The 143,175-nt window shown below is 40.1% G+C and overlaps 11 protein-coding genes and 3 long non-coding RNA genes across 18 annotated transcripts; 10 read left to right on the plus strand and 4 right to left on the minus strand.

Annotated features, from left to right (window-relative positions):
* Window positions 1-12,075: 12,075 nt before the first annotated feature.
* LOC133718780 (uncharacterized) lies at window positions 12,076-13,633 on the minus strand. The gene is made up of 4 exons (XM_062145657.1): window positions 13,221-13,633; window positions 12,990-13,075; window positions 12,659-12,864; window positions 12,076-12,523 (listed from the first exon to the last, which is right to left on the minus strand). Exons 1-4 carry the CDS (start codon window positions 13,355-13,357, stop codon window positions 12,401-12,403), a joined length of 552 nt encoding a protein of 183 aa, XP_062001641.1. The 5' UTR covers window positions 13,358-13,633; the 3' UTR covers window positions 12,076-12,400.
* Window positions 13,634-16,262: 2,629 nt separating this feature from the next.
* LOC133716443 (uncharacterized) lies at window positions 16,263-17,854 on the plus strand. The gene is made up of 2 exons (XM_062143154.1): window positions 16,263-16,550; window positions 16,640-17,854. Exons 1-2 carry the CDS (start codon window positions 16,263-16,265, stop codon window positions 17,852-17,854), a joined length of 1,503 nt encoding a protein of 500 aa, XP_061999138.1.
* Window positions 17,855-17,926: 72 nt separating this feature from the next.
* LOC133714778 (uncharacterized) lies at window positions 17,927-18,586 on the plus strand. Its single transcript, XR_009848815.1, has 3 exons — window positions 17,927-18,041; window positions 18,126-18,284; window positions 18,387-18,586. It is a non-coding gene; the product is annotated as an uncharacterized LOC133714778 (long non-coding RNA).
* Window positions 18,587-22,331: 3,745 nt separating this feature from the next.
* Window positions 22,332-23,558, minus strand: LOC133716444 (protein Rf1, mitochondrial-like). Its single transcript, XM_062143155.1, has one exon. The coding sequence runs from the start codon at window positions 23,556-23,558 to the stop codon at window positions 22,332-22,334; it is 1,227 nt and encodes a 408-aa protein (XP_061999139.1).
* Window positions 23,559-34,555: 10,997 nt separating this feature from the next.
* LOC133717957 (uncharacterized) lies at window positions 34,556-36,783 on the plus strand. The gene is made up of 3 exons (XR_009850044.1): window positions 34,556-35,022; window positions 35,481-35,581; window positions 36,553-36,783. It is a non-coding gene; the product is annotated as an uncharacterized LOC133717957 (long non-coding RNA).
* Window positions 36,784-39,522: 2,739 nt separating this feature from the next.
* On the plus strand, window positions 39,523-41,496 carry LOC133716445 (uncharacterized). Its single transcript, XM_062143156.1, has one exon. It carries the CDS (start codon window positions 39,523-39,525, stop codon window positions 41,494-41,496), a length of 1,974 nt encoding a protein of 657 aa, XP_061999140.1.
* A 23,166-nt stretch (window positions 41,497-64,662) lies between these two features.
* LOC133718098 (uncharacterized) lies at window positions 64,663-69,385 on the plus strand. The gene is made up of 5 exons (XM_062144907.1): window positions 64,663-66,658; window positions 66,728-66,859; window positions 66,937-67,031; window positions 67,104-67,487; window positions 67,582-69,385. The coding sequence occupies exon 1, from the start codon at window positions 65,517-65,519 to the stop codon at window positions 66,468-66,470; it is 954 nt and encodes a 317-aa protein (XP_062000891.1). The 5' UTR covers window positions 64,663-65,516; the 3' UTR covers window positions 66,471-66,658; window positions 66,728-66,859; window positions 66,937-67,031; window positions 67,104-67,487; window positions 67,582-69,385.
* Window positions 69,386-70,368: 983 nt separating this feature from the next.
* Window positions 70,369-72,393, minus strand: LOC133716446 (uncharacterized). Its single transcript, XM_062143158.1, has 2 exons — window positions 72,120-72,393; window positions 70,369-71,441 (listed from the first exon to the last, which is right to left on the minus strand). The coding sequence occupies exons 1-2, from the start codon at window positions 72,391-72,393 to the stop codon at window positions 70,369-70,371; spliced, it is 1,347 nt and encodes a 448-aa protein (XP_061999142.1).
* A 6,505-nt stretch (window positions 72,394-78,898) lies between these two features.
* LOC133713557 (carotenoid cleavage dioxygenase 7, chloroplastic-like) lies at window positions 78,899-83,136 on the plus strand. Its single transcript, XM_062139595.1, has 7 exons — window positions 78,899-79,750; window positions 80,664-80,792; window positions 80,884-81,015; window positions 81,548-81,820; window positions 81,932-82,012; window positions 82,335-82,654; window positions 82,777-83,136. Exons 1-7 carry the CDS (start codon window positions 78,901-78,903, stop codon window positions 82,921-82,923), a joined length of 1,932 nt encoding a protein of 643 aa, XP_061995579.1. The 5' UTR covers window positions 78,899-78,900; the 3' UTR covers window positions 82,924-83,136.
* Window positions 83,137-94,671: 11,535 nt separating this feature from the next.
* Window positions 94,672-97,031, plus strand: LOC133718192 (uncharacterized). The gene is made up of 3 exons (XR_009850136.1): window positions 94,672-94,960; window positions 95,152-95,476; window positions 96,518-97,031. It is a non-coding gene; the product is annotated as an uncharacterized LOC133718192 (long non-coding RNA).
* A 2,398-nt stretch (window positions 97,032-99,429) lies between these two features.
* LOC133713482 (uncharacterized) lies at window positions 99,430-102,706 on the plus strand. Its single transcript, XM_062139522.1, has 8 exons — window positions 99,430-100,156; window positions 100,696-100,978; window positions 101,107-101,393; window positions 101,542-101,713; window positions 101,807-101,914; window positions 102,034-102,103; window positions 102,185-102,286; window positions 102,411-102,706. The coding sequence occupies exons 4-8, from the start codon at window positions 101,688-101,690 to the stop codon at window positions 102,513-102,515; spliced, it is 411 nt and encodes a 136-aa protein (XP_061995506.1). The 5' UTR covers window positions 99,430-100,156; window positions 100,696-100,978; window positions 101,107-101,393; window positions 101,542-101,687; the 3' UTR covers window positions 102,516-102,706.
* Window positions 102,707-109,106: 6,400 nt separating this feature from the next.
* On the plus strand, window positions 109,107-110,652 carry LOC133716447 (aspartic proteinase CDR1-like). Its single transcript, XM_062143159.1, has 2 exons — window positions 109,107-109,968; window positions 110,174-110,652. The coding sequence occupies exons 1-2, from the start codon at window positions 109,107-109,109 to the stop codon at window positions 110,650-110,652; spliced, it is 1,341 nt and encodes a 446-aa protein (XP_061999143.1).
* Window positions 110,653-110,752: 100 nt separating this feature from the next.
* Window positions 110,753-117,818, minus strand: LOC133717062 (pentatricopeptide repeat-containing protein At1g11900-like). 5 transcript variants are annotated; one of them, XM_062143691.1, is made up of 7 exons: window positions 115,604-117,817; window positions 114,928-115,053; window positions 114,342-114,432; window positions 113,353-113,460; window positions 112,885-112,983; window positions 112,264-112,491; window positions 110,753-111,235 (listed from the first exon to the last, which is right to left on the minus strand). In XM_062143691.1, the coding sequence occupies exon 1, from the start codon at window positions 117,597-117,599 to the stop codon at window positions 116,553-116,555; it is 1,047 nt and encodes a 348-aa protein (XP_061999675.1). In that variant the 5' UTR covers window positions 117,600-117,817; the 3' UTR covers window positions 110,753-111,235; window positions 112,264-112,491; window positions 112,885-112,983; window positions 113,353-113,460; window positions 114,342-114,432; window positions 114,928-115,053; window positions 115,604-116,552. The 5 variants fall into 5 exon arrangements, with proteins under 5 accessions (XP_061999675.1, XP_061999673.1, XP_061999677.1 ...); XM_062143689.1 differs by having other exon boundaries at window positions 111,534-112,491; XM_062143690.1 differs by lacking the exon at window positions 110,753-111,235 and having other exon boundaries at window positions 111,247-112,491; window positions 115,604-116,152; window positions 116,548-117,818.
* Window positions 117,819-131,234: 13,416 nt separating this feature from the next.
* Window positions 131,235-134,954, plus strand: LOC133716448 (uncharacterized). The gene is made up of 4 exons (XM_062143160.1): window positions 131,235-131,556; window positions 134,049-134,129; window positions 134,213-134,683; window positions 134,800-134,954. The coding sequence occupies exons 1-4, from the start codon at window positions 131,235-131,237 to the stop codon at window positions 134,952-134,954; spliced, it is 1,029 nt and encodes a 342-aa protein (XP_061999144.1).
* The last annotated feature ends 8,221 nt before the right edge of the window (window positions 134,955-143,175 follow it).

The raw sequence follows: 143,175 nt of genomic DNA on the forward strand, positions 1-143,175 counted from the left end.
ACAACTAAAAACCGAACATTTCAACAAACACAGGGGCAACACCCAAACTTTACAACAATTGTCCCACAGGTTATCAGAGCAATCTAAAGAAGATTAAGAATTCATAATACAAGTAGGTTCAACGATTAACCTACAATATGAAAACAACAGCAGCAGATGCTATGCCCCGAATCCTACTATGCCGAAGAAACTTTTCTCAAATTCTGACCCGAACAAAAAGTCAACTTTTAGGGCCACTAAAAGTGCTGAAACGACAGTCAAAGTGAAAGTAGTTGTCGTTTACCGTCCAAATGACCAGTAAACGGGTGAATTTGGGTTCGGGACGTAACAATCTCCCCTCCTTATAAAATTTCGTCCTCGAAATTCACACGAACAATAAAACGCTTAACTAAACCAACTCTATTGGTTACGCGTTCCCCGGTGAGACAATATAAAAAAAATAATACAAGGGAAAGAATTTCGTACCATCGGTAGTATCTGGAGGAACGTGATCTTCCTGCTGAAACATGGCATGAAGTCTCGTCTGAGTTGCTGGACGTCCACGGCGGCCACTACCTCGTTGAGTACCGCCCCTGACAGAACTAGTGGGAGTGCTGCCCCTGACAGAACTAGTGTGAGTGCCGCTAGATTAACCTCCTGATGCGTAACTAGAACCCTGACCAACGTCTAGAGTAACATCCTGAGTCAAAGTAGGGCAATCCCTCCTATAATGACCCTGCTGTCCACACTGATAGCACGTCACATCCCTCGTCCAACGCTGGGGACGATCCCTCCAAGTATGGAATCCCTCTGAGGTACCACCGTACTGACTAGTGCCGTCACTGAACTGCCACTCAGACTGACCATCTCCCATATTAAGTCCTCCAAAATCAGATAGGGTGACTGAATCCGAGCTAACACGTCTACCACCTCCAGAAGATCCTGAACCAGAAGTAGAAGTAGCTCTCTTGGATGGACCCTGGCTAGGGCCACCCGCATCTCGAGGTCGAACACCGGACAAATACATGGTCTCAAGTCGCAGAGCAGCATTAACTACCTCAGAGTAAGTATTGAATGGCACTCCTGTCAACTGCTCACGATACTTACCCCCCAATCCATCAACAAACCTATAGATCCGCTCTCTTTCAGTGCCAACCAAATCAGGCACAAACTGGGCTAGCTGGGTGAACCGCTGCTCAAACTCCGTCACAGTCTTGTCCCCTTTCTCTAAATGTAAGAACTCATACTTCATCCTGTCACGGATAGCTGTACCATAATACCGCTCAGTAAAATGTTCCTTAAACTGTTCCCAAGTGATTGGGCCATCATTCTCTAAATCCCTGCTGGTCATATTCCACCAGTCAAAAGCCACACCATCGAGAAAGTCTACTGCCAAGCCCACTTTCCGGTCCTCCGGACAATTAATCTGAGTAAAAACCCTCTCCATCTTGTTCAGCCAATTCTGAGCATCCATAGCATCAGGAGCATGGGAGAAACTATACGCTCCATGCTTCCTCGCTCGCTCCATGGTAAAATCGGTTCTGGAACCAGGAAGCGCTGCAGTCAGCTGCTGGAAAATATGCCCCAAGGCGTTCGCTAGTCCTTCAGGAGCATTCCCATCTCCTGAAGCGGGAGTAGTCTCCCTGCGGTTTCGGCGTCTAGGAGGCATAGCACCTGAAGAAGAGAAGGATAACAAAGCTCAAGAATTAGGACATTAACCTATCTACTTTATATACATAATGAACACACTAGCACCGAAGAGTATATGATGGGGATCCGCCGCGGTCGGGCCATCACTCGGGAGGTACTAGGCGCCATTAAGCATATAGAGTAGTAGGAAGGAAAGAAGTCTACAGGACCTAACAACCTAATGCTCTGATACCAAGTTGACAGGACCTGCCCCGAATTTCACCCTGAAATCCGAGGTGGCCCTGTGGGGCCCACCTTAGGAATAACTCTACCAAAAATTTGGCAGAGTCACCCCTAAAATGGACTACCCAAAACCTGTAGAATTACAATCACACTTCTAACAAATCATCCATAATCTCCTGGAGCCACCCTGCTCCCCAAAATCCAACAACTCCACAATTTACAACTAAAAACCGAACATTTCAACATACACAGGGGCAACACCCAAACTTTACAACAATTGTCCCACAGGTTATCAGAGCAATCTAAAGAAGATTAAGAATTCATAATACAAGTAGGTTCAACGATTAACCTACAATATGAAAACAACAGCAGCAGATGCTATGCCCCGAATCCTACTATGCCGAACCAGCTACTCTGTAAACTGGGCATTTGAAACCGAAGGGCCCAGGGGAAAAGCACATAAAACGTTAGCGTGAGTGGACAAAATAAATAAATAAATAATTGTAAAGAAAAGTGGGTTTTGTGCTTTTCCACATTTATTCCTTTTAAAAACCCGATGCATGCAACATTTAAGAAAAACACATTTATCAACAAATCCAAGATTCTCGTAAAAACACACCAGCACCGCTGGTTACGAAAATAACGGACTAGCCCCGCTAGTCAAGTCACGAAAAAGTATGTGGAAGAAGTTATCACCATACGAGAAGGGAGCCTCCCAGGCTCGGGTCGGAGTGTCCCACACTCTGGAGCATCCCATGCTCTGCTCTTACTCACCCACAAACACATAGTAAGCAGGGAGGAGTACTAATAGGCTAGCTAGCAATAAATATGACGACCCAGGTATGGCGGGTAAAAACCATTAAAATCCAGTAAATCTATAAGGCTTCCCCATGTCCCACGAATAAAGAAAACACGGGTACGATTCCCAACCGTACCCGGAAATTCTCGTAAAAGTCATATAAAGCAACAGCGTGTCCCACACGCTAAAAGAATAGCTAGATTATCAATAAGGCATTCCCAATGCCAAAATCGAAAGTCGGTAAATAAAGAAGAAATATCACTCCATCGAAATCCCATTTCGAAAATCCTTTAAAAATCTCAAATCGACGAATAGAAATATAATATTTAAATCCGGAAGTCACCTCGGAAAAATGATTCGTCGACAATCATCATAATTCGTAAATCCAAATTAAGATCCGAAACCAATTCATTTCCGAAATCACTTTATAATATTTCATAAATCTCAAAACCCAAACAAATCTGAAATCACTTCAGAATCCGAAAACCAAAATCAGTAAGGATAGCAAATCATCATATGCTCAAAATATAAAAGATGATAATTAAATAAAGCATTACTTTAGAGAAATAAATGCATGCATCAATATTCAAAAACAAACGTCCACTCACAGTATACGGCTAGCGTGGTATCCAAGCGTAAGGATCCTCGTCGAGCGATGAGTCAGTATCTCGTCCTGTACACAATTGTATTCCGTAAACAACAATTTAATAAAACAATACGATTCTATATTGAATCCCGAAAACCCCACGTAAACTAGCAACTCCAACTCCTTTCGACTTCAAGGCCAAACTTCACCATTTATATCAATCCGTCGATTAAGGTATTCCATGACGGAATAAGGAAAATCCGAAGGCCGGATTCCCACAAATCAACAACCGAAACTCCACACTTTCAAAATTCACAAACAATTCCAAACTCCTCCAAAAATTACCAAACTTCATAAACAAGCTCTACTCAAATTATAGGATTTAATGGGTTAAAAATTGGAATTAAATGTCAGCCCTACGCGCCACCCACAGTGGCGGCGAGTGGGGCCACGCGCCGGCGGCCACCACCTCCGATGGCCACCAAATTTGGACAGTAGCTTCTACTCAACAAACCTAACCATTCATTCAACTACAACATCTCACAATTTTACCTTTAAGAGCTCGGATTAAGCTGATGAAGTTTGCCCAGAAAATTGCTTCGGACCCAAAGATGTTCTTCGTTGATTCGGCCTCCACACAGCAAATTGGAATGCAAGGCCTTAGGGGAAATGATCTTCGTGGAAAACCCAAGCTTCGACGGCAAGATGGTGACCGGAGGTGGCCGGAATCGCCGGAGATCGGCAAAAATAGCTAACTGCCACCGTAGCTTCCTCCGCTCCAAATCGAGCTTCTCCGGCCAAATCGTCGTAAAATACCTCCACAGACGTGACAAGGGGAAGAAACCGAGCTTGGGGGTGGCCGGATTTCGTCGTGGGTCGGCCGGAGGAGGAAGAAATCGGAAGGAAGAAGAACGGGCCGAAGGGGAGGAAGCGTCGGGGAAGAAGAGGAGAGAGTTACCGAGCTAGCTAGGTAGAATTTCCGAAAATGGAAATCTACCAACAGTAACTTCCATATATATATTAATTACCATGAACAGTAACTTTTACATTTTCGACCATAACTTTCACATACTAAGTCCAATTTTTATGCACCACATATGCACGCGCTCGGTTTAACATCCCCTACAACTTTCATGAAGAAACTTTTCTCAAATTCTGACCCGAACAAAAAGTCAACTTTTAGGGCCACTAAAAGTGCTGAAACGACAGTCAAAGTGAAAGTAGTTGTCGTTTACCGTCCAAATGACCAGTAAACGGGTGAATTTGGGTTCGGGACGTAACAATCTCCCCTCCTTATAAAATTTCGTCCTCGAAATTCACACGAACAATAAAACGCTTAACTAAACCAACTCTATTGGTTACGCGTTCCCCGGTGAGACAATATAAAAAAAATAATACAAGGGAAAGAATTTCGTACCATCGGTAGTATCTGGAGGAACGTGATCTTCCTGCTGAAACATGGCATGAAGTCTCGTCTGAGTTGCTGGACGTCCACGGCGGCCACTACCTCGTTGAGTACCGCCCCTGACAGAACTAGTGGGAGTGCTGCCCCTGACAGAACTAGTGTGAGTGCCGCTAGATTAACCTCCTGATGCGTAACTAGAACCCTGACCAACGTCTAGAGTAACATCCTGAGTCAAAGTAGGGCAATCCCTCCTATAATGACCCTGCTGTCCACACTGATAGCACGTCACATCCCTCGTCCAACGCTGGGGACGATCCCTCCAAGTATGGAATCCCTCTGAGGTACCACCGTACTGACTAGTGCCGTCACTGAACTGCCACTCAGACTGACCATCTCCCATATTAAGTCCTCCAAAATCAGATAGGGTGACTGAATCCGAGCTAACACGTCTACCACCTCCAGAAGATCCTGAACCAGAAGTAGAAGTAGCTCTCTTGGATGGACCCTGGCTAGGGCCACCCGCATCTCGAGGTCGAACACCGGACAAATACATGGTCTCAAGTCGCAGAGCAGCATTAACTACCTCAGAGTAAGTATTGAATGGCACTCCTGTCAACTGCTCACGATACTTACCCCCCAATCCATCAACAAACCTATAGATCCGCTCTCTTTCAGTGCCAACCAAATCAGGCACAAACTGGGCTAGCTGGGTGAACCGCTGCTCAAACTCCGTCACAGTCTTGTCCCCTTTCTCTAAATGTAAGAACTCATACTTCATCCTGTCACGGATAGCTGTACCATAATACCGCTCAGTAAAATGTTCCTTAAACTGTTCCCAAGTGATTGGGCCATCATTCTCTAAATCCCTGCTGGTCATATTCCACCAGTCAAAAGCCACACCATCGAGAAAGTCTACTGCCAAGCCCACTTTCCGGTCCTCCGGACAATTAATCTGAGTAAAAACCCTCTCCATCTTGTTCAGCCAATTCTGAGCATCCATAGCATCAGGAGCATGGGAGAAACTATACGCTCCATGCTTCCTCGCTCGCTCCATGGTAAAATCGGTTCTGGAACCAGGAAGCGCTGCAGTCAGCTGCTGGAAAATATGCCCCAAGGCGTTCGCTAGTCCTTCAGGAGCATTCCCATCTCCTGAAGCGGGAGTAGTCTCCCTGCGGTTTCGGCGTCTAGGAGGCATAGCACCTGAAGAAGAGAAGGATAACAAAGCTCAAGAATTAGGACATTAACCTATCTACTTTATATACATAATGAACACACTAGCACCGAAGAGTATATGATGGGGATCCGCCGCGGTCGGGCCATCACTCGGGAGGTACTAGGCGCCATTAAGCATATAGAGTAGTAGGAAGGAAAGAAGTCTACAGGACCTAACAACCTAATGCTCTGATACCAAGTTGACAGGACCTGCCCCGAATTTCACCCTGAAATCCGAGGTGGCCCTGTGGGGCCCACCTTAGGAATAACTCTACCAAAAATTTGGCAGAGTCACCCCTAAAATGGACTACCCAAAACCTGTAGAATTACAATCACACTTCTAACAAATCATCCATAATCTCCTGGAGCCACCCTGCTCCCCAAAATCCAACAACTCCACAATTTACAACTAAAAACCGAACATTTCAACATACACAGGGGCAACACCCAAACTTTACAACAATTGTCCCACAGGTTATCAGAGCAATCTAAAGAAGATTAAGAATTCATAATACAAGTAGGTTCAACGATTAACCTACAATATGAAAACAACAGCAGCAGATGCTATGCCCCGAATCCTACTATGCCGAACCAGCTACTCTGTAAACTGGGCATTTGAAACCGAAGGGCCCAGGGGAAAAGCACATAAAACGTTAGCGTGAGTGGACAAAATAAATAAATAAATAATTGTAAAGAAAAGTGGGTTTTGTGCTTTTCCACATTTATTCCTTTTAAAAACCCGATGCATGCAACATTTAAGAAAAACACATTTATCAACAAATCCAAGATTCTCGTAAAAACACACCAGCACCGCTGGTTACGAAAATAACGGACTAGCCCCGCTAGTCAAGTCACGAAAAAGTATGTGGAAGAAGTTATCACCATACGAGAAGGGAGCCTCCCAGGCTCGGGTCGGAGTGTCCCACACTCTGGAGCATCCCATGCTCTGCTCTTACTCACCCACAAACACATAGTAAGCAGGGAGGAGTACTAATAGGCTAGCTAGCAATAAATATGACGACCCAGGTATGGCGGGTAAAAACCATTAAAATCCAGTAAATCTATAAGGCTTCCCCATGTCCCACGAATAAAGAAAACACGGGTACGATTCCCAACCGTACCCGGAAATTCTCGTAAAAGTCATATAAAGCAACAGCGTGTCCCACACGCTAAAAGAATAGCTAGATTATCAATAAGGCATTCCCAATGCCAAAATCGAAAGTCGGTAAATAAAGAAGAAATATCACTCCATCGAAATCCCATTTCGAAAATCCTTTAAAAATCTCAAATCGACGAATAGAAATATAATATTTAAATCCGGAAGTCACCTCGGAAAAATGATTCGTCGACAATCATCATAATTCGTAAATCCAAATTAAGATCCGAAACCAATTCATTTCCGAAATCACTTTATAATATTTCATAAATCTCAAAACCCAAACAAATCTGAAATCACTTCAGAATCCGAAAACCAAAATCAGTAAGGATAGCAAATCATCATATGCTCAAAATATAAAAGATGATAATTAAATAAAGCATTACTTTAGAGAAATAAATGCATGCATCAATATTCAAAAACAAACGTCCACTCACAGTATACGGCTAGCGTGGTATCCAAGCGTAAGGATCCTCGTCGAGCGATGAGTCAGTATCTCGTCCTGTACACAATTGTATTCCGTAAACAACAATTTAATAAAACAATACGATTCTATATTGAATCCCGAAAACCCCACGTAAACTAGCAACTCCAACTCCTTTCGACTTCAAGCCAAACTTCACCATTTATATCAATCCGTCGATTAAGGTATTCCATGACGGAATAAGGAAAATCCGAAGGCCGGATTCCCACAAATCAACAACCGAAACTCCACACTTTCAAAATTCACAAACAATTCCAAACTCCTCCAAAAATTACCAAACTTCATAAACAAGCTCTACTCAAATTATAGGATTTAATGGGTTAAAAATTGGAATTAAATGTCAGCCCTACGCGCCACCCACAGTGGCGGCGAGTGGGGCCACGCGCCGGCGGCCACCACCTCCGATGGCCACCAAATTTGGACAGTAGCTTCTACTCAACAAACCTAACCATTCATTCAACTACAACATCTCACAATTTTACCTTTAAGAGCTCGGATTAAGCTGATGAAGTTTGCCCAGAAAATTGCTTCGGACCCAAAGATGTTCTTCGTCGATTCGGCCTCCACACAGCAAATTGGAATGCAAGGCCTTAGGGGAAATGATCTTCGTGGAAAACCCAAGCTTCGACGGCAAGATGGTGACCGGAGGTGGCCGGAATTGCCGGAGATCGGCAAAAATAGCTAACTGCCACCGTAGCTTCCTCCGCTCCAAATCGAGCTTCTCCGGCCAAATCGTCGTAAAATACCTCCACAGACGTGACAAGGGGAAGAAACCGAGCTTGGGGGTGGCCGGATTTCGTCGTGGGTCGGCCGGAGGAGGAAGAAATCGGAAGGAAGAAGAACGGGCCGAAGGGGAGGAAGCGTCGGGGAAGAAGAGGAGAGAGTTACCGAGCTAGCTAGGTAGAATTTCCGAAAATGGAAATCTACCAACAGTAACTTCCATATATATATTAATTACCATGAACAGTAACTTTTACATTTTCGACCATAACTTTCACATACTAAGTCCAATTTTTACGCACCACATATGCACGCGCTCGGTTTAACATCCCCTACAACTTTCATGAAGAAACTTTTCTCAAATTCTGACCCGAACAAAAAGTCAACTTTTAGGGCCACTAAAAGTGCTGAAACGACAGTCAAAGTGAAAGTAGTTGTCGTTTACCGTCCAAATGACCAGTAAACGGGTGAATTTGGGTTCGGGACGTAACAATGCTGGAGAGTTTACATCAAAGACTTTTGATGATTATTGCATGTCCATTGGGATTGATGTTGAACATCCTGTTCCTCATGTTCACACCCAAAATGGTCTCGCAGAAGCCGCCATTAAACGACTACAAATGGTCGCTAGGGCATTGGTAATGCGCACCAATCTCCCTATTTCTACTTTGGGCTATGCAATATTGCATGCAGCCGTGCTTATTCGTCTGAGGCCCACTGCCACTCAACCCTTTTCTGCGTCCTAGATGGTGACTGGGTATGAGCCTAATGTCTCACACTTACGCATCTTTGGGTGTGTAGTTTATGTGCCAATTGCGCCTCCACAGCGCACCAAAATGGGTCCTCAAAGACGATTAGGCATTTATGTTGGATATGATTCTCTAACGATTATCCGCTACATAGAACCCTTGACAGACGATCTCTTTACCGCTAGATTTGCGGATTGTCACTTCGATGAGACAGTCTTCCCGTCGTTAGGGGGAGATAAGAACATCAATGTTCAACAGGAATGACAGGAATTGTCGTGGTCTGTCCCCACTCTGTCTCATCTTGATCCCCGAACCGCACAGTTCGAAATTGAAGTGCGGAGAATTCTCGATCTTCAGAACGTAGCAGAATCGATGCCTGATGCGTTTTCTGATATCGCTAAAGTGACGAGATCACACATACCTGCTGCAAACGTGCCTGCAAGGATTGATGTCCCTAAAAGTAGAGGACATGACGCCAACTCAAGAATGCATGAGCATGGCGCCAACGTCCCATCTCTCAATGATGGTGACTTTATGGCTAGGCCCACGGCTCCCGCCAGGAAGCGCGGGAGGCCCATAGGTTCGATGGATTCTCGCCCAAGAAAGAAAGCGAGTTTGGCACAAAATAATCCATTAATCATCGATGTGAATAATCCATCTCATGAGAATATTCCGGATTATGGTTATGTCCAAGAGACATCATTGGGGGACGCTCCAATGTTAGAACCAACTCCAGAGAATAGAGAGATCTCCATAAATTACACTAGTGTACATGAGATGATGGATAGAAATTCTATGGCGATTGATGATGCATTTGCATATCATATTGCAAAAGGAATTATAGAATATGATGATATCGAACCTCGCTCTGTTGAAGAATGTCAACGAAGAGCAGATTGGCCTAAATGGAAAGATGCGATCCAGGTTGAATTGGATTCACTAACAAAGAGACAGGTATTTGGGCCTGTAACGCAGACACCCCCAAGTGTAAAGCCTGTTGGCCATAAATGGGTCTTTGTTAGAAAGCGTAATGAGAAAAATGAGGTGGTAAGATATAAAGCCCGCCTTGTGGCGCAAGGTTTCTCACAACGCCCTGGAATCAACTACGAGGAGACATATTCTCCCGTAATGGACGTTATAACGTTCCGCTACCTTGTCAGTTTGGTAGTTTCCGAAAAACTTGACATGCAGCTTATGGATGTGGTTACAACATATCTCTATGGGGATCTAGATTCAGAGATATATATGAAGGTTCCAGATGGACTTCAATTACCCAAATCAAGTGGCTCTAAACCACGGAGCGCGTTTTCAATAAGATTAAAACGCTCACTATATGGATTAAAACAATCCGGACGGATGTGGTATAACCGTCTAAGTGACTACTTGATTGGGAAGGGATATATTAACAATGAAATATGCCCATGCGTGTTCATTAAGAGAACAAGTTCCGGATTTGCAATCGTAGCAGTTTATGTCGATGACATGAACCTAATTGGAACTCTAGATGAGTTGAAGGAAACTGCTAAATACTTGAAATCCGAATTTGAGATGAAAGATCTTGGGAAAACACGGTTTTGTCTCGGTTCAGAACTCGAGCACCGTAGTGATGGGATTTTGATCCATCAGTCTGCATATACTCAGAAAATCCTAAGGCGCTTTAATGAAGATAAAGCAAAGCCTGTGAGTACTCCCATGATTGGTCGTAGTCTTGAGCCCGGAAAAGATCCGCTTCGTCCAAAGGATGAGGACGAAGAACCATTAGAGGCCGAAGTGCCCTATTTAAGTGCAATAGGCGCATTATTGTACTTAGCTCAATGCACAAGACCGGATATCTCATTCGCAGTGAACTTGTTAGCTCGACATAGCTCTGCGCCAACACGCCGCCATTGGATTGGTGTAAAGACAATCTTTCGATACCTAAGAGGTACGATTGATATGGGCCTGTTTTATCCCTACAGAGAGACGAGGAACCACGGAAGAATGGGATCGGACCCCATTAGGCATGGAGCCGCCGTCCATAACATAACCGTCGGCCATGTTGTCACCTCCAACGCCGCCGCCGCCCATGGTGGCCGGCCTCATCCTATCTCCCTCCATCAAAACGACAATGATGTCTTGATGGGTTTTGCTGATGCAGGGTACCTCTCTGACCCTCACAAAGGTCGCTCCCAAACTGGTTATGTCTTTACCATGGGAAGCACCGCGATATCTTGGAGGTCTACGAAACAGACCCTTGTTGCTACTTCCTCGAATCATGCAGAGATTATTGCTCTACATGAAGCCGTTCGTGAATGTATATGGCTAAGATCTGTGATTCGACATATTCAAGGAAGTTGTGGTTTGAAGTCTACCACAGATGAACCTACATGCATTTATGAGGATAATGCAGCTTGTATTGAACAAATGAAGTTAGGTTTCATCAAGGGCGACAACACCAAGCATATATCGCCCAAGTTCTTTTATAATCAGCAACAACAATCACTTCTAAAGATTGAAGTGAATCAAATTCGATCAGAGGATAATATAGCGGACTTATTCACTAAGTCGTTACCTAAATCCACCTTCGAGAAACATGTGAAGAGCATCGGATTGAGAAAGTTATCCGAACTCCCACGATTGTAGCAATCAGGGGGAGATATCGACATCAGGGGGAGTTATGATGTCTACATGTTCGATCTCGAAGAGTGAATGACGTGTTGTGCTCTTTTTTTCCTTCGACCAGGGTTATTTTTATCCCACAGGATTTTTGTTACCTGGCAAGGTTTTTAACGAGGCAACGGATGAAGCGTCACCACCAAGTTTGAAGCGGCACAAGGGGGAGTGTTGAAGGAATATCGATTTAGTGTGCCTTATCAAACTAGGAGTAGCAATAGGAGAGAAGGTTCTAGATTTCCCAATCCTACACGGATTGGTATTCCTTGTAACATTAGAACTAGTACTTTGTAATCCCTATATATAGGGCTCCTATTCTCAATAATAATACACATCTCTCTCTACAATTCTCTCTCGAATCTATTTTACTTAAACAAAATGGTTATTCTTATAGACAAAGGCTAATTGGATTGCAATATAACTAACTAAAACTCAGTTCCTTGTGGGCAATTGCTATGCCATATGTGAAATCTGAACTGAATCCCAAATGCATTCCTTATGTGAAAACAAACACAACTAATTACCTGGAATGGTGGATCATTGATTCCCCAGATACATAATATTTCCAAACTAATTAACCAAGAAACACAAATTCTATTCTGCCCAAAACGGAAAAAGATTGAGAGATCAGGAGAAAGGGTAGGTAAGTGAAGGGTTGTTAATGGAAAAGAGCGGACATGCAAAAGTTTTAAAGACACATGTTATTAGATTGCTATGCAAGTCGACATAGTACAACTACAATAGATGGAATTGTAAGTATAGTAGCATGCATATACGACGTTTCCTTTAATTTTGTTCTTTTGTAGAAACTGGAGAGTAGTTTCCTTGAAATTCATAGTTCTCTATCTTATCAACAACTGGCTCCACCAGTGTCTTTAAGTCTCCCAGGTCTTGCTTCAGTGCATCCACCTATATAATATTAATAAAAAGGACAAGATGAAATTCACTAGCTAGCCAGAGAGACGAGTTAAAATAAACAAGTGTATATAGAATTATAGTCTTATAGATATCTGCATATATTATATGACCAAGAAAAATTAAGACCTTGTGAATAAAATCTTGTGTTAGTTGAGCATCTTGAGCAGCCAGTTCGGATACTCGTTCAATCAGCAAAGCAATTTCTTTTAGTCTTGTATGATTAGTTGGAAGTTTATCAGCTACATCGGCTGACACCTTCTCAGCCACAGTTGCCACTCTTTCTACGACTTTTGCTACATTGTCAACCTCTTCCATCACCACCTCTGCCTCCCCTACACCCATCCATCCATCCATAGTTTCCCACTTCAGATTCGATCGATCGATCCATTATAGTCATTTCTATTCAGTCAAGTGATATGCAAATCAATTAAAGAAGTATGGACATATATATACATACCTTCAATCTTTTGCAGATTTCCCCAGTACTTGTGCGTCCAAACAGGAATCAAAATTGACAAAAGGGAGCCCAAAATCCATCTTACCCTGCAATTGAACTAACATGTGCCTGCTGAAGTATATATTCAAAGTACGCACAGTTCATGCGTACAGTACTGAATAATCTATCAGGAAATTAGAAGAACAATGCATGGCACAACAACGACACAATGTACGAAATTTTATTTGATACCAATTAGAGATGGTGTGCCTAGAAGAAGTTGTAGCAGGCAGTGGTTGCTCAAGTTTTGTCCATGGTTTGTTGTTGGTGCTGCTAAATAACCGCAAGCCTAAGGGATTATTCGCCGAATAACCACGATGGCCAAACATATTTGATACTACTGTCGGAGCAGAAACCTCATGTCATTGACGACCATTAGACAAGTAGGTAGTGCAGGATGTTCTATTGCGATGAAGAGTTGTTCCAAGAATGCTCCGGAATTTGTAAATGCCCCAAAAATACTCTCTTTTTGCCATTTATGTAGAGTGATTGATGTGCTGAGTTTTCATGGAGGAGATGAATTCAATATATAACGTATACTTAGTAAGGAGATGGAAGGCTAAGAATTAAGGTAGGTAGGTTGCGCCTAATTTCAATTCAATTTGTTATCGCTTTAACGTGTGGGAATGATGCTCATGTATCTGTGCTTGATGAAGCCACAATATATAAGCAAGCACGTGCTTGAAAGCAACAATGATTAAGAAGGTGCATCCATGCACGCCAAAGCGATTTAGTTGCTTCAAGCAAAGGTACCTTGTTAAGATGATCATGACGTCAGGTATATACATGGCATTCAAGTACTGCTGCTTGCAAGTAAACGCTCACCCTATTCTAGTACAGGCTCTGGCCGGACTTCAGGTGAGCCAGGAGAGCAAGACTCGACCAATTTTTCAAATAAAAAGTATTCAGATTTTTTATTATTATTACTAGCTTTTCTGCACACCTCATTTTCTGCACGCGCACAAGAAATGCGGTGTGCAGAAAGGCTAGTAATAATAAGTATCCAGAAAGACTAGTAATAATAATAAGAAATGCAGTGTGCACACTTTTTTTAAATAAAAAGTATCCGGATTTTTTATTATTATTACTAGGCTCTTACCGACTCGACCACCTAGAGGCTCCTAGTTTTGTGTCTTATGCTGGAAATTTTTGTTTTAATTTATGGGAACTGAAATTTATTAATAAGCAAGAGGATGTACAGAAGAACAGAACGGAGGATAAAAATTCCACTAAATCCTTTGAACAGCAGAGAATTCATTAACAAAGCCAACAACAATCAAACAAAACTAAATTCACTAATAGATATACTTTTTGGGAAAAACTCACAAACAGTACCTGAACTTCGAGCCACTAATAACTTTCGTACCTCAACTTTAAAAAATATCATTTTGGTACCTGGACTTTTTACCCCGACCCAAGAATCGTACCTGCGAACAGTAAAACCGTTAATGGGGTTAACTTTACAAGGGTAAATCTGTCCTTCCACTAGCAATCGCCAACCCTAAAACGTTTTCCCCCCTTCCCGAAATTGGGTGAGTCAAAATTTCTTACTACTCTTACAAAGTTCAGAAAAGGAATCTCTTCCCATCTCTGATCTTTCTGCACTCACTCAGAGAGATTCGATTCCCTCACAGATTGAATAGAATCGTACAGAAGAAAGGAGAAGATTCGGTAGTGCTAGAGGCCATGGGGGAACCCATCTATTGGAGATATTTTCGGGTCCATGCATGGGGAGCCACCTAGATATTCAGGTAAACGAAATGGTCCCCCTTCTAAAAGCTTTGTTTTTGTCTTCTTTATACTGTAGTGTTGGTAAAATGGAAGGGAATCCGAGTAGTCAAGAAAGTGGAAATTGTTTTAGGGTTTCAATGTCGCTGTCTATAGTTTGGGGGTTTTTTTTCCCTTTCTTTTATTTTATTTTTTTGTCTCCATCTGCAATTCTTTAATCGTTGTGTTGATTGATGTCGGGAATGAAGTTGGTGATTGTGTTAAAGGCTGTGTTGAATCACTTCAATTTAGGATCCCATTTTTTGTCTGGTTGGTTGTGTTCTTAAATTCCCAGCTACTGGGTTTAATTGTTGGACTTAAATGAACAAAGGACATAACTATGTTGGTGGTCGTTGGCTTGGTTGGTGGTCTTGCTTAACTAACTGCAGTTTGGGGTATTCATTTGTTAATAGGCCTTGCTTAGGAAATTGATTTAATGTGATGCCTTTATTGATGCAGACTTGGATCTGTTTACTATGGTAATACACCATGGAGGAAAGTTTCATAGTGAGAGGGGTTGTAACAGATTCTACCAAGGAGGGGAAGTGGTTTATGTGGATGGTGTTGACCCTGATAAGGTCTCTGTTACTGGGATTAACTATTGGGCCCATGACTTGGGTTATCAAAGAGGTCCAATAGGGTACTGGTTCAAGATCCCTGGGAGTGTACCAGGAACTGGGTACTTGCCCATAGTGACAGATAAAGATTGTCAAGATATGTGTAGGTTTGTGCCTAAGAGTAGCAAGAGGTTGGAGATGTATATTGTATGCTTGGCTGAGAGGAAGAGTTTTACTACAGAGGAGCTGGGGGTGTACCAGGAAAATCTAGACCATGAGGACTTTTTTGGGCATTTCATAGAGGATATTGAGGATGGGCAAATTGAAATAGAGGACGATTCTGATGAGGAAGATATGGGCAGTGAAGACCATGAACTGGCGGATGAAGACAATGAAGTGGTAGACCTAGACCATGATGTGCCAATTGAAGTCCATGAAGTTGGGAAAACCACAGATGTTGGGCCACAGGCTGGAGGAGCAGAACAGGGGGCCCAAGCAACATCAACAGTGACTGAGCAGCCCAACAGAAATGGGATAACATCAACAGGCCAGAAGGGGAAGGCCAAGGCAGCAGACAAGGAAAAACAGAAAGCAGTGGGTAATGGAAAAAAGAAACCAGTCTGCAAAGGAAAGCAGAAGGTTAGAGTTGAAGAGGATGTTCCTGCACCTAAGAAAAGGAAGGGCAGGCCTAGGAGGTATGCAACAAGGTTTGGAGGGGAGAGTTCCAATGTAGGAAATTCTGGAGTTGAGGGTGAACCTGACTCAGATAGTACCACAGATTCGGATGACCCCAATTTTGAGGGGATAATAGACTCAGATTGGGAGGACTTGGATTCTGATGCTGAAGATGTTCAGTTTCAGCAAAATGCATGTAGATGGGGATCCTGGAAGGGTCCACGAGTTTGATGAAATGGGGTATGATGGATTGATCTCTGATGAAGAGGGTTATGATAGTGACAGAGCACCAAGCCTCCATGACTCATCTGATGAGGAAGTTGAAGACACAGGCCCGTTTCCAGTAAAGTGTAGGAAAAGATACTCTGATTGGAGGGAGTTCAATAAGAAGTATGACATGAAGAATCTATCTTTTGAGCTTGGGATGGCCTTTGCCAACAGCAAGGAATTCAAGCAGGCAATGAGGAAGCACTCTGTGCTTACTAAAAGGGAGCTCAGGTTCACTACAAACACAAGACACAAGGTTAGGGCAGTTTGTAGAACCTCAGATGGATGTCCATTTGTGGTTTATGCTTCAACAACAGACACAGACAATCCTACTATTTTCATTAGGACATTGAGGACAGAGCACACTTGCTGTTCATTGGGGGAAATCTGGGAACCTCAGTTTGGATTCAAACTGAGTTGGATGGAGAGGTTACAAGATTCAAAAGAATTTATATCTGCATAGAGGCTTTGAAGGTAGGGTGGAGGGAAGGGTGCAGGCCAATCATAGGTTTAGATGGTTGCCATCTTAAGAGTGTGCATAAGGGTCAACTTTTGACTGCTGTGGGTATAGATGGGAACAATGGGATTTATCCCATTGCATGGGCTGTGGTAGAAGTAGAGACAAGTGAAAGTTGGACATGGTTTTTGGAATTCCTCAAAGTTGACTTGAGCATACATCACTCAAGCCACTTCAGTTTCATGAGTGACAAGCAGAAGGGTCTTGAGCAGGCCATAAAAGAACTTTTCCCAGACTCTCAACACAGGCACTGTGTCAGACACTTGCATAACAATTTTAGGAGTGATGGACATGGAGGTTTAGAGCTAAAGCAAAAGCTTTGGGCAGTGGCTAGAGCATACAGTATGAGGGATTATGCCACTAACATGGAGGAGTTGAAGAAAAGTTCATTGGGTGCTTGGCAATGGTGCTTAGATAGGCCTGCCATACATTGGTCAAGGTCACATTTTCATGAAAAATTCAAGTGTGATGTGTTGCTAAATAATCACTCAGAGAGCTTCAACAAGAGCATCCTACCAGCAAGGAAGAAGGCCATTCTTGGACTATTGGAAGACATCAGAACAGCAACTATGGTCAGGTTAGCAACCAGAAGACATTCTGGGCCCAATTGGAGGTGCAAGGTTGGGCCAAGAGTGGAGAACCAACTGAAGAAGAATGCAAGTTGTGCTAGTGATTACAGGCCCTTGCAGTCAAGTGAGTGGAGGTATGAACTTCAAGGAAGAGGGGTGGGCTGTAAAAGTGGGGTTGTTGCACAACATTCTATTGCTCTAGATTTGAGGACTTGTACATGCAAGAGATGGGATATCTCTGGTCTTCCTTGTGGTCATGCTATAGCTGCAATATACTCCAAGGGACTGTCCCCAGATGCGTTTGTGGATGAGTGCTTCACCAAGGAAAAGTACATGAAGGCATATGAGCCAATCATGCATCCAATCACTGGAGTTAAAGAGTGGGAGATTATCAATAGGCCTATTGCACCTCCTTTGTATAGGAGACAGCCTGGAAGGCCTAAAATAACAAGAACTAAGGAACCAGGTCACTAATTGTTTTCCCAGTTTTTTTGATAAATATGTTAGAACTTGGACTTTTTTAACTTGGTTTTTGGTTGTAGGTGAGGTAGCACCACCTTCAGGACTCAGCAAGCTTCCCAAGGTATATTACAGTCAAGTTAAATGTGGCATTTGTAAGAAGAAAGGCCACAATAAGAGGACATGCAAACAGAGCAATCAGGTAAAATTTGAGGGATTTTGGGAACCATTTTTTTCCTTAAAGATGCTGATTCATGGGAAATTGACTTACTCTGGTAATGTTTAGGCCCAGCCACCACCTGCTGAGGTTCAAGCTGATAATGTTGAACCTGAAGCTGTTCCAGCAGAGAATGTTCAAGAAGATGTTCCAGCCCCTGATCCAGCTCCTGCTAATGTGCCTAATGTGGTATCACAACAGTTCAGCGATGTTTTTCACCCAACACAAGTACAGTTTCCAGTTAGGCCATGGGATAATTAACTTAAGATGCTGATATGTGGTTGTTGCCTTATTTATCCCCTACTTAATGCATTAATTGATGTCATACAGTCTTCTCAAGCTTCAGCAACCTCTGGATTTAAACAAAGGACATTCAAATCCCTTGCACAGAGGAAACCAAAGCCTCCGAAGCAGCCACAAGCTCCTTGAACTGATGATGTTTTCATCTATTTAAACTATTCCAGACCTTATATGTATTTCATATGCCTTATGTTGTGCCATTTTTGCGTCGAATTTAGGGCTTTCTTATGGCTATGGCTATTAATAGATATCACTGAATAGGGTTGTTTTTTGTACTAGAACATGGTTGGAGATGTTGAACATCCTTGTGTTTTAAGTGTTGCAGAAATGGAATCAAACAGATGGAATTTTCACTCCATTTTTAAGTGTCAGATTACCATTTTCAATTTGTTCATCAATTTTCAATTAAAGATACTCTAATTTTCAAGGTTTCCTTTATTTTTCAGTTTGGTAACTAATTTAGGCGCCAAAAATGTCAAAGTACTTCACAACACTGTTCAATTGGTCTAAATTGGCGAGAGCTAGTGGAAGGACAGATTTACCCTTGTAAAGTTAACCCCATTAAAGGTTTTACTGTTCGCAGGTACGATTCTTGGGTCGGGGTAAAAAGTCCAGGTACCAAAATGATATTTTTTAAAGTTGAGGTACGAAAGTTATTAGTGGCTCGAAGTTCAGGTACTGTTTGTGAGTTTTTCCCATACTTTTTTGTATTTTCAGTGATGTACTAAGTTTTCATGTATTTGTTACAAAACAATGAAAAGTATTTTCTAGCTTTGATCAATATATATTCTTCAGACTTTCATACCTCTGCACTATGCTTCCAATATGCTCACTAATCAAAAAAGGAATATGTAACTGCATCATGATGTTGAACATGCAATTTATAAAGCATCAGCTAGAGAATCTGGGTTAGGCCCTGAATTTACTTATTCCCGTAAAAAATTCCAATTTCCTTGCTGTCAGTTCATACATTGAAGCAAAAATTACCATAAAAGTCTTGCAAATGTTTCTCTAAAAGCATTAAACATGATAATAAACTAAAATATTCAAAAGAGTATACCATATATAGTAGATGCTCATCATTCTAATTAATATAGTGTTTGAGGGCTGGTCCGCTTGTAAAATATCCAGTCCAGTAAGCATTCAATTTGCTAGCATATCTGATAAATGCACATAAACTATAGGTCAGCAAATTCAAGAAACAGAATGGAGTACTGTAAGTGACTGAATTTCAAATAGTTGAACTCATAGAAAGAAGTCATCACTCTTTATTGGCCAGTACTCATTTTTTTGCATATTACGCATCGGTGTATGTTAAGCATCTATACATTCCAAGTTCTTGTTTTTCTGTTCCATAAACACAGAGTTCTCACCAAAGAGAATAGTTGTGAGATTCACTACTGCAAATTAATAAAGGGGGTGAGGATCTCTTAATGCAAGAAAATGCAGGTAACTAAGGACAGAGAAGCCAAATTCATCCCATGACACTTGCAATATGAGTTTGATTTCAAGTGAGAGAACGCAAACAAAACAAAAGATAAAATGGAAAAGGGCTTGAACTAACGAAGATCCCATCTGCTACCATTTTCCCTCCAAGTTCACTGAGGCAATAATCCAGGGGATCAGCCAAAAAACCAAATTCAAATGCCAAACCAAAGCCACATTCATACGCATCACCCAAAATTGCATGCACCAAAATTCAAAACCCAATCAATCACACCCAAAATTCAAAACCAAAATGTCAGACCAATCGACCAAGTAAAATGCCAAACCAGGAAGAGTGGGGATGATTTAGATGGATATCGATCCTTGTTTTCTGTGATTTTTAACTCTCGTAAAATGGTTCTGTGAGTGTTGATAGCATTTGAATCCCAGGTTGCTGAGCAGAATAAGGCGAATGCAATACCATGCCAGTTCAATGTGCTCGAGTAAGAGTGAAGATGTACGGGAATACCAGTTCATTGGTACAAGTAAAGTGAAATTTGTTATGGTTATTCTTATAGACAAAGGCTAATTGAATTGCAATATAACTAACTAAAACTAGGTTCCCTGTGTGCACTTGCTATGCAATATGTGAAATCTGAACTGAATCCCAAATGCATTCCTTACGTGAAAACAAACACATAATTATCTGGATCATTGACTCCTCAGATACATAATATTCCAAACTAATTAGCCAAAAAACACAAACTCTGTTCTGCACAAAAAGGAAAAAGAGTGAGAGATTAGGAGAAAAGGTAGGTAAGTGAACGGGTGTCAATGGAAAAGAGCAGACTTGCAAAAGTTTTAAGGAGACATTTTATTTTTGGCATGAAATAATCACCTACAGGTAATGACCGTCTCTTTAAACAACAATTTTAAGGGAAAGGGTGATCACAGCCTAATGCAATGAACAAAGGAAATTTCTACTACACAGCTAACTGTATACTGCTAATGCTCTGCAAGATCTAACCTGCATGTCACTGAAACTTGATGTCATTAGCAGTTACTACAGAAAAATCATTTTTGCTCAATTACGAGGTACATGCTACCCGATGAACAAGATGGTACTGCTTCATGATGCTCACATGATGAAGCTATAAAGAATTATGATTCTCATTTCATAAACTTAGTATCATTTAAAACTATACACCTTCCTTAAGTGCAAAAATCTCCCAGTTTCACTTCATGTGTTCTGAATATATTATCATATATACTCTTCCCAATCTACCTGCACTAATTAAGGGGAAAAAAAAAACAACCATTCTCAAAATTAATCAACTATAAGAAAATATAAATAAGTATGCTGAGTGAGAGAGAGAGCTAGCATCTAATTGAATTACTTAAGAACAAAATCTTCTTGCAACATTTTGAATACTTTCACATTCTGTAGATAAACAATGGGTACTTTGAATTCAACCAGATAGCAATAGGTTCTTACTGATCAACTGTGCTCTAGTACCATGGATGAAAGAAATTTTTATGCCAATAATCAAATTTGATAGGCATAACTTGAAACTAGACAAAGCTACATTTCCTATTGACTGATAATCTAATAACAAGAGAATACGATGTCACTAAATAGAAATTGCAAAATCTACATATATTCCCAAATGGTCAGATAAGAGTTAAAAAAAATTAAAAAAATAAAAACACGAATGATTGTTCCTCATATGCACCAGAAGTAGGGCATTTTTTTTTCTAAATTCCAGGAATAGAAAAACACGATTTGTAGAACAATTCACTTCAAAGACCACTTATAAGACTTGAATAAACACCTTTACTTCAACCACATGGATTGCTATTCCATTCTACTCAAACAGAGGTTACAACAACTAAATGAAGTCTTGCAATTAACCCTAAATTAATTGCACAGATTGTGATCAAGAGGTCCTTCAACGTAAGAGAAGAATTCACTAAGAATTAAAAATACAAACCGCAGACAATTCAAAATGACAGAAGTTCTTGAACTAAATCCAAAGTTTAGAGTTGAATTTTGTTCCCTCAATCTATCCATTTCTTTAATTATTATCTCTGAACTGTAAATCTAGCATAACAACAATTTCAGGTTTGTCCTTTTGGATATACCAAAGGAGCAGCTTCTCCTTCATGCACAAGCCTTCAAAAGAAGATAATTTCAGGTGGCTAAAAGTCTTACCAAAAAAATAGAAAAAAAAGGAATGAATGCACAAGACCACGAAAAAGGAAACAGAAACTAAAGGATAATCACCACAGACTACAGACTACTTCAATATCAACATTAACAAACAGAGAGGACATCATCCGATATTGAAACTCTATCCTACATAATTATCTAATTCAATTTCAGTGTTACGCTACTCCGATGTCCCATTCAAAATGATAGAGAAAAGCACCAAGTCCCCTATTGAAACCCAATCCTACATGATTTCCTAATGCTGAAGCTATTACCTCCCCCATAATGAAACCAACCACCTAATCCTGAAGCTGCTAGCATAACCACAATAAAGCAAAGCATCAGCTCTTCAACTTGGAAAGTACAATGCTCATGACCCTTCTAATTACCGGTGTTGGTTTGCCCTTTAAAACCTTCATCATAGCCTTCGCATTAGGCACAAAACCTTTACCCATCATCATTTCCACAAACTGTTTGCCCTTCTCCTCAGCTGTCTTGTCCTCCCAAAGCACAAAGCCTTCTATCACCGCAGTATAGGCAGCAACATTAGGCTGCTTCCCCTTGTCCATCATCTCAAGCAAGTACTTCTGGGCATCTCCAAAGAAGTTGGGGTCAGCACAGAGTCCCTTGATTAAAACAGTGTATGTGTAGGAGTTGGGGGCAACCCCAGCAGCTAACATGGCCAGATACGCCTCCAGAGCACCCTTGGTCTTGCCAAACTTGAGGTAGGCTTTAATAACAGAGGTGTGGATTTGGACCAATGGCTCTACGCCTGTCTGTTGAATGGTATGATAGAGCTCGATGGCCTCGTCGACATTTCCATCATCTACCAAAGCCTTGTGCACCTCCATCGACCGTTCTATCCAAGGGGAGAGGTGTGACTCACGGAACAATTTTTGAACAGCCTTGTCAGTGTTGTTGTTGACGACAAGATCAGCATACGTTTTCATTGCCTGCAATGCTTCTGTGAGGTGGTTTTCTTTGTACTGAAAATCATCGATGACAGGGATGAACCCCTTAGCTTTTATCTGCTCAAGGAACTTCTTGGCCTCCTCCACTGGCTCTCGGTAGGCAATGGCATCCATAACATACATGTAGGGTTGATATTGGGGCTTCATCCCCCTATCCAACATTTCAAGGAAATACTTCTTGGCATACCCGACGAAATTAGAATCCGAAAAGTCTTTTGCCATTCCGCAGATGATTAAAGTGTAAGTGTAGGCGGTGGGGGTGACACCAGATGATATCATCTGCTGGTAGACCTTGTGAGCATCCTTGGTCTTGCCATTGGCGGCGTAGGCCATAATCACCATGGTGAAGACAGCCACTTCCGGCAGTGTGGTCTGCTCAGAGTGAGGCTTAAAGAGCTCTCTCGCTTCATCACAGAAGCCGCAATCTGCCAGAGAACTGAACATATGAATCGCATTTGCATTAAGGGCATCGTAGTCCACAATCCAATCAAATATTGTTCTCAATTCCTTATCCTCACAGTCTTTGGTCACATCCTCATAAACCTTCATCAAATGTTTCTTGAGGTCTTCATCACTAGAATTAGGTGTGTCAGCCATTGATTTGATTCTTCTCTCTAGTTCAGTCGAAGCAGAAATTAAATTCGAGACAACAAAAAATCAGAGCTCGACTGTAGAAAAGGAAAGCAACCCAAATCAGTGAAACTTGGGTTTTGTATTTTAGAACCAACAAGAGACCATAAAAATCATAACTTGACTACAATCGAATAAATATCATAACACAAATTTAAGCAATAGCTACTGTTTAAGGGTTTTGATAAGTAACCTATGTTACAGATAAAGAAGACAATCAGAAAACAGAAGAAGAAGAAGAAGAAGAAGAAGAAGAGAAGCTCACTCACCGATGACGATGATGATGATTTTCAACGATTGCTCTGCAGGAGACAAACAGTGCACCAAGCAAGAGAAGTGGGGGAGTTCAAATTGCTTCTACGTTGCAATTATTGCTCCTTGTGTTTGTGTTAAATGGCTATTCTAGTCCTTGGAATTTTGCAACTTTGTCCCTCTTGTAATTGTTGATGTCTAGAATGTTTGGTCTAGGGATTTGCTCCTAGAAAGCATCCCCCAACCCTCCCAGAGGGTAACCCAGATGTAATACCCGAGACATTTTAGAAATAAATAATCTTACAGCCATATCATATGATTGTTTAGTAATAATTAGTAATATCCTTCCCAAATAAGAAAGATCATGAGACCACGAGAAAATGAAATAAATATTTTCTTATTATCTCAATAGATTGGTGATCTGTTGTTATCCCAAGTTTAGGTGCTATTTTAAGAGATGAGAATGGTGATCTGTTGTTGGCAATCTCTAAAGGAATGGTTGGGCGTTTTGGTGCAAAGGCTACTGAACTTAATGCTGCAGCGTTAGGACTTCAAGTGATCTCTCAGGCGGGTTTTCAATCTTTTAACATTATTCTAGAGCAGGGCCGGTCCTGACATTTTGAAGCCCTGAGGCAAATAATTAAAATGTGGCCTCACATAAAAAAACCATATAATCAAACAAATTTTTTTTTATATATAAATTAAACCCCTACATTAATAGTAATACAAAAAAAAAAAAAAGGTGTTCAATTCCTAAATAATTTTTCTCTTAGAAGTTGAAAAAATAAAAAAGAACAGAATATAATATAATATATTCTTTACATAAGAAACCAATGAAAAACAAATTCAATTTCAAAATATTCTTTCTATAGAAGCTGGAAAAAGAAGGAACAAAAAAAGTTTAATTGCAAAGAAACTAATTAAGAAAAAGAAAAAGACAAAAAAGTGCAATTAAACTTTCTTAAAAAAAAAAACAGACAAAAAAAAGGGCCACCGTGCTTCGAACCTTGGTGCTGCAAGCAACAACAAATCTATGTTGCCGCTGCAGTAGCATGGCCATAGTGTAGTGTATATGCAAAAGAAGAATATATAATTATACAATGAATATATGTAAAAAAAATTAAAAAAATATATATAAAAAAAAAAAAAAAACTTGGCGGAGGCCCGTTGGAGAGTGGTGGCCTGAGGCGGCTGCCTTAAGCAGCAGCCCTCAGGGCCGGCCCTGTTCTTGAGTCTGATGCTTTGTCTGTGATTTCTGATCTTAAGAGAGATGAAGTTGATTTATCTGTTGAAAGTTGTCTTGTAGAAGAGGTGAAGACTATGTTTCACCTTTTCAATTCAGTTGTTTGTACATATTGCCCTAGGAAATGTAATCAAGCAGCGCATATGTTAGCTAGGAAAGCGCTTTTGTTTCCTGCATTTCAAGTTTGGGTAGAGGAAGAGCCACAATGGCTCTCCGATGTACTGACTACTGATGTTTGTATCTATGTTGCTTGATATATATATTATGCAATTTCTTTCTCAAAAAAAAAATTAAATAAATAAGAAAGATCATGAGACCACGAGAAAATGGAATAAATATTTTCTTTTTATCTCAATAGATTTGAGAAGTGAATAAAAGAATCGAATATGAATGAGTTATTTCTAGTAAATGAAGAAATTGACTGCTATTGATTTTATCAATGTGTATTCAAAGAAATTTAAATGAATTGTATCTTCATATAACAAATATATGTAGGTCTCTAAGCCTATACGTGCTATTATTTTTCTTGTTGATACATTATACATAGCAAATCTAGAGAGAAAGGGAAAGGTCAAGAGTCTTCAAGGAGGCAAAAAGAAAAAGAAAGAAAGAAAAGGAGAGAGGGGAAGTTCTAGAGCAAGAGAGATAGATAAGAGGAGAAGAAGCTTCCTCCCGCTTCGGGGGAAACTCAATCTCGTCGATCTCTCTCCTCTCACTGATGTGTCACCGAAACCCATACTTCTAAATCTCTCTCTCTCATCAATATTGTCTCTCTTCTCCGATCACACCTCCCCGCCAGGGTCGTCTTTAACATCATCTCTAATCTTCTTCAAGGGAGGAGCTAGTTTTTTTTAAGTTCATAGGACGAGAAAGAAAGGGTGCTGAGATCTAGATGGTAGTGGTGAAGTTATTGTTTTTTTTTTTTTTTCAATTGGTGTTTATAAGAGATAGATCGTGGTAAGCATAATTCCAATTCACCTTAAATTCTGATTATTTTTTATTAATTTAGGTTGGGATGTTACACTAGAAGACTAATCTTCTTTCGCGAAACGGTCTGCCATTGGCTAGAGAAATTTTACCAAGATGTGTTTCAAACTCGGGTGGGTAGTTCTTACCATGCACTCATCCCAACTCTTGGATAGTTGAGTTTGCCAACTCAACCACCCAATGTGGTTATTGTTGATGCCTAGAATTGATACCAACAACAAAGATGAATCGGGTCGAGGTAATTAATGGTCCATAAATCCTGCAAATTACGTCAGTGTGACCTCTCATATCACCAAAGCTTGCAAACAAAATAGGCATCGGTTTATTACCAGCCAAAAACTTTTTTTTTTTTTTTAATTTTAGGATGTTCTCTTTATGCTTATTGTAATATGGGGTTCAGGCTCTACGCCCACCTTGTATTCTACAATTTTATTAATCAAGGCTTGAGAGCAGCCGCACCAACCCCCTTTTAAAAAAAAAAACTAATTATGTGTTGGACATTCATGTGTATGCGTAAAACTATTTAAAGAAGCTCGTAAACGGCTAGACCTTTAATCATTGCTTGCGCTGCGATATGTGGACTGCTTCATGTTACCCTTATTACTACAGAGTGACTCTCACTGCAACTCCCCGACAGGTGCCTCATTGAGCCATAGGAAGTGAATGAAGTCATACAGTTTTGCACTCACACTAACCTTATACGGAGTGGGGTTTAGTCTCCTCATATGGTTGGGACACATTTTCCCGAGTTGGCTGATGCAGCGCTCCCTGATGTCCTTTAATGGTGGCAGATCATCTCTCACTCCACCTGGGCCATGCCAAAAGCATTTCATAAGTTCCTCAACACACTGAGGCACTACATATGCTCTCTTCGATTCATTAAAGGGGTGACGACACAGGATCCGTTCTCCAACCTTTGGAGGTGGTTCATTTTCTCCGGTCATTATGTCTACCAGGGGATAACCTTCTTTCCCAAACAATCTGTAAGATCTTTTTTACAAGGGATGGAGACCTTTGTGACATCTTCAGAAAGTTTGATGCGAGGCTGATTATTCATCTCAACAAGCTATAAGCTGAATTGAAAACACAACCCAGAGCAGCTTGAGCATAACAAGTAACTACATGGGTCCCAATTCCAAATGCATCAACCTCATGGCCCTGTTTTTTTAAAGCATCCAAAGTTTCCTCATTTAGATCATTACTGGCTGTGATAACCGTCTTTCCAAATCCAGGTACTCCAAATTCTTTCTCAGTGATGAGAAAAATCTTCCGAGCCTCAGAGGAGAGATATGCTAGATCACCTGAATCCAACCTAATGTCAGCTGCTTTGTACCCTAGATCATTGATTGAGTGCTAAAGCAACTGCACAAAAGTTGGGAATTCCACTCCTCATAACATCATATGTGTCTACAAGAGCTAGGTTGTCGACCGAAAAGTTGGGATTTTGAGTTTAATCTTAGATTTGCTCATATTATCACTTTTTAAAGATGAGCTGACATATTATTGATGTAGCTTTGGAAATAGGCGTATTGTGGTTAGAGTTTGGGCCATTTGCCCTGATGGTATCTGTAACTGCGTTTCCATGGGGTTTTGGTCCATGTCCCCCACATTGTATGCTTTTCGTTTGATTGAATGAATTTTTCTATCAAAAAAAAAAAAAAAAAAGATGAGTTGACATCACTTCAAGTAAATTGAAAAGTTTGTTTTATTAGCCTTTTTCAATGCATTAGCCTTCTTACTTTGTTTTTTAATTTACTTGTGCATCTCACAATGAAAATACTTATTGCTACATGCGTTGAAGGTTTTTTTTTTTTATCAGAAGGGATGATTCATTCATTATCAAGAAAATTACATCAAGGAGTATAAAGTGGCCTCATTAAACCCCCCACAAGTCGGATGGGAAGAGTACCACACTCCATTTACACATACCCAACTACTTGACTCTTGAATTAAAATTGAATTAAGCCACTCCGGCACCATCCTCCACCAATAAGTAGGGAAAGATAGAGAAAGCGCGGTTCTTGCCACATAGTGGGCAGCCTTATTACACTCTCTAGGGACATAACCCCAACTACAGGACTGGAAGTTGAAGGTTAACGAATAATTTTTGGTAAACATTACCAAAAAAAAAATGTAATTTTTCTTGTCATTAATGTATCTTCACGTGTAAGGGTATGCACGTACGTGTAAAAGGTTACTTTTATGTGACTTTGAGAGGTTAGTGAATATTTTTTTTGTAAAAAAACAAAAAAAAATATATATATATATATATAATAACCTCGATAAAATTTTCCGACTTCAATCTCGACTAGTTCGTCAATTATTTTACCAAGTTTAGACGTCGGCACACTAATAATCACAATTTTATCTTTAATTTGAAATGATTAGAACTTAAATGATCTTCGGTTAAAAAAAAAACAACTTAAATAATCAATTTTCTGGCTTCTTTCTATTTCTATATCTTATCTACTTCGATTAAATGATTGGTGATCTAGTACAATATGATACATCGAGAGGTGATTGCAGTGTTTGTAAGGAGAGGCAGCGGTGATAGTCCAATGATCTCATATCCAGCCGGCAAAGACGTCCTTGGGCGGCCGTTCTCATCTCTTTCTTTACTTTTCCATCATTCCCCTCTTTTATTTATGAATTTACTACTATGCCCTTGTTCACATTTTTCCCTGACTTTTAAAGATGACATCCTAATCGGACATTCTTATGCCAACAATTTTCCTACTACTGATTTAAATGTCAATTGTAGAATATGGAAGTAGGGTCTCCTGCAGTGGACTTATAAAACTAATTTTAAGACTTTCTGAGTTTAATGGTTGATTTGAAGTTGTCAAAACAATTAAAAGTAAATAACAAGTAATGAAATTGCTTAAGGTTTAGAATCAATAAGTGAACAGAAGTCAGGGATTGTATGCACCACTAATCAATCATGTATGCAAAGCCAGGTTTTACCTAGTCTTATCTATACATGGAGGAAGATGCTCAAGTTAACCCACCGTTAGAATTAACCTATTGTTTTTCCTTATGTATATGCTAAGTGAGAGAAAAGCTCTACACCTGGCCTATTTTTTAAAATGCAACCTAGGCACAAATGAATCATTATGATTTAGAAAAATGAGACATCATAAGGCATCTCAAGTACGACGCGTCTCAATTAACTTAGGAACCTAATAATATATCTTATGCAAGTTTCCATTTATTAACGGGAAAATCTCACAAACAGTACCTGATCTATCGGCCACTAATAACTTTCGTACCTCAAGTTCAAAAAATATCAGATTGGTACCTGGACTTTTAACCCCGATATTAGTACCTGGGAACAGTAAAGCCGTTAACGGGGTTAACTTTTCAAGGGTAGAGTCGTCCATTCCCTACCTATCTTCAACTCTATTCCTCTTCCCCAATTTTCAGACTCTCTCGGCAGGGACGACGACGTTGTGAACGTTGTGGGGAAGGAGTACGTGAAGCAGATCAGAGGGTACCCGAAATTGGGGTTCGGGTCGGTTGGACCGGACAGCTCGTGGAGGGTTAGAGCGGCGATATGGACGAGGGAGTCGGATAAGGAGAGACTAATGGAGTTGGTAAAGGCTGGGATTGATGTGGTGGTGTTGGATAGCTCACAGATCCAACTCATGACATTGGTTGTTTGGTGGTTCATTTTCGACCGCCATCAATGAACTTGCATGGAGACCTCAATTGTCGGCATCTTATCCGACCTGTAGATTTTGGGAGTTGGTCATTTTCGTTTGGAGGAGCTAGTCGACCCTCTCTGATTTCATATACATGTCAGAGCAACCCCATAACAACCACCTCCCTCTGATGGGCTTTGTTAATTATTCAAAGTCTCAACTGGGTTTTGTTGATTATATGAAATTTGACGAGGGGAAGGAAGGCAACTCGCAGATGAGCTAGAGGGGATTTCATCTTCTCTCCTGAAAGAAAAAGTTACAAATAATCAAATTCTGTTTCAATCCCTTTTGCTATGCATCTACTCATCAACTACCTTCAAAGAAAATTCACTTCCAAATGCAAATTAAGATTATTGAAATCCATATCATGATAACTACTGTTACTCAATTGGGGTTGCTTGTCTCGAAAAGTCAAAAGGATAATGGGGAGCTTTACCGAAGATGAATTTGGGTTTTTTGATGCCCATGAGGATATTGCATCAATGTCTAATGCAAGCTGTGAGAACATTGAGGTGTTGGATTCGACTTCTTCTGCTATAAGTTTCTGGTGTTGCAGACAGTTTGAAAATTGGGGAAGAGGAATAGGTTTCCCTTGAAAGGACATGTTTACCCTTGAAAAGTTAACCCCGTTAACAGCTTTACTGTTCCCAGGTACTAATATTGGGTCGGGGTTAAAAGTCCAGGTACCAATCTGATATTTTTTGAACTTGAGGTACGAAAGTTATTAGTGGCCGATAAGTCAGGTACTGTTTGTGAGATTTTCCCTTTATTAACATGTGCGACTTCCCTAAGCTACTACACTTGACCAATGATCAATTCTATTGATTTTAGGATAATACTTAGCTGACCATATTTCTAACCAAACCTATCATCTCTTTCCATTTGCCCAACACGTGTCTTTTTTTTTTTTCTCTCTTTTCTTTAACATCTGTTTATGTTCCCTTCTTCCCCTTAACCAGTTAATTCAATTTCTTAGAAGCCATGGCTCTTTTCCTTCAATCCTTCAATATCTGTGGACCTGCCCAATGACTCACTGTCAGTGAAGGCGGAGAGCTCTCCTCGTCGCCGATGATGACAGATACCCATTTTTTGTAGGCTCGTCTCCGATTTGATCTTTGCTGAATATTAAGAGCTCTCATCATCACCTTATTGACAGAACAGTGGATCACAGAGTTCTAATTAAAGAAAAATAACGAAAAATTGAAGGTGGGAAATAGAAACTAAAGTGAAGGAATGGAGCAGTTTTGGTCAGAGAGACTGGGTCTGGTCTAGTGTTGCTTAAGAGAGACGAAGGTCCAGAGCTTTTTTCGGCTTTGTTTTGCTTCAATGGCTGGGCTCTTCAATTCCTATTTCTAATTTTCTTTAGTGGATCAGAGAGTTACATATTACATGTTGCAGATTTGTTTTTTCTTAAGATCTTGATGATGGTTGTGCTTCTCTTTCTGAAGGAACGTACTGATGGGGATCGGAGAATAAGAGTATCTTAATAATTATCAGATGTTGAAGCAAAAAAGCAGCAGCACACGTTTTGGACAGTGAGAGATGTTGGTTAGAAATGATGGTCAGTCAAAATCCTTAACTTTATGCTATTAAAACTAAAGAGTGCTACACGTTTTGGACAGTGAGAGACTCAATCTCCCCCTACCTTTTCCTATTTTGTGCGGAGGCCCTCTCCCGACTTATTTGTTTTGAAGCGGATCAAGGTCGGATAAGTGGGGTTGAGATTTGTACCGCAGCTCCTAGCGTCAGTCACCTTTTTTTCGCTGATGATTCTTTTATATTCTGTAAGGCTGAGATGGAGGATTGTTTGGCTTTGCGGGAGGTTCTCAGAAAGTACGAGGCGACAGCAAGTTAATATGCAGAAGAGCTCTATTTCTTTTAGTAGGAATGTTCCTATGGGTGAGCAGAATAGGTTGGCTTCTATTTTGGGTGTGCAAAGGGTGGATAAACATGATAAATATCTGGGGCTACCTATTGAATTGAGCTACTCTAAGGAGGAAGCCTTTGGGTATTTGATTGAAAGGGTGGAAAAACGTACTCATGGTTGGAGGGAGAAGCTGCTGAGTGCAGCGGGTAAGGAGATATTAATAAAGGCCGTAGCCCAAGCCATCCCGTCCTATGTGATGAACTGTTTCGAGCTTCCTAAACATTTGTGTAATGAGATGCATCGACTTATGGCTCGGTTTTGGTGGGGAGATACGGAGGAGAAAGGGAAGATACATTGGCTCTCATGGGAGAAGCTTTGTGTTTCTAAGAAGGAGGGAGGCCTAGGGTTTAGAAATATGCATGACTTTAATTTGGCATTACTTGCCAAACAAGGGTGGAGGATACTTCAACGCCCAAATTCCCTCCTAGCCAGGTTACTGAAGGCTAGGTATTTTCCTGATAAAGGGTTTATGGCGGCTAGTTTGGAGGCTGGGGCGTCGTTTACTTGGCGGAGCATTTTGGCAGGAAGGAAAGTTTTGGAAAAAGGGCTGAGATTTCAAGTAGGAAGGGGTGACCGTATTTCTGTATGGGGGGATAGGTGGATCCCTGTACCTTTTGGGTTTAAACCTTTTTCTCCACCGGTGGCGGGGTTAGAGGATTTATTGGTGGAAGACTTGATTGACTCTGAGGATAGAGTGTGGAACGTACCTCTACTGCATGAATTGTTTACACATGAGGAGGTGAAGGCTATTGCAAGTATACCCCTAAGTATTAGGCATGCTGAGGACCGGTTAATCTGGCATTACGACTCTAAAGGTGTCTACAATGTTAAAAGTGGATATTATATATGGAGACAGGATTGTGTGAAGGACACCCATGCCTCTACATCTTGTTTGAAAGTCGGAGGATCACTAGGGGTTTACTGGTCGGCAGTCTGGAGGGCTAATGTGCCGGCGAAGGTTAAAGTGTTTATCTGGAAATTGTTGAGTGGGATTGTACCCACACGCACTGCATTGATGGATCGACGAGTTCAAATTCCCAATCCCAGGTGTGTTTTTTGTTCTGCTGCATATGAAACTACCTTGCATGTTTTTAAGGATTGTGTGCATGTTGATTGGTTCTGGTCTGTGGGACCTCTTAAGTTGAATACCAAAGACTACCATGCATTTAACGTGAAGGATTGGGTAATGAATATTATGGATGAGTTGGGTGGTGAACAGATTTGTACTTTCTTCATGGCATTGTGGGCCTTATGGAATGAGAGAAATAAAGTGGTGTGGACTGGGGCTGATTTCAACCCTTCATTTGCGGCTCAATGGTCAGTGCAGTATTTGAATGAATTTCAGAAGTATCACTGCAAATCTAGTGTGAAGCAGAAGAGGCGGGTGACGAAGTGGGAGTGCCCACCAAGTGGGAGGCTCAAAATTAATATTGATGGAGCCTTTCGAAGGGAAGATGGTTCCGGTGGTATTGGGGTAGTAGTGAGAAATGATCAAGGTGTGGGGGTCGCAGCTTTAGCTAGGCATGTTGTGCATGCTCTCTCAGCATTAAATATGGAGATTGAAGCATGTAGAGTAGGCCTCTTACTTGGTATCCACCAAGGTTGGACAGAAGTAGACATTGAAAGCGATTCTATCCTTTTGGTTGCTGCCCTAAAAAGAGGTGAGGAAGATATGTCGTTGGTGGGACGTGTGTTGGATGATTGTAGAGCATATATGTCTGCTTTTCAGTTAGTCAACATTCGTCATATCTATAGAGAAGCAAATGGTGTAGCTGATAGATTAGCGCACCTTGCTAGTGTTGGCGTGATTGATGATGTTTGGTTTGGGGAGACTCCTGCTATTATTCAGGACGTTCTCTACGAGGATTATTGTAACGTATCTAATGTAGCTCGGGGTTTAGGTTTTATGTCCCCCCCCCCCCCCCCCCGATGCAAAATTTTACTAGTAATATGATAAATGAAACCGGGCATGGGGCTGTTCCAAACCCCTTTCAAAAAAAAACTAAAGAGTGCTCTTCTATTGTTTTTTTTTTTTTTTTTTTAAAGTGCTCGAAGAAAGAGAAGTTTATGACGTCACAACCCAACGGTCATAATTTAGTGAATTAAAATTTTCCTTGCTCATAGTATTTATTATTATTATTATTTTCCAACACAAGGGCTTGGGATGTTGCGATTCAGATGTTGATGGAGTTCAAGATTATGAAGAAGAAAGGCTTGCTGGCCGCACATCTGGACAAGACCTTCTTCATTCCCAAGAAGAAAATGTCTAATCTTTCTATTTCTATTTCTATTTCTATGAGGACTGACTTGTTGGCTTTCTGTATACCCAAAAAAGAAAAGATCTAATCTTGTTTCTCATCATATGATGAAAAGGAAGAGATCAGGGGAGCAAGATGATCGGATTTCAAGACTAAAGAGGCGGAGAACTATTACTGGAGATGAGTACTTGAGTTCTCCATTGGCCATGCCCTCTCGTTCTCAAGAAATGAAGAACAAGATTAGCAGCCACGTCCCACTCTGGTCATTCCAAAGGAAATCCCAGCTTCAATTTTCTCCCGTCAAGCTTCATCTATCTGCCTGTAATACCCCGAAAAATCCAAATTAAATTCTGTGGATTTTTAGAAATGATTTCACGATAGTGGGAGCGAGTATAAGGCTCGGAGGAATTGTGGAATTAGTTCGAACGATTAATTTTCGAAAAACGAACGTTATTTAGGGGGTCTCAAAAAGTGACTTTTTATACATTGGGAATTTGGGAAAACTTCCTTCATGAAAGTTGTAGAGGACATTAAACCGAGTGCGTGCATATGTGGTACGTAAAAATCGGAGTTCGTATGCGAAAGTTATAAGCGAAATATGAAAGTTACTGTTTTTGGTAGATTGGTATAAATTTGAAATGTTACTGTAGCCAGGTAACTTTTCTTTCTTTTCTCTCTCCTTCCCCCGTGCTCTCTCAGTTTCTCTCTTCTGCAACTCTCTCTTTCTCTCTTCTGCAACCTCCTCTTTCACCACCTCTAGACCACCAAATGGCGAGCTGCGAGCATCGATAGACTCGTCTCTTCCTCCTTATCACGCATGTGGGAGTTGTTTACGACGATTTGGCCGGAAATGTGGAGATCGAAGCCAACATTTTTACTGTAGCAAATTAGTCAACGCCGATTTCCGGCCACCTCCAGTCATAAACCCAGGTCCATTAGAAGCGCCTTAAGCCGCTCTTCATGCTCGCCAAGTCTCATAACCCAGATCGAAGCATGGAGGAAGAAAGCATAATTGGAAAATTTCACTGTACATCGGAGTGCTTAATTGTTCGGCTACTTCAAGGTATTTTCTGACTTTGTCACAGTTGAGAAAGTGATTGGAAATGTTGAGATGATGCTGTGGATGAAATTTGGTGGCCAGAGGAGGTGTTGGCCGCCACATGAACAGTGTTTGTCGCATGAATAGTGCGGTGTATGAGCAGTGATTATATTATGTTTTTTTTTTAGCTAGTTAAATCCTATAATTTTTGTAGAGGTTGAATATGTCAATTTAGTTGGAATTGGAGAAGTTTTCAATTGATTATGAATTTCTGGGAATTAGGGTTTCGATTATCGATTTACGAGAATCCGATCGTCGGATATCTCTTGGTTCTGACTTGGAACCTTTAAGATAACGAATTGGTATTAGATGTAAGATTTGGGTGGAATTTGAGAAGTAATGGAGATAGGGATTTTCGGGTTTCGTTTAGGTTCGTATTTATTTTATCAGATTGCCGTTTACTGAAATATAATTGTGTACAGGGCAATGTTGCGAGCTACGGCTAGATGAAGGAACTCGTTTTCGTGGTCGCCAACCAGTATTATTTATATTTGGCTTTTAGAAGACGCAGCGGGAATTAGAGGTGAGTAAACCTCACGTGGTTCATATTACGAACCGAATAAATTTAATTACCTTATTTTGTCGTAATTGCGTGAAAATATTTATGGAATAAATATTTGTTTTAAAATCATATGGACTTGATCAACTACGGTCCATGGGTAAGTAAAATGATTTTTACGATACAAATGAATTTCTCGGTTTTATTGCATGTGAACTATAGTTGGTATTAGTGATTATCCCTGAGCGGATAATTACGTATATATATATTTACGTGATTATATGTGAATGGTGTGACATTGAAGAGTGTGGAAATTGGGATGATTAAATTATTATGAATTGACATGTGACTTACCATATTTATATGTGATGAACATGATTGATGAGTTCTTGTTAATATTCATGATTTACATTGGAGGATGTATAGAGTTAGAGAATGTAAGGTTCTGAGGATGAGGTGTCCGAAGTTCGACGGTTAAGGATAACCGGAGTGTTTGTGTGCTGAGGACGGGGATGTCCAAGGTGCGACGGTTTATTATTAACCGAAGTTGTGTGCTGAGGACGGGGATGTCCAAAGCGCGACAGTTTATTATTAACCGAAGTATATGGTGCTGAGGACGGGGATGTCCAAAGCGCGACGGTTATAGTGTTAACCGAAGTATTTTTGCCGTTGCTTGACCCTAGGCCAAGGTGTCAGAGGTAACGAGGCAGTTAGAGCTCTAACGTGTTATTGGGATGGACCAGAGTGGTGTTATGTGGGTTGGGAGTTTGCAGGACCAGTGTGGTGTATTGTGATTTGAGGATTGTGAAAATGTATTCCTTGTGGTTTTCCATGAGTGGTTTGATGTCTCTTTGCAGACGTAATACTGTTGAATTTTACTTGAATTGTAATTTAATAAATCAACAGTTCTTTCTTGTTTACTCATACGAGCTTTGCAAAAAGCTTACCGGGTTTTGTGTTGTTGCAATTCCCGGTACACTATTCAAACGGTGTAGCGGGTAATCCTACAGGACAGGAGAATCAGGAAGGTGATCGAGCTGTGTAGAGTAGCTGCTTGTGATACTCTGATTTTATGTTGTGAGGTTCGTTATGCTCGTTTAGAGTTTTACAATTTTACTTTGTAAGAGGGAATTGTAATAATTAACTCGAAGTTTACCGATTTGGAAATTTTGTGTAAGTGGTGGAGTTGTTTCTGAGAAAAGAATTCAGAACGTTTATTTGTTTAAGTTGTTTAATTCATGTTTCGGATTTTGAATGTGTTATTCAAAATTCGGGGCGTGACACTGCCGCCAGGACAACTGCGGTTAGTTAGTGCGCACATTCTGAGGTATATATTTTATTCTCTCATTGGGTTTCTTGCTATCAAACCAATCTCTTAGTAACTACATTTTTAGTCAAATTTAATTTTAGATACTCAATGATTGAATTAGGTTTTTGTGGTCCTTTTAGTCTAAACCATATTAAACATTCATGTATGGTTTCTTATACCCAATTGATGACAAATCTTCCTCTTTTTGTTTTTTTTTTTTGTTTTTTTCCTTCTCGAGCTCTGTACCCTCTCTTATCTTTCAGCAGAGACTTCCAGCGAAGAAGAGATCATGGTTTTCAAAGCTGGGGTACATTCTTGAGACAACCATAAGAGATTGAGTAAGAATAGATATATGTTCTGATTAGTATTTACTACATCATTAGTTGTTCTCTTTTTCATCACACTAGCTTCTGATTTCAACCTTACAAACAAACAGGTTTTAGAAAATTAGAAAGGAAACGTCCTATGGACATACATATGCAAAATCTTCACAAAATCACATATGAGGAAAATTTACAGTGGATATTGTTTGTTAAAGGTTCTTGGATTACTTTTGTTGTTTAACTGTTGCAGCTGATCAAGTTGATTATGAACACTTGCATGTTCAGAGATGGTATTAGTGAGAAATGGCCGGTGATGCTGTAGATTTGAAATTCGTCCTCCTGCTTTTTTGTTGTTCTCCATTTTTGATAGTTACAGATTGCTGTCATTTCACTTATTTTTGATAATCTTTGTTTAGTATTGTGAAGATATTGAAAGCCAATGTGGATACGCTCCGTAGGGGCTCATTCTCTGAAGTCTGACCTACATGCGAGGTTGGACAGTCATATGGCTTCACAGGTTCCAGGTAAATATGCAAGTTTCTGTGTTGAAAGTGATCTGAAAATTACCTCTGCAATCTGAATTTTTTGTTAAGGATTATTACACCCAACTTGAGTATGAGAATCTTCCACCAGTTTGCTATAAATGTTGGTCAATTGGGCATGTTAGAGATGGTGTGTTGAGAATGATGATTCTGAGATGCCTATGACTCCTATGGATAATGTGATAGGAGCATAATTATGCGATAATAATGTTGTTAATTCCCATATTTACTTTGTTAGTTTATCTTATTTTCTGGTTAATTTAGTTGTTTTTATGTTTATTAGGTTTTCCGAAGTAAGGAAAGAAATAAGAGCAAAAGGAAGGAGATATGTGCAATTGATGGAGAATTGTGGACTCTTGATGAATCAAGGAAGCTTAAGGCAATATGAAGGAAAAGATATTCAGCAATTAATTCTCTTGGCTGCTCCTATTGGATAGAAGGATGTCAATGAATCCTAAATCAATCAGAACATTAATCAAGGAGTTAGAGTCCCAAAAGAAAAGAAGGAAAGAGTTACAAACTGAATAAAATCTCTCCTTGGACGAAAAAAGAACCGGATCATCTGACATACGAAGAAGCCTAGACGCACCAGAGCTCAAGAAGAAGCAAGACTGCAAAATCACACCAGAAACGATCGATCGTTGGAATTCCCGAGATCGATCGCTGATCCATATTTTCCAATTTTCTGATTTTTGTTGTCTTCTTTCTCCATGAACTCCTTTGTGTTTTTTATTCCAATTATGTGTAACTAAATTTCCAGTAGTTAGGGGGCAGTGGAAGCCCCTAGACATGATCCACAACATGCTTTGACTTTCAATTTGTTTTCCAATTAATAAAGTTGAGGTTTTGTTTACCAATTTCTCATTGATGAATTCTATGTTTGTATGCTTTGGAGGCTACTTAGTATGCATGCTAGGGTTCTAATACTTTGATTGTTTGATGCCTGGATCAATAGTTGGATTCCTCAAATTGTCTAGAGAAGTAATTGGTAGTTTTCACTAGCAAGTAAACAAAACCCTAGGTTTAGCAAGGCTCTAAGTTATTTGCGATGCCTAGTGATTGCTCAAACTCTTTTCAAACTTAACGATCTCTGCATGTTTCATCTAATAAACGTACCTTTAGGTTGCATTGCTTGGGAATAGTCTAGGTGTAGAGCACTTCCTGCCTAGCGTACAAAGTAAGAAAGGGTAATAGGTTGTGTTCAAGCGTACCGAGCCAATCTGAGCCTCTTCAACTAAGTTAATTGGAAGTAAATTGGACAAAGTGTGTTGTGTGTGATTGTTGGAGGTGGATACTTCCTTCCTAGCTAGTTTCATTATCTTGATATCAACCAACTTCAAATCTGCTTCAATTTCGTCTTTCTTTCTGTTATCTGTTTTTCTGTATTTTATTTCCATAGCAAATCAACTCCGAAATTCACCAAATTTTGTGTGCTGGACGCCTTGTGTGTCTAGTACGTCTCTGTAAATTTTCATATTTTTCTGGGTTGTTTTGGTTAGATTCGTAGTTTGTCTTTTGACTGCTGTTCAGTAGGAACTGCAGTCACGTTTTTGACTTTTGTTGAAGCACTTAGTTTAACTTAATCCTCTGCGGGAGACCCTTATTTCTCTATACTACGATTGACATATTTGCAGGAGAATAAGGAAAATCAATAGCTTTTAATTTAGCTATCAATTTTTGGCGCCGTGTCGCCGGGGATTACTTTTATTCTAATTGCTTCTACTAGTTTGTTTAATTTGATTTTTGTTTTGGTTTCTTACTTAGTTTTTCTTTGTTTGTGTTTTCAGGTGTATGCTTACTCGTAGAATTGCTCAAGGCAATCTTACCCCCTTGGATTCAGAGATAGAAGGCACTTGCAAGTCGAATAGGAAGCAAACGAGGGGAACTAGTTTGCCAATTCACGACACAACGGCGGGTTCTACTTCCTCACAAGGGGAGGAGGAGGAGAACACACCACCAAACTCACCTGCGCATTCAATTCACCAGGACGAAGAGGAACCCCCAAGACTCGACATGGCATTGAAGGATGCTTTTGTTCCGATAGCTTCGGAATCCCCCTCATGCATAGCTTACACACCACCGGGCAATCAAGCCTTCTCCATTCCTGTGCAGCTCCTTAACTCGTTGCCTAAGTACTCTGGCACACCATCTGAGGATCCTAATGTTCACATTAGGGAATTCTTAGATATTTGCAAGCTGCAAACCATTCAGAACATCCAACCAGAAGGACTCAGGTTACTTCTATTTCCCTTTTCTTTAAAAGATGATGCAAAACGTTGGTTGTACTCGTTACCTGCAGGTATCATCACAACTTGGGATGAAATGGTTAAGAAGTTTTTGAAACAATATTTCCCCGCTCAACTGACAAAACGACTAAGGAGGGAGATTCAAAACTTCACTCAAAAGGATGGAGATACACTATATGAGACATGGGAGGAATTTCAGGAGTTGCAGAGGAAGTGTCCCCATCACAACTTCAGTCTGAATGACCTTGTCCAATTTTTCTATGATGGATTGGACATAGCTAATAGGGGCAGCGTTGATTCTGCGTGTGGAGGGACTTTCATGAATAAAACCGGTCAAGAAGCATATAATCTGATTGATGATTTGGCCGACAACAATAGACAATTCTACACAAGGGATAAACGTACAAGAGGACGAGGAGTGTATGAAGTCGATTCAAGGAACCAAATGGTGGCTGTGGAAAGAAAGATTGACATGTTAATGAATGCCTTAGGCAATGGCATTAAGGAAACACCTCAGGTATGCTCTATTTGTTCTTATTCTGATCATACTACTGATAGATGTCCTATGTCTGCTATGTCTGAGGAACAGGTGAATTACATGGGGCAACAAAGGCCCAAATATGACCCTTACTCGAACACGTACAATCCGGGATGGAAGGATCACCCAAACTTCCGTTGGGGCGGTAATGACGACGTGGTTCGACCTACTCAAGGCGTCTACAATGGACCACCTGGATTCCAACAAGGGGCTAGGCAGCAAGTCTATCAACAAACTCCTCCTCAACAATCCTCAAGCAAGTCCTTGGAAGAACTAGTGAAGGAGATGACTCTGAACACCGCATCTTTCCAAAAGGACACCGCAGCTTTCATCCAAAGGACTGAGATTCAGTTTCAAAAGCAAGATGCCTTAGCTCAGCAACATGGACAAGCTATTAAGAACTTGGAAAGGCAAGTTGGGCAACTTGCAACGGTGATGCAAACTAGACCTCCTGGCACCCTCCCTAGCACAACCATTCAAAATCCTAAGGATGGGAGCATGGCTGAGCTCAATTCAATCACTTTAAGGAGTGGTAGACAATTGGAAGAAGTCTCTGGGCACCAAAGAACATCCAAGAAAGATCAAGAAGAGAAGGAGGAGCAAAGAAATACAAAGGAGGAAAAGAAAATCATCGCTGGTGAAAAAACGATCGATCTCACGGGGGCTGATCAGAATGTTCATGTTTTTTCCCCTCCAAAGGTAAAAGATCCTACTCCTCCTAAGTTGGTTACTTCATGTATTCCTTTTCCTCGCAGGTTCATGAGCTCTAAGAAAGATCAAGAAGAGAAGGATGTCTTGGAAACTTTCCGTAAAGTCCAAGTTAACATACCTCTCTTGGATGCTATAAAGCAAATACCGCGATATGCTAAATTTCTTAAGGAGTTGTGCTCTAACAAACGGAAGTACAAGGAGAAGGAAACTGTTGCTTTAAGTGAAGAAGTGTCCGCTGTACTTTTGAGAAAGTTACCTCCAAAATATTGAAGGATCCTGGAAGGTTCACAATCCCTTGCACCATTGGGGATAAAAGGTTTGGTAAGGCTTTATTAGACTTGAGTGCTTCAATTAATCTAATGCCTTTCTCTGTCTATGAGTCTTTGAATCTAGGTGAGCTCAAACCAACACCGGTAACTATCCAATTAGCGGATCGCTCAATAGCTCTTCCTAAGGGACTTGTGGAAGATGCGCTCGTGCAAGTTAATCACTTGATATTTCCCGCGAATTTCTTTGTGCTTGACATGGAACCCGAGCCTGTGCCATATGACTTACCACTCATTCTTGGTCGTCCATTCTTGAGAACCGCTCGCACAAAGATAGATGTCTTTGAAGGAACCTTGACCATGGAATTTGATGGAGATGTTATAAGCTTCAATATTTTTGAAGCAATGAGGTACCCTAGTGACATTCATTCCTGTTTTTCTATTGATGCTCTTGAATTTTTAGTGCAGGACACCTTTGATGCGAGTGTGGGGGAAGACCCGCTCAAGAAAACATTGGAACTTGGTTTAAGCTCCCAGCAGCGATCGATCGTTTGTCGTCTGCCATAAAAGTTGCTGCTTCTTCTTCTATGGTTTTTGATGAGGAATTGCTTGAAATAGCTGCTGCCCTTGATGCTCCACCGTATATCCCAGCTAAGTTTAGTTCTAAATTCATTCCTCTTCCACTAACTAATACAAAACTTGTCCCTTCTGTTGTTCAGGCACCCAAATTAGAACTCAAACCATTGCCCGAACACTTGAAGTATGCATTTTTGGGAGAGAATGAGACATTGCCCGTCATCATTGCAGCCAATCTTTCTATGATTGAGGAAGAGAAGTTGGTGAGAGTTCTAAGGGAACACAAGTCAGCAATTGCATGGAGCATAGCGGACATCAAGGGAATAAGCCCTTCCATGTGCATGCATCGGATTCTTATAGAAGAGGGCACTAAACCATCAAGAGAGGCTCAAAGACGTCTCAACCCGCCTATGATGGAGGTAGTAAAGAAAGAGGTTCTCAAACTCCTTGATGTGGGCATCATTTATCCCATCTCTGATAGCGAATGGGTGAGTCCGGTCCAAGTTGTACCTAAGCGTTCTGGCATCACAGTTGTGAAGAATGAAGACAATGAATTGGTTCCTACCCGAGTTCAAACCGGTTGGAGGGTTTGCATTGACTACCGCAAACTCAACACTACTACACGTAAGGACCATTTTCCTTTGCCTTTTATTGATCAAATGTTGGAAAGACTTGCAGGTCATGCATATTATTGTTTCTTGGACGGATACTCCGGTTACAATCAAATTGCTATTCATCCGGAGGACCAAGAAAAGACAACTTTCACATGTCCTTTTGGGACATTCGCTTACCGGAGGATGCCTTTTGGCCTATGCAACGCCCCTGCGACATTCCAAAGGTGCATGATGAGCATATTTTCTGATAGGGTTGAAAAGATCATCGAAGTCTTCATGGACGACTTTTCTCTCTACGGTGACTCTTTTGATTCTTGTCTATTTAATCTATCTTTAGTTCTTAAGAGATGTCAAGAAACTAACCTTGTTTTAAACTGGGAAAAGTGTCATTTTATGGTGCAACAAGGTATAGTTTTGGGTCATATTATATCTACTAAAGGGATAGAAGTAGACAAAGCAAAGATAGATCTTGTACGCTCTTTACCACCTCCCACATCCGTGAAGGAGGTGCGCTCTTTTCTTGGTCATGCAGGTTTCTATCGACGCTTCATCAAGGATCACTTGAAGATCACAAGACCATTATGTTGACTACTTCAAAAAGATGTACCTTTTGTCTTCGACAAGGAGTGCATGGAGGCGTTTGAAAAGCTAAAGAAGATGTTGACTGAGGCCCCTGTTATCATGCCACCGGATTGGAGTCTTCCCTTTGAGCTCATGTGTGATGCATCTGATTATGCAGTCGGAGCTGTTTTGGGCCAAAGAGTTGAAAAGATTCCTCATGTTATTTACTATGCGTCAAGGACGCTCAACGATGCCCAACTCAATTACTCCACCACAGAAAAAGAATTATTGGCCGTTGTTTTTGCTTTGGAAAAGTTTCGTTCATATCTTTTGGGTACTAAAGTTATTGTTTTCTCTGATCATGCAGCCCTTAGGTACCTACTTACAAAGAAGGAAGCAAAGCCTCGGTTAACTAGATGGATTCTCCTCCTTCAAGAATTCGATTTGGAAATCAAGGACAAGAAAGGATGTGAGAATGTGGTAGCTGATCATTTGAGTAGGCTTGTGCATAGTTCAAAGGAGGAAGAAGATGTGCTACCATTGAAGGAAACCTTCCCAGACGAGCAATTGTTTGAAGTACAAGAATTGGGATCAGAAGGAAAAACGATCGATCTCACCGTCCAAACGATCGATCTCGCTGGGCAACCGACATTTTCTTCTTCTTCTCTTGAGCCATGGTTCGCGGACATCGTCAATTATAAGGCCACCAAGCTAATTTCGGATAATTTCACTCGAGTTCAAAAGGATAAGTTTATCAAAACCGCAAGACAATACGTTTGGGATGAGCCATACTTATGGAAGTTTTGTGCAGATCAATTGGTAAGAAGGTGTGTCCATGAATCTGAATTTCATTCTATACTAACCTTTTGCCATACTTATGCTTGTGGAGGACACTTTGGAGCGAAAAGGACTGCCTTGAAGGTCCTTGAATGTGGATTCTATTGGCCTACATTATTCAAGGATTCTTATCTCTTTTGCAAGACATGCGATAGGTGCCAACGTACAGGTAACTTGGGTCCAAGGGATCAAATGCCTCAAACTCCAATCATAAGTGTTGAAATATTCGATATTTGGGGCATTGATTTCATGGGTCCATTCCCTTCTTCATATGGCTTTCTTTACATTTTACTTGCAGTTGATTATGTGTCTAAATGGGTGGAGGCAAAAGCCACCCGGACTAACGATGCTAAAGTGGTTTCAGATTTCCTTAAAGCTAACATCTTTTCTAGATTTGGGACTCCAAGAACCATAATCAGTGATGGAGGATCACATTTTTGCAATAGGACCTTTGAAGCTCTTCTTCGAAAGTATAATATTACTCACAAAGTGTCTACACCATATCATCCTCAAACAAGCGGGCAAGCAGAAGTGTCCAACCATGAGATCAAGCAAATCATGGAGAAGACCGTGGCGCCAAATAGGAAGGATTGGAGCTTGAGATTGGATGATGCTCTATGGGCTTATAGGACTGCCTTCAAAACTCCCATTGGCATGTCACCCTTCCGAATTGTTTATGGCAAGCCATGCCACTTACCCGTGGAGTTGGAACATCGAGCATGGTGGGCGGTAAAGAAATTTAACATGGACTTGGATGTTGCGGGCTTGCATAGAAAACTTCAATTGAATGAGCTTGAGGAAATTCGCAATGAAGCTTATGAGAGTGCTAAGATATACAAGGAGAAGACTAAGGCATTTCATGACAAGATGATAATGAGGAAGACTTTTGTTATTGGACAAAAAGTTCTTCTTTTCCATTCCCGCCTTAAATTATTTCCTGGTAAGCTTCGTTCACGTTGGATTGGTCCATTCGTTGTTACTAATGTGTTTCATCATGGTGCAGTGGAACTTCAAAGTGAAAAGACCGGCATGAAATTCAAGGTCAATGGGCATCGACTCAAACTTTACTATGAGTCCTTTGTGGAGCAAGAAGTGGAGGATGTACCCCTCCATGAACCCCCTTCCCATGAGTAAATTTCTTGGTACACGTCAGGCTGAAAAGACGTTAAAACAAGCGCTCGTTGGGAGGCAACCTAAACTTTTTATTTTTATTTTTTTTTAATTTTATTCTTGTTAGTTCGTTTTAATGTGTTTTGTGAGTGTGTAGGTGTACCCATTAAGAAAGGCTAGGAAGTTACACTTGCCTGCTCGAAAACAGAGTGCCGGCTGTGCAGTCAGTCAACTTTGGATGGCTTCAGTTTTTAGCTCAGAAAGAACCAGGAGACGTACCATATATTCATAGAAACATATATGAGTCTAGTTTTTGTATGTTTTTACAGAACTGGATTCGGAATTCTGATGCGTTCCCAGTTCTACTTTGAGTACCGAAAGGTCAGACCAGCAGAGCAGGAACCTGCGCAGTTGGGTCATATAAAAGGCAACGCAGGGAATACTTCCGGGGGTCCAATGAGGACAAACCTTATATGCACTTAAAGCTTGAGATGTCTGCTTCAAAAGTGATCTAGAGCATCATCTCCATTGGAGCATCGTAACCCTTCAGAATTGAGGTTGGCATGGGTAAAGGTCCTTTTCTCAGCTTTTCTGTGCAAAATTCTGTTTTTCTTCTAACTTTGCAGGGCTGCCATTTTCAATGTATTTGGAGTTAGGAGACGTGCCACATATGCACGGACAGCTTGTAACACCAATTTTCAGCTCCCAGTAGCAGCTCATCCATCCAGCTATCCCTGCAGAAGTTATAAGGGCTGGAAGTTGGCCTCATGACACAAAATTGCGACATTTTGGAGTCCATATAGCACGGAGCTTACATTTTGGAAGTCCAGGCCTTGTGCCTTGAAGATGGTGTCTAATTTCGGTCTTCTCCACAGGTCGTGAGCAGTGGGAGGTCTACAAGGGGGAGCTTTTCTATAACCTTTCTTATATTTTCACTTGCCATCTTCTGTATTTTCTTTCTCTATGCTTTCCTTGTGCTTTGTGCGTTATATTGCCATACATTGAGGACAATGTCTAATTTAAGTGTGGGGGAGGGAAACACAAATTTGTCAATTTGTTTTTGAGTCATTCTTTGTAAAAAAAAAAAAAAAAAAAAAAAAACTATAAAACGTCAAAAAGAAAAAAAAAAAAAAAGAGTCTAGTTTTTGGTTTTATTTTTCAATGAGTCTTAGGAGTCTTCCAACTCTATGATGAGCATGAACTTTCGGATTTATATTTTGGTCACAAAAGGATTGCAAGCATGTGTTAGATTCTTGATTTCAAATAATTGTTAATAGATTTTGATGATTATTGTGCTTGATTTATATACATTGATGGTTGGATTAATGTAACACTTGAGAATTGATGGATGCATGCTATGACAGGTTAAACTTGATTTAAACCCTTGTGAGCTTTTGAGCCTGTATATGTGCTATTTCTTTTCTGAGTGCTTAGTATAGAATCATCTTATTTTCTTGACGAGGATTTTGAATGATCTCATCTCTTATTCATCTTGGTTGAGACTTGGATTCGACTTGCATATTTTACAAGGACAAATGCTAGAACTTGCCCCAAAGCCTCTTGAAGCGTGTGGTTGAATTGCATGATGGATGGGAAGGGATAAAGGCACTAGGATTACCATCATAGCCAAATTAACCTGTGTCCCTTTTATGCACACAAGATGTGCAATCCCCTAGTTAACCCCCTTGAGCCTACATTAAGCCTTTTTGTTCATCACCCACAAATTCCTTAACCCTAAGCTTAGTATAGATTTATCCTTACCCTATTCTAAGGAATTAGTGGAGCAAATATTTATAGAGATATATGTATGTTCAAGGTACTTTTGTAAGCAAGTGTGGGGGAGTTCATTGTACATCGATCCAAGGAAGAAAAAAAAAAAAAAAAGAGTGTGTTTATGGCTGTTGAAAAAGAAAAACAGAGAAAAAAATATGTGATAGCCAAAAAAGAAAAAGAAAGAGAAAGAATGCTTGAAAAGAAAAATCAAAAGAATCGAAAAGCAAAATACTTCCTTGAATTTGATACATTCATGTTGTAGCTGTTGAGGTTATAATGAAGCAAAGGCCCAAAAAGATGACATCTGGCCTTGGAAAAAAAATTATTTGCTTCATGTTCGAAGATTGATTACCTTGAAGAGTTTCAAGATTCTTTTATCTCTTATGTTCTTCTAGTGCTCCACTAGGTTCTTTAGGATCTTTGAATTTCCTATCCTTTCTTTCTTCTAACCTTAACCCTTGGCCCCATTACAACCCTAAATAAAGACCTTGTTGATCTTTGAAGTTGTGCATTCGATTTGTGGAGACTTGTGTGGAGGGGTGAGCATATGGTGTCACTGGCCTTTCGTCCGAGTTTTGGCATTCCAATCATGGGATCATATGTAAAAAAAAATTCAGAAAAAGCCTTTCTTTCTTGTTATCATATGTGAGTTATTTGTTTGTCTTATTACATCATTCCTCTCACATATAACTTGAGTGAAATATATGCTTATACATCAAGTCAGAAAATCATGAGTGAAAAGAAATTGAGAGCATCTTTGTGAGAAATTGAGTTGACGCTTGTTTGACACATGAATAAGTTGGTTCTCCATTGTTGCATTAGTTTGATTGTCCTTGTATTATAACTTTAGCACTATGGTTATCAAAATAAATTACTTTTAAGTGAGGTTGTGAATTCTGACATATGATTGCTTGAATCTTGTTGACCATACTTGTGGGCATTATAAGTTCTCTGAGATGTTTGGAAGACATTAGGTCCATGTCTTTTGTTCTAGTTAGTTCTTTGTTTGCTAGGGACTAGCAAAGCCTAAGTGTGGGGGTATTTGATAGGAGCATAATTATGCGATAATAATGTTGTTAATTCCCATATTTACTTTGTTAGTTTATCTTATTTTCTGGTTAATTTAGTTGTTTTTATGTTTATTAGGTTTTCCGAAGTAAGGAAAGAAATAAGAGCAAAAGGAAGGAGATATGTGCAATTGATGGAGAATTGTGGACTCTTGATGAATCAAGGAAGCTTAAGGCAATATGAAGGAAAAGATATTCAGCAATTAATTCTCTTGGCTGCTCCTATTGGATAGAAGGATGTCAAGAAGAAGCAAGACTGCAAAATCACACCAGAAACGATCGATCGTTGGAATTCCCGAGATCGATCGCTGATCCATATTTTCCAATTTTCTGATTTTTGTTGTCTTCTTTCTCCATGAACTCCTTTGTGTTTTTGATTCCAATTATGTGTAACTAAATTTCCAGTAGTTAGGGGGCAGTGGAAGCCCCTAGACATGATCCACAACATGCTTTGACTTTCAATTTGTTTTCCAATTAATAAAGTTGAGGTTTTGTTTACCAATTTCTCATTGATGAATTCTATGTTTGTATGCTTTGGAGGCCTACTTAGTATGCATGCTAGGGTTCTAATACTTTGATTGTTTGATGCCTGGATCAATAGTTGGATTCCTCAAATTGTCTAGAGAAGTAATTGGTAGTTTTCACTAGCAAGTAAACAAAACCCTAGGTTTAGCAAGGCTCTAAGTTATTTGCGATGCCTAGTGATTGCTAAAACTTTTTTCAAACTTAACGATCTCTGCATGTTTAATCTAATAAACGTACCTTTAGGTTGCATTGCTTGGGAATAGTCTAGGTGTAGAGCACTTCCTGCCTAGCGTACAAAGTAAGAAAGGGTAATAGGTTGTGTTCAAGCGTACCGAGTCAATCTGAGCGTCTTCAACTAAGTTAATTGGAAGTAAATTGGACAAAGTGTGTTGTGTGTGATTGTTGGAGGTGGATACTTCCTTCCTAGCTAGTTTCATTATCTTGATATCAACCAACTTCAAATCTGCTTCAATTTCGTCTTTCTTTCTGTTATCTGTTTTTCTGTATTTTATTTCCATAGCAAATCAACTCTGAAATTCACCAAATTTTGTGTGCTGGACGCCTTGTGTGTCTAGTACGTCTCTGTAAATTTTCATATTTTTCTGGGTTGTTTTGGTTAGATTCGTAGTTTGTCTTTTGACTGCTGTTCAGTAGGAACTGCAGTCACGTTTTTGACTTTTGTTGAAGCACTTAGTTTAACTTAATCCTCTGCGGGAGACCCTTATTTCTCTATACTACGATTGACATATTTGCAGGAGAATAAGGAAAATCAATAGCTTTTAATTTAGCTATCATAATGTTGTTGATGTTCCTACGCCTACTAGCTCTAGCTCTTTACCTTATACTACTGTTGGGAAGATTCTGAAGGATGCTAATATGGTTGGTTTGGGGCTTTGCGATCATGGAATGTTCTGAGTAAAAGGAAAGGCATTAAGAAGAATTTTGCTTCTACTGTTCCCCTGCCTGGGAAGCTACAGAGTTCATCCTACTTCTATTAAACCTACTATCTCCTTTATGCGAAAAAAAAAAGGCCTCTTTCATCTGCAGCGAATATTGCTATTGGATCCAGATTTCATGTGCTTCAATCTTGTAAGGATTCTGAGGTAGTCATGAACACTCTAATGCGGGCATGTGTACTCAACCTGAGATAGTCCAAATTTGGAGGTCTGTTCAAAACAAGGGGAATATAAGCACTGACGTTGACAGAATTACTTCTAGTGGTGCAAGGAAACATAAGTGTTTTCAACTTGATCCTGTTGAGTCTAAAGGAAAATCTGTTGCTTCAGCTATTGTGGCCCCTATGCCTGTTTCTATTGATGCTAAAAAAACTCCCACTAAGAAAAATTTGGTATGGGCTCAAAAGAAAACTATTGCAACCTCTGAAATCACTGTTGATTTCACTTCTCTCCCTGCTATTGATGCTGGTTCTAATAATCATCCTAGAGCTGCCATAGGTAGTTTAGCTACTTGAAATACTTTGAGCACTGTAGTGATTTATATTTCTACTTTTTCTATTACTACTGATCGCCTTAATAGTGGCCACTGCTCTCCCAATATCCAGTCCTCCAGTGATGCTAATGGTCTAATGGAGAATGCAGATCCTGTTAACGTAATTTCTTGTGATTCTGAGTCCATTTGTTCCTAATGATGAAGCCAGTGTAGCTGCTGCTTATGCTAGTGATGATATAATGAAGGGTAGAAACACTATTCTCTCTAAGCTGGTTTTATACCTTAGTGGCCCTTCCCATTTTAACTAGTTTCAATGAAGATTCTCTCGTGGATTATCAGGGGCTGGTGCTATAAACTTCTCTACTATTTTATTAGTAATTTTCAGAAGATCTATATCATTGATATATTGATTGTGTTGGAGCATAGAATTAATGGTTAATGCTGTCAATAGAGCTGCTGATGGTGTTAAGCAGCTTGCTTTTCTTAATTATTACATAGTGGAGGGATACACTTGCCTCTGTCTTTTCATGACGGAAATCATCATCATGGCCAGCGCTGCAGCCCAATCCAACCGGAGATATGATACATATACACTGGATCAGAATTGCATCAACTTGAAAGGGGATGGTATTAGTGAGGTACAAGGCTGTATTGGTATGGAACAGCAGCTCCCCCTCTCAGGATGATGTAGATCAAAAATTTAACTTTGCAGGTGATAATTATGTCATTCATATGGATTGTGCCTACTTCCAGTCTGATGGGTTTAACAACTTAGAATTCTACTTTGAAGATCAGTACTTAACAGTATACCAGTGGTCATCTTTGTCTCAGCTACTAGCTGACCTTGGAGCCAATGATGGTCTATTATTTGGTTGGTGATGAAGGAACCATGCTCAATTGATGAAGCATATTAGATCGAATCATGATAGCTGTTAATTTGGTCCTGTCACTAGTTGAATTTGCTCTGTGCATATGCAAGTCTAGGATTGTTGTAGATGTTAAATCTTTTCAAATTGTTATTACCAGTATTACTTGAGTAAATAATATTCTTTTGTTGTTATGTGAATTGGTATCGATTTGATGGCACTTTTGCTGTTCAAGAAGAGTTCCTTATACATATACTGAAGTTGTTGCTCCAGTAAGAATAGTAGAATTTTGAATTACATTCACTGATGATGTTGCTCCAGTAGGATAAATAAAAACAATCAGCGTTACGCTCTTTCAGCACATGAAGGAATTGTTTTTCTGGAGATTTGGCTTATATCACAGAATAACGACTTTCAAGAAGATACAGGAAAGTATGAGTCACTAGTCACTACTCAACTTGTGAATAACACTAAAGTTATGCCAAAGAGTTACTATGGATTAATTGGCAGAATGTTTCTCTCGTATGAGCTATCTATAAAGAAAGCTTTACCGGATATTTATAACATATTGGCGCAGGTTAGGAAGAGCGGAGACGTGGACTAAGGATTGAAATATCTGCGATATTTTCGATATAGCTATTGATATTTGGAGCGACCGATATATTACAAGAGGAAAATATCTTATCTTTCACTATTTCTGTGAAATTTATCTGATAATGTCAAATATCCCCGATATATTAGATATTTAAAATATGTTCCCGATAAAATTAAGAAATATATGTATAATCTTACGGAAAAAAAATAAAAAATAGAAAACAAAACTAAGTTATTCACAAATATATGGAATATGGACGTTATATCATGTGTAAAATTTTAGCAACGGTTTATAGTCAGGATATGGTCTAATAAAGAGGCAAATTGACCTGTTTGGGAACAATACCTTGAAGTGAAACTGTGAAACCTCTGAAGGCAGATTTAAGTGAAGCGAAATCCCCTCAAGATGATTCTAGGAGAAGTAATTTTCTAATGCAAATATGTATGAGGAGAGATCTCTTCAAGAAGAATTTCGGTGAGGAGAAATCTCTTCAAAGGAAATCTGGGTGAGGAGTATTCCCTTCCAAAGAAATCCGAATGAGGAGTGTAATCCAGGTGAGGAGAAATTCCTTGAGGACGAATCTGGGCGAGGAGAATTTATGATGAAGCAATTTCAGCAAAATACTACGGAGGTAGAATAGTTGGTCATGGTGCTCAAGAAAAGACTATTTATGGGAGGAGGACTAACGTTGCAACTAATGATCAAAGTACCTCATCTGATGTTTCTTCATGTACCTACATGTACGTTGCAAAGCATAATTAGCTATAATCAGACACACTCATCGTACCGCCAGAGATACCAACTACCGTCAAAGGAGTAACCCACAGATAGGCAGCCAGGCGGGCCACGGCCTGAGCACAAGAGTTCCCCGGGATCAACGCTGACGCGCCGCCACGCACTCTGCCAGGACGGCATCAGAAGCTACTGGAACTGGGAAACTGAAGCATATCAGTCCCACATCGAAAACAGAGAGAAGATCAGACCTCTCCTCACCTATAAAAGGTCATCTCTTCTCTCTTCATTAATTACGCATTAACTACTCATTTATTATTGTGCTGCCTATATATCAACTGACTTAGGCATCGGAGAAGTGAAGACCGCCCAACGCGGTCTCCCTCTGACGCCCTATCTTTCATTTGGCAGCCGGCAAGAATCACCAAGTATACAGAGTAGCGGTCCGCCCGCCGGACCCGCGTTAAACTAAGGTTTGGCTACCGCCAGACTTTGAGCATTAACACTTCAATTGCCTTATGTTTTGACTATATCAGTTTAGGTACAGAGCCCAGTGGGACGTCAGATGAATCTTATAAAGGCAACAATCAATTTGGCTATGGTGCTTATGGATATAATCAATATGGAGAAGTACATGATCAGTCATCTAGTTGGATTCATCTTTATTATCTCTAGGAAAACAGTCGATAGCTCTAAAGAGATCTATAATTATCATGTTCATCATTACAATTCGTACTGTATGGGTCATATATCTTGGTCCTATTGTACGTTCGTAGACCAACGAGCGACTTTTCAACCACTTAATGTATCTTTTTTATGTAGATGAAGTTGACATTTATATGTATTTATATGTAATTCCAAACAAATTGACTTTTAAAAAAAATATTTTTCTAAATATTTCTGATATTTTTAATATATTCATTTTTTAAAGTACCGATAGATACATTTATTTTGATCATTGACTAGACCGCTAAAGCGATGTTTTAACTTTTGAAATCATATTGAGAACTTGTGAATCACGTTCTTTACCAACCCTACCTTGTCAGTTAATAGCTGTATCATTGCTTTCATACAGTTACAATTTGACATGAAGAGTTGGTGACATCAGGGGATCCCAATATGAAATTGAGAAAATTTTACCAACAGTCCTGCCGATATTAAAGAACAATCAATCATGTTGATAAAAACCTGCCAGCAATGCGTAAAGTAGCTCTCATGCATATTAGCCCCAATAATAATTTTGATTATCTATAGAAGGAAATTGGCATGATTTGGTCTTGATTGTTTTCTCTCACCCATGAAAACGTTAGTCTTCCACTTTGAATCACATGGTTTGCCAATTTCCAGTAGTACTCATTTTCACATACGTAAGCAATTATGGCTGTTTTAGGAGACGTCAAGTTCTTATTCTTTTAATTAGTTATTTTACATGACAAGTATATAAAGCAGTCATGCATGTATGAGGGATCCCAATAATTGAAGTCTTTTTTTTTAGATTATAGATGATTGGTTTAACAATTCTGAAGTCTTATATCAATAGATTATAACCAGATTCCTCTTATACAAATTTCTCTCGAGTCTCTTTTTATCCATTATAATTGGTTTTGCCTACAAACTTCTCTTGAATAAACAGGAAAGCTATAGTATATGTTGATTACTAGCAACTAATAATTATCCTACTTAAGTTTGGATGCGGACCTCGTCTTACTAGCTAGACAACTCAACAACCAGCTCTTGTAAATTGTAACTCCTCCGAACTTGAGCTACAATGCTATAGAGAAAGCCAATGCACTGCATTTTGTATCTGAAAACTTATTATATATGTTAGTTCATGTGAATTTGTAGCATTCAAATATATCCCTATTACTATTATTAGTTTCTAATTTACACTTTCAAGATTGGGGATAGGGCTGTAAATTGGCTCTATCCCAATGATTTCGACTCATCGTCGGTTCGTTTGAGCTCATCTTGTGTAATCTGTTGCTGTACAAAACATGGGGGCCTTATTAGAAAACATTTTATAAATTGATAATTAAACCACGTTTTAGCTAAAATTGTTGTTATATATTGAAAAATGGAGTGCTAGGAATTTCTTGGGTAGCTCTAAAGTCAGATATGGTGTGTTGTATGGTTGTTGTATAATAGCTAGCTTAATATATTTGGGCACACATTACTTGTAGATGTACAATTTGAATTTACTTCAATTCAATTGTTATTTGCAGGAGTATTTAAAATGCCACCTAAGCGACTATTGTGACACTTGTAGAAATAAGCTTCTTATGATGTCGTGCAATGCAGAAGATATGCTTCCGCCACACAGTCATTTTACATTTTATGGTAATACTTGAGAGAATTTTGATCTGTATATTTTTCAACTATGCGATCTAGTTTTGAAATAAATTTTATGGTTCAATTTTTAGTTCAACATTCCGGAGTTTGAACATAATAGGATAAATTCTGCACCATTATAAAGAAAAAAAAAGAGAGGATAAATTCTGTATTTTCATAAGAATGAGTTGCAGTTTAATTAAACTTGCTGATTTTGAAAAAGAGAAAGGAGTGATAATATTCGTTTTTTCTTTTGGTTGCAGAATTTGACTCAAGTTTTAAGGAGGTGGCAAAGCAAGAGTGTACCATCCCAGATCACTTGATGATCCATGACTCATCTTATTTGCTAATCGCATCAAGCTTGATGTTGTCGGTAATTTACCACTGATCTTTATATTTTATTAGTACTCGGATTCATTACTATGATATTCATTAATCACATAAGTTAAACGTGGATTTGTCCTATTTGGATTAAGAAAAATTAACGTGATCTGTAATTTAATAATGAACTAATCAAGGCATCTAGATATGCTTGATATACTATATTATTAAATTGTCGATCAATTAGATTTTTCTTTGTTACATAAAATCTCTTTGAATATCTAAAGCTTACATAATGCTCTACAAATTGATCAGGTTAAATGTATGTATGTTCAAATATAGGTGCAATGACTGCAGTCTGTGGGACTACACCGATGATAATTAACAGCATTATCAGTAAACCCTAGCAAGGACACTTCTCCCAGATACTTGCTTCCTCGCTTTCCCGATGAAGTGAATTATGAAAAAGAGAAAGGAGTGATAATATTCGTTTTTTCTTTTGGTTGCAGAATTTGACTCAAGTTTTAAGGAGGTGGCAAAGCAAGAGTGTACCATCCCAGATCACTTGATGATCCATGACTGGGCTTTCACTGACACTCATTATATCTTATTTGCTAATCGCATCAAGCTTGATGTTGTCGGTAATTTACCACTGATCTTTATATTTTATTAGTACTCGGATTCATTACTATGATATTCATTAATCACATAAGTTAAACGTGGATTTGTCCAATTTGGATTAAGAAAAATTAACGTGATCTGTAATTTAATAATGAACTAATCAAGGCATCTAGATATGCTTGATATACTATATTATTAAATTGTCGATCAATTAGATTTTTCTTTGTTACATAAAATCTCTTTGAAATAGATATTTATGAAAGCTTAATCATAATCAGGCACGGAACCAGGGGTGGGCTGAGGTATGCTGCAGCACACCTCAACCATTTGGAGAAAAAAAAAATGATTATATATATATATGCTGCAACAAGCCAACAACTCTTTTTTTTTTCTCCCCTTTTCTCCTCGTCTGTACGTTGTCCCCTCCTCACCTTTTCTCCCCTTCTCTCCTCTTTTCTGTCTTTTCTCCCCTCTTATGTGACTCCCCTCCTCACCTTTTCTCCCATTTTGTCCTCCTTTCTGTCTGTTCTCCCCTTTTTCTCCTCTTTTTTGTCGTCCTCTCCTCACCTCTCTCTGCACATCAGCGTCAGTCTCTCACCTCTCTCTACCAAGTCACTCACTCCTCTCCTCAGCACTCTGCTCTCATTCTCTCCACTTTATTGAGGTATGAATTGATGAAATTAGAATGCGATTTAGGTCAGAATTTGGGTATTTCTAGTTTTGTTGATGTAAGGGATCATTAATATTGTTGACTCATCTTCTAAGCATGTTTCTGAGTTAAAATCTATTCAAGAAGTTGAAGTTGTGGAACAAATTGCTGTTGGGGAACTTGAAACTGGAAAGTGAGCTAACCAGACATGCAATTTGCAAAGAGCTGGAGCTACTCAGTGGAGTTCAAGATATTATTCTATCAAGAACTTGATGAAATTGTACAACTCAACTAATTCAGTCTTGAAAAACATGATAGATAGTGGACTCAATGGAAAAAATACGTGGAGAGATTTGGGTGCTTCTAAAGCTCTTAGATCATTTGACAAGTGTTATGCAATTGAGATATACCATCAAAACGAATTAGAATCTGCCAAATTTTTAAGCATAATTTAGCACACCTCAAATTTAATTCCTGGTTCCGTGCCTGATCATAATGCTCTACAAATTGATCAGGTTAAACTTTTAACACTAATTTTATGTATGTTCAAATATAGGTGCAATGACTGCAGTCTGTGGGACTACACCGATGATAACAGCATTATCAGTAAACCCTAGCAAGGACACTTCTCCCATATACTTGCTTCCTCGCTTTCCTGATGAAGTGAATTATAATCGAGATTGGAGAGTGCCTATTGAAGCTCCCTCACAATTTTGGCTGCTACATGTATGCAATGCCTATGAGAATTTGGATGAGAATGGGAATTCGGAGATCCTAATGTTATACCACGTGGGGTATGAATACCCGCCTGATCAATCTTTTATCGCAAATACACAATATATATTTCAAAACTAAATAAAGGAATCGCAACTATAATATATATCCAAATATCACAATACTAAAACAAATTGAATTAACAAAAATGCAATCACTGACTTGGTTGGTTGAGAGAGGCTTGCGTTTGCAACGCAATGTCCTAAGACAGAATTTTGTCCCCACACAGGTGCTGTGGTTGATCGTAGACGACTGCCCTGCAGGATACAACACTCGTTCCAAGGCGTGGCACCGTTGCCTTGAAACCTAGCGAACTTCACTTGTGTTTCTCTCGAGTGTTTGTGAGAAGAGATGTCAGAAAACGATTTTTTCTTATTCTGCAATGAACCTTCATGCCTCTTTTATAAAGAGCGGACAAGAAGAAGAAGACGTAACTGTTCAATCAATTTGAATTTGATTTGAACAGTTACAACCGTTTTGGGATCAGTTTTTCCAAAAACTGTTTTTGGATCAGATTTTCCAAAAATATTATCTTTATCCGAATTTATAAAAGAAATGGTTTTATTGGAATTTTAATTTCGGCCCAAGGCCCTCTTTGATATATTGAATATATATATATATATATATATATATATATATCAAATATATATATTTCCAATATTTTCATTGCAAAGGTCTTGTTTCCCATTCAATGGGCCTCCACCTTCACTTTGTCCATTTAATATGTTTCTTGTGGAAACATATATAAAGAGATCAAAGTATGGCCTTATCTCCTATGTGGGATAAGGGAGCACTAGCTTTTCCAATAGCTATTCCAATCCAATCGGTTCTAACAATACCCCACATTTTCTATTCAAACACCAAGAATACCCCACATTTGAATAGAAAATAAGAACAACTCTTATGGTAACCCGAGAGAAAGGAAGACTTGATAGGTATCAGGAGAGGTGTCTTTTGGACTTGAACCTTCCTTAGGGATCACTTGTCGGATTTACTTTGCGAGGTAGTGAAATGACTTCTTGAACTATTCGCGTTTATAGTAAACCAAGACAACAAATGTCACACCTACCGAACCTAGCACATTTCGGTTCTTACGGTTGTGTTCATTTTGGTCCTGAACATATCCCGAATTCATGAGAGCTCTAGAGAATGTAGCCATGTAATTCTCATAGATGCGACTCACATCACTCTCATATAGGTGACACTAATTAAGAATATCCTGCCATATTCCTCCTAATCAAAGGATATTAGTATTTTTAAGAATATAGTATTCACCCTATACGTCGACAGGTAACACACGTAGTACATCAAAGGAATGAATGAATAGTGTGTTCTTAAACTCTTGAACCTTCTCAACCAGTTTGCCTATTGAACCTAGACCATGGGATCTCCAATCAACTAGGTTAGGTTTCCGCTGAGTTAGTCCATTGAATTGGCTTTAAACCCATTCCCCTCGATGTAGAAACAATTTGCTCCTTTGGTAGGCCTTTTGTCAAAGGATCTGCTATATTGTCCTTTGACTTCACATAATCAATGGAAATTATTCCATTATGGAGCAATTGTTTTATAGTATTATGTCTTCGCCTTATATGCCTTGACTTCCCATTGTAAATTTTATTTTTGGCTCTCGCTTCGGTAGCTTTATTATCACAATATACACATATTGCTGTCAAAGGCTTAGGCCACAATGGAATATCTTCTAGGAAATTTTGAAGCCATTCCGCTTCCTCTCCAGCCTTGTCTAAAGCAATAAATTCCGATTCCATTGTTGATCGTGCAATACACGTTTGCTTGGACGACCTCCATGACACGGCGCCACCTCCAAGTGTAAGCACATATCCACTCGTGGATCTTGATCCGGTGCTATTGGAAATCCAATTAGCATCACTATATCCTTCTAACACGGCTGGATATTTATTATAATGTAGACCATAGTTTATGGTATGCTTTAAATACCTTAATAATCTAACTAAGGCATTCCAATGATCCTTTCCGGGATTACTTGTATATCGACTTAGTTTGCTAACCGAGAATGCAATATCCGGTCTAGTACTATTCATGATATACATTAAGCTCCCAATCACTTGAGAGTACCTTAATTGAGAAATTCCATCTCCTTCATTTTTGACCAGTCTAGTGTTGGGATCAAAGGGAGTAGTGAGTGGTCTATCATCGAAGTGTCCAAATTTCTTTAACACCTTTTCCACATAGTGAGATTGAGTAAGGATATAACCATTATTACCTCTATGAATTTGAATTCCAAGTATTACTTCCGCCTTACCCAAATCTTTCATGTCAAAGCATGAGCTCAAAAAACTCTTTGTGGAATTAATTACATCCTTGTTTGTACCCATGATGAGCATATCATCAACATACAAACAGATGATCACACACGAATTATTTCGATAGTTTTTCACATACACACATTTGTCACATTCATTTATTTTGAATCCATGTGACAATAGTGTATAATCAAATTTTTCGTGTCATTGTTTGGGTGCTTGTTTTAACCCATATAAAGACTTCACAAGTTTACAAACTTTGTGATCTTGACCTTTAACCACAAAGCCTTCTGGTTGTTCCATATACACTTCTTCCTCTAGGTCACCATTTAAAAATGCAGTTTTTACATCCATTTGGTGTATTTCCAAATTAAATACAGATGCTATTGCTATTAACATTCTAATGGAAGTAATTCGAGAAACAGGTGCATATGTATCAAAGAAATCTAACCCTTCCTTTTGACGGTATCCTTTGGCTACTAGGCGAGCCTTATATTTATCTATAGTACCATCGGGTTTTAATTTCTTCTTAAAAATCCATTTAAAACCAATTGGTTTACTTCCAGGAGGTAAGTCTACCAATTGCCATGTATTATTATACATAATGGATTCCATCTCATTATTAATTGCTTCCTTCCAAAAAGAAGATTCCGGAGATGCCATAGCTTCCTTATAAGTTTGTGGTTCTCCTTCGGTGATATAAGTAAGGAAATCAGGTCCAAAGTCTTTTGCAACTCTTGCCCTCTTACTTGCTCTTCTAGGTTCAATTTCCTCATCATATATCTTCATTTTGTTGAGCACTAGATGATGAGCCTTGTTCATTTTGTTGAACACTTGTAGATGAATTTGGATTTATATCACGTGCTCTTTTTTTTGTGAAGCTGATTCTTACTTCCTTGTATGGGAAAATATGTTCAAAGAACTCAGCATCATCACTCTCTATTATTGTATTGACATTTATGTCACAAATTTCAGATTTGAATACTAGAAAACGATAAGCTGCACTATTCTTTGCATATCCAATAAATACACAATCTATAGTTTTAGGTCCAAGTTTTGTTCTCTTTGGAAGAGGAACTCGAACTTTAGCAAGACAACCCCACACTTTCAGCTTTTTATATGAAGGTTTTCTCTCTTTCCAAACTTCATATGGTGACTGATTTGTGTTCTTGTGAGGAACTCGATTCAATATTTCATTTGCAGCAAATAGACAATCACCCCACAATCACCCCACAAATTGTGTGGAACTCCAGAACTATTTAACATGGAATTGATCATTTCTCTAAAGGTTCGATTTTTACGCTCTGCAACTCCATTTTGTTGTGGAGTGTAAGGTGCAGTCGTTTGATGAACAATTCCATGTGAAGAACAGAAATCCAAAAAAGCATTGGATTCGTATTCTCCACCTCTATCAGATCTTATGATCTTAATTTTTCTGTCAAGTTGATTCTCTACTTCTGCCTTGTAATTTTTAAACATATCCAAGGCTTCATCTTTGCTATATATTAAATATACATAGCAGTATTTGCTGCAATCATCTATAAAGGAAATGTAATAATTTTTCCCTCCACGAGATGGTGTTGCCTTGAAGTCACAAAGGTCAGTATGTATTAATCCCAATACTTCATTTGATCTTTCCACAGATTTGAAAGATTGTCTTTTAAATTTGGATTCTGTACAAACTTCACATTTGTGTGCAGCAGCTTTATTAGGATTGCACTTTGGTATCAATCCTAAGTTTACCATTCTGTTTAAAGAGCGATAATTCACATGTCCTAATCTAGCATGCCATAGATCAATAGACTCAAGCAAGTAGGTAGAAGCATTAGATATTTTATTCATAGTAGTAGTAATAGTAGTACAAGCATCAATAGGCTTAATGTTCAGTTTGAAGAGACCATTAGTGAGGTATCCCTTCCCTACATATTGTCCACCCTTAGTTATTACAACTTTGTCAGACTCAAAGACAAGCTTAAACCCCTTTGAAACGAGAACAGGACTAGACACAAGGTTTTTGTGAATATCAGGTACGTGGAGCACATCAAGGAGGGCCAATTGCTTTTCAGAAGTAAGTGAGAGTATCACTTTGCCCTTCCCCTTCACAGCAGATGTAGAGGCATTCCCCATATACAGATTTTCGCCATTAATCTCTTGGTAAGTGGTGAATAGATTTCTATCTGCACAAATATGCCTTGTTGCACCAGTATCCACCCACCAATCATTTGTATCACCCACCAAGTTAATTTCTGAAACCATACCAACAAATTCAGTAGCAACAGCAACATTTGCATGGTTATTATTACCTTGGTTTCCAGCAGCATTGTGTTCTTTCTTGTGGCGACACACTTGTGCCTTGTGGCCTGGTTTTCCACATACCCAGCAGCCTCCTTTAGGTTTGAAATGTTTTCCCTTTGGAGCAATGGAGGTTGCCTTGCCTTTGGCTTTGCCTTTGCCTTTGATTTTCTTTTGAAAGTTGGGGTTGAACTTTGAGTTGTCTCCTTCAATAATGTTGGCCTTGGCCTCCATAGATGAGACATCATTCTTCTCATTCACTCGGTTGCCCTCTTCCACTCAAAGCTTTAAAACCAGTTTCTCCACCGACATGTCTTCCGTCATATGCTTCAATTGTTGTTTGAAGTCCTTCCAGGATGGAGGAAGCTTTTCAATGATCGCACCCACTTGGAATTTGTCATCTAAATCCATGCCTTCAGTGTGCAATTCGTGGATAATGATCTGCAATTCTTCAACTTTGTTGAGAACTGATTTGTGATCCACCATCCTATAGTGCATAAACTTGCCGATGATGAACTTGCTGGCACTTGCAGCTTGTGACAGATATTTCTTTTCCAAGGACTCCCATAGTTCCTTTGCAGATTTGCAGGTTACATACACATCATAAAGCGTATTTTCCAGTCCATTAAGGATGTAGTTCCTGCACAGAAATTCGCTATGGACCCATGCGTCTATGGCATTCAGTGTCTCCATAGTCGCTGGAAGTTCTGCCACTGGTTTCTCTTGCGTGACCACATGTGCCAAGTTCAAGGTTGTGAGATAGAACAACATCTTCTGTTGCCATCTCTTAAAATCGACACCCTTGAACTTTTCTGGTTTCTCAGCATGAGAGGTTTTAGCGACCACCGCCGATTGATCCATCTGAAATACAGAATCATACATCGAAATTCTGTCTTAGATTGTTATACCACGTGGGGTATGAATACCCGCCTGATCAATCTTTTATCGAAAATACACAATATATATTTCAAAACTAAATAAAGGAATTGCAACTATAATATATATCCAAATATCACAATACTAAAACAAATTGAATTAACAAAAATGCAATCACTGACTTGGTTGGTTGAGAGAGGCTTGCGTTTGCAACGCAATGTCCTAAGACAGAATTTCGTCCCCACACAGGTGCTGTGGTTGATCGTAGACGACTGCCCTGCAGGATACAACTCTCGTTCCAAGGCGTGGCACCGTTGCCTTGAAACCTAGCGAACTTCACTTGTGTTTCTCTCGAGTGTTTGTGAGAAGAGATGTCAGAAAACGATTTTTTCTTATTCTGCAATAAACCTTCATGCCTCTTTTATAAAGAGCGGACAAGAAGAAGAAGACGTAACTGTTCAATCAATTTGAATTTGATTTGAATAGTTACAACCGTTTTGGGATCAGTTTTTCCAAAAACTGTTTTTGGATCAGATTTTCCAAAAATATTATCTTTATCCGAATTTATAAAAGAAATGGTTTTATTGGAATTTTAATTTCGGCCCAAGGCCCTCTTTGATATATTGAATATATATATATATATATATATATATATATATATATATATATATATATCAAATATATATATTTCCAATATTTTCGTTGCAAAGGTCTTGTTTCCCATTCAATGGGCCTCCACCTTCACTTTGTCTATTTAATATGTTTCTTGTGGAAACATATATAAAGAGATCAAAGTATGGCCTTATCTCCTATGTGGGATAAGGGAGCACTAGCTTTTCCAATAGCTATTCCAAATAGCTATTCCAATCCAATCGGTTCTAACACCTAATACACGGTTCTGCTTGCTCTTACGAGTGGTTCAATTTCCAAAAGTTATTTGGTAATTATTAACTTGATCTCATGTGTTTGGCTCCAAAACCAGTCTGGTTGCAAACAGTCTCTTTTGAGTGCGCAGGCGTGCCAGCACCATCGGGTGCAATCGTCGGGAATCCCTTAACCTGACTTCTTGATCAAACGCTGTGGACGAGGAGAGCACCAACCTTGTCACCAGGTTCTTTTCTATGCCTTTCGGAAAAATGACTTCTTGCCTTACGGATAAGGACTTGTGGTGTGATCTCTTGCGTCACCGAGTTGATAATTAACGTTGTAGGTTAAGCAGAGCAATCACCGGGAAGTAGGAGAAAGCACGGGTTTGCTAAAACGTGACTTTAGCTTTGCTGGGTTGCGAGGGTGTTACCCTTGCTTCACTGGTTTCAACTAGGTTGAAGGATAGGTATGTTTGCTCTGGAGAGACTTTGATAATCTGAGAGATTAGTTGATTGAGAGTTGTTGTTCTTTTCACCCTTGAAACCTGGTATTTATACCTAGGGTTTCAGCCGTTCCTTGCCCATGAAGGATTATTGATTAAAGATTCCTAATCAGTCACCGCTACTTGATTCCCATAAGGGCTCGTTTTCCTTATGGATCTCGGAATGGACGAAGCTATAATCCAAACCCAAATAGACTTAATTTTGGACCGCAGGTGTCGGCCCGCTACACTAAACCCCCTCAATGGATCTTGCCAAAAATACTTTTGGGCTCAAACATTGCCCCCCAGGCCTCGAGATTAGGCCCGCGAAATTGTAACTGATCGAGGAGGACTAAAGCGACATGCCTTATGACAAAAACGAGGCCATAATAAGGGTTTGCGTCTGCCCAACTACTAAACGTCTTTTCGTCGCATCGTTTCCCTCACAATCGCTAGGCGCTAGTCGGGCGGTGGCCAGGGGACTACCGCCCAGACGCCTAGGCAGTTTTTATTTTTTTTATTTTAATTTTATTTTTATAACATATAATTATATAAATATAAATATATAAAGACTTATAGAGTAAAAATATTTATTAAAAATACTCAAAGTAGTCCATAGTTTTATATTGAAGTAGGGAACTAGTAATTTTAATTAATAACTTAACAAATAAGCAGCATAATTGATGAGTTTAAACATTATGTACCGTGAACCTTTTTCTTTTGCATTGATCAATTGAATAGATAAAAAAAGGAGCAACTAATAATTGTTTGATATAAATAACTATTTCTTTTTGGGTGTGGTGCAGTAGTGCACGCTATCAAGTTAGCCCACTCATTTTTTTATTCATATATTTTCATTAACTGACAAAAGGACACATACGTGTCCCACTTGTTTTTAATTAAACACTTCTAAGTTTGCCGTTTTGACTTTTGAGAACAGTTCATCTTCTTCAGTTTCAACCCAGTTCGTCTTCTTCACCTTCGTCAGTTCGTCTCACAGACCAGAGGGCTATCCAACCTTAATTCTTTCTTAACCATGAAAAAAACGGCCAAAGCCCGCCTAGCCAACTGTCTAGCGCCTAGTCGCCCGCCTGAACGGCCTTCCAACCTCAGCCCGCCCAAAAGCTCCGATTTGACACTACTCGAGTCGGAGAGCCGACGCCCAGCGCCTAGGCGCCGCCTAGGCGGCTTGGGCGGCCGAGTTTTAGAACACTGATTTAAATCTTGTCGCAATATTCGGATCTGTCACATCAAAAACTCTTTTAGTCTCTAAACCCAAAACACTCTTCCCTGTGACACACTACCTTCTTCTGCAGAAAACCCAGAAATGGCTCCGCCAAAGAAAATCATCATCGATCAAGAGGAGGAAATCACTGAGGAGGCCGCCCATACCTGGGGAACTGGCATTGGCGCTCGATGCTTCGCTCGCACCACCGTCCAGAGACCCTTGCTACTCAGTTTCCCCAATTCTCAGGCCGGGCTGGGTCCTACTCCGCGAGACTCTATTCTAGAAGACGCCATTGCTCTCTACGGCCTGCCGATTCGCCGTCCCATCCCAGTCTTCCAAAGGACTCCCGGAGATTTCAGTAGTTGGGGCCAGCGTCAGTACAAAGCCAAAATAAGGTTTTGGCCCACAATTAGCGTAGAGGAACTCGCCTGGTATTGCGAAGTTCGAGCAAGGGATCTGGCCCGCTGGGACGCAGTAGGCATTACCCACACCATTGATTTGTGCTTCCAACTCCCTAACGGTGGCCATCGCTCGCCCCTGGCCGCAATTCTTTGCTTTTGAAACACTGCCACCAACACCTTCGATTTCAGGTTTGGTCAAATGAGCATAACGTTGCTGGACATCCTCACCATCACGGGGCTTCCTATTGATGTTGAGCCTTATGTACATGACCAGTTCGACGCTGTTGCATTCCCTTCGCAGATGGTTCAAACCAGCCGCGCCCACCACAGCCACTCTTATCCTCAATGGCGAACCCATTACTGTAAAGAATGCAATGCGACTGCCTTCTTGGAATACTGGCTCTGCAAATTCATTTTCTGCACTTCTTCCAACAAGCCCACTGGTCCTTGGGCTTCTCTGGCGACTGCCCTCTACAACGGCCGCAGTGTCGGCCTTGGGCAACCAGTACTGGGCGCGCTATACCGCACTCTTTATCAGGCCACCATGCACCTTTTTGAAGTGAACATTTCTAGACCCTTTTGGATCCTAGACTTCTGGATACAAGTTTACTTCCCACACTTCCACCGGTTAGACATCCCAAAGTTTCCACCGGCTGACGCGCTTCTGGGTCAATGGCTCTGCCGCGGGGAAAGGTACATCTCCCCTCCTTACTCTGAGTATTTTTCATACTTGTACCTCCTCGACGAGATACCAGACTCGGATCTGGTGCTCAACCGAAGGTTCCCGCCTCCTCTTGAACATGGATTCCTGCCTAGGGACCCAGATTATAGCAACTGCGGGAGTTTGGCTTTCTGTCGCGCCATCTCTTGCTCAGATATCAGGCTCGCGGCTGATGATATCAGTTATGAACTCTACGCTCCCAACCACTTTGCTCGCCAACTTGGGTTAGCCCAATTGGTGCCTTTCCCTCTTTACGATGCTTGGAACTACAACACTTCATGGCGCAGAGTTGGCCCCGCAACTGGGCCTCCTCTGGCCCAAAGCATGCTCTCCTTGATCAATCTTCCGAATTGGGCCGATGAACTTATCCCCTTTGACGGAGTCGCCGAGGGCTATGACCACTGGTGGTCCCAGGTCTCTGTTAACTGCTAGGATCAACAGGATGACGAGCTCTTCGCGACACTCTTCCGCGATTTGAGGTACCCCTACGATATTTCTGAATTGCTCTCACGCTTCCCTGAGAACGGGGCACAACCTCCGCGACTTGTGAAGGCCGGCGACCCGCACGAGCCCCGCGTCCTGCTTAAGCCGGGATCATTATTTTCGAACCGATACAAGAGGTAATTTTCTTTTTATCTTAACCGGCTTCATTCCTTTTGTTTCCATTATCCTAACCCACTCTACTTTAGCGGACAAATCAACCACCCTCCGGCGGTCAATCAGTCAATCCTTATTTGGCCATTGGTCAGGTCGCGAAGCAAAAAGCTATAACGAAGGAACCTGAAGTCACAGACTCCTCTGATGATGAAGACCCACAGGAGGTAAAACATCTTGGTTAGTCAGGCCTCATAGTCTTGATACTCTTTTTACCTCAGCCTAACTCCTTAATCCTCATCAGGTCGCCGCCGCTCTGGCCCGCAAACGTAGTCGTTCCGACCCTCCGACCCTCGGAGCGACCCCTGGGAAGATGATGAACCGCTCGCCTATCGGCTGGTATTTTCGCGATTTAAATGAATCATGAAGTTATTGCTTCCCTCTTCAAACTATAAAGTTCCCCGCTTTCAGGTTCGTCATAGGACTACAGGCCCCTCGCGATAGAGTGGGGAAGGACCTTCTAATATAGGGGAGGGAGCGGCCTCTTCGCAGGCCCAAAGGCCCTTAAGCCCAATTGCTTCTCGGCATCTAGCCCATGCTGCAAACCCTTCACCATCGTCCCCGGTATCTGTCCAGATAGTCGACGATAGTTCGCCTGAGGTTGAGGAAAGGATGCCCCCTCCGTATACTCCTACCGAGGAACCTCTACGGTCTAGCGTGCTGGAGCAAGTAGTGCCTGATTCTGAACCTGATGCTGCTATAAGTAGCTAAGAACAGGCGGTGACAGACGCGCCGGTCCCCGTACTCACAGTCTAAGATGTTCCCATTACCACCCCAGCACCACTTGCTGATGAGGTATCTTTATTCCAAATTTATCAACTATCCTAGTTCGTTCCATCTTGACTTTCTCGACTTTCTTAACTTTTGAAATTCTTTCTTCATGGTGAAGGCCCTGTCGACCCGGATGTTGTGGATTAAGCAAACAGCGAGCCTGCCCCCCTTGCCCCCCACGTTCACGAAGCAGCAGCGGAGATGAATCTTCAGCCGGTACTGGAATTGGCAGTCCCCATCGCGGAGCCTCACGAAGCTTCGGTCATTATTGCTCTTGCTCCGCCGTCGGCGCATTCCGGCGAGCCTTCCAGATTAGAGCGATTAGCTCGCGTGCTCGAAGTAACCCCTCCCGGAGTCGTGGAGGATGATAGGGAAGGTCTTCACCGACTTCTGGGCCCTGATCTGCTACTACTTGGTGCCCCTATACGAGCCCTGGAATATCTCAGAGTACTTCTTCACGAAGCCGCCATCTCTGAAGCCCAGTTTCAAGACATTGACAAGCTGCTGGAAGATCTTCCCAAATTGTGCAATAACAAGGTGCCCGCGATGGTGCGAGCCAGACAAGCCCAAACGCAGCATCAGGCCCTTGCTTAACAGATAGACGCCTTGAGAGATTCTCTAGGTGAACGGGCCTCCTACCTCAGAGATATGGAGCTCAAGGAGAAATATCTTGAGTCCCAGATCAAGGATCTCCAGGCCTAACTAGATACTGTGAGGGCTAGGATTACCCATGCAGAAGCCCAATTGGAGCTGCCTTTGGCCGCTTCCGAAGCGCTATCTCAAAATCTGGCCCAAGCTTGCAAAGCAGGCCAACAGGCCGAACAAGCTACCATTGATGCCAGCTTCCATCTGGATGACTATTTCCTCCGCCTCTCCTACGAGGGCCGGGGGCTTTAGGCCTCTAGTATTAGGCCCATTAGTTTTTGTAATATGAACGCTATCAGTCTAGTAATATTATTTAGTCATTTAGTCCACTCAATGGCCCAAATATGCCCTCTTAGCCATTAATTCCTTTAACTTTGCCTTAGCTGTAAATTAAAGCGGTTGAGAACTGATAATCTCGAAACCGAGCAATTACCTCCTTGAAGACCGTCCCGTCCCCCACGCGTCTTTAATTTTCCATCATTTCAGATATCATGGCATTTAATCTCATTGATGGCGTTGAATACCTTCAACTGTCCATCCAAGGGCTGAGGCCACTCAGATTGGCTCTATATATACCTCTGTACTACGGAGAAGAGAAAAATCAGAAACATGGCTTACCTAGAGATGACCCTGCAAGCCATACTCCTCTTCCTCCTTCTCCAGAAATCCTCCCCTCACGATCTCTCCTCTAGCCTCTAAATCCTAGGCTTTATGGCGAAATCTCAAGCCTGAGATAGGCCTTATGGCTTAATCTCAGGCAACGTCGTGTCTTGGCCTCTGAAAGGCTGGGTGGAACATCCTACGCTTCGGATAAGTTAAAGATCACGACGGGCTCCTAACACGGGATACCACCTTCTGAGGAGTCATCTTCTCAAGGTTCCCTTGCGCGGAGCATGCCAGAGAAGGGCAGGAAACCGCCTTCTGACCCCTACTCTTCTTCGGCGCCCTACCTCCTGGACTTAACGGACCGAACTTCCGTTTTGTCCCCGAGATGAATGGGGCAACTTGGCTGCGCTCACCTCTGATGTCCATCTTTAATGAGGCCTTTGGCCTGAAGGATGGACAACTGGAAGGGTTGGGATGAAAGCGGGCACTTCCCTTCCCATCCTTTGAGTACAAACGATAGCGGCTGCAGCCAGGGTTCAAGAGAGAAGGGTGAAGAGACAAAGGCCCATTGCTGAGCCCCTCTTGAAAGAAGATCCAGAAGACTTGAAAGTTTGCATTTTAGAACTTGTAACTTTGCCATTGTAATCTTGTGAATGTACTGTATTGCTTTTCGCCGCAAAGCCACTTTATGAATACAACCCTATTTTGCCACTTTCAAACTTCTACTGTATATTATAAAGCCTCTAGTATAGGCCTTGTTACACATATTTTTAACACTCATTGTCAAAAAGAATAAAAATCAGAAAGAAACTAAAATCGAAAGATCTGAAATTTTTTTTTTGCAAAGGCTAAAGGCCGCAAAAACAAAGCCCATATGTATAGCTTATTGCCCCTCTAGTCTTGCTAGGTGAAGCGAGTACATTAGAGTGGGGCCACTAAGTAGTCCCAGATGAAGATGAGGTCGCAAATGGACAAAGACTATGGTTGCCCCCCTGTCCCAGCGGCCGGGGTGTCAGGTGGATCTTCAAATTCCCAAACACTTGGGTAATATTTTTTCAGAAAACAACCATTGATAGGGTTCCGGTGAATATCGTTGTCCAAATCTTAGACATGAAAGGCCTATTTTTCCAAAATCCTGTGAATAACAAAGGGTCCTTCCCATCGCAGGGTCCATTTGTCTCGGCCGGCCAATTTCTCACCTAGCGGCAGAACTGCCTTCCAAACGAGTTCACCCTCCTTGTAGCTGCGGCCGCACGTCCTCTTATCATAGGCGCGAGCGACTCGGTGTTTTTCCATTACCAAACTATCCAAGGCCGTCAGGCGCTGCGCGCTAAGATCTTCGTGCTCCTACCACATAGCTTGAACATAATCTTCACCGATCAGATGATGCTGGTCCTGGACTCGCAGGGACTGAATGTTGATCTCCAGAGGTAAGACTGCGTCATGACAAAACATGAGAGCATAGGGTGTTGTGGCGGTGGGGCTACGCTTGGAAGTATGATAAGCCCAAAGTGTCTTATACAGCTTCTCATGCCACTAGTGGGGATTCTCAGCGAGCATCTTCTTGAGTAAGGTGATGACAATTTTGTTATTGGCCTCTGCTTGGCCGTTGGATTGGGCGTAGTATGGGGTGGATACCCAAGTCAACGATGAGCTACTCCACTTCGCGACCCAGGAATGCTGCTCCCCTGTCAGAGACCAAGACCTCTGGGACGCCAAACTTGCAAATAATGTGATTAAAGATGAATTGCCAAATGGTGGCGCCGGAAGCCTCCTTTAAAGGCTCGGCTTCTACCCATTTAGTAAAGAAGTTAGTAGCGACGATGATGAACTTGTGCTGAAGAGAAGAGTGAGGATGAATCATGCCAATCAAGTCCAGGGCCCAGCCACGTGCCGGCCAGGGCTTAATTATAGGATGCATGGGGATGTTGGGAATGTGCTGGACTGGTCCGTGTGCCTGGCAATCCTGGCAACCCTTCGCGAACTCGATACAATCCCTTAAGATGCTGGGCCAATAATAACCATGTCTCCTGATGAGCCAACGCATTTTTGGGCCCGCTTGGTGAGCCCCACACACGCCTGCATGCACCTCTCGCATCAAGCGCTTGGCCTCGCGACCGTAAATACACCGGAAATCTATGCCATCCTCGCCCCGCTGCCGTAGCTCATCGTTCCTGAGAAAGTAATTTATATCGAGAAAACGGATCTTCTTATCGGCTGAGGAGTCTGGCTGCTTGAGGTATGCGATCAAGGGAACACGCCAATCCACTTCAATAGGTTCCAAAATAGCCACTGCTGGCTCATCAGGTGGATCAGGCCTCGCGAGCCACGAAGGCAGCGAGCGTCGCTCTACTTTTAAAATCCTCTCGCGAACCCCATACTTTAAAGTTATACCTGTTGCCAATTGGGCGAGCTCGTTAGCAGCAAAATTGCGCTCGCGAGGGATATGCTCTAGATCCGCATCATCAAATTGATCCAGGAGTTCAAGTGCGCGATCCAAATAAGGGGCGAGTAAAAAGCTAGTGCACCTGAACTTCTCGCGAAGCTGATTAATGACGAGTAGGGAGTCTTCGCGAACCTGGACGTCTCCAACCCCCAACTCTAGTAACACTTCTAGGCCTATAATAAGGGCCTCATACTCGGCTTGGTTATTTGTACACTTGACCTCCAGTTGGAAAGAGTACGAAAACCGATCCCCAACTGGGTTTTCCAAGACTTCCCCTGCCTCTGCCAGTGTCTCCGTTCTCGAACCGTCAAAATACAGGACCCAGGGTTGGAGCGCGACCGTGGCTTGATATAACTTAGCGTACTCAGGCAAGCATGCTAAGTCTGGTCGATCTATTGTTTTAGTGGCAACCTCTAAATCTCACACCGCTGGTACGTCCAACATAGGGTGATGAGCCAAGAAGTTCGTGATAGCTTGCCCTTTGACTGCTTTCTGTGGAACGTACTACAAGGAGAATTCAGACAAGGCGAGCACCCACTTGCCAATGCGACCTCTTAGGATAGGCCGCGAAAGCATATATTTGACTAGATCAGTCTGAGCTATGATGCAAGTAGTAAAGGATAACATGTAATGCCGCAACTTGCACGCTGAGAAGTATAGAGTGAGGCACAGCTTTTTCATTGGGGTGTACCTCATTTCGCAATCTGTGAGTGTCTTGTTGAGATAAAAGATAGCGTGCTCGACACCATCCTCATCATCATGAGCGAGTAGGCTCCTAATGGAAGCCTCAACCGCTGAGATATAAAGCTTCAGTGGGAAACCCGGTCTGGGAGGTACAAGTACTGGCAAACTCGCGAGATAAGCCTTGATTTTGTTAAAAGCCTCTTAGTGTTTAGGCTCCCAAACGAACTCATTCTGTCCCTGCAGCTTTAAGAGTGGGAAAAAAGGTTGGATCTTACCAACGGAGTTAGAGATGAACCGCCGCAGGAAATTGATCTTGCCTAATAACCTTTGTAATTCCTTCTTCGTTCGTAGGGGAGACGCGTTGATGACCGCGTTTGCCTTATTCTTAGGGACCTCAATGCCCCTTTGGTGGACAATGAAACCTAGGAAGTCACCAGCCTGAACTTCGAAAACGCACTTGGCCGGATTCATCTTTAGTTTGTGTAGCCGCATGCGCTCAAAGACCTTTCTGAGGTCTGCAACGTGGTCCTCTCGCTTTCTAGACTTCATGACCACGTCATCCTATGTAAACTTCAAAGATCTTTCCGAGTATGTCATGGAAGATCAGGTTCATGGCTCTCTGATAGGTGGCCCTAGCATTCTTTAGCCCAAAGGGCATGACCACATATTCGAAAACTCCCGCGAAACTCGAACAACGGAATGCAGTCTTATTCCTGTCCTCCTCCGCCACTGGAATCTAATGATATCCTGCGGTTCCATCCATAAAGGATAACAGCTCATGTCCCGCTACTACATCTACCAACATATCCACCACCGGCATGGGATAGACGTCTTTGGGGGTAGCCAGATTAAGATCTCTGTAATCCACGCAGACCCTCATTTTGCCATTTTTCTTGCAAACAGGCACTATGTTGGATAGCCAGTGGTTGTACTTGGCCACCTTGATGATGCCTGACTTGTGCATCTTTTCAACTTCTTCTTTGACCAAAACTTGGGTCTCCGAGTTCATCCTTCGCGGTTCTTGCTTCACAGGCCTCTTGGCAGGTAACGTTAGCAGCTGGTGGCAAACCAAGTAGGGTGACAGGCCTGGGATGTCTTCATATTTTTTTGCAAAACAGTCTTTGTATTCTAGTAACAAATCGGTAAGCTTCTTTCCCTCTCCAGGCTCTAGATAGGTACTAATAGCCATTTCTATGGGCTCAGTTGTCGTTCATAAGTTAATCTTCTCGGTAGGATACCTAACATTGGGAGGAGTGTCGTCTAGCACTGCTGGGGCGAGTTGGATTTCCTATTCTTCCTCCTCGTGGTCAGAGAATTCTTCGTTAACACATTCCAATGTCGCGACTCGATCGTAGGCCTCTTTTTCCACCTAGTACAAAGATAACCTGTCGTACAAAGAATGGAAGGCCTCTATCCCTTCCTCTGGAAGGTCGTAATCCATTAATTATTCTGGTTGTGGGACACAACGTGGCCAGACCTCTCCATGTCTTCTTTCTAGTGCGTGAGCCCCCACTTTGCCAATTCAGAGGTCGTCACCCCTGTGGGGCGGCCTTTGTTGTCAATGCCACTGACCTGTAATGGAGTAATGGGCTCCAAATAGTACCTAGCATCTACATAGTTCGCGGAGACAGGAAACTGTCGGGGATCTGCTTTAATCACCTCTGCCTTGTCTGTAGCCCTGTTCCACACAACTAGTTCCTGGTGAAGAGTGGACGGAACACAATATCTCCGGTGAATCCAATCCCGGCCCAAGATGGCGCTGTAGGCCGCGTAGCAGTCTGTTACGAAGAAGGCGTAAACACCCTCTGTCGGACTGACCTTGATACACAGGTTCAGTAGGCCCAATGTCTTTGTTACAGTCCTTGCAAAGTTCTTCAGTGTTAGGGAAGTAGACTGGATCTTTTCCTTCTTGATCCCTAGCAACTGCATGGTTCTTGTAGTAATGACGTTTATGGCCGCGCCAGTGTAAACCATTATCTTGCTGACTTTGGTACCATTAATCTCTGCCGTAATATACAAAGGTCTCATGTGTTGCACCATAGTGGGTGTTGGCCTTGTGAAACTCATGAAGAACCCCCTGCTATCAGCATCTTCAGTTTCAAGGAAAACTGCCTCTTCCACAGGTGTCGTTGCTGCTGACGTAATGCAACGACTGTTCGCCGGTTGCATCAGCTTCTACACAGTCTTGCGCGGCGACCGGAAGGGAATACTTAACGGGTAACACATATACCATGCCGCAAGTAGTGTCTACCATCTCTGTCTCATCTATGTCATCCTCAAGGTTGAGCTTGGGTTCGTCAACTGGGATCTCTGCGTTGAACTGTTTAGCCACCAAGGCAACCAACGACTCTTCTGCAAGAATCATCGTCTCATCCTGCTTTTGTTCATGTACCACGAGAGCTTGCTTTGGTGGATCCGGCTTTTGTTTCATTACTGGAGCCTCTGTTGTGGTCGCGACCACTACGCTCTGGATCTTCTTAGGTCTCCATTGCAAGGTTTCCAAGGTATGATCCTTGCCCCCCAGTCTCTAAAAAACTAGGGGTTTGGCTTCAGGCTCGTCGCGAAACAGCCTGCGTCGGACACTTGGTCGCCTGGCTGGCGAGCTTTCCTTCCTAGCAGGCGGTGGTGTCATTTCGTTGGTAATCTTGCAGAAAACACTGGGCTTGGACGACCCTGGCGCTGAACTTCCTTGTTTCTGAAAGCTACGGGGAGCCACTAAAGGCTTAGCGGCTAGCGCCTCCATCTCTCTTTGATACTGCTTAAGAGATTTAACCAATTGCGAAGGTTTAATCAGGCCTTGATCCAAAGCCTCTAGTGTTCGCTTGGCCTCTCCAAACCTGCGCGGTAAATTTCTTTTGTTGGAGGGACTGATCTCTACCGCTTTCCCCTTTTCCTGGTATACCACTTGCCTTCCTTGATGGCAGATGTTGAAGTAGGCGGGATGTAAGGTTTGATCAGGATGTCTCGGCGCTCGTTTATGCCCTTCTCATCTTGTTTCTTCTCATCCGCTGCAGCCTTCAATCTCTTAAACAAGTTGGAATCTTTTGGGGATGGCGACTATTATGTTTTGTCTTTCGCTTTGGGGCTGGAAGGCTGGGAAATATTCCCCGAGGGTGAAGCCCACTTGACTGGCAGGAATGAGCCAAAGCGGAATGTCTGCTCAACCTCTTCATGCGACACTTGGATGCTGCACTCCTCTTTGCATCGCGAGCACAGGACCACAGGTGAAGCCTCGCTGATGGATTTCGATTTCTTTCGCGTTGGGGTTTCCTTTTCCTCTCCCTTCTCCTTCTGAGCCCTGGTCATCAAGTCAAGAGTTGGTTTCCTCTGGCATTTTCTATTGCAAGTCACATCAACCATGTTTACTCCGGTATCCGGGAAAGGATTCAGATCCACTAGTGCTGTCGCGGTTGTTGGAGATTCAACCTGCAGACTACCATTATTGAGCCATACCTGAATCTGATCCTTCAGCTTGACACACTCAACTGTGTTATGGTTCCACAGATTATGGAACTTGCAATACTTTTTACCCTTCAGCTGCTCTGGTTTGGGAAAAGGCCCAAAATCTGTCTTCACCATCTTCGCGGCTATCATCTCATCTAAAATTTCATGCGCCTTAGTGTCATCATACGTGTATGTCGCGAATTCAGGTTTGGTGAAGGCCACAGACTTGAGCTTGACCGGTTCCTTAGTTAACTTCAGCTGTTTGAGAGCAGAGCTCTTCCTTCCAGTCAACTCGAAGGCGGAGACGTCATGTTCCTTCTCTTCATCTTCTTCTGGGAGCAACTCTTCGCCCTGATAGTAGGGATCATATGTGGTTGGCTGATAGTTTAGAGCAGCCACTGTACGGTGTTTCCCGGTGTAGATACCTCTACTAGCAAGGCTATTTGCTACATCACCAAGCATAATTAACACCCTCTTTGGGACACCCACAAGCCATGGTGAGGCACAACCGCTACTTGCATCTTGTAGCCCTATGTTCAAGCTACGCTACGGTATCCGGAAGTCGCAAATCCGCCGCCGGGAAGCCACCTTTCCAGCCTTGCCAAGTTGCCTCCGCAACTAGGCATTTCTATACTAGAATAGTTGTTTGCTTGTCCCACATCGAAAACCATGTAAAGGAAGAGCACTCCTTCACTTATAAAAGGAACTCTCCTCCCACTTAAACACCATTCATTCCACAACATCCCATTACATCTCTTGTAATCTTGTTAGGCCGCAAGGCTCGACACACTAGTACACATTCAAGTGGACGTAGTCTCCCGCTAAGGCAGGAGGCGAACCACTATACATCTCGTGTCAATCTCTCTCTCTCTCTCAGTTAAGCTAACTAAAGATCCCACGGATCACTAACGTTAACATTGGCGCCGTCTGTGGGAAGCCGTCACACAAAGGCTTCGTCACACTTACCATTGAGTTAAGACATCTCAACATATCCTTAGCGGCCAAGTCAACGCCGACCATGGCTGGTCAGCGCCCGGCGGAGTCGGTCAACGCCCATCATGGCTTGATCAACTTTTGACCTCCGCTGACCATGGCGGGTCAACGCCCAACTCAAGAGTCAACGCCCAACAGGGTATGACGATGACGATCTGCTCCGCTGCACAGGTCTGATCAACATCACCGCCGCTCCGCAGCTCCTCTTCGGAGTCCTCCGCCGAGTTCCAGGTCCGCTGCACCCCAACTCCGCCGAACTCCGAGCCTCCGCCGAGCTCCAAGTCAAAGCAATCTCCGCTGACCACGCTTCGCTCCACCAGCGGCCAGCCTCATCACCACCGAGCGACACCGCTGGAAGTTCACCGCCGGGATGCACCGCTGGCAGCCACTCCCGCTGAACTTCACCAGCCAAGCAATCATCCGCCAAGCTTCATCGGCGGCCCCGCTAAGCTTACCATTGAGCTTCCCCCGCTAAACTCCTTAGCGGCAAGCACAAGGGCAGTCCGCCCAGCAGGCACCGCCAAACAAGCTTCCTCTCTCCTATCAAGCGCCTGCAACTTCACCACCATCGCCAGCGGATTGAGACACCGCCAGGTGGCAGCACCGCCAATCTCCAGCGGAAACTCATCCAGACCCCGCTAGCCAACTCCGCCGAGCGCCGAGCTCCGCTCCGCTGGATTGTCTCCGCTCCGCCAGACTGTCTTCGCTAGCTTGCCTCCGCCGGCCATGGACAGAGCACCGCTGAGAGGCTCCGCCGACCAAATCGAACTCCGCTCCGCCGAGCATCCTCCGTTAGCCAAGGCTCCGCTCCGCTGGTCAACCCCCGCCAGCAAAAGGCCGACACGAGTCTCCGCTGCCCCTCCAGGAGCCAACGATGGACTGTTCACCGCCGAACTTCTCCTTCGCTGGACTGTTCACCGCCGAACTCCATCTCCGCTGAGCATCCCCCACCTGGTCTGGGCACCCATGGAGATCATCTGTTCACCATGGCCACCACCATTCCATCTTCGATCATCCTCTCCGCAGGTGCTCCGCTCCGCCAAGCTTCAACGCTGGCCAAACCTCCGCTCCGCCAGACAAAGCTTCTGCCAGCCAATCCTTCCGCCGGCGAGTCCTCCGCCAGAGGGATCACAACCGCCACCAGCCTCTTCTGGAACGCTACAGCTAGCACCAGCACGGCCGTCACCTCAGCACCGCCAACTATAGCGTAGTTGAGCTCTGAGACACCGCCGGCCAACTTCAACGGCAAGGCACAGCTCTGCCTACCCCAGGCCTCCGCCCACTGCAGGCCTCCGCCCAACTTCGAAGTTCCGCCCAACTTCGACATCGAAACACTGCATCCGCCAGATAAGTGCCTTCCTCTTATCTCTTGCGCTCTTGCAATTTGAGCTACCGCTGATGCCATGACTATACATGTCTCTATAACCCTTAAGCATGCCTGCAACATGTTATTAGTTAGCAACTTTCGTACAAGTACATGCTACACACATACATGCTTAACTTCACTTTCATGTGACATTCATTGTGAACCTTGTGACACTTATAGCTCAATTAAACATGCTCGGATAAACGCTTGCGAAACGGTTACGACTCGCTTGCGAAACGGTTACGACTCGCTTGGGCTACGCCCCACACGCTCATACAGCGCCTACACCCAACTCGCTCGAACACCTAACTCGCTCCGCTTATCCAACATGCTTTAGTTACGCTCTCGGCTCACAATGCTTCATACATATGGTCTAGCCTCCGGGCACCACACTTTTTCACATTTTCCTACATATGGTCTAGCGTCCGGGCTCCACGAGTCTATAGTCTACGACCTACCGCCATGCGGCACGGCGACGCCCCATTATCTCATGCACTTCATACATTAGTGCACCGCCGATGTAACTACATATACGAACATTAGTGCACTTCATATATATATATACAGATTTTATCCAGAGCGGAGCTCCGCTTTGAAATTAACGTGTGAAGTTCGAGTTTCGGTCACTTTTCAGTCGCATATCCACATCTCGACCGTTCAGTTTTTAGGTGCTAGTGTACAGATCATCTCTGCAAATTTTCAGCCAAATTGATGATCGTTAAGGTATCTAACTCGCTTAAACCAATGGACGGACTGAATCTGTCAACCTAAACCGTACTAGCTTTTAAGGCACTTATCAATGCCTTAACGATCATCATTTTCGCTGAAAATTTGCAGAGATGATCTATACACTAGTACCTAAAAACTGAACGGTCGAGATGTGGATGTGAGACCGAAAAGTGATCCAAAACTCGAACTTCACACGTTAATTTCTAAAGCGGAGCTCCGCTTTGAAAATTAACGTGTGAAGTTCGAGTTTTCGGTCACTTTATATATATATATAATAACAATAATAAAGAATTAAAAAAGGATATCGATTTGGAGAGTTTTATTTTAATTTATGCTGTGACTAAAGCATAGGAGAGTGTTTTTTTGCAAAGAATCAGAGATTTTCGATCTAGCTTCGACATTTTATCTTTCTCTAGATATAAATCATATAACACATGCCATAATAAGATACGTTAAAAAAATCAATGCTCTAGATTGGATGGGAAATTGAGAATTTATAAATGACGAGTTTCATTTAACATCATATGTGCGCACCAACATGGCCTCTATATAATTCGATTGGAAGCAGGATGCTGTCGCCATTAAATTGCCATCTCCTCCAAATACCCAATATGCAAGCCAGCCCCTTTCAAGTCATTCCCAAACCAATATTTCCCTCACCGATAAACATACCTCCTGTGCACCGACGTCCTCCCTCGCAACGAGTTCGTGCCATCACTACTTCCACAGCCAATGAAACCCATACTCCAATTACCATGTCAACTCTAGAAGTGGTCGATGCCTCCGTGGGCGACTTCTGGGACTACCAGTTCCTCTTCGTCTCACAACGCTTGGAAACAAACGAGCCCGTGACTCTACAAGTCGTCGAAGGTGCGGTCCCGATGGAGTTTCCTTCCGGAACATACTACTTGGCGGGACCGGGGATCTTCAGGGATGACCACGGTTCGACAATGCACCCTTTAGACGGTCACGGCTACCTCAGGGCTTTTACTTTCGATGGGGTTAATGGGGATAAGTTCAGTGTCAAGTTCATGGCGAGGTACGTGAATACTGAGGCAAAGGTGGAAGAGCACGACCCGGTGACCAACACGTGGCGGTTCCGACATAGGGGGTTGTTCTCGATGCTGAAGAGAGGAGAGAAAGTTTGGAACACCAAGGTGATGAAAAATGTGGCGAATACTAGTGTGGTGAGCTGGGGTGGGAGACTGTTGTGCTTGTGGGATGGCGGGGAACCATACGAAATTGAACCGGAGAGGTTGGATACGATCGGGAAGGTCAAGCTGATGGATGGTTGGGATTCAGTGGTGGAGAGGAGAAGCGATGGTGGTGATGTATGGGATGTTGCAGCAAGGTTGCTGAAGCCGATTTTGTACGGTATGTATCCTGCGTAATGGTCATGAAGAAAACTTAAGGTCCCGTTTGGCGGATAGAGTGATTTGTAGTTGAGGATTTGGATTTGAGAGACTCAAATCCAAATTAATCATCCCGTTTGGCTATCTTATTTAGTGGGTATTTGGATTTCTCCAAAATCAGCCCAGAGATTTCAGACAGCAAAGGTTGATGATTTCAAATAACTAGGGGACCCTAGTTATTTGAACTCTTCAGGTCTTCAACTGAAGAGAAAAAAGACAGATCGCAGCGCCTCTATTTCTTCGTTTCTCGTCTCTCTCTCTCTCTCTCTCTCTCTCTCTCTCTCTCTCTCTCTCTCTCTCTCTCTCTCTCTCTCTCTCTCTCTCTCTCTCTCTCTCTCTCGACTCAGCCTCTATAGCTTCTTCTACATCGCCGACGAGTCTACATCGCCGACGAGTCCTTGACTCAGGCAACGGTGGACGAGCTTTCTGCCGCCGACTTCATCCCTTCCGAGTCAAGTTGCAGATTGCTCTTATGGTTGACTTGGCTAAGTTGGATACTGTGTTCTAATATTGCAAAATCTAAATCTTTAATTTTAAATCTTCACATATCCTTTTTCAATCCAAACAATAAAATTTCAAATACAAGTGATTCAATTCTACAAATTTTAAATACATGAGATTTGAAATTCAAATTCAAATTCAAATCCAAATCAAAATCTTGTTTCTAAACCGGGGCCTAAGTGAATTGCTCCGGCTTGTTGAAAAACCCACAATCTTTTAATATAATGATTATATGTAGCAAACTCATTACTTGCTGTGTTTTTTTCTTCTTCTTCTTCTTCTTCTTCTTTGGGGAATATATTGTACTTGTATTTCTTGAGCTGTGTTCATAATTCTAGTTCCTAAATAATTTTGAGTATATAATTTATGTGCAGGAGTGTTTAAGATGCCAGTGAAGCGATTATTAGCTCATTATAAGTTCGATGCTCGCAGAAATAGACTTCTTTTAATGTCTTGTAATGCAGAAGATATTTTTTTACCGCGCAACAATTTTACATTTTATGGTAAATATTTGAATAAGTTATAATAATTCAATAGTTTGATTTTTCAAATGGGTTAAATTAAGTAACTTCTTTCTTTCTTTTCCTGTTGCAGAATTTGATTCAAATTTTAAGGTGGTTGGAAAGAAAGAATTCATCATCCCTGATCACTTGATGATTCATGATTGGGCTTTCACAGCCACTAGTTATATACTATTTGCTAATCGTGTCAAGCTTGAATTCACCGGTAGTTACTTCGATACAAACATACACAATTACTTTTTCAAACTCATTAATATTATAGACGATTCCCATAATAAGTAAATATCTTTAACAAAACTAATTATTTATACGGTTAGATTTATATTCGATGGTGGTTGAGTACGATATTCTTGGACTGTATGAACATTATTGGTGAGCAAAATTACTCAACAACTACCGGTGGTCATAATAGAAATAGTTAAACAGATGAATTCATGATCTAAATCTTCCTACAACGTTCCTACCTAAAGATTACTGACAAAGCCAACATTCTCATCCCCTGGTTTCTCTTCCTTTATTGACGATGAGTAGACCAAGCCGATACTAGAGCATAAACAGAAGATTCAGAAACCTGAACTTCGGGCTCAGGCTTATTTTTTACACCAATTAAAAAAGGACAATGCAATCATATACCCACTTCTCTAATTTTTCTTATTTTGAAAATAGAAATATCAGCCGACATGCAAGGAATGGATATTGATGAGCTAGTGTTTGTAATGTTGATGATTTAAATGCAGGTGCAATGACTTCATTTTGTGGAATTACTCCAACAATTGCAGCATTATCAGTGAACCCTAGCAAGGAAACTTCTCCCATATATGTGCTTCCTCGGTTTCCTAATGAAGTGAATTATAATCGAGATTGGAGAGTGCCTGTTGAAGCTCCTTCACAATTTTGGCTGCTACATGTAGGCAATGCCTATGAGAGTTTGGATGAAAATGGGAATTCGGAGATCCAAATACAAGCTTCTGTTTGCTCTTACGAGTGGTTCACATTACATAAATTACTTGGTAATTATCAAATTACATGCTTTCACAGATCCAATCGATATTGATCAAAGTACTCCTTTCTACAAATGTAAATAAATTGTACTAATTTGGTATTGCTTCTGTGGTGGACAGGATATGATTGGCAAAGTGGTAAACTGGACCCTTCGATTATGTACTTAAATGGAAACAAAAGCAAGAAAATGCCTCACCTTGTCCAGGGTTCTTTCTTAATTAACAAATTCTCATGTATATAGCTAGACCTGACAATTCCCAGTTCCAATGTTGCTGTGTTTTTTTTTTTTTTTTTTTTTTTTTTCCGGTTAACGAGTGAAACCCTTACCGGCCACCCCCTCTCATGTGCAAAGAGTGCATGTCAACCTTGGCCTATACATATAACGTCTTTATGGATGTGATTTTACCTTTACCTCACAGGGCATAGTGAGTGAACTTCAGGGGTTAGGGTTAGGGGTTTTCGAACACAATTGTATTGATCACACATTTAGTCTCCATCAAATAAACGATTACTAAATACTAATGCAGGTTTCCATCCACTTGGATACCGATGGGATCTGTCAAAGATGTGATATTGAGCCATTAAACCAATGGATCAAGTCATCAGATTTTCCCGTCATAAATCCAGCATTTTCAGGCAGCAAGAATAAATACATATATGCAGCAGCTTTTTCAGGTTCTCGCAGGGCATTGCCAAACTTTCCATATGACATGGTGGTGAAGCTCAATCTTTCAACTAAATCTGTGCGCACATGGTCTGCTGATAGTCGAAGATTTATCGGCGAACCCACTTTCATAGCCAAAGGTTCCGAAGAAGATGAGGGTTACATTCTTGTGGTTGAGGTAGTTCAAGTGGAAAATTATCAAACTCTCTCAAGCATTCCATACTTTTAGCAACAACTCAACTCTAAATTAGTAGAGAGTTAGAGACTTACATAGATATGATATGCTTGTATTAATTGCAGTATGCAGTTGCAGTTCAAAGGTGCTATCTGGTTATCTTGGATTCAAAGAGGATTGGAGCGGCTGATGCACTTGTGGCAAGACTTGAAGTCCCCAAACACCTAAATTTTCCTCTTGGTTTTCATGGTTTCTGGGCCAGTAACGAATAGTTTCCGTTCTCCTTTTGGTTTTAGGACACACAATGAACATATCTCACGCCATGCCAAATTGGTGACATGACATTGTGTGCCTGTTCAGAAGATGTATTTGTAAAATTACTAAATTAGTGCAGCCTTTCTTGTTGGCAGAGTGCGCAGTTTAAATATGCCCCTAGAAACTTAATTTACATAAACATATTAAAAACAACGACTAAATTCAGTTTACTTCCTAACTTTGGGTCAAACATAGTTTAGTGCTTAATTTTATTATTTTCTTTTTTCAATCACGACCATCTCTGTACTTCCAAATTGCATCAGCCGTGTCCAAATTTCAAAAATGACTCTATTTGTAATGTCAGAAAATAACTTGTCATCGACATGAGGGCCCACTTTTCAACCCATAAGAAGGGCACCTCCCCTCTTGAGAGTTCAACCTTCATCCTCACACGAGTTAGCCCAAATCACCTCTCCTTCTCCAATCCCTCGAGCTGCTCCACCTCACTCTTCAAAACCTAAGTCCACCACCAATTCCAAACCCAACATCACAATTAATCCAATTCAACCAAAATATCCAAAACAAATCAACCAAAATTTTCAAAACAGACTGCGGCACCGAGATTCAGAACCACCTTGAGACTAGACCCCAACAATACACCACTTAGTTGTACACAGAGCATAAGCCTGAACCCAAGTAGCGCTTAGATCTAGACACGATAGACAGAAGCCAACGACCTCAGGCTACATCGACCAAGACAGGCCGATTCAGACCTAGAACTTTGTGCAGACCAAAGACATACGTCTCCACCTTATCATCTAAATCAAATTTCGACTGTGAGCCCCAGAAATTTATTGTCGAGCTAAGTTGAGGTCGTTGGGAAATTAAGTTAAGATCTCGTTAATTATTAAAGTGCTCGAGAATATTTTTAGAATTTTTCACAAGGTGGAATTCTTGATTTAATAGTTTTGGAAATTTAGAAATTATTTAAGAAAATAGAAAATCACGTGGTCCGATATGAGTCGTCCATTTTCTCCACTGCTTAATCTTGGCTGTTGGATTTCACTTAAAGGGGGAAGTGCCAGATCAGACGATCGTGATTGGTCTAGAAGCTTCGAGCTTCCTCTAACCAAAAGAGGTGTCGTCGACCCTGAAGGAAGATCCGATCGGAACTTCATCCTCCGGCCATGTCCAACTGGCACACCGGCACCATCTTCTTCGTCTCAATGTCGCCATCATGCCTAAGGTCATAGTTCATACGATCGTCGATCATGGAGGAAGAATCGAATGCCGAAAGCTTTTGCAACTCTGAGAATTCTTCATCTTTTTCCCGTGACTCCAGCCACCGTTTAGGGTGTTTGTGGTATCGAAACTCATCCTCTTATCCCGCTGCATGTCTGTGTAATTATTTTTTGAATTCGATTAGGTTATGATGATTTGTGTTTCTGGGTTGTTCCGGCTGTTTCTAGGCAAACTCTGGTGGCTCTGGCGGCTATTTGTGGTGGTTGATATACAAAAGACGATCTACTCTTCGTGCTATACGTGCTAGTGTAAGTTGTTTTCAAATTTGATCAAATTTTGGAGAAATTGCATTTTGGGTGCACATGGTTACCGTCGGGGATACTGTTCCAGTGACCATTTTGCTCATTTTCTGGTTGTTCTGACTCGATTTTTCGATTTTTTTTGTTTTTGAAATGGGGTTTGGAACTCAGCCTAGCTGGAAAACTCATCCCCACGTCTGACATTATCATTTATAATAATAGAAGAGTACAACGGGGAGAACATCAAGCCAACGCCCCGTAAACAATAACAATTATCAACATAGAAAACATCCTCAATAATAACAGGACACTCACCTAATCATAGTTCATCTAAGTAATTAATACTATACTACACCAAAAACGTTAACACACAACACTTTTTGCACAACGAAAAAAAAAAGTGCTGTGTGATGAAGAAAAGTGAATCACACAACATATTTACTAAACTTACGTTGTATAAGGTGGTTAAAATTCTGAAGTTCTTGTTTAGAAGGTCATTGCACAATAGTTACAAGAATAATCTGTTGTGTGAATCATAAAAAAAATAGCAGTAGATTTTCCTCCTAGATCGACTCAAATTTGGCTCCAATTTGATACTACATAGTACAACAGTATAGTTATATCTGTTATAAGAGAGTAGCATGCAAAACATGATACAACGGTTTTTTACTTTTTGTTGTGTGATAAAGTGGGAAATATTTGGATGTGCCTTTATTTGGCCCAAAATGGCACTGAAGCCCCCCAAAAACCTCCAAGTTTTGATTGAAATATAGCACCAGATTGATGATCCCACAACCAAATGAGTTGTTTCGTTATGTAAATGAGCATTGCCTAGCATGTTACTTTGGTTACATATTATAGCGGGAACTTTTCCCTCTTTGGAACCTTAGCTGAGGTTTAATTTGTTCACAATCAGACAACTGTTTCTGTGTGAGAATACGGAACGGGAACTAACTATGAGGCAAGGTAGAGAGGGAGAGAGAAATGACACAAGCATGTATAGTGGTTCACCTTGCCCTTGAGGCAAGGCTACGTCTGTTTGGCTCCAGTTTTGCTGCAGCTGGTCAACAGTCTCTTTTCTGCGCGGGCGTGCCAGCACCGTTCGGGTGCGGTCGTCGGGGGTGTCCCTTGACCTGACTTCTTTTCAAGCGATTGTAGACGAGGAGAGCACCAACCTCGTCGTGGGGATTCTTTCTGCCTCGTGGTGAGGACTTTGCTGAAGTTTCTTCTTGTTAACACAATCGATACTCAATATTGTAGATCGAGCAGAGCGACATCACCGGCAAATGTTGAGATCTTGCTAAAGCGTGACTTTAGCTTGGCTGGGTTGCTAGGACGTTACCCTTGCTTGGCTGGTTCTGTAACCGTTGTGGTCGCGGCACTACTGTCGGCTCCCGAGGAGACTAGGACCGAAGTACGTTGACAGAGGGTTTGGTGGCACTGAAAGTCGGCTTCTAAGAAGACTAGGACTAGGAGTGTGATCACCGCTAAGAGAAAGAGAAGGAGAGGAGTTGCTCTTAGAGAGGTTTGCTCTAGAGAGAACTTAGATCATCTTAGAGATGTTTTGATGTTGTGAATGTGTGTGTTAGAATGAGAAGAGAAGGTGTTTATATAGGGAAGAAAAAGAAGAGTGAAATGATGAGTGGAAGAAAAATAATGAAAGTAGATCTAAGTTCACTTGTAAAATATGGAAAAGATAGAGAAAAGATGAAATGAAAGCAAAGCATGAAGGTGCAGCAACATGGAAGTGGTGATGATCTATTAAAGAGATTGTAGAAGAAAAATATATCCAAGGAAAAAGAGAAAAGCATCTAGCTTTCTTCATGTGGGTAGGAAACATGAACATGTGAATATTGAGCTGGTTTTAGGTCAGTTTCTGCCCCTTTATTCCTTCAATTATTTCTCCAACAAGACTTCATTATATGCCTTCGACTTCTTCATATGAAATGTTCCACTATGAGTGTAGATCATCCTGACAAATTTTCCGATTTTTATTCCATGTGGTTGGGCCGAAAATGCTGCTGGACCTCTTACAGGTCCAGTTTTCCAGTTTTGCTTCTGTAGAAAATTGGGCTGATTGTTTGAAGGTCTTCCACTCAAAAAAATCTCTTGCCCTCTTCATAAGAAATGATCCTTGGGCTGTCTAGAATGGATCTGGAAAGTTTCAGCACATTTCGATTTCATTTGGTTAGTCTGCCACCCCTCCTTCCTTGTCTAGCTCGGTTTTTCCTAGCCGAAGTAGGAAAATATGCTAAAGTTGACTTGTCATACTTCCATAGTAGGCTTTATTTAGCCTCTAAATATATATTTCGAACTTGTCGACAATATATAGCTTGAGCCACTGACATTGGCTCAATTTCTCCAAGACACGCCTTGTCAGGCCAAAATGCTTATTTTGGGTCCAAACAACGTCCACTTAGAGCGATTTCACTATGAGTGAGGCCAAGTAGCCTTTGTAGTATACAAGTGTGGGGATCATGGATCACATCCCTTTCCAAGAAGGGGAGGACTTCCCTTTATAGCTAAAGGAAGTCCTATTCTATTCTACATTTCTGATGTGGGACATAATACACATATTTACTTCTCTTGAAGCCTTTTGGAGAGCATGGGAGAGTGGCCTCCCGACTAGATACCGGCCGACCTCCACCATGGCAACGTAGCTCGGGTGTCGGTCTACTGGATGCATGCCATAAGCGGGGCTAGCCATGTCATGGGGCCCACTTATGAGGTCGTTGCTTATGCTTGGCTGTATGTTGTATAAGTGATATCAACAACAACAAAACTTCGTCTTTATGTTGTTTGATTCATAAAGCAAAAATTAAAAGCCCGCCTTTGACAACTTAATTAGCTAGCTAGGTTTATTGTAGGCCTGGGCACGGTCCCAGCCCGGTATGTAATTTGCAAGGCCCGGGACCGAGCCCGAATTGTTCGGGTCGGGCTCAAATTTCGTTTTCAAGTTTTATGAACCGGGAAGGCCCGGACCGAAAAAAAAGGGGCCGGTCCTCGGATTTTTGGTATATTTTGACAGAACTGAATCACTGATAGACAAATCCCTGCATTCTGCAAACTTGACTACCAAATGAAGGAGAAGAAGAAGATAAGAAATAAACCAAGCATGGGAGCTTGGCCACCTGAAAAAGTGAAAACCAATCCTTCATTCCAGACCCATCGCCCCAAAACATCAATCAAAGACCATCCCGTCCCAAAACACAAACAATTTTCATATCCAACCCAAAATCCTATCCTCCTTGACACCTCCTTCCTCTGTAAACTGCACCACTGCCCAAAATATCAAAAGCTAATTTCTTTGAGCTAATGACGAACAAGATGAGCTGTGTGAATTTGTGCTCATGGAGCCAAACCAGCTAAACGTTGAACTGATCTCTCACCGTCTCTCGACCTCCTCCACCCGCTCAAAGACCCAATCATTTTCCTTAGCATCCCCGAAACGACGCCGACCCAGTTCCTTCACGGCAATCCTCACCAAGCACGAGACTGTGAATGAGTAGAAAGAAGAAGAATCAGGGAAGCCCACTTTCAATTTCAATGGAATTTGAATTAGAATAATTGAATTGGTGATTTTAGGGTTCTGATGAAAATGGGAAATAGGAAGCCAAAGAGGATCAGAGGGAAGGGAAAGAGGAATTGACAAAGAAGAAAGAGAAAAAAGAGTTCTTCAGAAGAGAATAAGACGCAAGAGCATGCCTAATAAAAAAATATTGAATTATTAAGTAAGAATTCGGGCCCACCGGGTTTTAAATATCTCAAAATTAAGAACCGGGACCGAACCGGTTTTGAAGCGGTTGAGACCGAACCGGCAACTTTTGTCAAATTTTTTTTGAAAACCCGGACCGAACCGGGCGGTTCGGACCGGTCCAGTCCGGTTTTCCGGTTTTTCGGGTTTTTTTGCCCACCCCTAGTTTATTGGATTTGCTGTCTCTCCATCAGCACTTTGTCAAAACAGCCGTTTCCTCTCGTCGAGCAGCTCTCTTCTCAACTTCATTAAAAACCATCACTCTCTCATCAAAACACCATGGGTCTCTCATGAAAACACCATATGTCATCAAAACACATCTCGATTAGGTCTATCTCTCAGAAACCATGCCAACCCATTCCCTCTCTCATTTGCCCTCACCTGCAAACCAAAAAGGAAGAAGCTCGGAGTTTTGATTCTAAGCAAAATCACCACGAAGGTAATTCCCACCTCAACCAAAATGGTACGACTTTAAGTTTAATTAATAGAAGCACTAACCTCGTTGTTCTTGCGCAGCCCACTTGAAACCACTGAGCAGATCTCTCTCTCTTTCTCTTTTCTCTCCGTCACTCACTATTAATGGTGCACCGGCCACGAACCCGTCTGTAGTGAGCAATTTGACGGCGGATCCTACCAGACTTAACCTCCACAGTGATCTGTCGAAGCTTATGGGTTCAGGAAAGATTCCAATTCCACCTCTCGAATATGGGTCATCTAAATTCGTGTAATTCATGCTTATTTTCATTAGTTATGTGATTGTATTGAACTAAGAAAGCAAAAACAAGCATGCCCACAAAGAAAAAAAATGACGTAGTTACTGTGATTGTGTGAGTGGTTTCCCACGAATTCTCCTTCTCTAGATTTGGTCTATTCGCCCCATTCTACGTACCATGTTTGGATTTCCTGATTTTGATTTTAGGGTTTTTTGTGGATTTTTTTTCAAGGGAAAAGACTGTTGCTTTAGGAAATTGGATAACTCATTTGTCAAAATGGAGATAAGGTTTTTGACATAAGTAAATTGCTCAAGTAATGTCGTAACAAATAGCAATTCTGTTTGATTAGAGTCCAGGGAACAAAATAGTATTTGATTGGTTCAGACTTACAATTTATAATATCTAAATTGGTGGTGAGTTGATGGTGTTAGTGTTAGGAATATGATTTGATCTTTTCATGATATTGTTAGACCCCAGAAAGTGAATTTAGTTTAGGCTTAGCAAATTCAGTGTTCTTTTTGCCTTTGCCTTGATTGAAGATGTATATTCTGTGCAGTAAATTGATTGTAAATTCATGGAAACATAGAGGGTTCGGTTACAATATTAAAAGTTTGGAGTATCATGGTGACTTTTAGTTTCCATTGGCTTGTATTGCTTGAATGTTGAATGTCAATCTTACTTTCCAAGCTGAGATGTGGTGATTTTTCTTCAATTAGTATTTCATAAGTCAAGGATAGCATTTCAAAAGAGGCCTGATTGTTTTTTTGTGTACAAATATCGTTTTGAAGTTTGGATATATTTGTTTTTCACCTCAGGTATGATAGTGTACGAAAAGCAAGTTGTGAATACGCACTTTAAAAACATGTATCTATTTGGTTGGAACTCGTTTTCTGAGCTTTTCTTTTTTCAGTTCTTCTTGTTCGGACAAAGATTATGTAACTCACACACACACACACACACACACACACACACATATATATATATATATATATATATTATTTATTAAACCTTGAATATAATGACACTGGTGGTTGTGTGCCTGTGATAACCTTTCATTTCCATTTTGTCACCTTAGCTTGTTTTATATGCTTCCTTTTTTTTATTTCAGAGTGAGGGAACTAGGAATAATTGACAAGTTCCGCTTGGCACAATACCTTTGGCAACAATTGACAAGTTCAACAAAATTGTAAGTTAATATTGTATATCTATGTACACTGAACTATGTTGTGGAGAATATATCGTTTGGTGGTCCGGTGTCAAATGTATTTGTAATAAATTATGCATGAATCTGACACTAGAAAGGCACAGAAAATAACTATTGGATGATATAAAATTTTGATGTTTATTATTATATCTTCAAGAAGGAAGCTGAATTTTTGATAGTATAAGAGAGGAAAATCAAAGTCCTCATTTAAAGAAACTAAGGCTTAGCAACACCACTAATATCTAGAATTGCTAGCATTTAACAAAACATGTTCTACAAGCTTCCAAATCCTGCAGATTCTAGTCTTGATTCAAGAATGCCAATAGGTTCGGAAAAAACTATGGCCTTTGAGTAGTAAGCTTGCATTGAGCGCTGGTGGTTTTATTGAACAAATTTCATTTAGGTCTTGTCTAGTCGTGCATTATGGAAGCTAGGACTTGTTGAGGTTTGGATTAAATCTGATGGCCTTGTTTATTATTCTCAGCAGCCGCACAATTAAGGCATATCCGGTGGAGTTGGAAGAAGCTGTAGAGTGAGTTTGACTCGTGCACTGAGCTTCACTGCTATTGTTGGTATTCATTGTTGGAGCTGGATTGGTGAGTACTGTGAGCTTCATTGTTGAATTTGTGGACTGCTATTAAATTTGTTTTGAAGCTTTAATTTGTTGAAATCTATTGTTCCATGCTTAATATATATCATGGTATCATTGGATTTAAATAGGAAAAATGTGTAGGACTGGTTTGGTTCATATATACTACATCTGCAGTTAATGTTCTTATTGGAGAATTGTTTGGATGTTGTTTTAGCATAGCTTTTCCCAATGGAGAATATGATCCTTTTCCCAATGGAGAATATGATCCTTTTCCCAATGGAGAATATGATCTGTGTTTGTTAATGGACCTCCTTTTATTTTTATTTTTTTGCATTTTTGTTTTTGGATTTGCTTAGCCTAAATGTATATCGATTTGTTTTTCTTCATATATTGTGGTATACTGTTCTGTCTTGTTATTGGATTTTCTTACCCTAAATGTATATCGATTTGTTTTTCTTTATATATTATGCTATTCTGTTTTGTCCTTGTTATTGAATTTGCTTGGCCTGAATATATGTCGATTTTTTTTTTAATCATTGCCTAATATTGGAGCATGTATATATGTAAATAAATTGCTGTCGGTGATTAAGAGTACCAGAGTTTGAATTGGTAAAGTTTATGGAACTTAGTGAATGCATGTAGGATATGCCATTGGGGCTTTGTTGCTCGATGACTTAGTTTTGGTTTGTGGTTTTTGTTTAATGTAGATGGATAGGTCGTGGATGCATGCTAATAGGAGATCTTATGAATATAAGTTAGGGGTGGCAGAGTTTTGTGAGTTTGCTTTGGGAAATGCTAGAAACCCTAGCAGTATTTGTTGTCCTTGCACAAAGTGTGGAAATGTGAAAGATTTTTCTGTACAAGTGATAAAGGATCACTTGTTTGTAAATGGGATTGACACAGATTATGTGAAATGGACAGAACATGGGGAGGTTGTAGTGGAGTCGAGATCATGTACAGATAGTGAAAGTCTTGAATCAGAGCCAATTGTCTGACTCTGTACAGGGTAACATGAGGGCAGATTATGAAGTAGAATTAGATAGTGATGTGGAGTTGGAAGGTGATGAGGATGAGGAGCTTTCGAGTGAGTGTAATGAATTCAAGAAATTTGTTGACGATGCCAACAAACCCTTGTACCCTGGTTGCAATAGGCACACCAAGATGAATGTGCTTGTGAGGCTTTACAACTTGAAAGCCAAGCATGGGATGAGTGATTTGGCTTACTCGGACTAGTTGATTGCCTTTGCTGAGTATCTTCCGGAAGGAAACGAGATACCTGCCTCTGTGTACGAAGCAAAGAAGAGTTTGAGTGCATTAGGAATGGATTACACCAAAATACATGCCTGCCCTAATGACTGTATTCTGTACAGAAAACAATATGCCGATGACACTATTTGTCCTACAGATGGTACATCTAGGTGGAAAATATGCAAAAACAAGAAAGAAAGAGAGGGAGTCCTTGCAAAAGTCTTATGGTATTTCCCTCCTCTTCCTAGGTTCAAAAGAATGTTTCAATCAACTAAAACATCAAAGGCCTTAACCTGGCATGCCACCGAGAGAAACAAGGATGGCTTAATTCGCCATCCTACAGATTCTGCGGCTTGGAAGTTAGTAGATGAAAAATGGGCAGATTTTGGTAATGAGCCACGAAACCTATGACTTGCATTGTCATCGGATGGGTTCAATCCCTATAGCTCCTTAAGCAGCAAGTATAGTTGTTGGCCCGTTATTTTGGTAACCTATATTCTACCTTCATGGTTGGTAATGAAGAGGAAACACATGATGCTTACCTTATTGATATCAGGCCCTAAACAACCGGGAAACGACATCGATGTTTACCTTGAACCATTAATAGATGACTTAAAGCTGCTATGGGAAGGGATGAATGGAGTTTACGATGCCATTAAAAATGAAACTTTTACTCTTAGGGCTCTACTATTCTGGACAATCAATGATTTTCCAGCGTATGGTAACCTTTCATGGAGTATAGTGAAAGGCTATAATGCATGTCCGATTTGCCTTGATAAAACAAAACCTACAAGGCTAGTTCACGGTGGAAAGATGGCCTACACCATTCATCGGCGGTTTTTAGGAAGACACCATCCTTACCGAAAGCTAAGGGCTGCTTTCAATAACCAGCCAGAACATGCAGCAGCTCTAGTGCCATTGACTGGAGAAGAATTGTTGAGCAGGGTGGAGGTTGAAGTTCCACATTGGCCGTTTGGAAAAAAAAAACCTGCTCCTGCTTATAGGGGCCTGAGGATGAAACTATGCCATGTTGGAAGAAGAAGTTGATATTCTTTGAGCTTGAATATTGGAAGTATCTCCCTGTTAGGCACTGCCTTGATGTCATGCACATTGAAAAAAATGTGTGTGATAGTCTAATAGGGACATTGTTGAACATTCCCGGAAAAACCAAGGACGGCCTGAAAACTCGTTTGGACTTGGCGGAAATGGGTATAAGATGTGGATTGCACCCAAATCTAGATGGTCCGAAATAGAAGCGCTTGCCATTGGCAAGCTGGAACCTAACAGTAGATGAGAAAAGATGTATGTGTGGATCATTTCATGGCATGAAGGTTCCTGAAAACTACTCTTCAAACATTTCAAACCTTGTTTCAATGGATGATTTGAGGCTGACTGGACTTAAATCCCATGATTGTCATGCGTTAATGCAACAGCTGCTCCCAATTGCTATCTTAGGGGTGTTGGAAAAACCGGTCAGGGTTGCAGTAATCAGGCTTTGCCTTTTTTTTTTAATGAAATTTGCAGCAAGACTATAGATGTTTCAAGGCTTCCCAAAATCCAAAGTGATCTGGTCGAAACTTTGTGTGAGCTTGAGAAGTACTTTCCGCCATCTTTCTTTGACATAATGATTCATTTTAACAGTCCACTTGGTTAGAGAAGTTAAGCTATGTGGACCGGTTGCTTCCGATGGATGTATCCTTTCGAAAGATATATGAAGGTCTTCAAGGGCTATGTTAGGAATAAAACGCATTCGGAAGGGTGCATTGCTGAGTGTTACATAGCTGAAGACGCGGTTGAGTTTTTAGCCCAACTTTTCTTTGATGATAGGACTATTGGCATCCCAAAAGAAAACATCACAGCTGACAAGCCTACCTCTGGTGCAACTGTTGAGTCTGTTTATGGCAAAGAATTTCAGCAAGCTCATCTCTGTGTGCTTCAAAACACTGAAGAATTTAGAAGCTACTTTTTGTAAGTCGATCACTGTCTCTGTTTTTTACAGTTTTGCTTATTTTCTTGTTCTAATGCTTATACACTAATACTTAATAAATATTTGTGTAGGGAACACACGGAGCATTTGAAGAGGGAGTTTCCTAAGTACAAAAAGAATGAAAAGTGGTTGGTGGACAAACAAAACATGACTTTTACTCAGTGGGTGAAGGAGAGGGTAAGTAGTTTCCATTTAATGTAAGTGTAATTTATAGACAGAAATGTTTTAATAATGCATAACACAGTTGGTTTAATGTTTTATTTTATTTTGCAGGTTGAATCAAAGCTTGCTGAACCAGGTTGTGACTTCCCTGAGATTGTGAGGTGGCTAGCAGAATAACCAATTGCCATCACTACCAGAAAACTTATATTTTACGACGCACAATTTACGGCGTGCATATCATGCCCGCCATAAAAGAGTGTCATTTACGACATGCTTTTTTATGAGCCGTAAAAGAGTTCTCTTTCTGGTCATTTACGGCGTGCTTCCCGTGTGTGCCGTAAATGACAAATTACATTTACGGCGTACGTTTTTTATGGGCTGTAAAAGACTTTCATTTCTAGTCTTTTACAGCGTACTTCTCATGTGCGCTGTAAATGGAAGAAAAACCTTTTACGGCGTGCTTCATATATGTGCCGTAAAAGACTAGAAATGAAAGTCTTTTACGGCGTTCTTTCAAGTGTGCCACAAATTTCACAAATTTTAAGAGCCCGCTCATATTTTCGGTCAACAATTAAACTTCCCCCCTTTTCTTTAACTCTTTAAGGGAAGTGTTCCCATCCTTCCATCTCTCTCTCTCTCTCTCTCTCCCTCTGATCTTGTCCTTGCCTACTCCAACGGGAGTTACCAGACGACTACTTCTGCATATCAATGGAAGGGGGTTTTACTGGCCACCACAAGCACTTTCCCTCCAAATTTGGGTTTCACTTTTTGGGGTTTCTTTTAGATCTGGAGACGAACATCATCGCTTCGGTATTCCAATTCTCTTTTTGGGTTTTGACATCATCAGGATCTGGTATAACTCTCTCTAACCCTTCTTTTACCTTTCATTTTTGAATTTTGCCTTGCATATTCGGTATTGATGTTCAAATTTGATTAGGCAGCGAAGAGATTTTGAACCCAAGAGCTTTGGGTGGATTTCGTTTGTGTTTGTTTAGAGCTCGATCAAGATCTAATTTTGATTAAGTTTTCTTTTTGGGTTTTCAGGGTTTGTGATTATTCTGTTTCTATGCCGTCGAAACCCATCCCATCTTGAACTGAAAATTCCAGAAACTGAAATTTCCTGAGCTCTGGGAACCTGGAGATGGACACTTTCCGAGTTTTCTAATTCATTTCATCATCATTTGATTGTTGTCTTTGAATTTTCTTTCTAGGTTTTTTGGTGGTTTTGTTTTTGTTGTTGCTAATTTGGGTTTTGGTGAATTTGTGAAGAGCAAGCGGTGTGTGTAGAAATTGGAAACAGGGGTGAAGCAGAGTCTGGGACGCAGAGACAGTTTGAGCTTTGCTGGTTGGAAGATGGGTTCTCAGATATGTATGTAATTTGGGTTCTCTCTGTTTTTCGTATTTGCTTTAATATTCTTAAATTTTAGAACTTTGACAAGTAAATTGCAGGTTAGAATCAAAGTCAAACACAAACTGAAAAGTAAAAGAAACCCACTTTGGTTTTCATTTCTCATGATCATTCAATATCTTAGTACTTCAGTCCCAGTTTTGTTAATTGCTGAACAGGGTTGATCAATTTCTATGTTTTTTTGAGTTGGTCAATTTGAGTCTCTAATAATGTGTATGATATATGAGATGTACCAATTAGGTTCATTGATCAATTAGTTGTGTTTCTCAGTTCATGCACTTTTACTAAGTAGTAATTAAGCTGGAATCGTTTTTGTTAGAAACAAATATCCTTGTTAAATGATACAAGGGTTTCCAAAATGCACTTTATCGGAGGACTTAGTAAGCAAGTTTAAGTTAGTTTTGCCAAATGCTACCAAATGCACATATCCTTGTTCTACATATGCTAAACTGTTACTTCCAATATTGTAAAACTGAATTGAGATCACGTACGTGATGCACTTGTACTAAAGTATGAATGATAAAAATGAGTCAGTGGTTCAAGCCCAGCTTACCATATGTGTTTGGATTAAATGGAGTGTCTGAAGTTCTAGTTTAATTATGAATCAATAAGGGAAAAGAGTTAGCTAGAGTTCTAATTAAGCTTTTTGTATAGCTTCGAGTCACTCTTTGTTGTGATGATTAGTTGCAAGATGTAGTGTATGTGAAGATGAATTATACTTATAAGAAATCGATGACTTCAGTTCAATCTAGCTTTTTTGGCTCTTTTAAGAATAGTTTGCACTTCATATATAGAATGCTTAGTTCAAAAGCCACATATACACTCTGCAAAGAACATACAATTCAGATTTAATTATTTGACTCCAATATGGAAGGTGGTTCCTGAGCATGCAGTCAAGGGATTGTTATGATTATATATTGGTTCAGGCACATAACTTAGCTGTCTCAATTTCCTCTTAAGATTATATATCATTTATAATTAGCTGGACTTTATTATGTGTAGGATTTTTGGGTGTGAGAACTCTAGCTGGAGAACAAGAGGATGATGGACAGTTCTATTAAATAGAGAGGACAAGCCTTCTGAGGGCAAGAGAAGAAGCTTTGGGTTTGCGAACTCTAGCTGGAGAACAAGAGGATGATGGACAGTTCTATTAGAGAAATAGAGAGGACAAGCCTTCTGAGGGCAAGAGAAGAAGCTGGTTCGAGGTTAAGAAAAGTGCTAAGCAAGGGCAGATGATGTGTTTTTCTTCTGATCGGATACAAGAAGGTAATTCAAATAAGCCCCTTTCAACTGGTGTAGTAGATGCTTATCTTGCAGAGTGGATGAGAAAAATGAATGTAAAGTAGTGTAGGAAATGGATGTAAAGTACGTAGTTGTGAAGGTTTCTTTTTGCTTCTATGGATTTTTATTTGCTTGTAAGCAAATCTTATATGATGTACAATAATTATATAAATGAAGTTTATTTACCAACAAAAATATAGAAACATGAAATAAAATGTAAATTGTGGATTTTTGGCTTTTATTATTATTATTATTATTATTATTATTATTTTCAACCCTCATTTACGGCGTGCATGGTATGTGTGCCGTAAATATAACACCTTTTACGGCACACATTTGACTCATTTACGGCGTGCATGATACATGTGTTATAAATACACTCCTCTTTTACGGCACACTTTTGACTCATTTACGACGCACATTGTGACTCATTTACAGCGCATTTCATATGCGCCGTAAATAATAATTGTCTTTTACGGCATGTCCATTTACGGCCTACATTTGTGGGCTGTAAAAGATCATTTACGGCGCACATTGTGGGCCGTAAAAGACCTTTTTTCTGGTAGTGCATGAAGTCCCGAAGTTTAGTGGTTACTGAATAGGGGGAGTGCAATATAACACTATGTTGTGCGATGATCTTAGGTCGACACAAAGCAGTGGGGTTTATTTGGTTGCTAAGACTCCTCAAGTAGCTAGTGCTAAGGATAAAAACCCTGTTACTGAAGACATGAGCTTCTATGGGGTGATTACCGAAATATGGGAGCTTGACTATGGTCATTTTAGGGTTCCTATTTTTAAGTGTGATTGGGTAGAGAATGAGAAGGGTGTTAGAGTAGATGATCTTGGGTTCACTTTGGTTAATTTAAATAGGAAAGGTTATCTAAATGACAGTTTTGTTTTGGGAAAAAGTGTAGAGCAAATATTTTATGTTGAAGACCCTGTAGATCGTAGGTGGGTAGTTGTGGTGAGAGTCCCAAAAAGAGATTACATTGATTCTGTTCATCAGGAGGATGATCTTGGGGACACCATTCTTTCCCCCCCCCCCCCATCGCAACTACAATGCCAGCTATTCAGTCACATGATAACTCTCCAGATGAGGAGCCAATGGGTTATAGGTGTGCAGGGAATGAGGATATAGTAGTTGAGGGAGAATAGTTCATATAGTCGTATTCATGTAATTTATAATTGTCATGCCTAAAGGATACTTGGCTCACTAAATATGTTTTCAATGTTGGTTATTTTCTGTTTCGCTGATTGTACCAAGTGTTAAGTGTTTGTTATTTTAATTACTCTTATTTTCTGCCTGGATATGTGTTAAGTGTTTGTTTATTTAATTACTGTTATTTTCTGCATTAATATTTGTAGTAATATATGTTTGTTATTTTAAACACTAGCAGATTTGAGTACTAATATGCAGCATATATGTTTGTTATAGAAGTTACTCATATATGTGGATTTGATGTACTAATGGGGCTAACATTTGTGTAGATAATGGCGGCATCACAATCTGCTAGTGTATCAAAGAAGACAAAGTCGAAAGAAATTTGAAGCCTAAGAAGACTAAGTCTTTGAAGTCACCGACATCATCATCATTTTCTGATGGATCTCGATCATTCAAAGAAGGGAAAGTCCAAAAAGAAAGAAGCTGAATCAACTGGGGGCCTAAAGTTGCTGAAGCGGCATGCGGTGACTAAGTCATGCATTACAAGCCGCAAGAGTCGTAAAGTGAAGAAGGTTGTTTTATTTAACAGAAAAGAGACCCCTTGTGGGAAGGTGGCTAAGGAAATGCAAAGCTACATTGGTGTATTGGCAAGAAGGAAGGTACCGGTAATAAGGGAAAATTGGAAAGCCGCAACTCCTGAAAAGAAGAACAAAATCTGGCAACGTGTTCAGGTGATTAAGTTCCTTATCTGTTTTATTTAGTATTGAAGGTGTAGTTAGTTAGGTTGGTATGATAGTGTTCATTGTTTTCATTTTTCATTAGTTTCTGAACTTGAACTGATAGTTAGCAATGAAATGTGCACAGATTCCATTTTTGATTGGTCCTGAGCATAAAAAATTTGGATGACCCTGAAGCCTTGCGATATCCTCCAGATGATTATCCTTTCATCAATGCTGATCACTGTTCTTGGTATAAATGCACTTGTATTTCAATCATTTAGTTGTAGTCATATAAAATGCAGTTATGTAAATATAGAATACTCATTTAACTAAGTACCCCTATTTTGCAGGAAAAACGTCGTGAGCAACAAGAGAGGCGCAGCAAGAATAAGTATCCTCATAGAATGTCCCGTAAGGGATATGTAGGGTTGGAGGCTGAGTTGGTTAGTGAAACTGTTTTCTACCTTACTGATGTGGGGTTCCTATTTGTAATGCATGCATTAACTATCATATTTTATTGGCTGATGGAATGAGTGACAAAGAAGTTGATAGGGCCACTTTGTGGATAAGAGGACGACAGACAAAGGATGACAGTTTCAAGGATGAGGAGCAAAAAAGACCGCTGAAAAGATAGTAAGTCCATATATAGAAAGCCTATTTTTGTATGTATAAGGTTTCTGAAGATGATATGTAATGATATTTCCTAATCTAAACTGTCAGACAAACTTGAAAAGAAAGGTTGACAGTGGAGAACTAAGCGCTGAAGGAAGTAATGATGTCTTAACATTGGTGTTGGGGACTCCGGAGCATGGGGGAAGAGTGCGGGGAGTAGGAGGTTTTGTTACTCCCTCTACTTACTTCCACCTCCCTAAACGTAGAAAGGAGAGCATAGAAGCTACTGTCAGACTTAGTGTGCAGAAAATATTGTTAGAGGAGAGAGAGAAGATAGTAGAGGAGGCAAGGGAGAAGATACTAGAGGAGGCAAGGGAGGAGATAATCAAGGAAGCGAGGGAAAAAATTGTTGCAGATGAGCGGGCTATGTGGGAGGCCAAGTTTGCTGAACTTGAAGCAAAGATAAATGGAAAAGAGGCTGCAACCATTCACCCAAATGTATCTGGCCATGGAAGTTGCTCAATGACAGTTGATGAGATTGCTCAAGAAACGGATAAAGCTCCGTTGGAAGAAGTAGTGAACAATGTGGATGGAACTAAAATTCTGAGCGTTTTTGAAGCAATGGAAAACAAAACCATCATGCGTAAAAGGAAAGGGACAAAGGTTGTTAAGGAAGGCAGGTTGGATAAAAGTCCAGGCTGCAAGAAAGGTAATGAGTATCCCAAGTTGCTTGAGAAAGTAGTTGTCAACCGTGAGGAGGTCAATGAGGCTGTTGAAGAAAATGTCAATATGATAGATATCAAGGAGCCGGAGAATGAGGAGGGGGCAGAATATGTGGATTTGACGATGCGTCAACCTACATTAAAGGTAATTTGGTTTTACTTAACGCCAATAATGAACTGCAAAAGATCAAAGTTCAATTACTGCATACATGTGTTTGACACCCAAGCTGAACCAGTTGAGCATTTCATGATTTTTTGAAAAACCTGAACTTATTGTTTTACTCTCAGTTTTTGACAGCTTAAAGGAGACTCTTCAATGATCATTTTGAACTTGGTTTCGTGAAAAACGAAATTAAAATGAAATACTTATGCTATTTTGATCAAACTGCACTGTTTCAGGATTTCTGTTTTATTCAGCGTTTTTATCACTTTAGATTCTTGTTTGACAATTCATTTGAACTGCGAATAGCATGAAACTCTGGAAAATAGTAGCTTTGCATGTCTACTTGAAATCTGGAAAGTTGTGCTTCAAATCATTGAAAGAATAATTGTTGGTGAATTTTTCTTTCAAGTTACTAGTTTTCTGAAACTGTCTGAAGCTTGCAGCATGTTGTTACTCATAGAATGCTTATGAGTATGTTTGTGGAATAGATTTAAATCTGTTACTATTTCGAACATATATAGGGAACAACTATATAGGTAGCTGAGGTTGATATATTGCAAGTTGGCAATAGGTTCTGTTGAACATATTGTTGCGTATGCCACTGTTATGGAGTGCGAGGATCCTTCCCAACTCATTCATGGCACTCCACTAGGGGATGGTAATGTGCACGTTTCCATCTATGCCGCGCTTGAGGAGAAAGCAAAAGTGTCATTTCTTGTGAAAGATGAAATTGAAACAGTGAAGCAGGCTATGGGGAGTTGGGTCGCATGGCCTAAACACCTAGTCATAAAATCTGCAGTCAAGGTAAGAACTCTGTATAATTCAACCTATAGCTACTTTGATAACATTCATTTGTTTATAGAAATTCACTTAACTGTAGATATGTAGCATATATTTATGATATGTACCTTACATTTATTTTCTTATTCTAGAAACCTACCAAGGATAATGCTGATAAGAAGAAGAAAAGGAAAGAGATAGGGGAAGAGGACTCGGAGATTGAATTTGGCTTGGCCAAATTGGCACCATCGTTGCCAGTTTCATTGAAGATGTTATGTTTGTGTGGTGAGGATGCATTCAAAGATGGGAATACAATCAGCTTGTACATGGAGCCTGAAGTGTTTGGATATTTTCGCAAGACATTTATATTGGGAAAAGATGATAGGCGACTTGCAAGCATGAGGGAAGTAACTGGAACTTGCATTGCAGTGTACCAGAGGTAGAAAAAGTCCTTGAACTGATATTATATATATATATATATATATATATATATATATATATATATATATATATGCTTTGTTCGTAATGCCTTGATAAGAAGTATAGTTGCTGAAACCCAATGACTTGGTGCAAATGTTTGTTATTAGGTACCTCTGTGTTGTTGAAGGCTTATAAAATGCTGGACATGGTTGCGTTTGTTGACCCTTCACTTATTGGTGCTGTGGGGTGTGGGAATGGAACTGTCAAGGCCCAACACATGAAAGATAGGCTTGTAACTGCTAAACCAGGGTAGATGTTCATGCTCCCATATAACTCGGGGTAAGTTCATGAACATTTGCAAACTTTCATATCTACTGTGTCTGAACATAAAAATTTAGTGTTCAACATATATGACATTTTGTATGCATGTAGTGATCATTGGATGTTGACACTTGTTGATCCGGAGAAAGGAACCGCCTATTTTATGGACGTGCTGAATAGATGCTTACCTACAGGAGATTGGATGTCTATCGTGGATATGTAAGTCCCTCGTTTACATATTGATCGAAATGCCTCAATTTTATGAAATCTGTTTAATACACTTGTTTGCCTCCTTTTCTATATGGTACATCATCGATCATATTGTTGTTTTGGTGTAGTGCTATGCGTATGTATAATGCTGAAAAGAATAAGCAAAGCCGATGTTCAGTCCATTGGAAAAATTTGGCTGTAAGTTTCACCACTTGTGGTTTTCAAAAAATAGTATTTCATTTTGACTTTTCACTTGTTCATTCATTTGCTTGTGTTTAGGGCATTCCTCCCCAACCTAGCAACAAGGAGTGCGAGTACTTTATCATGCGATACATGAGAGATATCATTGAGGATAAAGACATGTCATTGTTTCCTTCCAAGGTATCAACATATATAGCTATAAATATAGTCACTCGACTCAATTTCTCATAAGTGTGTTATTATATCCATGCCTCATTCACCAAAATGATTAACTAATCCTTTTGATATAATAAACTAATTTCAGTGGAAGAGGAGAGGCAACAGCCAATACACCCAAACGGATATTGATCAAGTGCGAAATGAGTGGGGGAAGTTTGTTGTCAACACATGTGCACGAGTCATGAAGTAGTACACTTGTTGCTAGTACATTTTAGATAAGGAAAGCATCTTTTTTGTGCTTCTCTGCTGGTACATTGTCATGCACCATGTGTGGCATGTTTTGGAACAATATATATGTGTATAAGCTTTTTGATGTCCCAAGTAGATGGGCATGCACTATAATGCTTTTCTTGTGTAAAATGTCTTGTGTAAAATGTTGATTTCAATGATTGGGAAATGCATCCATTTTGCTTTTGAAGTTTAAAGTATTGGTTATATGAATCATTTGACGGTTTGCAATATTTGTATTTGATAAAGTACTGTTCATTTGGTAAATGGACCAAATGAATGCACAATCTAATTCAGGAATGGGATGTTCAAATGATCACACAACAGATTAGATATAATGATCACTGCCTGTTGTCTGAATGGCCAAAAATGGGACAAAAACACATTGTAATCAATAATATCACACATAGGTTTTTAACAAATCAGTGTCTTCTAATTTATACTCAGACAACAGAATTAATCGAACTCTGTTGTCCTAAAAGTTAATCACACAACAGAATTAATTGAACTCTGTTGTCGTAAAAGTTATTCACACAACAGAAGCAATTGAACTCTGTTGTCCTAAAGTTAATCACACAACAGATATAGTCCAAGAACTGAAGTTTGAAGATCAATCAGACAACAGACAAAATAAAAATATGTTGTCTGACACGCTTAACATACAACAACTTAAAACTGGCACTGTTGTCTGAAGATAGCGCCTCAACTGCTGCGCTTGGCATCTGCCGAGCCATCTGCCGAGCTATCACACAACAGTTATAACACATACCTATTGTCTGTGTGTTTCTCACATAGATGTGTTCCACCGTTGTCTGAATTTTCAACAGACAATTGTTCGGTCTACAACGGTGGCCCTCCAAATCCCACAACGGTTTTCTGCTGTTGTCTGATAAGGTTTTTGGTGTAGTAGCAAGATGTGCTAGCCGATTGACCACACCATTTGCTTCCCGATATACATGTCGAAGTTGAAAAGAAGAAAGTACTCAACATACCTCTTACAATCCTTCATAATCCGACCTATATCAGATAAATCATCATCTTCCCTATTGAGGGCATAAACCAGAATATATAGCACAATCAGTCTCCATTTCAATATCCATCCAGCCTTGGTGAATAGCCAGCAATAGACCTGCCCTTAATGCATCAGCTTCCATATGTAATGTCGAAGATGCAGATTTTAATGGCTTAGCTAGCACAACCACACAACTTCCGTGATCATCACGGCATACTACCCCAACTCCTCCGAGTCTTCTACGTTGATTTTCAGACGGCCAGTGGGAGGGCAATGCCATTTAGCAACAGGCCTTTGCTTCAGTGTTGCTTTGCAGAGCATCAGCAGCCTATAATCAGCCAAAAATTTGCATGCATTATCTACCATAAATAGTGGGTTATAAGTAATCCATTCCATAAAATAGCATTTCTTTCTATCCACAGAACTCAAAGTAAGACAAAAAATTGTTCCAAAGCCTGGCCATGTAGTATGTCAAACATGTTTCTGACCCAATCACTAAGAGATGTAGCTTTATGATCTTCAGGATTAATATTCAAAGAACTACGTAGCCAAATAACTTGAACCATTGGGCATAACATGAATAGATGTTTCCCATCTTTAACTTCGTCACCACACAACACACAAGACAAGTCTGGGAGCTGTACTCTTCTAGATAAAGCAGCTTGTGTGGGTAAAATTCCCTTCACCAGACGCCATGTATGCATTCTTATTTTCGGGAAACACCAACCTTCCATAATTTCTTCGAAAAACCATCAGTAGTCACACCGCCGACACCTGATGAAGATGAAGACGCCCTACTTTGCATTTGCTCAGTTAACCGAGCCACATAATAACCACTCTTGACATTATATCTTCCAAGCTTGTCACAATGCCATATAAGTCTATCAAGTCCACCACCCAAACTCAACGGAATGCTAGTGATCAAGTCTGCTTCATAAGTAGTAAAGAGCTCATCAATAATGTCTTCAATCCAGCAACCATTGTCCACATCTATTAAATCAGCGACTCGTAAGTCCTCAGTCCCTTCCATGATAGTAGAGAATGGTTTAAAATTATAAGGGAGAGGCAGCCAAGGGTCTGACCAAACAGACACCGCCTCCCCATTCCCCACCTGACATCGAAGTCCCTTCAGAAGAAGCACCCTTTGATAGAGAGACATGTAAAAAATCAGAATTGGGAAAATACCGTCCTTTCAACACTTTAGCCACCAAAGTATCTGGATTAAACAAGAGTCTCCAACCCTGTTTAGCTAAGAGAGCCTGATTAAATTGCACCATAATCCGAAATCCCAATCCACCCTCTGATTTTGAGGTACATAACTTGTCCCAAGAAAGCCAGTGAATTTTTTGTTCTGAGGTATTCTCTCCCCGCCAGAAATTAGCCGTTAATCTATGCATCTCTTCACATAAATTCTTGGGAAGCTGAAAACTGCTCATGACATATGTTGGGATGGATTGAATGACTGCTTTAATCAACACTTCTTTTCCGGCATTACTGAGCAGTTTGTTCCCTCAACGAGTTGAGGAATTGTTGAGGAAGTGGAGAAAAGGGGAAGAGTTTCCCGGAATTAACTCACTAATTTGCGACTTTTCTTTTGAACGAGTTGTTATCGAAAGTAAAATCGAAATCCCCTTGAAGTTTTCATACCTTGTTTGTCTGTTAGTATGATTTTGAATGTGATCATGATTTTGAGATGGCTGTGTTGGTTTGTGTGAGATGTCGTAATTAGTTATGCATTCGATTTGATTCGGCGGCTCTCTTAGTGAGAGTTTTGATTTTATATTGAATTAAGGAAGATTTGAAAAATTGTCGTTGGTAGTACAAAAAATGCAGAGTCATGTTGGGTGCCCTTAGTATTTTTGGGCACACCTCATTTGAGAATGGAATTAGATTGGATGTCATTACTATGCGATGTAATTATTAAGGAAACTAGAAACGATATCTAGAAGGTATGGGAATTGGTCGATATTCCAATTTCAAGTAAATTGTCCAGTAATTGAGTACTATTAAAAAACTTTATATTATTCTTAGTCAAATATTTATAAACACTTAAAATATTAAATATTTAACTAAATAAAATATATTTTATTTTAAGTACTATTAAAAAAAAGTACTAAATACAAAGTGTAACTGTCAATTTTACGTATTTATTATTAATTATGAATTATTGTAGTTTTCAGTAACTATTTTTATTTGAATTTTTCTAATTTTTCTACATCTTATATATGTTGATAAATTTAATATCGAGTCAAGCCAAACCTAAGTCAGGCTCAAGCTCGTTCCACAATTGAGCTAAACCAAGTTGAGTTTGAGCTTGAAAGAAGTCCTTCATGACCTAGCTCCAATGGTGGATCTAGCATTGAGATCGGTAAGTCCTTTCTGGAAAAAGGAAGAGGACAAAAGGTTAGTCAACTTCAGATCGAAAAGATTGAAACTTAGTGTCACACCCCGAATTTCGAATAAAGAAATTCAAATCCGTGATGCGAAAACTTAACCAAATGCCCGAAATAACATAGAAAATTTTTCAATTAAATCTGAGCAACAACAACACGTCAATAAAGAATTGATCACTTAAGAATATCACATCAACAAGTGTTTACAAAACTCTAGAGAACGGATATACAAATGTAAACGCTCGCTAGGAGCATATCAAAAACAGCAGTACACAAACAAAAATAGGTTATGAACCTAACAGTGCTGCACTCCTCGCCTCGATCTCAACCTTGGTGGTCCTGACCTGCAGGAATAACCGCTACACCATGAAATAGTGCACGGGTTGAAACAACAAACCCGGTAAGCTTTTGCAAGCTCGTGTGAGTAAACTCAATTAAAATGACTCACGTCATGCATGCTTATAATTTCTCAACTCGTGAGATAAATTAAAGCAATAACATTTAACTCCACAAAACACAACCAAACATAAAATCACACTCGGTAAAAATTAGTAATCCCTGCATAGAGAATTAGTTCAGGAGATCACCTAAAATCACACATTTCAAATCATAGCAACTCATGCATATAGTTTAGTTCAGGAAATTACATTAAAACAAACAATTCAAAAGGCAGTAATCCCTCCATATAACTTAGTTCAGGAGATTACATTTAAAATCACCTCTACAATTCATTCGAAATCAAGTCCCACATGAATGACAAAAGAACGGACACCGACACTCTTTTTTAAAACAAATATACCCATGGGCACACGATAACTTAAAATTATCCCCCAAGAAGTATATTGTACTCAAGGACACACAATAACTCAAAGTTATTCCCCAAGAAGTACATTGTACTCAAAGGCACACAATAACTCAAAGTGGCAGACAGACTAGAGCTCTAACTAAATCGTAACCTGTCACCTCGGCCAAGGTTCAACCTTACGTACGATAATACTTACCTCGATCACCAATGTGATAAACGATACTCAACCGAACATTTGAAAGTCCCCTTGACTCAAATACTTTCCTCAAGAAAAATACACGTTTACACAATAATCAACGCATCATGATAATTGTAAGCTCGTAAAAGAAATGCTCGAAATAACAATTCAATCAACTCTCAATCATTACTTCACCAATGTCACACCATCCAATATATATATTCCATGTAAATATATATATGTAATCATTCACGCAGGAATGACTACTAATACCAACTATAGTTCATACGTATTAAAACCAATAAATTCATTTTATACTTAAATTCATTTTTTTACCTGTGAGCCGTAACCCTATGAACCGTAGTCGGTCGAGTTCATATTATTTAAAACAAATCTTTATTTTCGAAAACGATTCACAATTATCAATCAATTTTGACAATTAAATAACTCGGTTCGTAAATGAACCACGTGAGATTTACTCACCTCTAAATCTGGCTGCGTCTTTTCTCACAGCCGAGATCACACAATCAACAAATGTTCGCCCAAAACAATTCCGTCAAACACCTAATCACATACAATCTCAACTTAGCACATAATTCACAAAAACACAATTATACGATGATCCAACGGTTGGATCCTCATCCGAGATCACACAAAGTCATCGGAACACTTATATGATCAATATATCAAATCTACAAGTCGATCGGACGGCCGGATCCTCACGGATAGAAACCGAACGAACCGAAAACCCTAAAATTCATAACTTGCTTATACAATTTCCAAAAATTACAAACTATATATCGAAATGATTGTATCGATGTGTAGATTAAAAAGAGGAACAGAACCTGTTCCTGGGGTGGCCGGAACCTGCCGGAAAACACCACCATAGTGGCGCCGCCGCCGCCGGCCCAAAGTCAAAATTTGACAAAACTTCCAACACAAAAGATCTTCATCTCAACTCTAATTATAACTTTCATGACTAGCATAAAGTCAGAATCAAAGTCATTTGGCCGGAATTTACCTCGCAAGGTTTGAAACCCGAAGAACCCTAGATTCCCAATCTTCAAAATTCGATCACCACGAGTTGAATAGTTGCAAGACACCTTGGGAGAAAGCTTCTACGTCCTCTAGGCTTTAAAATCCCCCAAGAATCACCGCCTGAGGTGGCCGGAATCGTGAGCTCTGATCTGGGGGATTTGCAGCGCCACCGCCTATCTTTCCGGCCTTGTAGCGCCGTGCACGGGCCAACCCCATGCCGTGAAACTTCCCAGACTTGGAGATGGGACTGAGGCAAAGAGAATGGAAGAAACGATTCGTCGATTGGTAGCCGGAGGAGGGAGAACGAAGCCGCCGCAGAATCTAAACATATAAAAAGTCAACTCTTGAATCGAACATTTCGAGCGAATAGTTGATCGAAATAATTTCCGCTCCACCCTCGAACCACGAAATCCCACTAACAAACACTTTATTAATTCCAAGAAATTAATAACGAATTTCCAGAGTATTACACTTAGATTCTACTGGCTCAACATGTTTCAGTTGAGCTTATGATCGATTTAGGAAAGTTTAGGGGTGTAAATGAGCCGAGTTAAGGTGAATACCAATGTGATGATCAAGCTTGAGCTGAGCTTGAATTCGATAAAAAAACATATAAGCCGAGCTTTATCACCTTGGTATTCCCTTCAACTCAGCTCATTTGCAGCTCTAAACTTTCCTAGCTCGATCAGAAGCTCCACTAAAACAAGTTGAGCCATCAGAATCTAAGTTTCAATCTTTTCAATTAGAAGCTGACTAACCCTCTGACCTCTTTCTTTTTCCGGAAAGGGCTTATCAATCTCGATGCTTGATCCACCATTGCGACTAGGTCACGAAGGATACTATCATCAACTCCATTTTCCCAATCGTTGAACAATAAACAGGACTTGAAAGAGCCACATGTTACAATGATATTGTAATTTACTTTCTAATAATTACTAAGGATCTGGACAATCAATGAAAGCACCTCATGAAATCTAGCCATCACAAATCCCAATCAAAGATGTTCCAAAAGAAGCTTAAGAAAGATTAATTTCTTCTCTCTTTTCGCTTTGAAATTCACTCTCTTTACTCGGGCCAGATTCATTTTCGTGTCTTTTCCATACAATCGATTTTCTCAACCACAGATCATGGTTGCGATTATGAATAATCTTTCTCTCCCCATTGCAATGGTATTAGCATTATCTGTTACCTATTTGTTGCATTTCTCTCTAGTACAAGCTGACCATATGGGCGGCTTCAGCGTGAAGCTCATTCACCGCAACTCTCCGTTGTCTCCTTTCTACAATCCTTCAGAAACACCTTCGCAATGCGTGACAAATGCTTTGCAACGTTCCATCAACCGTGTCAATCTCTTCGGATCAACTAATTTGTTACCTTCATTAAACGATCCTGAATCTACAATAGTATCAGACAAGGGCGAGTACCTCATGAAAATATCAATTGGCACTCCTCCCGTAGAAATCTCAGGAGTTGCAGATACAGCTAGTGATCTTACATGGATTCAATGCATGCCTTGCAGCAGCTGTTACAAGCAAAAATCTCCACTCTTTGATCCGAAGAATTCCAATACTTACAAAGTGGTTTCTTGCCCCTCAAGTCAATGTCAATCTGTAAGTGGAACCTCTTGCTCAGAAGATACCTGTCACTACAAAAGGTTCTATAGGGATAGATCCTACAGCAATGGAATTGTATCAACAGAGACGATCACTTTCAACTCCACTAGCTTAGGTCAAACAATTTCACTCCCACAGATTATAATTGGTTGTGGGCACAATAACAGTGGACTTTTTAATGAAGATGGATCAGGCGTGATTGGACTTGGACGTGGATCAATGTCCCTTATCTCCCAAATGGATTCTTCAATTGATGGGAAATTCTCCTACTGCCTTGTTCCAGCTTTTTCACCACTCAACTCTTCAAGCAAAATGAGCTTTGGTAATAATGCTGTGGTTTCTGGTGCCATGGTGGTTTCTACCCCATTACTTTCAGGTATGGTATACGTATAAAATGTTGACAGTACCTTCGAACTTTTTGTTTAGCAAATACCAATATTTGATACATCGTTTCGATATATTTGTGTACATATACTAAACATTTAACTTAACATACCCCTAGCCTAGAAATCCAGGCTGGTAACACTTTTGATATTTGTCAACAGCTCTATTAATATTATTATTTAACACCTTGGTTTCAGGAGACCTAAAATCTTTCTATTTCGTAAAGCTGGAAGCAATGAGTGTGGGACGCAAGAAATTGCAATACAACAGTACACTGATGCCAATAGCTCCAGGAAGGGGAATTATCATAGTTGATTCTGGGACTACACTAACAATGTTACCAAAGGACTTTTACAATAGGCTGGAATTGACAATGAGTAAGGCCATAAGATCAAAACGAGTAAGACACGCTAGTCGCTACTTAAGCCTTTGCTACAAGACCAAATCGGCTATCAAAGCTCCCATAATTACTGCACATTTCACCGGTGCGGCTGTTAAGTTGAAAGCTTCGAACACTTTCATAAGAGTGTCAATGGATGTTGTCTGCTTCGCTTTCAGACCCATCACTCAAGGTAATGCCATCTTTGGCAGTATGGCACAAACGAATTTCTTGATAGGCTATGACCTCAAGAAAGAGTCCATCTCTTTTAAGCCAACTGATTGCAGTAAAAATTAATTGAGTGGCATATTGCATAATGTAATAAAAGGCATAGTCCTTTTTTCTTCTTTGAAAGAAGGCATTGTAGTGATCAGAAAAATTGACACACAGCATGTAATACCCGTAACAACTGAGTTTCAGTAATAAATGGGGATAAATGTTTTAATTACATTTTTAACAAGGATAGCCTCAGAGTAGTCAGTCCGATACACAATATAAGGTATCGGATTGAGATCACCCAAAAAAATAACTGAAATGGGCTACGCATACTTGAATCAATGTTATATTGTAAATCGATTTCATGCAAGAGGAAGAAACTAAATCTTCCCAGACATGCTCTCCAGTCACAGATCAAGAGGAAGAAATCGAATAGATTGCAGCCCTCATCAAACAACAGCAGTGTCATCATAACTTCACCTATCCACCTTGCTCTCGAGCAATGGAAGCCGAGAGAATTCCAAGGTCATGACTTAAGACTGTCAATGCAGATTCACAATCTGAGAATATTCTTGTGACAGGAGGGCTCACCAGCAACTGAGTCAGATGATCCAACAGCAAGAGCAGCATGTGAGTCTCTTAGATTCCTCAAGTTCCACAAGAACTGCAATGAGTGCAAACCAAAAAAAAAAAAAAGATGCCTTATTACAAATTCATGGTCATGCCTTGTAAAACTGCAGCATCATGGTGCACCCTGTATTCTATCATAAGAAGAATTTAAGCTTCTCACACACCTATTTGGTCACAAGCTGCATTTTTTATGTTATGTGTGGTCTTTTTGTGTTGTTTTATTTATAACTTTGAATACATTTTAATATCAAGAAAAAGAACTAGTGGCAAGCAAATTAAGGATAATATAAGGTTTTATTGTAGAAAGACAAATATTAATTTGGTCAGTTTACCAATACTACAGTATGGTCGAATGGTAGAATTTCTCTTTTCCAAGTAGAAGATGCAGGTTCAATTCCCGCTATCTGCCCATCCCACCTTTACCTGCCCAAAACCTCCCTACCCCCTTGCACACACACAAGGAGAAAAGGTTATCAGGAAGTGATGACATGTTGGGGGAGCAAGAAAGAGCAAGGAGGACAAAACTCAATAGAGGATTTTGGGTCTCTTCTATTGTGCGATTGAAGAACATATATGGGGGGATGGATTTGAAGGAAGACTAGATCTTCCTTGTTTAATGAGAATACATGGTAGGGAAAGAAATCCAGAAATGGTCCACAACCATGTCGCTATTTGCTTATCGTTCCCACCGACTTTACCTGCATCATTATAGGAAATGCTTTCACAGGTTAAAAGGAGAACTACCAGTCCTACTTTTCCTTCCATTTCCTACAAGTCTACAACCTACTCCCAAACAACAACAAAATGTCATAACTCCCCTTCTTTCTATCGTTCAGTTTTCTATTATTTTGTTGGTACACAAACTGCTTACTATAAGAAACACCAGTGAGGTTAACCCAAGCCAAGTCTATGCCATTTGATTGATTAACTGCTACAGCATTCCCATATGACAGCAAGAAGAGGCATTAACATGAAAACATGGGAGAGAGGAGACACAGCATAAAACATTGAAGATCAATATTACGAGTTAAGACAAAAGGGCAGTGATGAAAGGAATCAAACCCCATGAAACCTCTGTAGATATCTGACGGGAACAACATTCAAGTTGACAAATATAGGCCCCCAGAAACAGGAAAAAAAATAGTTACTTTCTCCAAAAGCTGCATCTTCATGCAAAAAGTGACATGTGCATACAACTTTCAACTAGTTTCACTGCTGACCCCTTCCAACTGAAGTCCCTTATGCTTAGAGCCTACCCAACACCAACCAGGCATCATTAGGTCAACGTGCCTATGCTCAATACAATAAATAAACGCATTAATCCATCTGAAACACAGTAGTAGAAAACTATAGAACTACAGAAAGACTTCACTCATATAGCAAAGAGTTTAGAAATATAGAAGCATCAAATGATTTATTGATATTGAGTTTCCTAAGTGTTAGTGTAGAGGGAGGGTTGGGAATTGGATAAGGACTAGGCTAGGTCAGGGGTTCGATTCCCCTCCAATATAACCAAATAAATAAATAAAAAGGTTCTGGCGTTGTATCGTAGACCACTAAAATATATCAGTGGTGGCATAAGGACTAGGAAAGGGTCATTCATACTTTAGCTTCAGTCTAATAAACCTCAAAATGTGCTATGAGGAAATGTATTCACATCTGATTTGATTATCAATGAGATACCTTCAAAAGCATCTTATATGCCTCCAACAAGGGAATGGCAGCTGGCCCGAACCCATGGAGCTGGGTTACCTCCATCATGTGTGTCCAGGGACGTATTTCCTATGAAATGACATTTCAAGGTTGCAAATAAAACTATGTCCCTCATACACATGCACACAGAAAAAACTCAATAACAATATATAGTAGATGGCATCAAAATTAATGATAGCATTCGACCAGAGTAGCTAAAGATGAAATTTTCAACTAGCATGGAGCACACAGAAGCAAATTCAATTTTCTCATACATACAATGTGAATATGGAGTCCACTAAAAAGTATAAAATTCACCATCATGAAAAAAAAATATACATTTCTAAGTAACTATGCCATAATCCTTCAGTTTGGTACAGTATATAGTAAGAGATAACAAGAAAAACAATAACAGCTGAATGTCAAAAAGGCAATATATTAAGGAAAAGCAGGTCAGACCTTGGTGTAAATCATATTGAATGATCTTGCAGTTTCTAGAAAAGATTCCAAATGTGAATGCAATCTGGATTCTACCTCTGCATACTCCTCATCTGGGTTGTAAGCATGCTATATGCAAAAGGGAGAAATTATAATCACAATGAGAAAAAGAAAATATTAACGCAACTAGGGAACTATAATACATAAGATTTACAGTAACAACCCAAAATTACAGAAGCATTTGTCACCAAATATATAATCAACCTAAGGCATTTGGAAAATAAAGAAATACTCAAAATAAATATAAGTGGCAATCAAAGAATGTTAAAACTAATACTATGAAATATAAATTTATCTTACAGCACAATTTGAAATTTGTGGGGACATTTCTAAGCATCTCTTCCTGTAATGCAGTATAGCTCAAGTGAAGGTCAAAAGGGAATGGACAGGTCACAAGGTGGTGCTTTTAGGTGTCAGAGGGAATTGGAGAGATCGAGTACTCTTGGGAACACTCAGAATCTATGGTTGAGGGTAGTGACAGTAGAGTGGCTCATGCTTACACGAGACAAGAAGAGGAGTAGTATTGTTTTAAAATCAAGATGAATTTATCTGTGCTTTATATTGAATAGTTTAGTTGAAGAAATCTGATATATGACTGGCATAGCTAGAGCATAAACTGGACCTTCATTTCTTCTCTCTTTGTGAAACAAAATTTTCGTGGAGAAACTAAACCAGAACAGACTACAGAGCAATGGGCAAGATGCCCGCTGGAGAAACTAAACCAGAACAGACTACAGAGCAATGGGCAAGATGCCCGCTGGATTAATCAACTAAGGAAAGCTATTTAAAGCAGCAAACTAAATAAGCAACAACTTCAACTACCACAATAATTACAGAATAACACTAACAAACAGCAGCACTACAATTTGAAAATAAGCAAACAGTGGAAAACCGTAGGATGGTTACTGGTTCGAAAGCAAGAAGATATATGTAAGGAAAAAGAAACAAACCTTTGACGCCTAATCATCAACCTGTTGTTGAAGACTTGAGAGTATCTTTGATTGTTCTGCAAGCCTTTGTTCCAGCTCAGAAACATCATGCCTGCAAATGAACTTTCATTAAACAATCAGAATGCTACTATATCCCAAATTAAGTCGGTTATCCTAACTACGTCGGTTTGGGTTTTACTTTGGATTTTCATATCAGAAACAATTTAATAATAAATTGATGTATTGGACTGGGTTTGTTCCTTCTGATGCTACAAAAACAATGACGAATGTAAGTCATCCTGAGATCATTGATTGATTGATTTACTAATGGCTAATTAATAATACGTCTGTGTGCCATCTTACAGATTAGAAAATGCATTGTATCATCTTAATTTACCAGAATATATGTTTGACAACATCCTGTAATAGTCAATACCTCCAACTGATTAGCACACTTCCTTACCACTGTAGTAGTTGATAGAAGTATTAAGTTAATATGAGTCTTACTATAGAATTCCTCAAACCAAGAGAACTAAAGGCATATCCATGGAGATAAAGCAGATTATAAGATTAATCTTTTTACTTTTAGGAAAATAGAAACTCTTACAATGGATATATAGAGTGAATCTGAACATCAGTGGGAAACAATTTGCACTATTCCGAAAATATTTGTGCTTGTTTCTCCGCAATGGAATCAATTAGTTGTATATCCTTTGCTACCTGCTCATCGATACTGCAGAAATCACAGTGCATTCAAGATCTCAGGCCAAATTACAAAGTTCCCAATAACACACAAGTGGTTCAGATATTTGCCAAATTGACAAAATAATTAGGAACTCCTCTTTAAATTCAGTGTTTTTTATGATCAATTGTCCAAGATGACATCCTAAGCAAATGATGTGTAGATAGATTAGGTAAGCACTGAGCAACCACTGAATCATCTTAATCATATTAATGGGAATAGCTGTTAAACTATTTCTGCATTAGACTAGGTAGTAAAAGCCAATACCTCATAAAGGTACTAAATGTTTCATACTTGAAACCATTACTAATGTTCATTGAAGAATGAAATGAATACATCTTATTCTTCTAGACAGCAAGAGAGGTAAAAAAAAAAAAGCCTTCTCCATCATTTCACAGCAGAGAAAGCCAAGTCTAAAACTCCACCTTACAAACCCATCAACAGAAACAAAAAAGCATACTTACTCCATAACAAGAGTTATGGCTTCCCAATACTAAACAGAACCAAAATTACCAATTGAAATGCAGGGTTTGGTACTTACCAAATCCTCCATGCTCCCACTTATTCTTCTTCACCATCCTCCTCTTCTGCAAAACTCAATTCCTGGCAGACCTCATTACTGTTGCTAAAATACTTCTTCATCTCAATCAATTCCGCCACCCTTTTCGCCAGCCCTGACCCCCTCGGCATGTCATCAACACATCAAACGGTCCTAATCTTTGGCAGCACATCACCCATTTCAGCAACACCGTCCTCCTCCAAACCCTGGAACACCACCACCTCACTAGGAATCTCCCACCTCTTCTTCATCCTACTCTCCGGTCCAACGCTCCTTGACCCCTCCCTCGCAATGCCATGTGGCTTCCCCACCAATGACACGCACTTCTTCTCACACCGGCTCCCATCTTCCTTATCATCATCCAGTCTCCCACCTCTTCTTCATCCTACTCTCCGGTCCAACGCTCCTTGACCCCTCCCTCGCAATGCCATGTGGCTTCCCCACCAATGACACGCGCTTCTTCTCACACCGGCTCCCATCTTCCTTATCATCATCCAGCAGTTGAGAGGGCCTCAAGTCGCATTTGAGATGCTGGGATATCAACCATAACCTTGTTTTCATCATTTTGCCTTTCAATGTAGGAAGAGCAATACAGACTTGTTTTCATTTCTTATTTACAGTTTCAAACTTGCAATGACGGTTGAAATGATCATTCTTTTCATACAACTTTAGTGCAAGCAACTCGCTTTTTTTTTTTTCCACTTGACGATCTGATGTATGCATTTTCCTAGGCAATTCTTTTCAAGTCTTATTGCATACAGAACAAAGGATCAAAATGACATGTAAAAGTGTTTAAACAATGTCTTCACAAGCATCATATTGCATCATATTGAAGATGAACACAGAAACTGAGTAGCAGATTTCAAGCACTACAATACGAAACAAATAGCAAGAGACCTATAAACTCCAAATCAAAATACACTCACCAATTCTACTCGCATTTATTCGATTTACGACTAGCACAAAGACTTGAAGCACACGAATTCATCTCCTCCATAAAACTCGCCGCCATCTCCACCTTCCCCATCTTCTTCAAATTACTAATCACTGCTCTATAAAGATACAACGAAGGCCGAATCCGCCTCTCCTTCATCTCACCAAACAACTTCAACGACTCCTCAATGTTTCCTGACCTCCCCAACCCATCAATGACTGCAGTGTAAGTAAGCAAATCAGGCTGAACACCCTTTTCACACATTTCCTTGAAATACAACAAGCACATATCAACTTCCCCAAACTTCCTCACATGGTTTATCACTGTATTGTAAGAAACCAAATCCGGGTCAATCCCAGCTTCCTTCATTTCCCCAAACACCCCCAGCATCTCACCTGTCCGACCCGCCCGGCCCAATATCTCAAGAACAGTGTTGTATGTGTACATATCCGGAGTAAAGTTTCGATCTTTCACCTGGGTGAAGATCAAAATTGCATTATCGGTCTCTTTGCATTGACCCAATGCAAAGAGAAGCCTGTTTATTACTGTCATGCTCGGTTGGGTCAATTCCAATACTTGCTCGGTAAAACTGAGTAGCTCCACAACACAATCATCTGCTCTTGCAAAGGCTTTGGCTACAGTGAGATAGCAATCTGAGTTTAAAGGTTGGATTTTGGAAGCAATTGCGAGCTTGAAGATTTGGGTTACGAGGTAAAGATGGTTTCTTTGAGCGGCTGAGATCAAAACGCGGTTGAAAGATTTGGGGGTTAGGAAGAAGCGTTTGTTGTGTAGGGATTGGAGTAATGTAGGGGCGTTTTCAATGGTGGAGAGAATTTGGGTCACTAGTGTTTGTTGTTGTGATTCGGAAGAGGGGTGAGTGTGGTTGATGGATGAAGTTACGGTGGTGAAGGATGGCCGGTTGTTCGGGTCGGGAAGTGGTGGAGATTTCTGAATCCGAAACGGAAACGGGTCGGGACCCAGAGGGGGTTTGAATAGCTCTGCTGCTCTGTGACATCGGAAACGCCTTGAGGAAGCGGAGAGCATTATCTGGGTTCAGAGATGACTGTCATTTGGGGTTTTAGGAGTGCAGTGAAGGTGTCGAGGGTTTAAACAAGGAAGGCGATGTCATCACTTACCACTTTGTTGTAGTTACCAGTACCACTTTGTAGTTTGTAACTTTGTACCATTGTACTGGGTCATTTTCAGGAAATTACATACACGAGCATAAATTTCCGAAACAATATACCGTCATGCCTATTCGGCCTAAACGGAAGAGAATCTCTCACAAATAAAGTTCATTAAAAACTACATTGTACACTTACTCCTCAAGAACAAGAAAACATGAAAAACATAAGAAACTCCTGACCAGATAGGACACAACCGATTCTTGTATCTACATGGCCCTCGTCAAGGCACGCAATTGTGGTAACAGAAATTATATAATTTGCGGTGATAATTTGTCAGGAAAACTATGAGGCTTTCATCTGATCAAGCCCTTCGTAGAAGACCAAGCCCAAATCCAAAAGACAAAATGGGAATATAGACTAGGCCTAAAGCCCAATGGCTCAAGGCCTAAATCTTCACGCCCTGTTACTTGGGTTGGTCGCCTGCCAATTTTCTAGCCGCCATGTCCTTCTTGTCCAACCTTTTGCTATCCAATATCCAGATCCCAAACCCCTTTGAACCAATGGGGATGAAATCAGCTGTCCCAGATTTCTATGTCTCAATTATGTCCCCTCAACATGATTGGTCCACAAAGATTAAAAAAATAGAACAAAATATTAAGAAAATAATTTTTTAATCTCTGTGGACCAATTTGAAAGAGTTGTGTCCTAAAACAATCATTTTGATATAATTATTATTGTAATTATTATTAATCAAAAGGGCAAGTTTATTGTTCATTGCTTATATTTAATATTTGATTGAACAAGGTCCAAGGAATATGAGTTAAAGAGAAAGTAATCTAAAGAGTTAGATGTGTGAGACTTTTACTATTTCACACTCTTATCCTAAAGGGTTCCTAGTCATAGGATTATCACTTGGACATTGATAATCCGGAAAGACTAGCACATACTATGTATGCTCAATATGGAGGATGATATGTCTCTTGTCATTTGTGTAGAGACACTAATACAAGTATGTGGGTGCTCTTAACTTAAAGAGTACACTGAACGCGATCATTAGAGTTCTTGTATGGAGTCTTACTTACATGTCAAACTTGAACTCTAAATTGCAATAATACAAATTAATTAGTCCTTTGACCTGAGACACCATAGTTGTCTTATGAGTGAATGGATTATCTCTTGATGATGCAATAATATTGTGTCACTTAATGGATATAATAGATGCATTCATTGATATAATCAATTCGGTCATGGAGACATGTGAGTTTACAATAAGGAATCTCTATCCTTAAGTAAATAAGGTGTATGTTCAAAGATGTGATTCAATGAGTCTTTGGCCAAAGCATTGAATGAGATTAAAAAGGAGTTTCTAATCACATTCTAAGAATCACATAAGAATGAAAAATCACATTAGGGGATTGACATATCAATTCCATACCCCGATGATGTGATTTAGAACATCGTGTTAGAGAATGACCGTATTGTATTGTAATTCCAATTGAATAGGTTCTTTGTCATTCTACATTAACTAGGGTAGTCATGATATGTTGCAAGACGTCACTCATGACTTGTGAAGTCCCCGAGGATTAATAAACATTTATAATCCTAATAACAAGGGAGAATCAAAAATGGAGTTTTTGATTCGTAAACAAAATAGAATGATTTCTATAAACTTCACTGCCTTGTTAATTAGAACCTAAGAGATCGCACACCATATAAGTGGATCCTTGAGATTGTATATGAAGAAGATTAAACAAGAGTTGGTTATGACCAAATAATTAATTAGATTTATTATTTGGACATAATTAGGATTTTCGGGTAAAACTGAACCTATTGGGCCTAAACGATTGTCTGATTTTTGTGTGGACTTGGGCTTCACTAAATGAGACTTAAATGAAAGCCCAAGACACAATTTTAGTGCCCAATAACATGTATGGACCAGCCAATATATTGGCTTTATGAAAGTCAATATTTTTCTTTTAGTAATTGGATTTATTTCCTATTATATAAAGTGAAAGCATGGACAAAAATGTGAGTGGATCTCCACACTATTATTTTCAGATTTGAGAGAGAGAGAGTTCTCCCTTGGACCATTACAAAAATTAAAGGAAAGAAGAACACTTGCATAATTTCTTCTGTTATTTCATCTTTCTTCATCTCTTGATTCACTTGGTGAAGATCCTTAGAGGCCATATCCTTTTGTGGCTTTACTTGTTACATCAAAGAGAAGATTACAAGCACAAGAAGGAGTTCTTAATTCAAGGTGCTTCAAGGTGGAGGAAACACACACAAGGAGAGATCAAGGAGAGGAACTTTGGTGGTTCACTTGGACCGGATTAAAATCATGCTCCAAGGGTAAGTAGAACATAAACTACCTCTTTGTTCTTCCTTACTATGCATGCTATGTTTATAGACATATCATAATAAGCCAAGATCATGGGTTAAAGGAATGAGTTTTATGTTTAGTTAGTAGTTTAATGGTTAAACTAATTCGGCACTAATTAAAAGTTTTGAAATCCATCCATTCCTTCAATCACCCAATCATGTTGAGAGGACAGAATTGAGATAGAATAATTGGGACAGCTGATTTCATCCCGAACCAATGAAGGTCTGAATCCTTCTGTTTGATCAATGCGATACAACACAAGGCTAATATTGGTCGGTCTTTATCAAATGCTCTCTCTTTAGAACCATGATCTTTCTTGAGAGGCTGCTTTTGTTCTTTTGTATGATAGACTACAAGTTGGCCATGTAGAATATTCTGTAAATATTTTCTTTTCTTGTACATGTAGATTACGTTTTTCTGTATAGTTATAGGAGATATTTTCCTATTAGGATTACTCTTGTATCTCTTTATAAACCTTCTTTTTGGAGATGAATAATATTGAAGCATTCCAACACATTGAGGTCTTATTTTCTACTTGGTATCAGAGCAGGCTCAATTCCTGCACTGTATTCTTTTTGAAACCCGAAACCGAATACCGAAAAACATAAAAAACCATTAAAGTGCAAAACAATTCTCGAAAGTCATCCCCACCACCTTGAAACTACCGCATACTTGTATCAAAAGAGAAAGAAAAAAAACTGCCGCATACCTTTATTAAACATATAGCCGACAAGAACTCTTGCATAGCAGACGTAGACCCCCCTCCTGCAGTTTTTAATTAAGTCTCTCACACCTTTGTGTGATTAATTCAAACAAAACCAACTAGCCTCCTGCACCAAACCGATAAGCCTCCTGCACCCTTGCTTGGTCACGTGCGGATTCTCAATGGACGACCCCGCAACCCTTGCACTCCAAAACATGCCTCCAATCATCAATCATTATCACACCACCGCTCAAGATAACTCAGCGTTTCCAACCGGTGTTGCCTTAAATGAATCCAATTACACCATATGGGCACCTCTTATGAAGATGAGGATTGGAGCACGAGGAAAAGTCGGCTACCTCACTAGAGCCAGAGCCGCACCAGATGAGAACTCTCCTGAATTTCAAGTTTGGGCCACAGATAATGAAAAAGTGAAGAGTTGGCTCATCGATTCCATGGAGCCATCACTCATGAATCGGTATATCCGACTCCCAACAACCAAAGATGTTTGGGAAGCTGTGGGGAAGACCTTTTATGATGATTCTGATGAAACCAGGATTTTTGAATTAAATAAGAAGTGCTTTGGAGCAAAACAGAATGGTCGGACTCTGCCTACCTACTACAATGAATTGGTTGGAATGTTTCAGGAGATTGATCAGTGTATGGCCTCTCAAAATAACACAGTGGCTACAGTTGCTCAAGAGACTACTGCCATGGCACAGATGCGAGTTCACATGTTCCTTAGTGGACTCGATTCAGAGTATGATCAAGTCCGCGATGAGATTCTGCACAAAGTAGGGCTGGGCACGGGCCGGGACGAGCCGGTTACTGAGTGATACCGAACCCGATCCCGAAAATATATTTCGGTACTGGTCGGGACGGGATTTGGATTTTCCAAAGTTGGTACCGACGGTACTGAAACCGAACAGGTTCGGTACGGACCCGGGTCGGGTTCGGTACTTAAGCTTTTTTTTTTTTAATGAAAAAATGATCATGCTCTCGAGCGAGCATCTGGAAGGCAGTCTAGGTTGGCTCTAGCCATGAATTACAGCCAACTAAACAAAAACAAAGCAAGCAAACACAGATTTAGAAAGGCATAGACTGTCGAAATCCATATACAACTCAAATATCAATTTTTACAAACCCCGATCTCAACTTTTACAAACCTGGATCTCAAGAAAAGAAAAAAATTAAAATTACCCCGCACAATTGCAGATTTGCAGATACAATTTCTTTCATAGAACATGCACAAATTAAAAAAATCCAGATCTTAAAAAAGATAATTAAAATCGATGGGAACAGATCTGGAAGGCGTTCCTTGTGGGTGGTGCGACGATTGTGGTGCCACCGAGGTTGACCGAAGATGGAGGTGGGCCGAGGATGCCGGAGTGCAGTGGTGTGGTGGTGATGTCTTTGAAAAAGAGAAGTTGAATAAAGGGTGAGGAAAGAAAGGCTGAATAAAGGGTGAGGGAGAGAAAGCCACAGAGAGGTGAAGACAGAGGGAGGAGGGAGAGAGAGAGAGAGGGAGAACAAAGAAAAGAAACAGAGAGGAATAAAGGATAAAAGGGTGAGGGAGAGAGTGTTGCGAAAAGGAGAGGTGCACATGGTCTCATGGTCCCATACTCCCATAAGAAGATAAGACAGACAAGATATTGTATATATGTATATAATATATAAATAATATATATATATATATATATATATATATATATATATATATATATATAATCGGTACGGGTCGGGCCCATTCGGTATTTAAAACATTAATATCGATCCCGTCCCGTTTTATTCAGTTCGGTAAGGGGATTTTCATATTTTTGATACCGTCCCGTCCCGCCTATTTTTGGTACGGGTTCAGGACGGGTTCGGTATTTCGGTTTTACCTGCCCAGCCCTAGCGCAAAGACCCGAAATTCGACGTGGAGCAAAGCTATGCCTATGTTCGAAAGGTGTATTCTGATAGGCAGTGTTTATACCTACACTAGCAAGGCTATTTGCTACATCACCAAGCATAAGTAACACCCTCTTTGGGACACCCACAAGCCATGGCAAGGCCCAACCGAGACATGCATCGTGTAGCCCTATGTTCAAGCTACGCTACGGTATCCGAAAGTCGCAAATCCGCCACCGGGAAGCCACCTTCCCGCCCTTGCAAAGTTGCCTCTACAAACTAGGCATTTCCACACTAGAATAGTTGTTACTTGTCCCACATCGAAAACAATGTAAAGGAGATGGCTTCCTTCACTTATAAAAGGAACTCTCCTCCCACTTAAACACCATTCATTCCACAACCAACTCCATTACAACATCTCTTGTAATCATGTTAGGCCGCAAGGCTCGACACACACTAGTATAAGCTTTCAAGTGGACGTAGTCTCCCGCCAAGGCGGGAGGTGAACCACTATACATCTCGTGTCAATCTCTCTCTCTCTCTCACCTAAGCTAACTAGAGATCCCACGGATCACTAACGTTAACATTGGGGCCGTCTGTGGGAAGTCGACACGCAAAGGCTTCGTCACTTACCACGAACTTCGACTCAAAAGTATCGAGTCAACGCTCATTCAACATCAAATTAAGGTTAGTCAACGCCCGGCGGGGTTGGTCAACGCCAGTCAAGGTTGGTCAACGCCCAACCCATGAAAGTCAACGCTGGCACTACCAAAAAAAAAAAAAAAAAATTTGGCGGCAAACTTCTCTGGACACCCAGAGATTTGCTCTGGGCACCCAGCCACTTCCGCCAGATCTTATCCGCCAGCTGCAACTGCAGGCTCGCTGGCCTGCCATGCTCGATGCACTCCGCTGCAACACAGGCACAGCTCCACTCCGCCCTGCTGCAGCCCAGCACCGCAGGCACAACTCCGCTGGCCACCTCCGCCCACCTTGGCCCCCGCTGAGCTAGCTCCGCTGGACTTCTGCTGCCCCAAGTCCGATCGCTCCAGCCCAACACTGCTGCAGCGACTCCCTCCGCTGGACCGCTAGCAAGCTCCTCCGCTGCAAAACTGCAGCTCCGCCAGGCCTGACATGCTGCGTCGATTGCCTCCGCAGCAGCACAGACCACCGCTGGCAGCACCGGCTGTTTCCAGCGCAGCACATGCTCCGCTGGGCTCTCCCTCGCTCAGTGCAGCGCCCACTGCAGACTTTCCCCCGCTCTCCGCTCGTTGCTGCACTCTTCTTCCCTGCTCGCTCCAGCAGCCCCGCTATGCAACATCCGCTGACAACCAATTCCTCCGCCGAACTGGTGCTCCGCCGAGCTGGTCCTCCGCCGAACTGATTCCGCCGGCCTTCTTCCTCCGCTCCGCCCAACTTCGAAGTTCCGCCCAACTTCGAAGTTCCGCCCAACTTCGAAGTTCCGCCCAACTTCGCAACTCCGTCCAACTTCTCCGACCAACATTTCGCTAAACTTCGAGTTCAAGCACCGCTGCAAGTTGCACCTCCGCTGCACTCCAACTCCTCCGCTAAGCTTCATCAATGGCAGCAATGCTAGCCACCGTCAAACTCCACCGCTAAGCTTTTCCGCTCATCTCCGTCAGCGGAAAGGGCTGGGCTCGTGATTTGAAGGTTGGGCTGCTGTCGGCGGCACCGCCACACTGGGTCAGCGGCAAAGCCTCCGCCGAGAATCTTCGGTCTCTTCACTGGGTTCATGTGCAGCAAGACCACCCATCGAGATAAGTCTCTCTCTCTTTACTTGGTACACACGTGCCTAGCTTTCATGTGCAGTTGGTCAGCAGTTGCATAGTTAATCATTTAATTGTGCTAGTCCCCTGCACACACCTTTTATGCATTGTTGCAGTTACACTCACGTGCTGCAGTCAGAGACATAATTGGAGTGCCTTGCTTATACTCCTCCATATATATCATTTATATATGCCTTGCTTTCTCTTAGCTCATACACGTGCACCATGGGAGACTAGCGGTTGAGCATATTTTCTTGCCTCTCAAATCATATATTTCTTGTGATATATATTTCTAGCGGTGACTGCAAATTCCTGCCATGCATATCACTATGATCACTACTGTGACATTCTAAAACATGTATACATTGAATGTCTATGGCACATGTTTGGTCAGTTCAAATTATATGGACAGAATGCTAATCATTTACCTTATGTTAAGGGGATGCAACCGCCGAATACCGCCGGAGCAATGGACCGTCACGCTCGGCCAAACTCCGCTAGCCTCCAAATTGGCACAAGATAAGTAACAATGTCTTATCTTTTCCGCTCTTGCAAATTTGAGCTACCGCCAATGCCATGACTATACATGTCTCTATACCCTTAAGCATGCCTCCAAATTGTTATTAGCAACTTTCCTACAAGTTCATGCTACACACATACATGCTTCAAATTCACTTTCATGTGACATTCATCTAGAACCTTGTGACACTTATAGCTCAATTAAACATGTTCGGATAAATGCTTGCGAAACGGTTATGACTCGCTTAGGTATCAAAGCATGGCCGCGACTCGCTTGGGCTACGCCCCGCACGCTCATACAACGCCTACACCTAACTTGCTCGAACACCTAACTCCCTACATTTATCCAACATGCTTTAGTTACGCTCTCGGTTCACAATGCTTCATACATGTGGTCTAGCCTCCGAGCACCACACTTTTTCACGTTTTCTTACATGTGGTCTGGCCTCCGGGCTCCACGAGTCTATGGATGTGCACCTCCGATGTAACTACATATACGAATTTTTGTCTTTTGTGATACAGGATAGCGAGTCACTTCTTGCTTGCGGAGCTTGGGGACTTGTAGGGGCCGTGCGCCCCTCGGATGTTACTTATGCTTCATGACTTCATGATTTGAACTCCCCAACCAAGAAGCTACTCTTACTCGGGGACTTCGGGGACTTGTTTATACCTACACTAGCAAGGCTATTTGCTACATCACCAAGCATAAGTAACACCCTCTTTGGGACACCCACAAGCCATGGCAAGGCCCAACCGAGACATGCATCGTGTAGCCCTATGTTCAAGCTACGCTACGGTATCCGGAAGTCGCAAATCCGCCACCGGGAAGCCACCTTCCCGCCCTTGCAAAGTTGCCTCCACAAACTAGGCATTTCCACACTAGAATAGTTTCTACACTAGAATAGTTGTTACTTGTCCCACATCGAAAACAATGTAAAGGAGATGGCTTCCTTCACTTATAAAAGGAACTCTCCTCCCACTTAAACACCATTCATTCCACAACCAACTCCATTACAACATCTCTTGTAATCATGTTAGGCCACAAGGCTCGACACACACTAGTATAAGCTTTCAAGTGGACGTAGTCTCCCGCCAAGGCGGGAGGTGAACCACTATACATCTCATATCAATCTCTCTCTCTCTCTCACTTAAGCTAACTAGAGATCCCACGGATCACTAACGTTAACAGGCAGGTAATGGGACACGCCTCTGAGTCCTCTGTCATGCCTGTCCAACGCAAACAGGGTCCTCCCTCAGGCTTCTCAACTCCTCCACCACGCCGTCCTCCGGGTAAAGCAAATCCATATGCAAATACAAAGTGTCCGGTCTGTGGAGATTTGGGTCATAGCAAGCAATGGTGCTATGAAGTAATTGGCTACCCTGATTGGTGAGATTTCACCAAGAAACCACGGAAGAACCTTGGAAAAGCTGCCATAGCTACTACAGAGGAAGGGAAACCATCTAATGCCTCCGCTAATGTTTCACAGTCAGGTATGAAGGGTATGATATCTATGAATAGTTCTTGGATAATTGATACAGGTGCATCTGATCATATGACTAATGATCCGAGCCTCTTGAAAAAGCTGAAACCCTCCTCTCAGAATATTGTTTCTACTGCTGATGGTACTCCAACTCCGGTTACCGGAGAAGGCTCTGTTGTCCTATCTGACACCTTAACCCTTGAGTCTGTGTTGGTTGTTCCTTCATTGGCATATAATCTTCTATCTGTTGGACAAATTATTCTAGCACTAGCATGTATTGTGACCTTTTATCCCTCTTTCTGTGTGTTTCAGGACATTCTGACTCGGCGGATTCTTGGTTATGGTGTTAGAAGGGGGAAACTCTACTACTTGGATCTGACAGAAAGTGGAGAGCAATAGTTGTTGGGACAAATGAATCAGGTCAATGGAGTAGAGAATGCTAGGGCAACAGTGTGGCTGTGGCATCGTCGTTTGGGTCATCTATCTTTTAGTTATCTTAAGAAACTGCAACCCCATTTGTTTTCTGTTGTTAGTGACTCAGATTTTAGTTGTGATGTATGTGAACTGGCTAAGAGTCATCGAATTTCATATTCACCTAGTTTTAATAAAAGTCTCATTCCATTTATGAAAATTCATTCTGATGTCTGGGGTCCTGCCAAGATCCCTTCTCTTTCTGGGGCACGATATTATGTGACTTTTATTGATGATTATACTCATATGACTTGGGTGTCTCTATTGAAAAGCAAGAGTGATGTGTGTTCCATGTTCAAAGATTTTCACAAGATGGTGTCTACACAGTACAACAGGCTATTCGAGTTTTCCAATCTGACAATGGCGGAGAATATGTTAATGGCCCTATGCAGGAGTTTATGCAATCTCATAGAATTCGACATCAAACCTCAAATTCGTATACCCCTCAACAGAATGGATTGGCAGAAAGGAAGAATCGACAGTTACTTGAAGTTGTCTGTGCCTCTTTGTTTGGCATGCATGTACCTCGTGAATATTGGGGAGAAGCTGTGAAGTCCGCTGCCTACCTCCTTAATCGTACTCCTTCTCGGGTGATTGAATTTCAAAATCCTCAACAACAACTTCTTTCACTTCCATCGTTACCAAACCTTGAGCCTCGCGTGTTTAGATGCGTAGCCTATGTTCCAAGCCTCAACGCAGCAAGCCTGATCCTTGTGCCCGTAAGTGTATATTTGTTGGTTATGCTGAATTCCAAAAGGGTCATCGGTGTTATGATCCTCTTACTAGCACTATACATGTCTCTCTTGATGTTGCGTTTCGTGAATCCGAGCCTTATTATTCAGGGGGAGTTTCAGAGTCTTCCCTTCAGGGGGAGAGAGATTGAGAAGGAAATCCTCGAGATTTATTTGCATTTGAAGAATTTGAAGAATTAGAAGCTTTGGAATCGAGATTTGGAGTTGGAAATTCTCCATCACAAATTGAAAAAGAAACAGACATTGGGGCAGTAGAAAACGAAAAAGAATTTGGAGAAATTGGTGGATCAGTTGAACAGGTGGGGGCAACAGAAAACGAAAAAGAATTTGGAGAAGGAGGTGGACCAGTTGAAGGACCGGACTTAGCATGTGGAAGTAGATCGACATTTCATTAAGGAAAACCTGGACAAGAAGATTATCTGTTTCCCTTTCGTGTATAAAGAAGATCAATTAGCTGATGTTCTTACGAAAGGAGTGTCAAGGAAAGTGTTTGACAACTCAATTGACAAGTTGAGCATGATCGACATCTATGCCCCAACGTCGATCATGCCCAACTTGAGGGGGAGTGTAGAATATTCTGTAAATATTTTATTTCCTTGTACATGTAGATTACGTTTTTTCTGTATAGTTATAGGAGATATTTTCCTATTAGGATTACTCTTGTATCTCTTTATAAACCTCCTTTTTGGAGATGAATAATATTGAAGCATTCCAAACACATTGGAAAACCTACTGGCCACTTACACCACTTTTCTTTGTATTTTTTTTTTTTTGGAATATACTTTTCTTCGTAATTTTGTCTTAGTCTTTTACTTTATAAAAAAAAAAAAAACTTGTCCAACTTTTTTCTATTTTTTTTTATAAATGTTATTTGATAGGCTTAGAATTAGTCGAAGGGGTGAGAGGAGTTGGGAATTGGGTTAGATTCCCCTCCAATATAACAAAAAATTTCTTATCTGATGACATGCTAATAAATTTAGGATAACAAAAAAGGACATTTAACTTTCATATGAATCTCAACATTATTTGGTCTTGTATCATTAATTTTCTATTTGATGACATGCTAATAAATTGGGGATAAAAAAGGACATTTAATTCTCAAATGAAGTCCAATATCATTTGGAATACTGACATTAATTTTCTATTTATCTGTGAAAGATCTTGAGTTCAATTCACAGACAAGTATGTATTATATATCCAAGTAGGTATTATATATAGGGAAAAATTTGGTAAGTGGACCTGAACTATGGACCACTACGAATTTCAGTACATAAATTTCCAAAACATAAACTTTGGTACATGAGGTTTAAAAACTGACCAGTTAGCATACACGACGTCAATGACGCCGTTAGTTTGGCCGTATTTGAAGGGGTAAAATGGTCTGTACGGCCTTTTCCCTCCAACCTACAACCTACACTCCTTACACATATTTTTCCCGCCATAATTCTGATAAAGTCTGCAACTAACCATACTCTTGTTTAAAAATGGACCATTAGTAGTGGTGAAAATGAAAAAAAAAAATGGCAATGATAGGAATGAAATTACTTAGTTAATGGTTCAATTGTGCATGACATAGAAATTCCAAATAATGGAAAGCAATTGTTCATACTGCCCCCTACTACAGATTTTCCAAAAACCACCAGTTACACAAAAGCTTATGGCATTTGTCCTATTACAAAAGAAAACAAATGCCACATTAACAGGTGGTGTTTCTTGCCATAACTACCAAGCTTGGTTCCTAAAACACAGAATTCAGGGTTTCCACAAAGCCCTCTGCAGTTTCGGTTTTTGAGGTTGAACAGATGCAGCAGCAAGTCTGGGTGACTTTCTTGGCTTAATTCTCCTTGCAGGCAACTTGTACCTCTTCCTTGACCCTCCAGCACTTGCTGATGATGTCTCATTCACTGGTTCAGCCTAGGAAATGATGAAGCACCCTTATGTCGCAGTTCAACTCTAGTATATACATTTCCAAACAAAATGCACCCTCAAGTACCTAGAACTTGCATCAAGAAAATGTGAACAAAAGCAGAAAAAAGCAGGTCAGTAAGAGCCTGGGGATTTATCCACGGCCTCACTAAAAAGCTTGCATTCTCTAACAACTAAACAAACTAACATAATTGAAATCAACATCACTTCAGTTCCCGGGACCTAGAGCCACAATGTCATTTGTGGAACCAAAGTAATCATATCCAACAACATGACCAAACCAGATCCTTCCAAATAAACTCAAATCTAAACCCTACTGTAATCATTCTTAAACAAACCCCTAACATCAATCAACCAAAATATCAACCAAATTAACACAGAAACAACATTTGAACCAATTAACCACGATATCAAAACAACTTATGCAGCAAATCTAAATAAAGAGACATGCTTTAAATTCTTAATCCAGAACAGAAATTCCAATAAAGGACAAAGCACTAGTTCACAACAAACTCAAAAAAAAGCATAGCAAATTAGACATGGTTCCTAATCCAAAAAAAAACCCAATGTACTATAACATCAAAACCGTTGCGGCGGCGAAAAACCGGCAACCGGCCACCATTTCCTAGTACCTCCTGGGGCCGTACCCGATCGGCGCAGTCTGGAGATCAGAGGGATCCACCTTCTTGATCGACGGTCTCCTTGTCGACGACGATCTCGTCGGTCTTCATGGCGGACTCGTCGGGGACAAAGTCCATGCGGCGCTCGCGCTCCTCCTCTTGGAGCTTGAGGGAGATGCCGCGGACGGGGCCCTTCTGGATGCGCTTCATGAGATGGGTCGAGAATCCGGCGATCTTGTTGCAGAGGCGCTTCGACGGGATTTTTGCAGATCCTCCAGGACCTTCTTGTTCGTGTGGCTGTCAAAGGGATAAAAGAGAGAGAAAAACGAGTTGACTGTGGTGGACTACATGTCCTTATATACGACAGCTGACCAAGTCGAAGGGATAAGGGTTTTCAAACTAAAAAACCAATTCTGCCCTTTATTATGTGCGTAATGGCACGACGTCTGACGGAGTCATTGACGTCGTGTACGTATATTGGGTCGGGTTTCATATTTGATGTACCAAAGTTTATGTTTTGGAAATTTATGTACTGAAATTCGTAGTGGGCCTTACTTCGGGTACTATTCATGATTTTTTCCCTTATATATATATATCTTCAGTTGTTATGTGATAAAGAAAAAAAAAATTAGAAACATATTTAACAACTCCCACCACGTGTTTTGAAAAAAGCATAAAGAAAGACTTCTATTTCACCTTTGCCTCTCTCTCTCTCTCTCTTCAATCACATAAACATGAAGGAACTTATACCTTGCTTAATTTGTTTTCAGTCACAAGTTGTTTGGTTGTTTGCTTGATCGATTTGTTATTTATACATAAACAAACACACATGTGGCCACTGTAATTGGTACCACACACAATTGGACACACAAGCTGCAACTGTTGAAAGATCCCCTGATCCAGTGGATTAGACTGTAAGTATATGATTTGGTCTCATTTTCTTCTTGCTTGTTTTGAAGCATTAATTAATTTGCTTCCTTTTTATACATAATTAATTGACAGATATACTGAGACTCTGAGAGCATGGCAGCCACAGTAGTCCCTAGTGTAATGGTTAATATTAAAGCTCTTGACCAAGATAACTACGACTACTGGTTCTTTCGAGTGAAAACATACTTGATGGCTGAAGGTTTGTGGGATGTTGTCGATGGAACAAATATACCTCCAACAGTAGAAGACCCTAAATTCATGGCTTGGCAGAAAAATAATGCCAGGGCCTTGCAAGCTATCATCATATTTTGCGGGGAGGATGCTGAGTTGTTTATTAAATACATCACGACGGCAAAAGATGCCTGGGATATTTTGGTAAAACAGTTCAAGCCTTCTGAAATTTTAGAAACTCCAGGTACAGACATACATCTCCTTATCAATCAATATAATAGGAAAGTTGCACAATATGTAAGCATATCACATCACAAATTATATATATATATATATATATATATATATATATATATATATATATATATATGCTTACCACTTTTAGAATTTTTTTTCTTGTCAGATCACTTTTAGAATTTGATTACTCAAACGGAAATATTTTTATTCCAATGAGGATCTTATTTATCTTAACTAGACTTATCCTAGCTACCACTTGAGTTATATATTGAAGTTATAACATGAGCCCTTAACCCTTTGCTGGAATTAAAACTACAGCCAACTCTATGAGATTGGTTACTCAATCAGATTTGATGAGTAATACATAAATTATGTAATTAATTAATTTAATGTCCTGGATAGGTGGGGTCGTCTTGGGTACCTTGGTGTTTGCCATACCCTTATTTTTTTATTTTTTTTACTTTTAGTAAATTAATATAGTGGAAACCTACTGAACTGGTCAACAGGTTACCCAATTAAATATCGACATGTGTCATTTTTAAAAATAAAATTTACCATATTAACAACACACTCTTTCTTGATATGTAACATTGTTAAAAATCATGTAACAAGTATTGTCAAAATAATAAATTACACATAGTTGAACTACAATTACGACTTATGACAACAGTTGTTGTGGTTATTGTAATTGAGTGGTCAAAGATGTAAATATCATATTTGGACAACTTTTATCAAATTTAGAACCTTGATTATCAAGTGGAGAAGCTCCTTACAATACTGAGTTGTTACATATCTTTTGGTCTAATTTTAATTTTACCATGTTCACAACACAAATGTTGTCGGAATTGTAAAATGGTTGGTAATCTTGTAAATGGTATAGTTTTTGAAGTAATTACTACAATCAGAACAAAAGTTACCGCTTTTACACCAATAGTTGCGAGTTATGGTAAAATATGTAGTCATTGAGTAATTATTCCATTAATGATAAAAATATAAAGATTTACCACTTTGACAACAAATTTGTTGTTGCACTTGTTAAATTGTCCATAAATTAGTACATTAGTTTAGGTTGGGTAATTACTATAAATAGGACAAAAGTTACCGCTTTTACATCATTTGTTGTGATTGTGGTAAAATCTGTAGTCATTGTAGTAATCATTTCATTACTGATAAAAACATAAAGATTTACCACTCTGACAACAAATTTGTTGTCATACTTGTTAAATTGTCTATAAATTAGTACATTAGTTTAGGTGGAGTAATTACTACAAATAGAACAAAAGTTACCGCTTTTACATCAAGTGTTGTGGGTTGTGATAAAATGTGTAGTCATTGTAGTAATAATTTCACTAATGATAAAAACATAAAGATTCATACATGTTCTATTTTATATAATATTTACCACTTTGAGGACTCATGTAACCACTTTGAGGACACATGTGGTAATTATAAAAAAAATCCGCATTAAAGTAAATAAGGTCTTCGTTAGAGAAAAGTAGGTTCTCATTTGAGTAATTAAGTCCTAAAAGTGGTAATTGTAATAGGTTCTCATTAGAGTAAAGTAGATTCTCATTTGAGTAAATAAGTCCTAAAGTAGGTTCTCATTTGACTACATTTAAAACAAATATTATTTTTTTTTACCCTAATTGTTGTCGTTGTCGTAAAATGCATGTAAAAATAATTATATTTGGTTAAGAAAACTACTAATGATCCTTTCAACAACAACAAAAAACTACTAATGATATAATTAATTGGTAATAAAAATTACTTAACTAATACTAATTTTGCGAACTTAGGTTAGAAAGTTTTTGTTTTTAATAAGGAAAAAACGTAATTTTCAATTGTGTAATTGTCCATTAATAACAAGCATTAATTCACTAATAATAAAATTAGTTAGTAATATAGACTATTTAACTAAAAGTAATTCGGTGAACCTAGGATAGAAGGTTCTTTTAATTTTTTTTGAAAAAGGAAAAATCATAATTGTCAATTGTCAATTGATAATCAAACATTAATTGGCTTTATTGTTTTCACTATCTTTATTGTTTTCAATTCAATTAGTAGTTTGTGTTACCAAAAAAATTAGAAAGGCTAAGGGCTAAACAAGTGTTAGCTCAGTGGTTAGAGCACCCACTACCTATGTACGAAGTCATGAGTTTGAGTCACCATGGGGGCAGGAGTGAAACCCTTTGATCATATTTTTTAAAAAAATCAATATTAAAAAAGAAAAAAAAAATTACCAATTTGTTAAATATTTTGAACCATTGGATATATTACTAATCCAATAGTCCAAAATATTTAACAAAATGCGGGTATGGCAAACACCAAGATACCCAAGAATTCTCCTACATGTAATATCACTTTGAGCTAATTTTTTTTTTTTTTTGATAAAATTACTTTGTAGATATTTCATCGATCTATCCCAAAAAAATAATAATAATAATACAAATTTGAATTGTAACTGTTAAACAAATAAGTAAATAACCGTTTTATTTTCAGAAGAAATATCTGAAGTTGACTCGAATGACAGCTCCAGCTCAATTGATGGTGATGAAGACTCGGAAGTACAAGTTGCTGGAGGTATTATGCTCACTCTTCAGTCTTCACTGTGATTTCTTGAAATATTACTGGTCTTTTCTACCAAAAGTCACCTTGACTTGCAGCACATGCACATTTCTTTGAGGAGGTCCACGCCCGGAATTGGGAAGCTGTAAAGGAGCTTATTCGCGGAAATCGACGGGCAATAAGAGCAAAATCTCAAAACACCGACAAGACAGCTCTTCACTTTGCGGTCCAGTTCGGGGACGTAAACGGTGTAAAAGCGTTGCTACCGTTTATGGAAAACAAAGACTTAGAAATGCTAGACCGTGATGGACATACTCCTCTTTCTATGGCTATACTAGAAAAGGATACAGATGTGATGACCAAAATTGCTACGTGCATGGTTGAGAAGAACAAGGAACTACTCCTTCGTATTGTCGATCCTTCCACCGATACTATTCCACTCTTGATGGCTCTGAGGCTGGACAGACCAAAAATGGCTGCTTATCTCTATAGTACTACTCCACTTGAAAAGCTTAAGAAAAGGGACCAAGCTGAGCTAATTTCCACAAGTTTGAGAGTAAAATATATAGGTATGTGAGAGTATCATTCATATGACAAATCATTACTATAGCAAGCGGTTTATATTTATTTCTTTTCCTACGTATGATCGTATGTTATACTGATTCCCTCTTTCACTATACTATAGATACTTCGTTGGACTTAATACGGCGTTTTCCAAGCTTGGCTATTGCTCAAGACCACTCTGGTGAATCCCCTTTAAATGCATTGGCTAATACGGCTGGATTATTCAAAAATGCTAGCCAGCTCGGAATATGGGAACGATGGATTTATAATTGTTAGTAGTGCTGCTCTCAATCTCTCCTCTCTTCGTATGAAGCTAATTTGTAGTATTCATGCATAAAGCTAATTCATTGTAGCTCACATATCCTTATCACTTAGATAATTCATCTATATATATATATATATATTCCACTAAGGGATCCATTTTTTTGGTCTTTTCTAGGGATAGGGCATTAAACCAACTTTTCGATCATATTTTGGCATTTCAACCGTTCAGTTTTTAGGTCTTAATGTGTAGATCACTTCTGCAAATTTTCAGCCAAATCAGTGATTGTTAAGGTATTAAACTAGATTAAATTAATATATATTTATATTGTTATAAAGTAGGAAGAAGATGAAGAGAGAATAATTGGGAGGAAGTAGAAGTAGAAGTGTTCTCATTCAGTCTCATTAGCCTCCTTTATATAGAGGTAGGGTTTACATCAAAGTACACAACTAATGAGTATTTACGTGGACAGCCATATAGATAATAATATTTACAACACTCCCCCTTGGATGTCCACCAATGAATGATGATATTGGACGCGCTTATTGTTGCCTCGTTAAAAACCTTGCCAGGTAACAAAAAACCCAGTGGGACAAAAATAACCCTGGTCGAATGACAAAAAGAGCACAACGCGCATATGTCCTAGGTAGCATGCTTCTGGATGCTCCCCCTGATGAGAATCTCCCCCTGATTGTTGCAAGCCTCAATTATGTATGTGATAAGCTACATGTACCATGTATAGTGGTTTGATGTGTCTATCACTGAGGTGCGACTATGTGTGCTTTGCATATAGGGGCTCATCACAAATTTTCATACCTGCAAAGTTAAAGCAATACTAACAAAGCTAGACAATATAAAGAAATTGATACATTTATCTTTGTATAGTTTAAAACATAGGAAAAATCACCATGGCATACCTAGCCATAAATATCAATATCGATCTTTATGTATTGATATGTCTCATATAAGCTCTTCAAGAGCTCTAAGTAATTCATAACTTTGCAAAAGTTAGAATATGTTGCAACATTATATTCATAATTCGAATTCGATAGTAGTCTCATCATAGTACTCATTAAGGCAATTTAGATCTCGTTAACTAGAACGAAATGAGTACATATGAGCTAGCTTTAAACTCTTTGATTCCATGAGTGAGCTTCAGGCTCTTTCAACCTTTCATGAACTTGAATCATTCATGTATTTGAATCCCTTGAGGATTTGATAAGCAATACGCTTATTATGACACTTTGCTTTTGAGATTTTGCTTTTAGCAATATGTCTTTAAGATCTTCATAATATACGATGACAACGTGCCATAAATCTCTCGTCAATATAACAACTATATGTAACACTGTACTTATAGAAAATTGTCATTCGTATAAGGGAAGATGTTCACAATCTCATGTCTCTATAAATAGACATTGTGTCGTAGTGATTTATCTTCACTTTTGACAAATACCCTTTTGTACCATGTAGGGTTAAAGGTCCAAGTATTTCATCACGTTTCAAATATTCAATTTCATTGGAATTGCCTCTTTCCAATTTGGCCAATAATATACTTTGTCGACATTCATAATGAAACGTGTCAATACAGCCCTTAATGATTTTTGGTAGCTACTAAATGTAAATTATCATCGATGATCATTAATCATAGATCCCACACATTCTTATATGCATGCATTAGATATAATAAGCTTATTGATATTGGGTACTCATGCCACTTCTGGGGCATACATTGTCGCTTCTAGGACAATCATCTCTCATAGATGAATCACGTAGCGAATGTGGATCTTTTTACTTATAATCTCGTGTATGAGCATTATAATCTTCCCTGTTTTGGGAGCTTAAAACTTTAGACCTGGTGGATATAATCCACACAAATTCATGCCGTTATTCAAATGACAGTAGTCTTTCCTCCCCCTAACGGCGGGAAGACTGTCTTATTTTGACCATGCTCATTGGATAGATGCGTTCAAAAATCTATCACTTTCTTTGGAGTGAAGATGCTCATTGGTTGGTGGCGAACCCAAACCAAGATTTAGGTCAAAACATGCTTTATTCATCAGCATCAACCATATTGATTTATTATTGTATCACTAAGACACCATTTCCTAATGGCGTACCTACATCCTCTGTATGCGTAGCCATATTAGGAGCTGTGATATTGTTTAATGACATTCTCTTCAGGAGAACCATGTCAATTGGATACACTTGCATCCCACAAATCAAATGGAGTCTACATTGTTTGTATTAATATGGTTGGTCTCAGGGACTTTAACCCAAGCAGATGGTCTTTGCATTTAGCATATAATTTTGTCACTAGCTTAGATATTTCCTAGAATCAAAATGAGACAGTGGATAAATATCTCACACCAATTCATATCATTCTTCAGGAACAATCTTTCTCCCCCTCATTGCAGGAGGATTGTCTCATTAAAGTGGCAACTTGCAAATATGCGGTAAATAAACAATCTGCTTATGAGTAAGATTAGCAGTCATCAAACTTGTAAGTGATTCCACGCAACATGGTAGACAAAAGATGATGTAATCGATCATGCCAAATAGTGTATTTGGTTCAATGGACTTCTAGTTCATGACATTACATATATGCCTCAATTTACTGTGAAAATTCGATACAATATATATCTGATGGCATAAAGTCTTCTCCAACCATATAGGAAGCAATTAATGCAACAATATTTCAAATTCGGTAACATGATAGTAGCTCATTTGGAGCCATAAATCGAGATCTACAACTCATGATATGAGTGTTACCGTAGCTTGAGTAAACATCAATTGTGAAATATTGACAATTGGAATGGACCAAATTCATTTTGAACTGGTGGCTAAAATGATATACTTGAAAATTTCAAGTTGAAGACTATAAGCCATAATAATAGAGTAACATTCTCACGTATCACGTGGAGAACCTCAAGTTCTCTGTCACATATATATTTATAGTCATAAAGAGGAGGAACTACAGGCCCTCATATAATCGGAGATCCAAGAAACTTGAGATTTCGATTTTTTTCCATTTTGTAACAACTTCTTGAGGAACATGACGTTCTAAGATAATCAGATTAAGAAATATTTAGTTTCAATGGAAACTCAAGAGGTTACAAAAATTTGTGAAATAACACAATAATTCTTTCAATTTGCTTATTGTAAGCAAAAGACATCAGGCATGTGAAATGAATCTCAATGTTCTTATTAGTCAATGCAATTTAATTTGACCAGTGCCCTTTCGAAAATGGTTTGATAATCATCCACCATATAGTGTACCATAGGCGACACACGCCTAATTTACAATTTCCTCACATGTATGGATGTTAGGGCAGTATTTACATTGACTCCTGATTTCTCTCTTGCCATGATCCACTTCTGGTGGCATTTCATGGTATAGCCATGTCAATCGGCTTTCTTACTATACAATGAGATCTATGAGACGGGTAGATTATACATCTCTAGTAATATTGGAGGCACATAATGCAAAGGGACAATAATGTGTGCTCTTCTGGAGCTATCAATCAAATATGTAAGATCTGAGATGATTGTTATATTAGCCTCATAAGCATAAGCTTTAATAATGTTTTCTGGACACCATGCATAAAATTGCATTGCCTGAGAGTCACTCAAAACATAAGTTTGAAGATGACACAAATCAAAATTGTAAGAATTGAACGGTGGATCTCATAGGATATACACGAAGCTTCTGGTCCGTGTTATATAGTTAAAACATGACGTTCAGTTATTGTATTGTTGTTTGATGTAGATTAACATCAAATGCATTTTGAACTTCTGGCCAAAATAATATACTCGAAATGTCGAGTTTAAACTTCATGACCATAATGAGTGAAGGACTTTAGATGGTCATCTAGTTAGTATGATCATTGAGGAACTTCAGGTCCACATGTAATTAAGGATCAAGGAACTACACGTTCTGATCTCTTTTAATTACAAAATCCACGATAACAAATTTGGGGTATACTCATACTCGTTTGTCATAAACCAACGGTTAAATATCTGCTTACTTTTAAATTGGTGTCAAAATAATCCCCTCAAAGCTTCAGGTTTGAGGTTGACCCAGATTAAAGTTGTTCGATAAGTTGTCCATATGCTCAAAACTTAAGGCTCGAGTCTGCACAATTAGAACTTCAGGTTCTAAGGTGGAATGAACTTATGGTATAGTAATTAATGTAAGAAAACAATAAGAATGCTTTAAGTAAGCATAAAAAACATAGAATGTATCAATCGACATACGAAAATTCAACTTCCAGTTCGAGTTGACATAAAGTCAAATAAACTATGAATGAATCATATGTGTAATCGAAGCTTCAGGTTCGAATTTTTTTTTACGAACTGCAAGTTCTAAGATTTTGTAATATGAACTTCGGGTTCAAATAAATTTGGTTTTCGAAACTTCAGGTTCGAGGTGACTAAAGTGAAGCTTCAAGTTCACTTTTATACTCAAAGCTTCGGGTTTGAGTTTTACTGTTAGAACTTCATGTTCTACTATGAAATTTTGAACTTCTAGTTCAAAAATATTACATTCGAAATTCATATGTTCGAGATATAGGGCTGCTGGCCCATATGAATAACAAAAAAGTTAAAAGATAAGTACTGTAATGAAAGTACATAACAAAATAGGAAAATCACAGAGAAGAAAAAAAAAATTATGGAATAATTTTTACAGTGGAAACTCCTGGTTCCATAAATGAAGAAAATACACAGAACTTATGGTCTGGTTAACTTCACGAATATGATAATCTTGTTTCTCTCCTCTAATTGCACAAGAACATAATATCAAAATAAGGTGAGGAACTTCAGGCCCTCTTATGATCAGGGATCACAACATGCAATTTCGATCATTATATAACTCTGAGGAACTTCTGGTCCTTGTTAATTGTATAAGCACTGAGAAACTTCATGTAGCAATTTTGATTATGTAACTCGAGGAACTTCAGGCCCTCTGTAATTGAATCAAGAGACTTCAGGTCTCGATCTGAAATTCTTTCAATCGAATGGCTAAAATATGCACTGATCATGTATATGTGTATATTGGTTTGGAATTGGGATACACAAAATCACCAAACTCCCTCTTTCTTCAGCCTTGCCTGAACCAATAAATGCTAAATCTTCTCTGCAGGAAACAATATTGATCAATAAATGTAAACTGCAATTTATGGTCACTGCCGATTTTTTTTAGATGTATAGGAAATAAAAAAAAAACATGATTATTCAATAAAACTCAATATCCAATTGAGACCCAGTAGGGAGAAGAAGCCTTGGATTGCAGAAGCACATACACATGGCAGATGAAGTTGAAATAAAAAACGAAGAAAAACCCCAATAACCAATTTGAAACAATGATATCAAAATTGATGATTAAATGTCTGGGCAATTGGAATTAATCCTATATGGTAGTGTAATGCAACAAAACGGCATACAAAATCATGATTTTAAGATTTGATTAAGAGCACAGTGGGCTGCGATTCCTATATCTCATAATGGAATCTAGTGAAAGCAAACGCATAGCATATATAAATAAGGAACAGTGCATGTGCCATTGAGCAATTAACAGACATCGGCCAGATATATTATATATATATGCCGTATATCTTCATAAACCTTGATATACGTAATTGACATAGATTCTAAATAAACTCATAGATCATGAGCTATAGTTAATAGCAATAATGTTGCACCATAAAACTCGTAGATCATCATAGAGTTTTCAGAAAAATGAATAAGAGCAAGCGTGCTGAAAAGTGTTATAAAGTAGGAAGAAGATGAAGAGAGAATAATTGGGAGGAAGTAGAAATAGAAGTGTTCTCATTCAGTCTCATTAGCCTCCTTTATATAGAGGTAGGGTTTACATCAAAGTACACAACTAATGAGTATTTACGTGGACAATCATATAGATAATAATATTTACAACATATATATATATATATATATATATATATATATATATATACTAGTCTGCAATCACATGCTCTGTATGTGTACGAAAAATTTTCATTTAAAAAAAAAAAAAAGGTGGGTAGTTATTGCAGAAGAAATAGATTCACTGGTAGTTATTGCAAAAAGAAAATAGTGGGAGAGAAAAGTGGGAGTTGTGGAATTATTTTTTTTTAATTTTCTTAATAAAAATCTATTTGATAATTGTCCTATTTATCCTTGTGATTTAAATTATTTTCAAAGTTTTTTAATCTTTCAGGGTTAAACTTGTCAAAATTTTCAGTTTTGGTTAACAAAACCTTTTCTCTTAATAATAGTATAGATAGATATATTTTATTATTATTATTATTATTATTATTATTATTATTATTTTTGAAAGGAGTTTGGAACCCAGCCCAGCTGGGAGGCTCAGCCCCACGCCCGGTTCCATATATTTTATTATTGTTAATTATTGTTACTTCCAACTCAAAATTAAGTTAATGTATTGATTGGACTTGGTATATTTTTTTATCTTGATAGGTATACACATACCACCCACACCTACACATACCCCTGAGGTTTCTATAGATGTTCAGAAAGAAGACAAAGATCAAGGCAATCAGAAGAATCTATATATATATATATATAGTATATATATATATTGTGTGTGTGTACAAACATACACGTGTGTGTGTGTGAAGGAAAAAAAAAAAAACAAGAAGCTAGTTACATATTCTTTGAAGAAATTATGCCAACATGTTTGGATTAATTGCAATGCAGTTTCATGTTTCTCTGGAGGACTAGTTGCCGATCTCCTTCACCTTTCTGGTATGCGCGCTACATCAAAATTATTAATAGTTATGCCATTTTGTTTTTGAAAGGTTGTTAATTCGATACTCTTTTAAATCTAGGAATCAATCGTACGCGTATATATCATATGAAATTGCTTCATGTCAAGACCATTGAAACTCTACAGTGCATGCTAAAAGTGTTAAAAAGTGAAGATGATATCGACATTAGACAACATAAATTGGTCCAAAAAGCACTCTTCCAAGCAGTAGAACGAGGACATGCTCCATTCATCTACCACTTATTGAGACCTAATGCAAGGTTCCTTGCGATCACTAATGAACATGACAAGACCGTATTTCAATTTGCTGTTGAGCGTCGCCAAGACGAAGTTTTTAACCTGATACATGAATTTGATGAACAAAAGAGAAAAGACATTAGGCAGAAAAGATAAGTTTGGGAATAACATGCTGCATGTGGTAGGAAGGTTATCCCCATTAACGCAGATTGCTCATATTCGAGGTGCAGCTTTGCAAATGCAGAAAGAACTCCAATGGTTCAAGGTATTAAATCTCTTCTATGTTTCTTTCTGGTATCTCAAATAGCAGTTCTTCAAGGCTAACCTACAAATTAGTGAATTACTATCACCTCATCATGTCCTAAGGTTTTGTTGAATGAAATGCATGCAGAAGCTGGAGCGCATGGCAAGTCCTAAGGATCTTAATTGTATAAATTCAGGGAAAATTCTACAGTACTGGGGGGTATCCCATACTGGGGTTTTGTGAATATTTGTGACCATTGGATCAGTAATATATCTAATGGTCATGGATATTCAACAAATAATTAACCTATTCAGCAGGTAAGGTAACCTGTTAAAAAAAAAAAAAAAAAAAAACCCCAAACGGACGGTTCGCTCTCTCGGTTCGCTCTCTCAATCTCAGTCTCACCCTCATAGCCTCACTTCGCCGTCGGTCTCAGTTCATCACCGTGCCTCCGGCGTCGGGCCTCGGTGCGCGGCGCTCCTCCACTCCACTGCTCCTCCAGTCTTCCAGCCCACGGGTTCTCCACGTAAGCTCTCTCAGTTCGCTCTCTCAATCTCAGTCTCACCCTCATAGCCTCACTTCGCCGTCGGTCTCAGTTCATCACCGTGCCTCCGGCGTCGGGCCTCGGTGCGCGGCGCTCCTCCACTCCACTGCTCCTCCAGTCTTCCAGCCCACGGGTTCTCCACGTAAGTTCTTGTTTTTTGCTTCTTCCAATGTTCTTGTTCTGATAAATTGAGAATCTGGGATTATGGGAATTATTGAACTGAGGTTGAATTGGAAAATTGAAATTTGAGGGTTTAGGGTAAATTATTGCCGTGACCTGTGAGCAATTGATGATTTATGATTGGTATCCGGCATGGTCCGGTGTGATTCTGTATCTTGTTTCTGTTGCTACCTTGAACTTTCAGCGTGGCCATTGTGAGCTAGACATAGCTGGTGTGGCCTTTTTTTTTTGTCTCTTTTCCTT

Source organism: Rosa rugosa, chromosome 6, assembly GCF_958449725.1.
Source record: "Rosa rugosa chromosome 6, drRosRugo1.1, whole genome shotgun sequence".
NCBI classification, from domain to species: domain Eukaryota; kingdom Viridiplantae; phylum Streptophyta; class Magnoliopsida; order Rosales; family Rosaceae; genus Rosa; species Rosa rugosa.

Excerpts from the sequence above, each read along its gene's own strand:
- LOC133718780 (XM_062145657.1), bottom strand. The coding sequence starts at position 13,357 with ATGTTTGGCCATCGTGGTTATTCGGCGAATAATCCCTTAGGCTTGCGG. Across the intron at positions 13,076-13,220 it reads AGGCACACCATCTCTAATTG|GGTAAGATGGATTTTGGGCT; the intron begins GTATCAAATAAA and ends GTTCAATTGCAG. Across the intron at positions 12,865-12,989 it reads AAATCTGCAAAAGATTGAAG|GGGAGGCAGAGGTGGTGATG; the intron begins GTATGTATATAT and ends GGATGGGTGTAG.
- LOC133716443 (XM_062143154.1), top strand. The coding sequence starts at position 16,263 with ATGGGGTATGATGGATTGATCTCTGATGAAGAGGGTTATGATAGTGAC. Across the intron at positions 16,551-16,639 it reads CTACAAACACAAGACACAAG|GACATTGAGGACAGAGCACA; the intron begins GTTAGGGCAGTT and ends TATTTTCATTAG.
- LOC133716444 (XM_062143155.1), bottom strand. The coding sequence starts at position 23,558 with ATGGCTGACACACCTAATTCTAGTGATGAAGACCTCAAGAAACATTTG.
- LOC133716445 (XM_062143156.1), top strand. The coding sequence starts at position 39,523 with ATGCTTACTCGTAGAATTGCTCAAGGCAATCTTACCCCCTTGGATTCA.
- LOC133718098 (XM_062144907.1), top strand. The coding sequence starts at position 65,517 with ATGAGCATAACGTTGCTGGACATCCTCACCATCACGGGGCTTCCTATT.
- LOC133716446 (XM_062143158.1), bottom strand. The coding sequence starts at position 72,393 with ATGAAGTCTAGAAAGCGAGAGGACCACGTTGCAGACCTCAGAAAGGTC. Across the intron at positions 71,442-72,119 it reads GTTCATCTCTAACTCCGTTG|AGGCAGGGGAAGTCTTGGAA; the intron begins GTAAGATCCAAC and ends AGACACTGGCAG.
- LOC133713557 (XM_062139595.1), top strand. The coding sequence starts at position 78,901 with ATGTGCGCACCAACATGGCCTCTATATAATTCGATTGGAAGCAGGATG. Across the intron at positions 79,751-80,663 it reads GCTGAAGCCGATTTTGTACG|GAGTGTTTAAGATGCCAGTG; the intron begins GTATGTATCCTG and ends ATTTATGTGCAG. Across the intron at positions 82,013-82,334 it reads CAAGAAAATGCCTCACCTTG|TGCAGGTTTCCATCCACTTG; the intron begins TCCAGGGTTCTT and ends ACTAAATACTAA.
- LOC133713482 (XM_062139522.1), top strand. The coding sequence starts at position 101,688 with ATGTTCATGCTCCCATATAACTCGGG. Across the intron at positions 101,714-101,806 it reads ATGCTCCCATATAACTCGGG|TGATCATTGGATGTTGACAC; the intron begins GTAAGTTCATGA and ends GTATGCATGTAG. Across the intron at positions 102,104-102,184 it reads TCCATTGGAAAAATTTGGCT|GGCATTCCTCCCCAACCTAG; the intron begins GTAAGTTTCACC and ends GCTTGTGTTTAG.
- LOC133716447 (XM_062143159.1), top strand. The coding sequence starts at position 109,107 with ATGGTTGCGATTATGAATAATCTTTCTCTCCCCATTGCAATGGTATTA. Across the intron at positions 109,969-110,173 it reads TTCTACCCCATTACTTTCAG|GAGACCTAAAATCTTTCTAT; the intron begins GTATGGTATACG and ends CCTTGGTTTCAG.
- LOC133717062 (XM_062143692.1), bottom strand. The coding sequence starts at position 117,599 with ATGCTCTCCGCTTCCTCAAGGCGTTTCCGATGTCACAGAGCAGCAGAG.
- LOC133716448 (XM_062143160.1), top strand. The coding sequence starts at position 131,235 with ATGGCAGCCACAGTAGTCCCTAGTGTAATGGTTAATATTAAAGCTCTT. Across the intron at positions 131,557-134,048 it reads TGAAATTTTAGAAACTCCAG|AAGAAATATCTGAAGTTGAC; the intron begins GTACAGACATAC and ends TTTTATTTTCAG. Across the intron at positions 134,130-134,212 it reads GGAAGTACAAGTTGCTGGAG|CACATGCACATTTCTTTGAG; the intron begins GTATTATGCTCA and ends CTTGACTTGCAG.